Raw genomic sequence first — 144,179 nt, forward strand, 5'->3', positions numbered from 1 at the left:
ATTCCCAGAAATCCTGGCACGGGTTTGGCTTTCCACAGCATGTGGAATGTAGGATTTGAGCCTGGTTCCTCATCAGATTCCTGTCTTACCTTTTGTAGACAACAGAGCCATTCTGGTTTCATAGCTGGGCAGAATGTCCCAGTAAGATGGGCCTGGTTCCAAAGTCCTGGATCTGCCCCAATAGGGGCAGAACTCTGTTTTTGTTCTGGAATCACCAAGAGTCAGGAGAATCACTGGCTTGTAGATCTTCCAGGACTGGAGAGGAGTCCTGCTCTGGCCCTGAGGCCAGAATGAATCAGCCTGACTTTTAGGTATGAAATATCTGACACCTGTAGCACTAGGGCTATAGCTATTAACCAATAGGTTAGCAGTTTGAATCCACCAGCGGCTCCTTGGAAACTCTATGCGGCAGTTCTACTCTGTCCTGTAGGGTCGCTAGGAGTCAGAATCGACTAAATGGCAATGGGTTTGGTTTTGAGAGGACAAGGGGTAGAACTGTCCATAAGGTTGGAAGGACTTAAGTACATATTCATGATGTAACAATCAAGTACCCAGAGGGTGGGGGGGGGGTAACAGTGTTGCTGGGCAACCTGGCTTCATTAACTGGATGACTTTGGTCAAGCAGTTATCCTGTGTGCAAAATTCCCTGAAGTCTTCCATAAACCTACACCCCCTCCCCATTCCCAGGCTCTCCCTTCCTGTACACCAAGTAATCGATAAACCCCATTTCAGCCCTAGCAATCTCAGCGTTATGGTACACAGTAGTAACCAACCGTTTGGGGCTTATTGTTAGACAAGCCAGACTCAGCTGTTTGATTCCAGGCAACTTCCTTAGCCTCTGTGCACTAGTGTTCGCATCTGTAAAATGGGTACAAAAAAAACACCCCAAACCAAACCCCTTGCCATTAGGTTGATTCCGACTCATAACGACCGTATAAGACAGAGTAGAACTGCCCCACAGGGGTTCCAAGGCTGTAATCTTCAAGGGAGCAGGTCGCCAGGTCTTTCAGCCGGGTTGAAACCACTGACGTTTCCGTCAGCAGCCAAGCCCTTAACCACTGTACCACCAGGGCTCCTCCTGTAAAACGGGTAGGGGCTCACAATAACTGCCTCATAGATGGACGAAATATGGTAATACACACAGGGGCTTAACACACTGCTACAGCTTAACAGTGAGCCACTGTTCATCTTCCAATCATCCGGCAGATGGATCTCACTCGTCCTTCCTGATCCCGGCTCTTTTACTTTCTTATTTAAATCTTGAAAATCCACCTAAGTGTTAAACTAAGTCCGCACCGTACGCCTTTTTCTTCCGCCCCTCCTTCTTCCCACTGCCCACCCTCCAGAGCGCAGAGCCTCTGCTGGTCGGATTGATGGTCAGCGACGGCTGTTCCCGAGGCAGTCCTCTCTCGTCCTCCGCTTGGGACGTCTCCAGGTCCTATGCGGCGCTGCCCTGCAGTGAAAGCCGCGCCAGCCCATCTCTCAGGAGCGCGAGGAGCAGAATCACACTGCAGCAGAGGTGGGCCACGGCCAATGAAGCGAGATGGGCATGACCGGGATCAATCACGTCCCAAGCCAGCTGCGCCGGACCTTGTCTTCTAACCGGTGCCCCCAGGTATCCTCCCTGACCCCCATCAAAGCTCTGAAAGTGACAGCCACGTGGATCGCCGCGCGCGCAGCCTGGGAACTGAACGCTGGTGTCGGGGGCGGGGCTGGAAGGGCGCCCGAGAGGCGATGAGGGGCCACGTGCGCGCGCCCGGCCGCCGGCTGCCCGGCGACGCTGCCGGGAGCGAGCCCGCACCTGACGTCACGCGCAGCTTGTCCAATGAGGGGGAGCCGGCGTGAGGGACCGATCCCGCCTCCTCCCGTCCCGGCGGCCGCCGCTGTCACCGCCGCCGGCACCACCGCGCCAGCCGCCGCCGGGAGCGCCAGAGGAGGCGCGGGCCGCCTCAGGCTGAGGCGCCGCGCCGGCCCGAGCAGCCGGCCGAGGCCCAGGGAGCCGCTCTCCCCGACCCCGCCGCCCGATGTCCTCAAGATGGAGGCAGCGGGGGCGGCGGCGTGAAGGCAGCGGCGCTGTGGGCGCGGGCGCGGGCGCGGGGGCCCGGGCGGCCCGGGCGGGGGCGCAGGCGGAGGCGGAGGCGGAGGCGGGATGGGGCTGCTGCTCATGATCCTGGCGTCGGCCGTGCTGGGCTCCTTCCTCACGCTCCTCACCCAGTTCCTGCTGCTTTACCGCAAACACCGCGAGCCGCCGCCGGACGAGGCCGCCCGCGCGGGCGATGGCTTCCGCTACATCAAGCCGGTGCCGGGCCTGCCCCTGAGGGAGTACCTTTATGGCGGCGGCGGCGGCGGGGCTGAGGAGCCCTCCGGCGGGTCCCCCGAGGGCGCCGCGACCCCGGCCCCCGAGACCCCCGCCCCGCCGACGCGGGAGACCTGCTACTTCCTCAACGCCACCATCCTGTTCCTGTTCCGAGAGCTGCGGGACACGGCGCTGGCCCGCCGCTGGGTCACCAGGAAGATCAAGGTGGAGTTCGAGGAGCTGCTGCAGACCAAGACGGCCGGGCGCCTGCTGGAGGGGCTGAGCCTGCGGGACGTGTTCCTGGGCGAGACGGTGCCCTTCATCAAGACCATCCGGCTCCTGCGGCCCGTCGTGCCCGCGGCCACCGGGGAGCCGGACGGCCCCGACGGGGAGGCGCTGCCCGCCGCCTCGCCCGAGGAGCTGGCCTTCGAGGCGGAGGTGGAGTACCACGGGGGCTTCCACCTGGCCATCGATGTGGACCTGGTCTTCGGCAAGTCGGCCTACCTGTTCGTCAAGCTGTCCCGCGTGGTGGGGCGGCTGCGCTTCGTCCTCACTCGCGTGCCCTTCACCCACTGGTTCTTCTCCTTCGTGGAGGACCCCCTGATCGACTTCGAGGTGCGCTCCCAGTTTGAAGGGCGGCCCATGCCCCAGCTCACCTCCATAATCGTTAACCAGCTCAAGAAGATCATTAAGCGCAAGCACACCCTCCCGAGTTATAAGATCAGGTGAGAGGGCGGCCTGGGGAGAAGGTTCTGCCCCGGCGGGGGCCCGGCTGCTGGGAGTCGGGGGCCCGGCTGCTGGGAGTCGGGGGCCCGGCTGCTGGGAGTCGGGGGCCTGGGCGGGATGCTGGGAGTCGGGGGCCCGGGCGGGGTGCTGCTGCTGCTGCTGCTGCTTGCGTCGAGCTGGAAGCGCAGAGGCTTATCCCCAGCCCTTGCTTTTCCAGGATCTTCCCAAATCTGGACAGGACTCTAGACCAAGACAAGTGTTGTTAGTTGCCGTGAGTGGGTTCCGAGTCATGACGACCCCAGGTGTGCAGTGTGCGGAGTAGAACTGCGCTCCATAGGGTTTGCAAGTTTGTGATCTTTCAGAAGCACGTCGCCAGGCCTTACTTCCAAGGCACCTCTGAGTGGGTTTAAACCTCCAACCTTTCGCTAATAGTCGAGCACTTAAAAACAAGTAGCAGGCAAACTATTTACTTATTACAAATGGCATTAATATAAACTAGAGAGCTTTTTGTACGCTCCTGGGCACTCTAGGTGCTGTCAGCATGGGTCGAGTTCAGCTCCTTATCGTACTGAAAATGGAAGGGAAGCCCACCCCAAGCCTCAGGAGTTGGCTCTGGGACTGTTGAAACTTTCTACATGGGCTTGCTGCATTGAGGGCAACCTGTCACTGACTTTGCAGCATCTCCTTGGCCATATTGAGAAATGGTTCCTGGGCACAGTACAAGCATGAAGAGTGCTCAGCGCCCAGGTCTTTTGGATTTTGCAACTGCAAGCCACTGTAGCTTTGCTGCTTGGGCAACTTCCGGGGCAGAAGTAGCAGCTATTGTAAGGGAATTCTCCACAGCAAACTGGAAAAGAAGTTGGAAGCCTATAATACTGTACTGTTCTTCTGTGTACATTTTGTCTTCGTGCCATCTGCCCGTTTAGGATAGGTTCTGTAACACGGACCCAGACTCTCTGTCCCTAAAGTGTTTCTTCTCTGTGGCTGTAAGTTTCTCACTCAGTACCTGCAGTCACCTTGCAGATGTATTTTGAAGATACGTAGTGATTTTAACTTTTTAAAGCACTCTTATATCTGATGGTTTAGTTTCATGTAGTGTTTTGATCATTTTGCGTTTTGATTAGTGTATGGGTTTTTTAATATCATAGAAGTGGAAGGGGAACAGTAGTTCTGTAGGGCTAGAGGCTTCACCCGCTCGGGTCTGGGAAGGTTTGCAGTCTATTGGAGTGAAAGATGATCGTGCGTGGTAGTACAGGGCTGTTTATTCTAAAGCAGCTGGATTTGCACTTTGTGTCCTGTTTTAGTTTTGTATTCATTAAAATGTTTGACCCTTTTGGATTTTGTTTTTTGTTATAAAATTACATCAACTCGGTATTTGCCTTACCTAACTTCCTGGTGGCGCAATGGTTAAGAGCTGTGGCAAGCTATGCTGCTAACCAAGATATCTTCAGTTGGAATCCACCAGTCGCTCCTTAGAAACCCTATGCGGCAGTTCTCCTCTGTCCCATAGGGTTGTTACGAGTCAGAACCAACTCCAGGGCACCTAACAACAACAGTGTCCTTCGATGGAAGTTGCATGTTTCTAGATCCCACATTTTCTACCACAGCCTCAAGCATCAGTGACTCAGATAATCTGGAAATATTTTATGTTTGGTTTTGGAATGGATTATGATTTGTGCGTGTGGCATACTTACCTTACTAATTAGTTTTGCTGAGGCTAATAGCACAAAGTGACAGCTTAAAACTGTTGGATGACGGGAGACATTTACTTTATAATGGAAATATTTTCATGTATTTGCAGAGGTTGGTGAACTGGCTGTTAACTGTGTTTGATTTCCTGTTCTGTGGAGTGGAACATAGTTTATGAAACCTCCTCCGTAAGCTCTAGAATATATGACTAAATTATAAATGAGCTCTAGTGTTTAAGCAGTGAGAGGTTTATTTATAGCAGTATGTTGCTAAGAGAAAAAAGTTGTTACAAATTTTGATATTCTGTCACAACTCTTATTCTGTTGTTTTCTGGGTAGCTTTCAGGTAATAAAATTTGACCACATTATTATTATTATTGGTGTTAATTGCAAAATAGCAAGTGGCAAGAGTGTTGCATACCATTTTTTTCCTAAATTTTATTAATTTTGTTGTTCAGTATATATACAGGGAAATATATACCAATTCAACAGCTTCTACATGTACAATTTACTAACACTGATTACATTCTTCAAGTTGTGCGACAATTCTCACCCTCCTTTTCTGAGTTGTTCCTCCCTCAGTAACATAAACTCTTGGGCCCCTAAGGTTCCTGTCTGTCAAGTTGCAGATGTCACTTTGATCCCACATAGATAGCTCTTAAAAGTGCATGGAAACCCTAGTGGCGAAGTGGTTAAGTGCTACGGCTGCTAACCAAAGGGCCGGCAGTTTGAATCCGCCAGGCGCTCCTTGGAAACTGTGGGGCAGTTCTACTCTGTCCTATAGGGTTGCTATGAGTCGGAATCGACTCGAAGACACTGGGTTTGGTTTTGGTTTTTGGTGAAAGTGCATAAAAGCTCAAAGCAGACCTTTTTTACTTGCTAAACTATTTATTACTCGGTTTTAAGATGACTTAAGGGGATATTTTTGTTTTAAGGTTTAAAGATTATCTCAGGGCAATAGTTTCAGGGGTTTGTCCACCTTCCATAGCTCCAAAAAGTCTAGAGTCCATGAGCATTTGAAATTCTGTTCTGCATTTTCCTGCTTTTGATCAGGGTTCTTTTATGGAATCTTTGATACAGAATGTTCAGTAATGGCAGCTGGGCACCATCCAATTAGAGGCAGTTAGCCACACATTCCATATCCTTCTCCTATTCCTGACTCTCCTTTCTCTGTTGCTTCAGGTGAATATAGAGACCAGTCGTTGTGCCTTGGATGGCTGCTTTTAAGACCTCAGACACTATGCAACGAATTGGGAGGTAGAACAGAAGCACTAAACACATTATTAGACCAATTAAGTGTACTGGCCCCTGAAACCAGGACCCTAAACCTCCAAAACAAGGAACCAGACCCCTTGAGGTGTTTGGTTGTACATATGCAGCCTCAGCAGCTATTCTTTTTTTTTTTTTTTTTGGCGTTGTCGTAAATATCTATTCCACAACTTTTGCCAGTTGAACTTTTTACTGGTGTACAACTTATTGACAGCAATTAACAATAATCGGCTGTGCAACCCTACCCTTAATCAATGCAATTTTTCCATTACCAGTAACCCCCCCCCCTTCCCCTCCATCCCACCCTTGGTAACCACTAGTAAACTTTGGATCTTTTCATGTGTTTGGTAGCCATTTGAATGTTCTTCTTTAGTAAAATATCTATTCAAGTCCTTTGCCTGTATGATGATTGGGTTGTCTTTTTTGTTGCTATTGAAGTTTTATATATATTTTGCTTATTAGATTCTTGCTGGATATTTGGTTTCTGAACATACTCTCCCAGTCGGTAACTTGTCTTTTCACTCTTTTGGTAAAGTCTTTTGAAGAATAAAATTTTTAATTTTTATGAGGTACCATTTATTTATTTTGTCTTTTGCTGTTGGTACTTTTATTATTAATGTTAGATAATCCATTATTGAAAGCTAGGTCTGCTTGTTCTTCTAAGAATTTAGTATGCACGTTTAGGTCCTTAATCTATTTTGAATTTGTTTCTGTGTATGGTGTGAGGCTTGAATCCTGTTTCATTTTTCTGCATGTGGAAATCCAGTTTTCTTAGCACTGTTTATTGAAAAAACTCTTCTTTCCCCCCAAATGGACTTAGCACTCTTGTCAAAAATTAGTTGACCATAGATGCGTGGGTTTATTTCTGGCTTCTCAATTCTCTTCCATTGGCCTATATATCTAGGTTACATATCAGTTTGAGATTTTTTTTTAATAAATTAATTTTAATAGTTAAATCTGAAAGAAACTATGAATAAGAGTTATGGAGCCATAGAGAAGTTTATTTGAAGGAGCTTAATCATCTGTGGAAACCGTGGTGGCGTAATGGTTGAGTGCTACGGCTGCTACCCAAGAGGTCAGCAGTTCAAATCCGCCAGGCGCTCCTTGGAAACTCTATGGGGCAGTTCTACCCTGTCCTGTAGGGTCGCTATGAGTCAGAATCAACTCGACGGCAGTGGGTTTGGTTTTTTTTGGTTTTATCATTGAAGACCGTTGCCATTTAAAGTATAGCAAAATTGCTTTTTGTTTATTGTATCCCAAGAAATTTTAAAAAAGCAAAGCATGGGTTTGGTTATACATCATTTCTAAACCCTAAGCATTAAATGATCACCTCTAGAAGTGTACACATCTATGCTCTTTATATTAGAGAGCATCTCGGTGGTCAGTCAGTAAATACTGCAGAGAACGCGTCACTCAATCTGCTGATGTTTATTGTATGTCTACAGCATGCCTGACATTGTTCTAGATGCTGGGGCTTCAGTGTTGGACAGAATTGACAGCCTCTACCCTGTAGAGTTTCGAGTCTAGTGAGTGAGAATTACTGTGCTTTGTAAGTTAGAGTGTGGCTGATGGGGTTGAAGTCACTAGGAAGCGTTGCCAAAGAAAATAATAGAAGTATTAGGTTGAAAAGGACTGCCTCAGGAGTTGTTAAGCTCTGTTGTCTGCGTACTCTTCTGCCAGAAGCATTTTAAGCTGATGGGGTTGTGGAGCTGATTCGTATTTCAGATAGAAATACGAATTAAACTACAAGTAACATGTATGACAGTCTCATAATGAGAAGTAGCTAGTGTTAATTCTTTTTTATAAATCGGGGACTGGAGCTCAGAGTAGTTAGATAACTTGGTTAAAGTCAGCTACGTGGTGAAACCTAGCTGATAAAGCCAGGTTGCTTTTTTTAAACGATACCATATTGTTTTTTAATGGATTAAAAAAAAAAATAAGGTGTATGTGTAATGTATATGTGGGATATCTTTCCACATAAACCAAGAATTCTGAGAAGGGTATGACTATAAAGCTTATTTTTTTTCTTAAATTGGCAATTTTAAGAGAGATCCCTTTTAAGGTTAAATCATCAGGTTAAATCTTTGAGTGCTGCCCCACATAGCATTTCTTTTTTAACCCAGCAGATTTTGTTCCCAAATAGAAGGTCTTGCTAGTTCATCCTTTTTTAATCTACTTAGTCTGCTTCTGTAAAGGTTTATAGCCTTGGAAGCCCTATGGGGCAGTTCTGCTCTGTCCTCTAGGTTGCTATGAGTCGGAATCAACTCGATGGCGGTGGGCAGGTAAATCTACTGTGTACGGCTAAAGCAACAGAAAAAATTGTATTGAGTCTTAGGATCCTTTGGCACTTTGAGTTATTGCATAACAGAATATTGGCCTATTAGCATTATTGTCATTTCTTTCCTCCATTTACTTTTTCCTTTTTCGTGTTGCTAAAGTGAAGTTGTCTGTCAAGACTGCCAGTTCCTGATAATTCACCTACCTAGTGATGCTAAGGAGCTCAAGTGGTTGCTTTCTAAGGTCTCAGCTGATCGACACTTCATTTTACCCAACTAACACAGTTTGTAAAACATTATAATATTTTGAAAAATTGAATTATAATGTAAAAATTATATATAATTATTATATATCAAATTTTATGTATATTTGAATGTACTGAATGAGTATGGAACATTTAAATAAATATTTGGGGAAACTTCAGTTTTCCAGTCCATGGAAGGTCTGCTGAACTACTTTTGTCATAACCAATTGTTTTGTTCTTTTACTTTTGAAAAACATTATAATATGTATTAGTGGAAACTTTTCAAATATTGCTAGTGACTGGGAAATGAGGGAAACCATTGTCCCCACTAAAGGCAGCGTCGAGGCTATATTTAGTTAGGCAGAGCCTTTTCACGTCTTTATTTTTAGCTATATCTTCTCTAGCTATACCACTAATTTCAGAGAACTAAATTAGAGTTGGACTGCAGAGCCTCATACTTTATAATGTGGTCTGTAAATTGAGTTATTTCTTCCTTGGTCTTCTGAGATGAGGTAGAAAAACATTTATTCTTATTGTTAATTATAGTTTTTTTTCTTACTGATTTTCTGAGGTATAGATGTTCTTGGTAATTCTTGTCTTCTCAAAAACATTCAAAGTATATTCACTGGAAGCTGACAGAACCTTTTGTGAACTTGGGTTTAATGTATTGATTCATTCGCCTGCTCTTGCGTACTTATTTTTCTCTCTGTATATGGACAACTTCTAAAAGGTATCCTTACTTAGGTTGGAAATGCAGCTAACCTCTGATACTTGGGGAGAGCTGAGGCTGTGACGTTAGTGTAACACTCTGGCGGTCCTGGAGTAATGACATAATTTAATGTAGTAGGGTTTTTTGTTGTTTGTTTGTTTTTATCTGTTGTGCTTTTCTTGTACTACTGCTCAGGCGAAGTCTGTTTCTACATCTCTATACAAATGAAATGGCAAGATTCTTAGAGATAAAGGATAATTAAGTCATACTAAAAATAGTTATTTCACAAGTACTTATTGAGGACTAGCGTATCTAGTGTTGGTGGGTATGGTGAAGGTGGTAAAAATGGTTAGAACATAGCTCATGCTTTCACAAAGTTAGTCTTTCTAGAGAAAATAAAGAACAATTAAAGCTCATTCTAATACCATGAATTTGGAAACCCTGGTGGCGTAGTGGTTAAGAGTTACGGCTGCTAACCAAAAGGTCGGCAGTTCACATCCACCAGGTGCTCCTTGGAAACGCTGTGGGACAGTTCTGCTTTGTCTTAGAGGGTCGCTATGAGTTGGAATCAACTCAACAGCAACAGGTTTGGTTTGGGTTTAAATGGCATTTGAATATATTTAAGACCTTCAGTTTTGTGAGAAACAGAAAGAGGAGAGATTAATATCTCTGCAAAGGCAAATAGGTGATTACTGTGGTGTTGTATAATAATATACTGCAATCATAAGTTCCTTAATACACTTGACTAAGTATCCTGCAGTGTAACACTGGTTTTATTTCTTACAAGTTGGATTTTCTTAAGCTGCTTTGAATTGTTTTGATTGAGATACTTAAAACACTTTAGATGGAAAATAATGTATTGGAAAATTAAATCTTCATTCTATAAATTTGACTTACACATTGAGGGGAGAAGATTAATTACGAGGAGGCCTTTAGATCCAAATCAGTAATGTACAGGTATTGGCTATCTTGGAAAGCCTCACTTTGTTCCTGGAAATAGCCAAAACGGATCATAATAAAGTCGATTGTGTTGGAGGAGCATGCCTGATCAAACACTTCATATCGAATTACAAATATTACTAATGATCTATCATATGAGGCAGGGGTGGGGTTGATAAAATAAGTTTGCTTACTCTGTGCCAGGCAGTGGGGCGGGCACTTACATGCACGGCTACCTCGCTTAATAGTTAAAACTACTGTATGGGGGATTTTGGTATCTCATTTTTACAGATGTGGAAAATTGAGATGGGGGGTGGTTATAGGGTCGCTATGAGTCAGAATCAACTCAATGGCAGTGGTGGGTGGGGGTAGTGACTTTCTCAAGGTCATAAAAACAGTCCTGGACTCACAAAGCCCATGCTGTGTTATTTCTACGGAGATAAACCAGCTATTGCTCTAAACCAGAGGTCTGCAGACTACTGGTGTTAGGCCCACAAATTATGAAAGATTTTTTTAATTTTTAAAGAGTTGTTAAAAATTTAAAAAAAGGAATACTCAAAAATCCCAAAATACTTACTATCTGGCTCTTTACAGAAAAAATAAAAGTTTACCAACTCCTGCTGTAGACTTTTTAAGAAAAACCTTAAAAAAATAAAACCATGATTAAATGCCTTTTAACAGGTCATTTGTGCATATACAGGAGCCCTGTTGGCGTGGTGGTTAAGCGCTTGACTGGTAACTGAAAGCTTTGAACCCACCAGCTACTTCTTGAGAAAAAAATGTGGCAGTTAGCTTCCCTAAAGATTAGTCTTGGAAACCCTAATGGTCAGTTCTACTCTGTCCTATAAGGTCGGTATGAGTTGAAATCAACTTGACTGCAATGGTTTTGGGTTTACTATATGCATCTACATTGAAAGATACTTTTAAAGCTTTTGGGGGATCGTATCCTTAAGGAGCCTTGGTAGCGCCATGGTTAAAGCACTCGGCTGCTAACCAAAAGGTCAGCAGTTCGAACCCACCTGCCGCTCTATGAGAGAAAGATAGTTGACTCGACGACAGTGGGTTTCGTTTGATTTATCCTTCTGTTTAGGGTCACTGTGAATTGGAATTGACTTGATGGCCCACAACAACAGCATCTTTTACTAAAGTGGGCCAGATGGTGCAGTGATCAAGCGCTTCATGGGAGAAAGATATAGCAGTCTACTCCGTAAAGATTTACAGCCTTGGAAACCCAATAGTGCAGTTCTGTTCTGTTTTATAGGGTCACTATGTGTCAGAATTGACTTGACGGCAGTCGTGTTGGTTTTTTGGATCCTTTGCTAATGAAAGCTCTGGATACTTTCTGCAGAAAAAAGCATAAACAAATTTTCATTTAATTTCATGAAAGTTATAGTCACCTTGAAGCCTGTGGTGTTGCCCTTGGACTCCAGGTTGAAAAGTAAACAGAGACAAGAAGGATACCAGTTTTTGTCATAAAGATAACTAAAACTAATATGCTAGAATAAATATTAAACATTTCATAATTTTACTTGCCTTCTTAGAATGTATAAGGAATTTGTATGGCACAGGTTTTCTTAAAAAGCTGGGGGAAGGGTAACTTTCTCTCTATCCAAGGAAGTGTAACATGTCTCCTTTTCTTTTGTCTCTTGGTAAGATTTTTTATAGTAGATAGAGGTGTTCTGAATCAATAGTTCAATAAGAAATCTGACATTTCAACTTAAAGTATCTACCATTGAATACCTTGTTTAAAAGTTAAATACCTACCCAACATTTCTTCTATCATGTTCTCCGTTTCCTCCAAACAATATCACCAGGAAATAAGTGCTAATAAAACACTTTGTTCCTTCCTTAAAGTTGTCGGTCTGCTGACATTTTTTTGGCTTGGCATCAGAGCACATCACATTTCATAAGAAAGCCATAAAGCGAACTACCTTGTAATTAGCAGAAGTTTTCCAGAGTAGTTTCAAAATCTTTCTTGCCCAGTTGCTAAGATGGGCATAAAACTGCATACTTACTGTATCTGTAATGAGGTATGAATGTTAACTGTTTACCTTCAGGTGTGTAAAACTGCAGGTAATAAGTAGAGACTGCTTTTTTTCTTTTTCTTTTCCTTGTTGCTATTCAGTCAATTCTGACTCATAGTGATTCTATAGGACAGAGTAGAATCCCTATAGGATTTCCAAAGAGCAGCTGGTGGATTTGAACTGCTGACCTTTTGGTTAGCAGCCATACTCTTAACCACTGCCCCACCAGGGCTCCAGAGACTGCTAGTACTAAGCAATTATTTAATTCCTTTGGTATGAGGCTATAGATAAACACTTGGGTTGTCTATTTCAGTAAATAAAACGTTCAAATAAGGTGGGCCTGACTTTAGGTTATCAGCATTACCACTTAGCAAGGGACCTTGGACAAAGGGCTTACTTCCCTTAGTCTCAGTTTCCATATCTGTACAATGGAAATAGAAATAATACCTATCTGTTTGGAGATAATATCACATATGATAGCTATGGAATAAATGTATCTTCCCTTTAATAGTAACAAAGAACAAATACACACATTTATTGATTATTGTATATATTAGACGTTTTGGTAGAAATATGTCACATTTTATTAGATATATATCAGACATTTCCTAGATGATACATTAATTTTTTTCCCTTCCCATGAGTGATGAACTCTTTGAAAAAATTCAAGCAGTGTGAAATTATGTAACATAAAAAGTGAAAATCTCCTGTAATATCTAATCTTAAGGAAAACTACTGTTAAATTTATGCAATATTCTTTCATTTATTCCCCTAAATGTATTATAATTTTGTTATTAATTTATAATAACAAGATTATACTTCATACTCCACCATTAGCAACTTGCCTTTTTTTGCTTAGCGTATCTTGGGTTTTCTAAATACAGCTTCATTTGTTGAACAGGTGCATAGAATTACATTGTATGAACGTACCATAGGTTAACCAATTTCTTGGTAATGTTTTGTTTTCATTTTCTCACTGTTATAAATAATGGCATAAACATCCTTCTACCTATATCTTTGTATAGATGCTAGAATTTTTCTTTTGTTATTTTTCCTGTGATTTGTTAGGGTTTTTTTTTTGTTTTGGCCGATTTTTGCCAATGTTAAAACAGTATTGAGGAGCATAAGATAAGTAGAGAGAGACAGCTGCCTTCGAGTCAACTTCTACTCAAGGCAATCTTACGTACAACAGAATGAAACATTGCCTGGACCTGCGTCATCTAACAGTCACCAGCATGTTCGAGTCCATTGTTAAAGCTGTTGTGCCAGTCCGTCTCACTGAGAGGCTCCCTCACTGGCCCTGTACTTCACCAAACATGGTATCTTCCTCCAGCAATTGATCTCTCCTGATGACAGATTCAAAGCAAGTGAGTTGGACAGTGTTCTTTTGTGATCCATAAAGTTTTCACGGGCTAATTTTTGGAAGTAGATCACTAGGCCTTTATTCCTAGATTCTTAGTGAGGAAGCTGTGCTGAAACCTATCCACCATGGCGTGACCCTGCTAGTATTTGAAATATTGGTGAAATACACAAGCCACCACAGTACGACAAACATCTACTCTTCTCCTTTTTGGATTTCATCCCCCTGAGGTATTCAGTCATTGAGAACTATGCTGAAACACATATAAAACAAAACAAACCTGTAGCCTTCAAGTGGATTCTGACTCATAGGGACCCTGTAGGCAGAGTAGAACTGCCCCATAGGGTTTCTAAGGCTGTAATCTTTACAGGATCCTTGTTATCCCTTCATCTGGAGTGCTTTTCCCACAGATATCCAGAGAGCTAATTTATCACTTTCTTCAGGTCCCTGCTTAAATGTCTACTTTCGATCATTCTGTATAAAAAAAGAGGTTAGCTCTTTAAATGTTGATTTTTTTTTTTTTTTTTTTTTGAACATATACAAAAAACTGACTAAATCCTGAATGCACAGCTTGATGAACTTTTACGGAGTGAGCTTGGCCTTGTAACTAAAGTGCTGGGATTTTGAAGTGTGTCTGTCTAAAGAATACCTGAAGGTTGTCATAAACCAGTTAGGCTGATGATATATAACCAATACGTTTTGTAAAGTCAGCATCGAAGAGGAACACCTCCTCCCCTGGTACCTATACGCTGGCATACCCTGGTGATCCGTGCCAGCTGAAGTCTCCGTACTTCACCACACTGACTTCACGGTCTGTCCTGGCCCCACACGGCCACTCTCTCCTCATTCCCACATACAACAAAAAATTAAACACAAATGTGTTTGCAGCTTTCCCTGACACTCCTGAAACCTTGTTTTTTAATTTCACATTCTTAGGAAAAGTCAATATTGATGAACTGTAGATTATGCTTTCCTTAGACTGATAGAGAATAACAGACTTGTTTTCCCTGTTCTGGTGCATAATTATCAGTTTTCATTAAATCAGCAGAATGCTTTAGAACATATTTTTCTTCCTTCTCTAATCAGCACTTTGTGTATTTATGCCCCTGATTTCTTCATGTTTTGGAGCTGATGATGTGGTGGGTGGAGTACTGAAATGTCAGGACTTTGTATAACTATAAAAATTTCCCATTCTCTAGCATAATTAGTTCTTGTTGATAAGTACTTTAAAACACTGATCAGCATAGTACAAATGTTTTAGTTGAGTTTATTCTTTTGTATTAAGTACCCTGACGTGTAGTCAAGTAATTGGTAAGGTATGTGTACAGTGGTTAAGTGCTGGGCTGCTAACTGGGAGGTCAGCGGTTCGAACCTACCAGCTGCTGTGCGGAAGAAGGATTGACAGTCTGCTTCTGTAAAGGTTACAGCCGTGGAAACCATATGGGACAGTTCTACTCTGTCCTGTAGGGTCGCTGTGAGTTGGAATTGACTCAGTGGCAATGGGTTTGGTTTTCGGTTTTGGTGCCATTGTAACAGGTACTTGTGACCTAAGTATATTTAGAAATGGTCTTTCTCCTAGGCTCAACTTAGGATCCTACCTGTATAACTACAATTATAAATGACTATTGTTTTTCCCTGTAAAATTTTAAGTAGCAGTAATGTTATTAGCTGCCCTTGAGTCGACCCCCAACCTGGACTTGCTCGCATAGGGTATTCATTGGCTGATTTTCTGAATTGGTCACCAGGCCTTTCTTCCTCGTCCATCTTAGTCAAAGCTCCACTGAAACCTTTTCAGCATCACAGCAACCCGCAGCCTTCCGCTCACAGATGGGTGGTGGCTGTGCTTGAGGTGTCCTGGCTGGGAGTCAAATCCAGGTCTCCTGCATGGAAATGGAGAGTTCTACCACTGAACCACCACTGTCCTCTAAGTAGCAATAAGGCCTGTTGCCCGTTGCTGTCAAGTCGACTCCAACTCACAGTGACCCTATAATAATATAAATACTGTATAAGTAGCAATAATAAAAAAATAATAGGGCGATATTATTTCTGTTTCATAGCTGGCTACAAGAATCTTATTTCGAAAATTGACTTATGTCCTCTTCTTAAATACCAGCATTTCATGCAGACATCACTATCTACAAATAGTGCAGCTGGTGGTGGTGTTGTATGCCGACTTTTTGTCCTTTTCACACGATAGTCTTTCATACATGTTGGATTATACTAACACTCATTACTAAGGGTGATTGTGGTTGCTGACTATGCAGTCTTGCTGCCTTAGTCATTTGGTCAAGCAAGTAAATAATTCAAAGCTTTTAGGTCTGTGAAACTTTCTGTGGCTGGAGTAAGAGCCATTTGATTATAGCTAATTTCATTTGAACAATAATTATTTCTATAATGCATTGAAAATCCTATTTTCTTCTCACAATTATTAAATATAACATTATTTCCTGTAAAATTTGAAACAGGTGATGTCTGGTCTATTTCAATAATTTGAAAGGTTTTAAGTTCTCAGTGGTTAACTGTTTGGATCTCAATCAGGACCAGATTGGCAAACTGTTGACATGGGAAGAATTTAAATTTTTAACTAAATTTAGTCCTTTTATTTACTAATGCTGAAGTGGAAGGTAGTACAGATATTTTGCATTTAATACAGATATTTTGAGATTAAGGAGCCCTGGTGGTACAGTGGTTAAAGCGCTTGGCTGCTAACTAGCATTTTGGACCTACCAGCTGCTCTGCAGCAGAAAGATGTGGCAGTCTGCTGCCGTAAAGATTACAGCCTTGGAAACCCTATGGGGCAGTTCCGCTCTTCCTAGAGGGTTTCTGAGTTAGAATTGACTCGAAGGCAGTGGCTTTTGGTAATTTTGAGATTAGGGAAATGTAAAGAGAAAATTCTTGACCGTCTTAGCCTGAGATAAAGTCCATGGGTTCAGTCTATCTAAATTATAGCCTATTTTTTACTAAATTACTCAAAATATTTGAGTAAGTTGCTTACTAAAAATATTTGAAACTATTATTACAGAGTTAGGATTTTATCTGAAGTCAATAATTCTGAGATGCATGCCAGTCAACAAACGTTTTTTGAACTAAGCTCTATGGTAATAATCATTGGAGCCTTGGGGATACTCTGCTCTGTCAAGCTTTGTCTTAAAAGTAACTCCACCTTGTGCCCTTAAACAGTAGCATTAGAAGATAAGGGATGTCTGTTTCTGGAATTGCTGTTGATTTCTTGATTTAGTATATCCTTGGGCATGTCATGCCGCTTGTTATTTTTGAGACTGAATGAGATAAAAATCTGAAGTTCTTAAAGTTCTCTGAGAAAATAATTATATAAATGTAAAGTAGCATCGCAGGCTGTATCTTATGTGGATGTGGGTGGAAAACATAGGTTTGATATAGGGATTTCTTTCAAATATGCAGGTACAAATTGTTTTAAAAATATTTCCGTGTAATTTTAAGCCCCAACTTTAGATAGGTAATTTATGAACTAAGGAGAAGTAGAAATACAGATATTAAAGTCATTTATATTTGACTTTAGAAGATGTTACTTATATTTGGAGAGAGAAAAACAAGAAAGCTAGACTATTAGAACCTTAAAGTATTTAACAGCTCTCTCCTTGTTGCTTTTGTTCAGATCTTTTGCTGATCCTTATTTCATATTTGGAATAGAGATGTTTTGTCTGTTTGATACATCTGACTGGCTTAAGAAGACCAGTCCTCTGTATTATCTACTTCGTTGTTCAAGTCTATCATAGAAGAAAAGGGAGGTGATAATTTGGCTTTAAGATGTTTTCTATGCTCCTCCCCCCTCCCCTGGTGGCGTAATGGTTAAGAGCCACAGCTGCTAACCAAAAGGTTGGCAGTTTGAATCCACCAGGCACTTCTTGGAAACCCTATGGGGCAGTTCTGCTCTGTCCTGTAGAATGGCTATGAGTCAGAATTGACTTGACAGCAATGGGTTTGGGGTCCCCCCCCCCCCGCCATCTACTAGACTTTAGAAAAGAATCAGTTTATTCAGTAAATGTTTGCCATCTTTGTCCAGGACATACACACTGCAAAGGGAATTCTCATCTAAGAGGGAAATACAAAACAGTCCTTCTTCAGGGTAGTTTTTATTTTAGTTTAGTTTAGTTTTTTAATTTAGTGATGAGAAACATTTAAGGTAATGAGAGTTACAGCTTAGAATTTAAGACAACATGCTATGACTAATAAGTGTTATTGTCTAACTTAATGATTTGGAGACACCTGTGGGCCTCTAAGACCCTGACTGGAGGTCCACCAAGTCAAAACCATGTAACTGTTTTCATAATAATACAAAGGTGTTAGTTGCCTTTTTCGGTCCTATTCTCTCAGAATTGTACAGTGGAGTTTCCCAGAAGCTACAGGACATGCCATCCCTGACGGCTAATGGAGTATGAACTTCTGTATTCTTAGGTTTAAAAATTTTATCATTTTTAGTTTCTAATATAAATATCAATAAGTATAACCCACATAATCAACAGCTATTTGGGGTCCCCAATAATTTTTAAAAGTATGAAGGGGTCCTGAGATCAAAATATTTGAGAAATCACTGGTCTAACATGAATTTTCTTTTTTTACCATATGTAAGGGAATTGCCGTTGCCTCATTTTCTGAGTCAGCCCTAATGAATATTAGATACATGTATTACTTTCAGTTAATATGTAATATTACTTGTACACCTTGGTGTTTTTTTTTTCTAATTTTTATTGTGCTTTAAGTGAAAGTTTACAAATCAAGATAGCCTCTCATACAAAAACTTATATACACCTTGCCATATACTCCTAGTTGCTCTCCCTCTAATGAGACAGCACACTCCTTCCCTCCACTCTCTATTTTCATGTCCATTCGGCCAACTTCTGACTGCCTCTGCCCTCTCATCTCCTCTCCAGACAGGAGCTGCCCACATAGTCTCATGTGTGTCTACTTGATCCAAGAAACTCGCTGTTCACCAGTATCATTTTCTATCCCATAGTCCAGGCCGGTCCCTGTCTGAAGGGCTGGCTTTGGGAATGGTTCCTGTCTTGGGCTAACAGAAGGTCTGGGGACCATGACCTCTGGAGCACTCCTAGCCTCAGTCAGACCGTTAAGTCTGGTCTTTTTATGAGAATTTGAGGCCTGCATCCCACTGCTTTCCTGCACCCAAACCCCCGCCTCTGCAACGCTGGCCTTTGAAGCGTTTAGTTTATTCAGGAAACTTCTTTGTTTTGGTTTAGTCCGTTTGTGCTTACACCTTGGTGTTTTAGGGAGCACAGCGTTGAGTGGCCTGTTGCAGTTTTGGCTACACTCTTACTGTGTGATCACGGCCAAGCTACTGGAGCTTCCTTATCCTTCCTCATATGTAAAATAAAGTCTATAATACCATACATTGTTGTGAATAGTGACAATCAAGAATGTTTATGAAAATTTTGTATAACTGTGTAACTATTTTCATAATAATACAAAGGTGTTAGTTGCCTTTTTCAGTCTTATTCTCTCAAAAGTGTGCACTGGAGTTTTCCAGAAGCGACATGACATGCCATGACTTACAAAAGTGCTAGGAACATATAAAAGTGGTAGATTGGATTAAGTTTTATATTCTCTTATTCAAAGGTGTGTATGGTGGGGAGCTGGTAGAGAGAAATAGGGGTTTGGATCTAAGGCCAGTTCTCATAGTTCTGCCCATTTTTTAGCTTTGTAAGGACTAAGAATTTGGATTTAATTGATCATAGGTGATGGTAAAGGACCCTTACATTGTGGGCTGTGATGAACATAAAAAGATAAGAGATTTACCAGGCATAGTCGAGAGAATTCCTTTGGTTCCCTGAGCAGCTGTCTCATTTGATACCTTATCTCTCACATAAGATACCAGTTAACATTGACTCACCTTTGAGCCACCAGCTGTTTTGAGTTCTATTTTGAGGGACCTACACCCTCTATTATCCCTCTTTTGTTCAGTGTATGTGTAAAACCAATTTGGAAAATCGTGAGGCATTTTAGGTCTTGATTATTCTGCATGTGGCCTATAAGTGCAGAATTAGGAACTTAGATGAAAGTGAGCATTTCATATAAAGTAGGATGAGCAGGGGGAAAGTATTTTTTCTAACAGTATTTGTTATCCTTGTTCGTATTCGTTTTGGAAACGTTTAAGAATTTCTCCTTAGGAGTTGTTGTGAGTTGCCATTGAGTAGGCCCTAGACTCAATGGCAACCCCATGCACAACAGAACAAAACACGTCCTGGTCCTGTGCCATCCCCAAGAAAAGCTGTGGATTGGACAGTTGCGAACCATGGGGTTTTCACTGGTTGATTTTTGGAAGTAGCTCCTCAGACCTTTCTTCCTAGTTGTTGGTATGGAAGGTCTGCTGAAACCGCGTCAGCATCATAGCAGCGTGCAGGCCTCCATTGACAGGCTGCTGGGGGCCGTGCGTGGGGTGCATTAACTGGGACTCAGTCAGTGCGTAAATTAAAATCATTTCCCCAGTGTAGACTTTGTCAGTGCACGCCAGGGAGTTCCATAAATAGGACAGTTTTAAGTGGCTTTTCTTAAGTCAGTTTCTTAATATATTCAGTTTAATACAAGCCTTAGTTATAAAACTTAATGTTGCAGCGGTAGAAAGGTTTGATAACTAAGGCAGGGAGGTATACTGGCTCTTGTTAATATGTTTCCTTGTACTTGCAAGTTGATATCGTCTCAAAGGACACAATTTTTAAAAATGTCAGCTAGTGTAAGGACTAAAAGCATGGCCGTGTGGAATCTGAAGCCAGAGGAAGACAAGCAGCCAAGAGCTTGAACATCATAAATGGTGAATGCTGAGCTCTGGAAGCGGTTCCATGTGGAAGGAAAGGAGCGTGCTATCTGGCTTGTCTGTAGGAAGACTGCCTGAATACAGATAAATCGATAAATAGGAAACATTTCTAGAGCACCTCACGGTGCCACATGCTTTATGTGAAATTTTTCATGTAATCCTTACAATAACCCTATGAGATAAAAAAAAAAAAAATTATTACCTTACTTTTACAGATGAAGAAATGGAGGCTCTCAGAGTTCAAGTAATTTTTGCCCGAGTTCTCAAGCCTGGTTAAGTGTTAGAGCCAAAATTCAAAACCAAGTAGTGACACTGAAGCCTTTGTGTTTAAACACTACTTTATACTATATCATCAAACAAGCTGAGGAGTTGACAGAGAAATAATAGAAAACCTAAGAGAAGAAGAGTAAAGATAAGAATCAGAGATGATGACTATTAAAAATGGGTGGGAGATACATCAGTGGAGATGAACAGTAATTGGTAAAGCCACCACTCATCTGTTATTTGTCATACTGTGGTGGCTTTTATGTTGCTGTGATGCTGAAAGCTATACCACTGGTGTTTTAAATACCAGCAAGGTCACCCATGGTGGACAGGTTTCAGTGAAGATTCCAGTCTAAGACAGACTAGGAAGAAAGGCCTGGCAGTCTACTTAAAAAAGTTAGCCAATGAAAACTGTATGAAGCACACCAGAATATTGCCTGATACGATGCTGAAAGACGAGCCCCTAGGTTGGAAGGCACTCAGAATACATAGTGGCCACAACAATGGACTCGAGCATACCAACGATTGTGAAGGTGGCTCAGGACAGGGCAGTGGCAACTAACAGCAACAACAAACAAAACAAATTTTAACAGTGATTTCTTCATGACGTTAAATATCCACTTAGTGTTTAATTTTTCCTGATTCCGTCAGCTTTATCAAGCATAGACTTTTGGCTTGTCTTGCATAGCGGTGATTTTCCACAGAGGAGCCCTGGTGGTGCGGTGGTTAAGCACTTGACTGCTAACCGAAAGGTCAGCAGTAGGAACTCACCAGCTGCTCCGCGGGAGAAGGATGTGGTAGTCTGTGTCCGTAAAGATCACAGCCTTGGAAACCCAGTGAGGCAGTTCTCCTCTGTCCTATAGGGTCGCTGTGAGTTGAAATTGACTTGATGGCAGCGAGTTTGGTTTTTGGTTTGATATATTTTAAAATACTTTTTAATTTTCTAAATGTTGAAAGTGTACTCCAAAACCTCAAAAGAGGCTGACATGAACTCATATATTTTTCCCGTGAACATTAATCTCGATAATAACTCCTTATGACTTAAAAAGCTATCTGATTTATTTTTTATTTTTCTCCTCTCCTTTTATTCTTTCTTGATTCCCTGCTTTTTTCTTCCCACTTCCTAGTTAGGATAGCTGCTTCTGTGGTAGAGTACATGTTATTTCAGTAAGTTATCACACCAGCATACCTTGTTTTTTTTAAGATGTTCAGACTGAGAACATTACTTTCACCAAAAAATGGATAACATTGTTAAATCGGTACGTTTATAACTTAATTTCTAAAAGAATGCTGGCTTGAATGTCAGTGTACTTGGGTTTTTAGACTCAGATCTGTAGCTAGGTCTCAAGCATATCTCTGATCTCTTTAGTTTCTAGTTTTTTCGTCAATAAAATGAGGGAGTTGATATTATTGGGTGATATGTGTGGAATTCCCTTCTATATTTAACATTTTATGAAATAAATTAGTGTTTGTAAGTGTACTTGTTTTAGCTCTCTAATTTTAGTGATAATTTTCAAATTGAATTGTTCATGGGTTTTTTTTAACTTATTAAATGGCATTAAGGTGGAAAATTATATTAAATATTGGACAATTCCAGATGCAACACAGTTGCCCCTAAAAATATAATCTACAGGAAATTTTTACTAGGGAAGAAAAAAATGAATGAATCAGTGATAGCTTACAAATTAAACTTTGACTAAATTAGGGAAATATATACTACATCCAATGAGAATAAGTTACCCCAAAAGATGTGGATAAAAAATGAAAACTTTTACAGTGAAACCTGTGAGAGCCAGAACTTAATGAGATTGTCTTATTTTTCCAGGTCTCTCAAATTTTCACCTGTTTGACAGAGTGCAGCCTTAGCACTTTTCTGTCGCCATCTATCAGTGGAGAATATTTGAGTTTTCCTTCTCTGACAGATTTCTACCTTACACAGGTTCCAACTTTCACAGATTTTATTGTATTTGTTTTAAAATGAGCAAGGCCCTCTATTGAATAAAGAGGAATGAGACTCAAGTACTATGGTATCTAAGACCTAGACGCCTATGGTCTTGGAAAAGAGAAAAGACGTTCTTATAATTGCTTAAAAAAACATTTGTAATAGAACAGACCAGGATGATATACTGCAAGAGGAGTCAAGGAAATCTCTATGGAATTTATTCTAGAAACTTCTGAAGATTTTCAGAAAAATACAAATATTGTGGTATAGTTAAAGTTATGTCAAGCTGTGTTTCATATCATTAAATAGGTTTTGTATTTCAGTGGTGATACATATATGTGTATGAATATATACATATCTCCATCCATTTATCTATCACCAGTTTATGCGCCAGTTTGTTTAATTCTAGAGATTTAAGCTGAACAATAGCTAATATTTACTGTTCGGGGGCATGGTGCTAAGTACTTCACATTCATGATTTCATGTAATCTTTATAACATCACTGTGAGAAAGGTATAATTATCTCCCTTTTGTAGATAAGGAAACTGAGACTTACAGAGAGTTTGCTCGAGGTCATATTGCTGGGAAGTGGTAGAACAGGATTCCAACCCAAGCTGTCTGAATTCAGAATCTCCTCTTTTAATCACTGTTGTTACTGTTAGGTGCTGTCCAGTGGGTCCCAACCCTTAGCAACCCTAAAGCACTGCCCCGTCCTGCCCCATCCTCACAACCATTGCTATGTTTGAGCCTGTTGTTGCAGCCGCTGTGTCAGTCCATCTCATTGAGGGTCTTCCTCTTTTTTGCTGTCCCTCTACTTTACCAAGCGTAATGTTCTTCTCTAGGAACTGGTCCCTCCTGACAAGATGTCCAAAATATGTGAGATGTGGTCTTGCCATCCTTGGTTCTAAGGAGCATTCTGGCTGTGCTGCTTCGAAGACAGATTTGTTCGTTCTTTTTTGCAGTCCATACAGTATATTCAGTATTCTTCACCGACACCATAATTCAAAGGCAGCAGTTCTTCTTTGACCTTCCTTATTCATTGTCCAGCTTTCACATGCATATGAGGTGATTGAAAACACCGTGGCTTTGGGTCAGGCTCACCTTAGTCTTCAAGGTGACACCTTTGCTTTTCAACACTTTAAAAAGGTCTTTTGCAGCACATTTGCCCAGTGCAGAGTGTCTTTTGATTTCTTGGCTACTGCTTCCGTGGGTGTTGATCGTGGATCCAAGTAAAATGAAAAGATTGACAATATCAATCTTTTCCCCGTTTATCATGATGTTGCTTATTGGTCCAGTTATGAGGATTTTTGTTTCTTTATGTTGAGGTGTAATCCATCCTAAAGGTTGTGTTCTTTGATCTTCATAAGTGCTTCAAGTCCTCTTTACTTTTCAGCAAGCAATGTTGTTACCGCAAATTGCGGATTCAAGCCATCTGCCGCAAGCAAATAGTGAGACAGGAGGAGGTAAGCAGCAAGAGGCTTTATTGAACACCGTGTTCAAGAGACAGAGGGGGCGAAGTTTCCCCCAGATTCTGTCTGCCCCCAGAGGGCTACAAAAGGGTTTTATAGGGAGAGGGTCAGGGTTTAGAAATTCCCAGGAATGTTGATTCTTCTTTGAGGGGGACGTAGTGATGAAGTGACTTATTGTTGACATCTTGCAGGCCTCTTTACGCCATCCTGGTTTCGGTCACTGGATGGGTCTGGGTTTTGCTCAGTTATCTTGGATCCTGATGGTATTGCTTATCGTTTTTGTCACCTTGGAGAGAAACATGGTTTAATCAACAACAAAAATCTTGATTACCTTGTTTTTCTACAACGGAACAATCGCGAGACAGATTCCAGAGCAAATAATCGACATTTTTAAAGACTAAATATTTTAATCACAGCCTATACAGCTTTAGCTAAACTAGAAAATATATTCTCTCTTATTTTAATACTAAAACACTGCAGAAAATGTATTTTCTCTACTTCAATGTTGTTTCATCTGCATAACGCAGGTTGTTAATGAGCCTTACTCCAATCCTGATTCCATGTTCTTCTTCATGTAGTATAGCTTCTCAGATTATTTGCTCAGCATACAGATCACTATCGCTTTTAATCACCTTACTGTACTAATCCCTATACTGTGCTTCTTATAACGTAGGTTTCTTTTCTTCAGATAACTCACAGTTTATTTGGGAGGAGGGGGCTATGTGGGGAGAGCTAGAGAGACAGAGACAGATATGTAAAAGGATGTTTAGTGGTATAATGGAAGTGTATATTAAGTACTTTTAGAACACAGATGAGGAAGCAATTACTAGAGGGTACAGGAGATGGGGAGTTGACTCCACTGGACAGCAACTGGGTTTAATGGGTGTGTATCCATACCTTTTTGATGGGACTCTAAATTGGTCTAACCTTGTTGAAGGATAATTTTAAGTTGTATGTTTTCCTTGAACCAGTAATTTTGCTTCTAAAACTTTTCTGTGGAAATATTCTCACATGCATGTGGTAAAAATTAAATGAGTTAATAGTATGTGTAAAGCTCTTAGAAGAAAGCCTGGCACATAAATACTGGGTAAATGTTAGAATAGGTATGCGTCAATCAAGAAGATGGTGCAGGACTGGGCAACGTTTTATTCTGTCATGCACAAGGTCACCATAAGTCAGAGCTGACTCAATGGCAACTTAACAACAACAATAAAAAAAAACCCGTTGCCATCGAATCCATCCCAACTCATGGCAACACCATGTGTTACAGAATAGAACTGAGCTCCATAAGGTTTTCTTAGGTATAATCTTTATGGAAGCAGATTGCCAGGCCTTTCTTCCATGGTGCTGCAGTGTGGGTTCCAGCTGCCAACCTTTTGGTTAGTAGCTGAGAGCAAACCGTTTGTGCCACCCAGGAACCTTAACAAGAAGAAGAAGAAGTATATAAATGAATAGAGGTCAGGCTATCTTAGTTCCAGTGATAGGTCTGCTAATAATTAGCTGTGTGGGCAAGTCATTTCACTTCTCAGGGCCTTTGTTTCCTTACAGAGAATGAGGAGCTTGATCTGGATAACATCTAAGGTTCCCCTTCCATCTCTCCCATTCAGTGATGAATTGATAAAAATCGCATTATTATGGATTATTATGTTGAATAAAGTTGCAAAGAAAAAGGCAATAATGCTTTTTCGTAAAGCCTACGAGTGCTTCGTACATGCCATAAATGAGGCTTCAATATATGGGTGTGGTGAATAGAACAAGTGGTTCTAAATATGGGACAGAATCTTAGACTAAGCTGGAAGGCACTCCGAAGTGATATAGTTGAATCTTCTTTAGACTTATAGACTTCTGTTTATGTTTAGCAGGTAGCATTTATATGATACTTTACCCTTTCGTAGGTAATTTTTTATTGAACAAAAAATTAAAGCTCAAGGAGATGAAAAATCTTGCAGTTTATGAATGATGAAGTTGGAACTATATATTTGTATAATTCTACATTTTTGTATTCTTTTCACACCTTCCCTCCTTGACAAATCCTCACCCAGCCTTCGCTAGAATATTTCTCCAAGTTGAAGAATTGCTATGCATTGAGGCAGCTTATGTCCTTTTTTGATTTATTCTATTTGTTGGGAATTTTTTCTTTTATTGAACTGAAAGTGTTAGCAGATTTATCACTTGGTCAAAGTCACATAAGCCAATGCTAAAGTCAAGAGTAGATGTAGGCCATAGAATATTTTTATACCAAGTTCATAGTAAACCCTTTTTCTCTGAATATCCGTGGTGTTTGCAAACAGTTTTACTGCTGCCATGTGATGGGAATGTCACCAGCTGGCATTCAGGGTGCATGTGACACAATTGTGAAGAAACATCTTAGTCAGAGCAAAAACATATTTTAGAAGTCATAGAAGATTTTCTCAGATCCGCATATGAGAAAAAAGGCTTGGCTTCTCTCTTAGGTGAGAATTAAAAAAGTTTTTTTTAATCTTTATTAAATTTTATTGAAGTAATAATGCGTTTCTAAAATTTTTTTCTTTTAAACTTTTACTGAAATATAACCCATCACCTGGAAAGTACACTAATTGTAAAAATTTAGCTTAATGGATTTTTTACAAAGTGAACACACCCATGTAACCAGCATTCAGAACAAGCAATAGAGTATTTCCGGCAACCAGAAGCCCCTCCTCTACCACCTTCCAGAGAGCGTTAGTGGTTCAGTGGTACCATCCTCATCGGCCATGCAGGAGACCTGGCGTGGATTCCTGCCCAGTGCGCCACATGCACAGCCACACCTGTCTGTCATCGGAGGCTTGTGTGTTGCTATGGTGCTAAACAGGTTTAAGTGGAGCTTCCGGACTAAGACAGACTATGAAGGAAGGCCTGGGGAGCTACCTGAAAATTAGCCAGTGAAAACTCTTTGGATCACAACAGTTTAATGACGAGGCAACGTTTGGTCCATTGTGCATGGGGTCACCATGAGTCAGGGGCACCTTGATGGCAGCTAACAACATGTCATCTTGCACTCTGCCTTTGAGTAACTACTATTCTGACTTCTAACACCATTGGTTTTTCTTTTGCCTATTTTTGAACTTTATTAAAATTGCGTCATACAGTGTACGCTCAGTTTTTGATCTAGATTCTTTGGCTCAACAATATTCTTGAGAAGATAATCAATATTATTGGTAGTTCGTTATATTTGCTGAGTAGTGTTCCACTGTGTGACTGTACCTCAGTTTATCCATTCTACTGCTGATGGACAGTTGGATAGTGCTGCAGTGAATATCCTTATACGTGTCTTCTATAAGGATTTTTGTACATTTCTATTTGATATATCTAGCAGTAGAATTGCTGGGTCATGGGGTACGCAGCTGTTCAGGTTTAGGAGATATTGCCAAGTAGTTTTCAAAGCAGTCATAATAGTCTACATTAGCAGTTTCACATCCTCTCCAACATTTGGTATTATCTGCCTTTTTACTTTAGTTAATTCACATAATTTAAAAATTAAAAAGAACAGAAGGACTTGTAATGAAAAGCAGACTTTACCTCAACCCTCTAAGTCACACTCTTCAGAACCAACCATTTGGGACTGTTTCTGCTTTTAACAATTTTTAGGAAGCAGTGGTTAAGATCACAGATATATGCTGAGAAAACATACTTTATTATTTCTGTCCTTCTAAATTTATTGAGGTTTGTTTTTGGCCTAAGCACATGGTCTATCTCAAGGAATGTTTCGTGTACACTTGAGAAGAAAGTATATTCTGTTGTTGAGTGTTCTATAGATGTCTTTTAGGTCTAGTTGGTTTTTAGTGTTATTCAAGTCTGTTTCAAAGTTGATCTTCTTCCCAGTTCTATCCATTATTGAAAGTGGGGTATTGAAGTCTCCAACTAGTATTGTTGAATTATCTATTTCTCCCTTTATTTCTGACAGTTTTGCTTCATGTATTATGGTGCTCTGTTACTAGGTACATATATAATTGTTGTATCTTCCTAATGAATTGACCCTTTTATCATTACAATATGTCTTTAGTAACTTTTTTTGTTTGTTTTAAAGCCTGTTTTGTCCGATATTAGTATAGCCGCTCCAGGCTTCTTGTGGTGGCTGTTTGCATGATAATTGTTTACATCCTTTTACTTTCGATCTGTTTGTATCTTTGAATCTAAAGTGTTTTTCTTATATACAGCATATAGTTGAATCTTTTTTTTAATCCAGTCTGATAATCTCTTTTTTTGATTGGATTGTTTAATCCATTTATGTTTAATGTTATTAGATATACATCTGCCATTTTACTTTGTGTTTTCTGTATGTCTCATATCTTTTTTGTTCCTCCGTTCTCCCTTTACTGCTTTCTTTTGCATTAAGTAAATATTTTCTAATTTAGTATTTAAATTTCTGTAATGATTTTTTTTTTTTTTTTTTTTTTTGCGAGTCAAGGTCACATTTTAGTTGAGATTTCAAGGCATAAATACACAGTAATTTAAATGACTGTAGTATATAGAGGAGTGAAACCAGTGTGTGGTCTGGTGCGAGGACCTGGAGCTGAATATGCAAAGTGGCTAGGATTTGGGTAGGCTTTGAAGAGTAGGAAAGAACCTTCAGTTGGTACAAAAGGCCTGAAGGGAGGAATATGTATGGTGTCTTCTGAGTCCAGGAGAAAACTATATTTCCTAGATTGAGAGGTTTATATTAAGGGAAAATACGACCAGAAATATCGGAAAGATTGTGACGGACCTTGAATGTGAAACCAAGAACTTTTTTAAAAATGTTATTTTGTTGTTGTTGATATATATAGCTGAACATAACACCAATTCAACAATTTCAACATGTACAATTCAGTGACATTGATTACATTCTTCAAGTTGTGCAGCTGTTTTCATCCCCTTTTCTGAATTGTTCTTCCACCTTTTAACATAAACTCATTGTCCCCTAAGCTTCCTTTTAGACCTTTTGGAAGCCAAGAACCTTAGACTACCTTTTTTGTGGTCAGTGGGAACCCGTTAAGACTGGAGCAGGCAAATGTCATGAAAATGAGCTTTTAGAGTAACACTCCAGTGGCAGTGTATGAGGTGAATTAGGAGCTGTAGATCCTAAGCCCAGTTTTGTCTTTTACTTTAATAGAGGAATGTGAGTTGTGTTTCAAATTAAAGGCTTTTTTTAAGTGAGTTTATAACTCAGGATAAGTTTGCCCGCAAAAACAATGGTATTAACAATGAGCACATAAATGCCTAAATAATTTGTAGGTATCTGAAGTATGGAGTCCTGGTGGCACACTGGTTAAGAGCCCAGCTGCTAACCAAAAGGTCGGCAGTTGGAATCTACCACCACTCTTTGCAAACCCTATGTGGCAATTCTACTCTGTCCTGTAGGGTCGCTATGAGTCAGAATCAACTCGACGGCAATGAGTTTGGTTTGAAGTGTTAGCTAGTTTGGGCTTTGGTAAAGCCAAATAGACTAGCTTCAGTTCTGGTTTTGCCACTCACTGTGTAAATTTGGACACATTTCTTAACCATTCTAAGCCTCACATTCTTCTCATCTGGAGAGAGTAGCTAATAGTATCACCCTTTCAGAGTTGTGAGCATTAAATAAGACAATGCATGTAAAGCTCTTAGCTCACTGCCTGGTAAATAGTAAAACACCTGATGAATAATTTTGCTGCTGTTAATTGTGGTTGATATTATTATTGTATACTAATCACTATCTATAGTATTGTATTGTTTTTTATGTATTTATGTATATTATTGTATTGTCTTTTTCCCCATCTGCCAGAAAAGAATCTCTCTCCTGGCCCCTCCAGCTTCAGGTCCTTCTGGTTGCCTCGTAATTTTCCTTTCCTTTGTTCTAATGCCCTGCTTTGTCAACTTAAAAACCAAAAACCAAACCTGTTGCCATCAAGTCAATTCTGACTCATAGCGACCTTATAGGACAGAGTAGAACTGCCCCATAGGGTTTCCAAGGAGCAGCTAGTGGATTTGAACTGCCGACTTTTTGGTTAGCAGCTGAGGTCTTAACCGCTGAGCCACCAGGGCAATTAGGGCATGCCAGAAGACCAGGGAAGGCACCATTTGCTGCTTGTTACAGGGGAACATGGTAAGCTTTGTTTTTGTAGGGCACTTGCAGTATTCGGTGTTTGTTTTGTATTGTTTTCCTTATTATGCTTTGAACTGTGGTGTTTGTTATTCAGAAATTTAGACTTATCTTTACTTTTGTCAGGTTTAAGCCGTTTTTTCCATTCCAAACCTTGCAAGGATTCGAAGAAGATGAAGAGGAACATATCCGTGTACAACAATGGGCACTTACGGAAGGCCGCCTGCAGGTTACATTGTTAGAATGTAGCAGGTATGTTCTCTGTTTTGTCGTTATTATTTTATAGGAGAGAAAGTGCAGTGAAAAAATATAGTTAAGCAATATTTGTGTTTATTCCTCTTTTGTGTTAATTTATATTGTATTATCTGTTAATTATGTAATCATAAATTTAGTTTAATAAAAGTAGTTCTTTTTAGTTTGAGAAAAATAAAAGCCATATTTTAGAAAACGTTCTAATGGGGGAGAAAAATAACTTATTCTGCAGCCATTCTCAAACTTTTTAGATGCATGATGCCCTGTTGGCATATTTTTAATTTACTCCCTATTGGAGAGCTGTTCATAGTGTAATAGATTTGAAAATTGCGGTAATTGGAAGTACCCTGGGAAGTCACAAAACCAGAGTTGGAAACCCCTGGGGGTTGTTAACAAATTAGAGCGGAAGGGAACCTTAGAAATAATCTTGCCCAGCCTCCTCCTCTTATTTTGCTAACATCATAGCCCAAGCTATGCTCATCTCTCACTTGAACTACTTACATGACTCTAGCCTACTTATCTCTTAAAACTCTGGTTCCTCCCACTATAAAAGACAAATTATCTTTTCAAAATGTAAATCTAATTGTCACTCCCCTACTTTAAAACCTTAAATGGCTTTCTGGTACTCTTAGATGTAGACTCAGATCCTCACCACAGCTCACAGGACCATATTAAAACCAAGCTGAACCAAACTCGTTGCTGTCAAGTCAGCTCCGCCTCATCGCAGCCCTACAGGACAGAGTAGAACTTTCCACATAGGGTTTCCAAGGAGCAGCTGGTAGATTTGAACTACCGACGTTTTGGTTAGCAGCCAAGCTCTTTACCACTGCGCCACTAGGGCACTTCAGCTGTATTGGTTTTCCCTAGGGAAGGGGGTGGCAAATTTTTTTCTACAGAGCCAGATTTTAAATATTTTAGGCTTTGTGCTTCTGTTCAACTACTCAGCTTTGCTTTGTAGTACAAAGGCAGCCGTATACGATATGTAAACGAATGGGCCCGAGCCTTTGCCATTAAAACTATGTGTGAATTTCATGTATGACCATTCATGTGTCATGAAATATTTTTCTTTTGTGTTTTTTTTTTCCCCCCACCATTTACAAATGTGAAAACCATCGATAGCTCTTAGGCCGTACAAAAACAGGCAGCCCACGGGATTGGGCCAAGGGTTGTAGTTTGCCATTCCCTGCTTTAGATATGTGAAAGAACTAAGCTTGTTGTGTTGCCTTCTCACCATTTTCCAGAATGAAGGCCCTGCCCCATTCCCTGCTGCTTGAAACCACCCTTTCTTGATTTAGCTCAAAATTTTCTTCCTTGAAGTCCCTCCTGATCATTCCAAATGTGTATAGTGCCTTTATGCTCTACTTCTTTAACACCTGTTTTGTACCACTTACTTGGTTCTTACCATCACTTGTCTTTTTATTTATAACCTATAATAAAACAAGTACTTGTATCCTTGCTAATAGGTTGATTTTGAGTATGCTAATAATTTGCTAAATATTTTTTGTTTGTTTAATTCCTGGAGTTCTAAGGATTGTGTACCATGATGTTGGGAAGTTTGGTTGGCAAGGAGTTATTTTATCAAATAAAAACTCAATATGCTGTGTATTTTGTAAAAAGAGACTGCCATGTGTAGTAAAATGATACATACGTTGAAAACTTGGCTCCACACAAGTTTGAATTTGATGTATCTAAAACTAATATGTTACGGTAAACATCAGCATTAAATGTCTGATTATAATTTGACTTGCCAAGTTGACGTTTAGAAGGACTTTTTGGAAGTAGTCTATGTCTAGGAAAGTTTTGAACTGATACTTTGTTTTTCTTTCAGTGAATTTTCTTGTTGATGCACAAACATCAGAATCATACCATTGGATTTCCTTTTTTCTAAAATAATCGTAGCAACGTCTAAATATTTGAAGAGCAGTTTTGGACAAAATTTCTTGAGTGTCCTGTTGATAATTCCTAGCTACGTACTCACCTACCTATCCCCAAACCTGCGAAGATAGCCTTGAAGGATAGTCATTGATTCCTTCATTCAGCAGATATTTATTTAGCACAGTGTATTTTTTTTTTATATGTATATATATATTTTTTTAATATAGTGTGTGCTAGGTACTATACTGAGTATTTTCAAAAACTAGTTTTCTTGAGTTAGTGTTGCTGTCTCTTAGCTTGTAGTTATTTAACAACTCTACCAGCTATTGTGTCACTCTGCTCACCAGTTCCTTGCTTTATCTAAGTTACTACTCACTTAAAGCTTTGCTACAGGAATCAAAGACTTCATAAAGGCATTGAAGACGTGTCGTTATTGTTAGTCGCTGTGAGTCGGCTCTGACTCGTGGTGACCTGATGTATAACAGAAGGGAACATCGCCTGGTGTGAGTCGGCTCTCACTCATGGTGACCTGATGTATAACAGAAGGGAACATCGCCTGGTGTGAGTCGGCTCTGACTCATGGTGACCTGATGTATAACAGAAGGGAACATCGCCTGGTCCTGTGCCATCTTCACGATCGTTCGGGATGTTGGAGTCCGTTGTCGCAGCTGTTGTGTCAGACCCTCGTTGAGGGTTTCCCTCGTTCTTGTTGGCCCTCTACTTCACCAAGAATGCTGTCCTTTTCTAGCAGTTGGTCTTTCCTGATGATGTGTGCAAAGTAAGCAAGTCAAAGTCTCACCATCCTTGCTTCTGAGGAACATTGTGGTTAAATTTCTTCTCAGACTGATCTGTTTATTCTTCTGGCAGTCCATGGTATACTCAGCATGCTTTGCCAACACCACAGTTCGAATACATCAGCTCTTCTTCTGTCTTCCGTTTTCATTATCCAACTTTCATGCATATGAGGTGATTGAAAAGACCGTGGTTTGGGTCAGACACACCTTAGTTATCAAAGTGACATCTTTGCTTTTTAAAACTTTTAAGAGATCTTTGCAGCAGATTTGCCCAGTTCAGTATGTCACTTGATTTCTTGACTGCTGCTTCCATGGACGTTGATTGTCGATGCATGTTCACATTTTCTCCTACTTGAATGAGACCTGTTTAAACATTTCCAAGTTATTATGTCATATAGATCATTTACTTTATTATAGCTTAAGCTTAATATTTCCATAAATGTTTATTTCTGAAACGTTTTAGAAATTGACCATGAATCAGGGCAAAAGAATGTAACTTTGGTAATTTTTCCCCAAATCCATGGAATAGAACTTCGTACTCATTATCCATAGACAACCACGGTTCTGTGTGAGGTACTCGCCTTTTTATTTTTTAAGTGTTCATTTTGAAATAATGGTTCTGTATATGTACTTTTTTCTTTCTAGTTTTTTACTGTTTATTTTGAAGTAATTTCGGACTTACAGAAACGTCTCTTGTGAGGACTTTTATTAAACTTAACTGTTGTAAGGCTTTGAGAGTGATTTTGCCAGTGAGGAAACAAATTAGAAGCATTCATAGAAAACAGACTTTTTGTTGAAAATGTTAGTGTTGTATGGCCAAAAGCTTTATTCTTTGGAAGGCAGCATGAAGTAGATGTAAGATAGGTTTTTGAATTAGAAAGCTCGAAGCACACACCCCACCCCTGTACCCTTACTGTTGTGCGTACTTCGGCAAGTTACACTTTCTGGGAAATGGGACAAAAGTGCCACCTTGCTCATAATTGTGATCAGCAATAGATGAATAAAGCACTGGGCCTACCACATAGTGCCTTCAGTAAATGTAACTTCATTATTATGCTTTAATATAATCATTACAGTATTTAGTAAGAAAAAAAATCTTGATAGAAACTGTGTTCATTTTTGCATATTTGATTGTTATAACTGGAATTTTAATTTTATTGATTTGAAAGATCTCATACTATAAAGGGAAGTTCTTTTCTAATTATCTGAAGTAAGGTTTTTAATCCCCCAAGCAACAGATTGGAGGGGGAGGCAATTTTGTTTGTAAAAATTGGTTCGATCACTTTGCATTTGTCAACGTTACAATAAATGCAGCCATTCTGAACAGTTGCTTGTTTTTTTGAGTTGACTAAAGGTGATTTTTTTAAAACCACAGATAAACTCAATTGTATTTGTAGTACTACTACTAGTAAGCTAAATTATTTTATGTTAGTGTTCTAATCATATTGTTAAAGTTCTTATTTTTTAGCTTATAATTAATAGCCCATCCTTTATCTTAAAAAAAAGAATTTGAGGTATTTTGCAAAGAAGACACATACCCACCTGTAGGTAAATAAAGATAAAATAGATAAAAATCAACTATGTAGGGAAGATACAGTTTCTGGCAGCCAGGGCAGGGAAGGAAACCTGATGGATTACTTAACACTTATTTTCTGATAAACTACGCATGTTTTTCAGGAGAAAAAAATTCTGGCACCAGATTCTAAGATTTGTCACATGGCTCTTCATGTAAAAGACATTAAATGATGTAATTGATCCATTTTCTTTTTTGACTGATTTTATCGATCAGTTACATTTAACAACAAAACTAAGAGCACAGTCCACGAAGGCACGGGTTACAGAGTTTTGTTGTGTGAGTTCTGTATGCCCAAGACAGTATAATTAGGATGATAACCCTGTACTCACTATAAAAAATAGAAGGAAATTCTAATTAAGGTCAGTTAGTCATGAGTCACACTTACACTGTTCTAAAGCTTATGTTTTCTCAGCAGCTTTTAGGGTGTTGTTTTGGTGTGCCAGGTTCCAAAAGTACATCAGTAAAAAAAACTTTTTTTAATGTTAAATGTAACAGAAAACCACATTAAACAGATAGGCAGTTTCATGAATTATTTTACAACAGACACCCTTGTAGCTCCTCCTTGTTTCAGAAAATAAAACCTTGACACCTTCCTCCGCCCACCCCCCCACCCCCACACACCTTCCTGCCCCTGTAACTATTATGCTGGCTTTTTAAGTAAATCACTTTCTTACTTTTATTTATTGTTAATCACCCAAGTGTATATATATCCCTAAATGCTGTGGTATATCTTCTCTTATTTTTTATGTCTTTTAAATGTATTATTTATTTAAAATAAAGAATATTTTCCTTGGAAATAATTTCAAACTTACAGAAAAGTTGCAAAAGTAGAGCAGAGAACACCTGTGTACTCATTACCCAGACTCACCTGTGGGCACTGTTTTATTACCCCTAAATACTTCAGTGTGTATTTCCTAAGAATAAGGATACTCGGTTATATAACCATAGTCAATTATCAACTTCAGGTAATTTAATGTTAAATAACACTTTTACTAAATATACCATCTGTTTTCAATCAAATAATATTGAATTGTGAATTTTGATCACTTGGTCAAAATATTGCCTCATTTTCTCCACTATGTAGTTACTATTTTTTTCCCTTGCATCCAATAACGAATCTGTAATACGAAACAAATACCCTGGTCCTCCACAAAATTCACACCCTTAGATTTGGTATCCATAGATGATTTCTTGCCTGAACTGATCTTTATTATGATAATTACAGAATGGTGATTGTCTGACTCCCCAGCACTTTTTCCAAATTACCAGTCAGCTCTCCCTTATTCCCTCCCCCCCCCCCATTTATCTATTCTGAGCGCGGACTCATGAATTCCTATTTTTTCAATGGTTATAATTTTTTAGGAGCCCACATGGCACAATGTTGAAGTGCTTGGTTGCTAACCGAAAGGTCTGTGGTTGGAACCCACCAACCGCTCCATGGGAGAAGAGACCTGGATATCTGCACTTGTAAAGATTACAGCCTAGGAAACCCTATGGGGCAGTTCTACTCTGTCGTATAAGGTCACTGTGAGTCAGAGTTGACATGATGGGACACAACAAAAACAACATAATTTCTTACCGTCCTTTATTGTTTTGAACCTTAATCGTCCCAGATTTGGCTAGTGGGAATTACTTCAAGCTGGCTCCTGTGTACTCGTGACATGTCCTTTGTATCTCCTGAGTTTTTTGTTTAATGTTGGTAGTTGTTGCCTGACTTGGGAAAGGAATTCATATCATCATTATGAAGTGTGTGTCTAGGTAACCATTATCTGCTTTTTGTCACTGGAGATTATTTTATGATTTCTAGAATTTTATTTAAATGGGATCATACAGTATATATTCTTTTGTGCCTACCTTCCTTCACTCCACATATGATTTTGAAATTCATCCATGTGTTGTGTGAAAAGATTATAGAAATTCCTTTTTTTTTTTGCTGAATAGTATTCAATTGGATAGATACACCACATTTTGATTGTTCATTCATGTCTTGATGATTATTTGGGGTTGTTTCTAGTTTCTGGCTATTGTGAATAAAAGGTATGAATATTTATTTATAAGTCTTCGCATGCATATATATTTATGGACATAGGTTTTCATTTCTCTTCCTTAAATACCCTAAGAGTTGAATGGCCATGTCACATGGAAGGTGTGTGTGTGTTTCACTTTGTAAGAAACTGCTGAACAGTCCTCTTGAAGTGTTTTACTTTCTACCTGGCAGCGTGTGAGAGTTCCAGGTGCTCTACATCCTCCTAACACTTGGTAGTGTCGGGTTTTTTAAGTTTTAGCCTTTGTAATTGATGTGGGGAGGTGTCAAATTGTCGTTGTTTTAAATTGAGGTATGATTTTACATATGACAAAATTCACCATTTTAAAGTCTTCAGTTCATTGGTTGTATATTCACAGATATGGAGCCATTCCCAAAATGTAATTTCAAAACATTTTCATCACCTCAGAAAGAAACTCTGTACCCTTAGCAGTCACTCTCCATTTTCCCCTCCTTACAACCACTAATTTACCTTCTGCCTCTATGGATTTACCTATTCTGGATAATTTCCATAAATGGAATCTTAAAATATGTGGTCTTTTGTGTCTGACTTCTTTGACTTAGCGTAATGCTTTCAGGATTCATCCATGGTGTAGCATGTCTCAGTACTTCATTTCTTTCTAGTCCCAAATAATATTCCATCATGGGGATGTGGCACTTTTTGTTTATCCAGTCGTCAGCTGGTGGACATTTGTGTTGTTTCCACTTTTTGGCTATTATGAATAATGATAATGCTGCTCTGAACATTCATGTAGAAATTTGAATGTATGTTTTCATTTTTCTTGTTTGTATACCTAGGAGTGGAATTGCAGGATCTCCTAGGGTCTCTGTGAGTCAGAATCGACCCATCGGCAACAGGTTTTATGGTACCTCTGTTTAACTTTTTAAGAAACTGCTGAACTGTTTTCCAAAGTGACTGTACCATTTACGTTTCCCACCAACAGTGTGTGAGAATTTCAATCCTGCACAACCATGGCGTTGCTTGTTATTGCTAGTCTCTTTTGTTATAGTCAGTTTAGTGGTCGTGAAGTGTTATCTCATTGTGGTTTGAGTTTCATTTCCCTAATGACTAATGATGTTGAGCATCTTTTTATATGCTTATTGTTTTATTGGCCATTTGTCTATCTTTGGAGAAATTTCTATTCAGATTCTCTGTCCATTTTTTGAGTTATTTGTCTTTTATGACTGAGTTCTAAGAGTTCTTTGTATATTCTGAATACAAGCCCCTAATCAAATATATGATTTGCAAACATTTTCTCCCATTCTGTGGCCTGTCTTTTCATTTTCTTGATGGTATCCTTTGAAGAACAAAAGTTTTTATTTTGATGATGTCTAATTTTTTTTTTCTTTTGATGCTTATGCCTTTGGTTTCATATCTCTTAGCCATTGCCTAATCCAAGGTAGCAGAGATTTACTCCTGTTTTCTTCTAAGAGTTCTGTAGCTTTAGTACTTAAAATTAGGTCTGTGATCCATTTTGAGTTCATTTTTGTAGACGGTTCATTGTTTTTTAAAACTTTAAAAGAAGTTCTGTGAGAAATGTAGAATAACTTATAATTTTAGGGAGGAATTCCCAAGAATTTGGCTTTCTCATTCCCAAATCCCAAAGAGATTAATATTTGTCAGTAGTCTGGACGCACTATCTGGTGTACGGCCTTCTCTGTGTGATAGTAAAGGCCCTAAGGTAGTTCGTACTTTTGAACAGATGGTGGCAGCAGAGGTTTGGTGAATAAAATTTCTCATTTTTCTAAACTTAGTATTTTATAGTTTTGAATCTTCTTAAAGTATTTGGCCTATCTTATTTTTGGTCATAGGACATTAAGCACTAAGTTTAAAGTTTCTTTTAAGAATCTTTGAGAATTATTTAAATTTATTGAGACTTTTCCCCCCATTTGTTTATTCGGGCCTCTTACTTCGTGAGGCCTCTTTGACAGGTATGGACATGATGATTTCCCTGAGGAAATCATCTCCAACCTTAGGGCACAGTTTTCTCTATTTCTGTAATTGCTTTACCCACTTTTCTTTCATTTTCTCACTCTTATTCCATGATCCTCATGTAGAGATAAAGTAATAGAGTAGCAGTCAAAATGCTGATTGCTGTTAAAGCTATGCTCAAGCTTACTCCTGAAACAAATGGGTAAGTTTATTTTCTGATTTTGAAGATAGATAATATAGAAGTTGGCTACATGGTTAACAATAAGTTTTTCTTCAGTAATAGAAACTGCTTTATGTCATCTCAGTACTGGACCTGAGGTTTCCTATTTAGATCTGAAGATTAAAGAGTAAAATAAGGTGATGGCATAGTTCCTTGACAATTGCTTTCAAGATAGTAGAAATAAACTTTTGAGCACTTACTGTTTGCTAAATAAGCATTATGCCAAATATCTTGTATGCATTGTCTTCTTTTACTCTCACAACGGCCCTAAAAGGTAAATACTATTTTTGCCCTGAATTTTCCAGAGAAAGAGGTGGGTTTAGATCACGTTAGTAGGTGGAGAAGTTTGGATCCAAACTCTGGTCCATTTGGCCAGAAGTTGTGTGCTCTTAACTGCAGTGCTGTTCTGCCAATTCTGAATTAATTCCCTTTTACCATAGTGAACATCTTGAGTATGAACTGTTAGGGTCTCTGTGTAAATGATGTGCTGTCACCCAAAAGACCTTCCTAAGGAAGACAAGACTAGACAAGGGGTAATTTTTTTTTTTTTAATTAACCTCTTACCATACACGTGTGTGTGTGTGTGTGTGTGTGTATTCTTAAGGAGATATTTTGTACCGTTTGGTGTGTGTGTCTGTTTAATTTTTACAGAGATGATTCACACCGTGTACATCACTTTGCAGCTTTTAAAAAATTTTAGCATTCTGATTCCAAGATCCATAGTTCTTAGTACTCTGTATAAATACCTGGTGAATTTCTTTACCTCATGAGTAGATGACGTTGTTGTCAGTGGCCATCAAGTCCATTCTAGCTACACTTTCTAATTATCTGACTTAACCACTGAAAAACTAAGCCTGTCCTGGAATCTCACCTAATTTTAGCTTTACTTCGCATTTCCGCTAGAGGGTGTACCAAGAGTTTGATTTATTTATTTTTTTTCCTGTTACCAGAACTGTAATAGTAATGGAGTAACATATTACTTCCCGGTATAGATATTATCTATAGAAACAGAGAGAAACGTTTTAATGCATATGACTGGTATGATAGTCCCTCGACTTTATTTTTATCTTGCAGGTTACTCCTTTTTGGATCCTATGACAGAGAAGCAGATATTCACTGCACACTTGAATTGAGCAGTGGTGTTTGGGAAGAAAAACAAAGGAGTTCTATTAAGACGGTAAAGTGGATTTGCGTAGATTTACATCTCTATAAAGTCATTCTATAAGCATGTTTTTATTAATATTTCTATATTCCTAGTTATTTGTGGTCATGTACAGATAGTTACAGGCAGTTCTTACTTACTTGTCTTGTTACAATACAACATTGGTAATAAAACAACTCACATAAAACTATAGAGTATGCGGATTGCTTGTATAAAAAGCATACCTGCTGTACCTGTACTTGTTGCCTTAGAGTTGATTCTGACTCAGCAACCAAATAGAACAGAGTAGAACTGCCCTATACTGTTTCCAAGGAGTGCCTGGTGGATTTGAACTGCCGATCTTTGGGCTAGCAGCCATAGCTCTTAACCACTATGCCACCAGGGTTTCCATAAAAAAAAAAAAAAAAGTCTCATTAATTTTCCTTCCAGACTGTAAAATTGTTTCATTGTTTATGAAATTAGAAGGGAATAATACTAAACACCTTACAAGGCATATAAATTCAGAACATCATTCAACGGATTTGGTTTTTGTTTGTTTATTTGTTTGTACACTTATTTTGTGCTATTTTAGAAGCTGGAGAAACATTTCAAGAGAAGAAAAGACCCTATTCTTGTAGAGCTAACATGGGGTAGAGGTATGGCATGGGGGTTAAAAGAAGGAGAGATAAACTGCACGTTATAGAGATAGGACATAGAAATAAAGTGAGTAAACCATAGAAGTAAACAAAGTAATTTCCGGAGGTTGATAAGTACTATGAGGAAAATGGAGCCCTGGTGGCACAGTGGTTAAGAGCTCAGCTGCTAATGAAAAGGTCAGCAGTTCAAATCCACCAGGCGTTCCTTGGAAACCTTATGGGGCAGCTCTGCTCTGTCCTGCAGGGTCGCTACGAGTCTGAATCAACAGCAACAGGTTTGTTTGTGTTTGGGGTATGAAGAAAATACAGTGATGAGTTATGACAAAGGAAACTCTCCAGATCTGGTGGTGTATGTGATGTATGTTAGGGGTGACACCAGAGCAAGATTACCGAGGATGGCACTGGATCAGGGTTGCCAGAGAAAATACAGTTAAATGTGAATTTCAGATAAATAATAGTTTTTTGGTAAAGAATATCCTAAATATCACAAAGGGCATACTTACTAAAAAATTACTTATTATTTATCTAAAATTCAAATTTAAGCACATATTCTGTATTTCTGTTTGCTAAATCTGAGAACCCTACACTGGAGATGAAGAGAAGCGGGCCATGTGGAGAGTCGAGGGAATGAGGGAGTGGGAGGCATGTCAGGCAAAGGGAACAGCAGGTGTGTGAAGGCAGATGAGTTGGAGAATGGGTTTGGTGTGTTTGAGAAACAGAAAGAAGGCCAGTGTAGGTAAAAAAAAAAAAAAAAAAAATTTTTTTTTTTTTTTTCAGAGCATGGTAAATGAGGGAAAGGGTCCTGCTTAATCTTGTAGACCATGATAAGGAGTTTGAATTTCATTGTTTGTGATGGGAGAATTTTAAGCTGAGGAGTGACACAATCTTGCGTACATTTTGTAAAGAATTTACTGTATGTAGAGAAAGGATCATAGGAGGAAAAGAGTAAACCTGAAAGAGACATCAAGTGTCGGTCAAGGGAGTTGTTGGTTACTTGAGTTAGGCTGGTAGCCAAGGAAATGGAAAGAAGACAGTTTTGGGATGAACTTGTTGGTGTGTGAAGGAGTGAGGGGTTCTGGTTTCTATTTTGATATCTCTGTCTCTCTCAATGATCTGTTGCCACCTAAATTGTGAGAAAGTAAAATGTAAAGACTTTCCAAATATTTTAAATGCTATAATTAAAAATAAAACAGTACTTTAGCACATTTTAATTGGACTTGTTGGGTTCTATGAATTCTTAAATGAATAAAAATTATCGCTGCTATTAGTGGTTTCCAAAGATAAATTGGTATTTTCTGAATATTCTGCATAACAGTTTTAATAGTAATTATGATATATTTCTTAGAGTTTGCACAAATCTAATTATAGTCTGTTAAAGATTTTATTAGTATCTATCAAAACATTGTCTATATGATTTCTTTACTAAGCTCATGAGGTTTCACAAACGAAATAGAATTCTATAATTTTAGGGCTGAAATAGAAAAAAAAATCTGTGCCCTGAAGAAACCTATGTAGTTGTTTTTTTGTTTTTTAATTCATTTACTAAGCATGTGCTTTGAAGTGTTAGTTTTGTTAGTAATGAAATTCCAAGAGTGCTTCTTGCAAACCCCAAACCTCTCTGCAGTTATATTTAGTCTTTTTGAAGATAAGATCTAGTGATCATGTCAGTGGTTTTTTGCAGGGGTAAATTATAGTTGTATTCTTCAGCAACACCTTAAAACTTTTTAAAGTAATATTTTCTATTTTTTTAGGCATAGTGGTTAAGAGTTCAGCTGCTTACCAAAAGGTTGGCAGTTCAAATCCACCTAGCCGCTCCTAGGAAACCCTGTGGGGCGGTTCTGCTCTGTCCTGTAAGGTTGCTATGAGGCAGAATCAACTTGATGGCAATGGGTAGTTTAAAAATATTAAAAAAGTATTTAGCATCTTAACTGTTTATGTCACATTTAGCGCTTGGTGGCAGTATAGCCAATTCTTTGATTATTATTTGTTGTCAGTATTTGGGAAAACTGTTTCTCTGTTATGTCTTCGTTGTACTGGTGAATAGGTATTTTAGAACTATAACTGATGAATGGTTTTTTAGTAGTAATAATATGATTTTTGATACTTCTATAATTTGTATGTGTGTGTGTATATATATATTTGGTAGCATTTCTTAAAAACTAGACAAAGTTCTCAATTTTTTAAATAGGCCAATGAGCATATCCCTTCAACAGCATGAGTTTTAATAGTTGGGGTATTTCGTGGCTGTTCCTTTGCCATTTAGATTGCTTCTGATTTCTTTGTGTAATAACTGCTGTAAACATCCTTCATAAAGATTGCGATATGAATTTCTTTTGGAATTAATAGAGTAATTTTGATTAGGATTGGGAAGTAGGAAGAAGTAAAGCTGGAAAGGGAATTTAGGCAGACCCAGAGGGTTTCAGTTTTTGAGAGTAGTGGGGAGCTATTGAATTTTGAGCATGGAAATGACCTGGTCAAAATAGTGTTTTTAGAAAGCGCCGAGTGTGTCTGTGCATGTTTTTTTGTTCATGCCCCAACTTTCTTTTCAGTTACATCTCAAGCAGTTTCTCAGAGGAATAAAATAGCAAATTTTAGGATTTGTTCTGAAATACATAAGTATATGAAAAAGCGTTAGTATTTTGTCCAGGTATATGTTTGGCTTTATGTTGAAACGGCTGTAACTTGCCCTTGCTGTTGGCATTTTCAGTTTCCTTTATTACATTTGCAAAGATCTGGGATTAGACAGCTTTAATATTTTCCAGCAAGGGTTGATAAGACTTTAATCTTGAGTCGTTATTTTAGATATTAGCATGTGTCATAGTTTTAAAGAAAGAATTCGAGGTTACCAATTACATCTGGTGCTGAAAATGTCAGCAGCAGTTAGCCTCTCCCAGGATTAAATTACCTATGTCTGAATTTAATCTGGGGACGGGAATTAGATTCTTTTTCAGGACAACATAAAACATTGGAGAATAGGATTGATTGTTTTGGGTATATTACAAATGGGGTAGAAAATAGAGCATCATTAAAAGATAAGTATCCTAAAGTATTTGATAAATTTAGAAGTTGTTATTGTATAAATACAGTCTTTGGGTTCAAATCAGCTTTTTAAATGTTGATATTTGTTCAGTGAAGTTAACTACTAGTTGGAAAGAATATGCATCATGAAAGAAACGTAATTCTTTCCGTATTTTAAATGTGCCTTTGAATTTTAAAACATTTTAATGTACCTTATCATGCTGGTAATAGGAGACAATCAATCATAGAAAGCTCTGGATTTGTAGTACTTGCACAGATGTTAGGGAGGTAGCATGTATTAGTTGTAAGTATTAGCAAAATCCAACTGGTAATGGCTTAAGCAAGCAAGAGATTTGTCTTGTGTGTTAAATCCAGGTTTACAACAGTGGTTCAGCAATACCCAAATAAAGAACCCTGGCTCTTACGAGCTTCCTCCTCCATCATCCTTAGCGTGGGGTTTTTGTCCTCATGGTTACGAGAAGTCTAATGCACCCCTAGGTTCAGCCTATTGAGAAAAAGTGAGAGATCTAAGCCAAGGCCAAAGGCACATGTCAGCCACATTTGCCCTTTTTAAATGTTTTCCTGGAAGCTGCTCCCAGGGGTTTCCCCTTATATCTTAGTGGCCAGAACTGGGTCACATGGCCTCCCCTAACAGCAAGGGAATATGGGAAACCATTTTCATTTTTGGGCCTTCATAGGAGGCAAGGTAAGGGCAGTTTATGAATACCTTTTATGTGGCCAATTCACCAGTCTTGCCCCGAGAAAAAAGGCTTAATTCTATTTCATGACTTTTTAAAAAAAAAAAACTTAAATTAGTTAATAGGGGAAAAATGAAAAAAATAATTTTAACAAATAGCCTGCATAAAGCCTGCTTTAGAAATAAATACCTTGTTAGAAATCAGGGAACATTTGGAATAAAATCTGACGCTCAGATCAGCACCCTGCTTAGCTCATTTGCAAAATGAAAGAGCTCAGAGGATAAGTAAGGGATCTTGTAGTGTTGTCCATTCTTTAAAAAATAAATAAATAAGAAAAGATTCCTCATGAGAATCTCATATGACAGCTGAGGTACAAAAAATTAGACTTTAGGCTTAAACAAAAGTTAGAACATCATTGAAGATATGACAGAGTTAATACCAAAAATATCTTCACAACAGTGCAGTTTATGATTCATTTGAGTCCAATACAGTATTCAAGTTCAGCAGTGATAATTTGTTTTCCTTTCACTATGGAACACATTTAAGGAGTTTTCAGATTTAAGAAGTATTTTAGGCTATGAGGTTTCAGTAGCAAATTATGAACGCAACTGTATATCTATAGAATTTATTGTGCCTGTGCATAAAATTCACAATAAAATTAATCTGATATATAACATGGATAGTCACTACCGTGTGCGTGGTAAGGCACACAGATCACGTAAATGTCACTTAGTCACACGTTGTTTTAAAGAGACAGATCCTGAGTCTTATTTCCCAAAAATTTGAGTTCCCTTGCCATTGAATACCCAGAAAAGAGAAATGTTTAGGTTAAAGAAGCCCACAAAATAAGATTTACTGCTTAATAAGCCTCTGAAATACCTGGTTTTTAGAGGGAGCATTTTAGTTTATAAGTATGATACATAAAGATACAAATGTTTTATTTCTGACATTATTAAAAATAGCAAAAGAACTTCTTACTGTGTATAGTTCATTGTAGCCTAAATATAATTATTATGTATGATCTAAAATTTTACTTGCCTTACTTCCCTTTCAGTTTTGGAGAATTTAAGAAGTCTTGCTGAATAATATTGAATGAACCCCCACTACAGAGCCCAGATCTGTCCACATGTTGTTGCATGACATACAAGGATCTAAAAGAGCTCCCTAAAGAACCCTGATTTCAAGTAAGAGCATCTGAGACAGACCAGTTTATAAGTACGTTAAGCCAGATGCCTTCGAGTTGGCATTTCGGTGTGCTTGCTTAAGTCCAGATGCCCTGCAGGTAGCATCTTGGTGCTCCTGTTTAACCGTTTGCCATTTACAAGTTCAATCTTATAAAAAGGGAGAGAAGGATTAAAGCAAATAAAGCTTTTTTGAAAATGTCAGTTTTTATGAAAACTCTGGTTTGACAATATTTGCGAATACAGTAGGGACTCAGTGAAATTTTAACCATATATAATGTTCTGTAATTTGACTTCTTAAGTAAACTAAGTGACTTTGAGCTTTAGTAGTAAATCCTATGCAGCATTTCCGGTCGTAAAGTCCATCTTGATTAAAAATAAGGGGTACGGTTTTCTGTCTTAGGTTTGTCTCAGGTTTTCTAAGTGTGTTTAGTATGATTGTGAAAGGGCAGGGAAAAGAACAGGAATTTAGTAACTGAAAGATTGGCAGTTCAAACCCATCCAGGGGCACCTTAGAAGAAAGACCTGGTGATCCTCTTAAAAGGTCACAGCCTTGAAAACCCTGTGGAGTTCAGTTCTACTCTGCAACACATAGGGTCACCGTGAAAAAATTTCAACTTTAGGGCAACTGGTTTGGCTTGTTTGTTTTGTTGTTGTTAAGAAGCGACAGTTCATGGTACTAAACTGAGATCTCTAGCACTCACACCATTGTTTAATTTTACTGTAAGTGTGAAGGATATCGTGTTTGGCCCAGTCAAGGAAAACTAAGGAATCTTTCAGTGAGATGGATTGACACAATGGCCAAAACAATGGACTCAGATATACCAACAATCATTAAGGTGGCCCAGGACCAGGCAACCTTTCTGTTCCACATAATGCCACCGTCAGTTGGAGATGACTGGACGACAATTAACAACAATCATTTACTAATTTAAAGTTGTTTAAAATGAATAGGCTAAAAATAAACCTAGGTTGAAATTTTTTATTTTTGTCCTCATTGCCCCTATAGGGCAAATGGAAAGGAATAGCAACAGCAATACTTAACTAATTCATATATGCTATTGTCTCAGTCTTCTTGGTATTTCCATAAGGTGGTATATATTTCTCCATGTAAACACTGAACATGAATAGAGTTTAAAGTGGGTTTGGGGACAGCTGTGTTTCCCATTTCTAAGTATGTTGATTTACACTGATACTGGATCATACTAGACAAATAGATTGCTATATTTGAAAGCTGTTTATATATAAACAGTATGCTCTATCCTGGAAGAGATAAGAATGTTTTATTAATCTCTGTAAATAAGAGGACTTCTGGGTAATTTATTGTATTTCCTTAAAGGTTACCCAGTAATTCTTGGAGTATGAGCAGATGGTTTATTTTCTAAATGAATGATGTGTGAATTATCTTTTGTAAACTGATTAACATACGTTCTTGAAAATGTTGTCAGAAGTCTAAGTAGGGAGCTATGGAATATAAGGAAGTAGGTATCATGAAGCAGATTTTTAATTTTTGTGGTGATACACTCTTTTAAAAGTCAGTTTTTCACCTACCTTTATCCATTTCACCCTGGTCTCCCAGTTCCTAAGCTCATTCCTGGAGGTTTGTTTTGTATCCTTCGAGATACATTTTATGTCTATGCATACCTTTAATTTTCATTTTCTGCATTAATAGGAACATTTATTCTCTATTAAATTTTTATCTTTTAAAAATGATCAGCCTATTACATGATCAGTACACAAACTCAAACACCACTGAAAGGGTTAGAGCAAAATTTCTGATGCAGATGTCATTGCAAATTTTTGCTTTGAGATTCATTTCCCCTCTCCTCCACTTCCTACTTTAAACACATAAAAATGAGAAAAATAAATAGAGAAAAATTAAAAACATGCTCACGGTAGCAACATTATAAATATCTCTATAGATGAGGAACAGAACAGATAGACAAAATGGTCAGCAGAGCTGAAGCTGCTCTGAATCTGGGAACAGGCAGGCTGTAACCGGGAGTTTGGTGCTGTGGAGTAATTACAACTAGGTTTGCCTCCTGCAAATACTGGACTCACTGTGTGAAAGGAGGGAAATAGGACAGGGAGACTGAGCACTTAGGGAGGCAGGAGAAGACACATGACCAGGGCCTGATTTTGGTAACAGGATCTGTGATATCCCCAATATCACCTCAGGACTGGAGCTTTGAGCTATTTATATAAGACTGGGGGAATACTGGAAGCAAAGTGGGGGCAACTGCAAAACCCTGGGTGAGGTGGGTAGCTTTCTACGCAAAAGTCTACAGTCCAAAATACCAAAACGTGTGAAAAACAGCCAACAAAATCTACATTTAGGAGATGAATTCACTCCAGATAAACAAACTGAAAGTAGTATAACAATTTAGAAAAACCCAACCAAACCAAACCCGTTGCCATCAAGTCAATTCCAACTCAGAGCAACCCTATGGGATGGAGTACAACTGCCCCATGGTTTCTCCAAGGAGCGCCTGGTGGATCTGAACTGCAGACCTCTTGGTTAGCAGCCGTAACACTTAACCACTACGCCACCACTGTTTCCAACAATTTAGAAGTGACTTTAAAATGATTATATTTAGAATCACCTGAAGTAGATGAATGGATATTGGGGAGGAGGTAGGGGGAACGAGGGACCTTTGGTTAAATACCTTAGATTGAACACTCAGGTTTAGCTTTAATGCCTTTCCAAAAAGCTACTGTTTAAAGGAATAAAGAAATATATATATATATAAAAGGAAGTCGTAGTTCGTGGTACTAAACTGAGATCCCTAGCACTCATACCATATATATAGAATATATTACACATACACATGCATATTCTTATTTACTCTTCTCTGGAGAACCTTGACTGCTACAACCATTCTCAAAATAACTGGCTTATATTCTTCAGAAATACCACGGTTGTGATGAAAGGTAAAGACTGAGAAACTATTCTAGATTAAATGAAACTCAAGAGACGTGATAACTAACTGTAACCTGTAGTCCTGAATTGGATCTTGGTATAGGAGGAAAAAAAAATTTTTTTTTTCCTATAAAGCACAGACATTGCTGAGACAGTTGACAAAATTGGAATATGTTCTGTAGATTAGATAATATAGTATTGTATCCATGATAATTTTCTGACATTGATAATTGTGCTTTGGCTGTGTAAAAGGGTATCCTTGTTAGGAAATAAACACTTTAGCATTTAGGGGTAAAGAGGGATCACGTCTGTGGTGTATTTTCAAGTGGATGAGAAAAAGCCTGCAGAGTGGCAGACAGACAAATGTGGCAAAACGTTAGTAATTGGTAATTCTGGGTGCAAGATACCTGGAAATTCTGGTTACCAGTCTTACAACTTTTCTGTAAGTTTGAAATTATTTAAAAAGTTACTTAAAAAGTATTTGTCTCTGAGGCTCTGACACTTCCTTTAGTAAGATGTAATTCACCCTGCAGAAGTATAATGATGTTTGTTACATGAAGCTGGAGTTGGCTTGGTGCTTCAGAACCAGAGCTGTTTCTGTTTGACAAAGGAATTTACATGGGCAAGAGTGTCCCACTCTGTTTCCATAATAACCTTTGCATACTTTTCAGATCTTTTTATTTCACTGGAATGGTTTATAAAATTTAAATTAGTTTAAAATCAAAACATTAGTGGAGACTTCAGTAAGCTTAAGAGAGGGGAAGAGAGAAGAAACCTCGATGTTTTACAGGGTGATCATTCAAGTGGAATTATTTTCCTAACAGCCTTTTGAACCTGGGCAGATCATCATTTTTATTCCTTAGGTCTCTTAGGTCAATTTTATTTGTGTAATGGAGTTTACTTCTTCAGCATATTTCTAGATCTTTGTTGTCTCTTAGATGAGGCGACCAAAGGATGGAATTCTAATTTACCTTCCAGTTGCTTTAAAGAGCAACGTCTCAGATGGCCAGCCTGGTGTTCTGTTCTGAAGGTTGAGGAGCCTCAATTGTATTTTCACCCAGAAAGAAGTCTTCCTAATCCACCTGAGGATAATGAAAGCACCTAGATTGTGCTGGACATTTATGCCCATAGCCTTGTTTAATCTTGACAACAACCTAGTGTGGTAGATACTGTTTTCCCGTTTTTACAGATGAGACTCACAGACGTTAAATCACTTACCTAAGGCTACAAAACCGGTGAGTGAGCATTAGAGCCAGAATTCAAACACAACTCCAAGTACAAAGCCACCCCGGGCCACACTGCAATTTTTCTTCAAAAAGAGAATTTTGAATCTGCCATGGTACTTAGGAGACTGATTTCAGTGGTTTTTCAGCTATTCATTATGAGTTGGTTACTGAAAATTTAGGTATGATATTGAAAAGGAAAATGTTTACATATAGAATGTTATCTAAAATAGTTTTTAGCCATATAATTTAGGACTTACTGCATTACTGTTCCAGCTTGCCCCCTTAAGAGCCCTCCCCCTATTTTTTTTAGTGATTTTCGTCATCATTTGGGATGAGGCGTGAAAATTTACGCTTGCAGTAGAATTTCTCCTTAGCTGACAGGTTGTTTCTCATTGTTCTGACTTATGAGTGTAAGATAAGAACTATTTTGATTTATACCTTTTTGAATTGCTCAAACTGTAATGACAGGTCTTTGCAAAGTTCTGCAGGAGTTTATAGTAATTTTTATGCCAAGAGATAAAAGTAAGACATTTGTCCTGTGTCTGTTTCAAAGAGTTACACTTCCTGTGAAAGGATAGTACAGTCGTGTATATGCAAACTGTGAATCCTCTTTGCTGATAAGACACAGTTTTAAAGAGTACAGCTAATAAATATAATATCCTTTTTTTTCTGTTAGAGTAATGAAACTGAATGGAAGATGAGAGAGAGTTTAGTTGGGTCTTTGGTACATGGCTGGAAGGTAAATAAAACCTCACTAAAAGCAATGTATGTTGTTACCAAGTAGTTGAGGTTCCCATGAAACATTTGGGCTTTGATCTTGGGTTCTGTTAAAGCTGTCAATGCTTAGGAATAGATTGAAACCGTAATGTGACCTTTCAGAAATTTGGTATTTTATCTCGTTACGTGAGTGTTTCCTTTTTTATTCTAGAACTTAGAAATTGCTTTATTAACTTCTCAAAATGATAATTTCTTGAAGTATGTTTTATAAACAGAAACTGAGCAATAGTACTCTAGTTCTAACTAAATCACTTTCCTTCAAAATTGAGTCAGATGTCGCTTGTTTTACATTAGACAGAATGGCCACACCAGTGGCCTCAAACATACTATCGTGAAGACGGCTCAGGACCAGGCAGTGTCTTCTTCTGTTCACTTAAGGCCTCCATGGCTCAACGGCAACTAACAACAACACATCAACTTTCCAATCACCTTGTAGCATTAATTAGCATATTTATATTCTCTTACACTGCTGTTGCCGTTTATTAACTCTATCTTGGGCATGAAGTTGGTGGTAGAATTGATATTATGCTTCTTTCTTTTGAAAAGTCTTTTAGCCAAAAGATCCAAGATTCCCTCCCTCCTCACATAGACTGAACTTGCCCAAGGGTTGTAATAATGAACTTTTTTGAATTCTTTGGGTATATCATTAGCTCTCATCTTCTGCCTTCACGTCTGCCGCTCTCTTTGTTAGATATTGTGCCTCCACTCCTGACCTGGCCTGGTGCTCCTACTCATCCTTCAAGTGTCAAAATAAATTAATTTTTTTAGGGATGCCTTCCTTGCTCTTTAACTATTAGTTAAATGACTCCCATTAAATCACCAAATGAAAACAAACTCATTGCTGTCGAGTTGATTCCAACTCATAGCGACCCTGCAGGACAGAGTAGAACTGTTCCATAGGTTTCCAAGGCTGAAACCTTTATGGAAGCAGCCTGCCACATCTTTTCCCATGGAGCGACTCGTGGGTTCAAACCGCCGACCTTCCAGTTAGCAGCCGAGCTCTTTAACCACCAAGCCACCAGGGCTCCTCTGTTAAATCCTACATTAATGTAATTTCTTGTTTGTGCCTACCTTTCCTGTTTCCATGAGGCCAGGGAAGCTGCTCAGTGGTGTTCGGGCTGTACCTCCTAGACCCAGCACACAGTGCCTAAGCGTTAGAGTGAGTAAGTGAATCAGTGCATTTGTTTCACTTTTCATCTTTAGACAGTATCTTCACTATATGTTAATGTGTGCCTCTTAGGTCACCATTAATGATTTTCCTGAAAATGTTGCCACTGTTTCATTTGGGGGGGGGAGCAGAGTTATAGAGTACCCCCATTTTTGGACACTATCGTGGACATCTTTTTTTATTGTGTTAGTAATCAGAATTCTGGTCGAATAGGTATTGGTTTCCGTCATGAGCCAGAAGGGCTGGGAAATGCTACTGTGAAGAGTTCGGCTTCAGACTGGCCTGGTGTGCATACGTGTACTGATTGTTGGGTCTGAGGTCCTTTTTACTTGTCTCCCTTCCCTGCCCTACTACTTACTCTACAAAGAAAGCTGGGAAATAGTCTTCACGATGTCTTTTTCAGAAACTTATTTGATGAAAGGATGCTCAAAAGTCATACTCACAGCCAATTTGGGGTCTTTGATTTAATGATCCCTTTACTCTTTTCTTGTGTTTTTGTTTTCCACTCAATGTCACAAGCTCGTGTACAAGAGAACACTTTGTAAAATAAAAGAGCTATATCGGTGTGTTATTAAAATACATCCTCTTCCTATCTGTCGTAGAAAATTGTGTCTGTTCGGAAGGGATTAAAAAATCAATATGTTGTTTCCCCCCCCGAGGTGAAAATAAGGCAGCCCAGCTGAGTCTAGGAAAGGCTGAAAGGCTGTCAGGGTGTGAGAGCTCTTAAAGGCTAGCTTGGTGTTTTTACTAAATTGCTTCCCACAAGAGTGATGCACATACAGCTGGAATTTTTTAACCTGTGTTTGACATGATTGGTGAAGTTCAATGCAGGCTATCTACAGTCGTTATGTATTGAACCCTGTGATTCCCTCATATAATTGCTTAGTTAGCGTGTGTCAGAAATGCTTGACAATTGATACGCTTTTTTTAATGTCATAGAAACCGTGTGTCGATTCCAGTAGAAATGTACTTTTTGGTTTCAACAAAATTCAGGCCAGTTGATACAGGCTTAAGCCACAGAGAAAGCACTTTACATCCTACCTTTATAATTTATTTGTAGCTTTCCAGTTTAGAAAGTATAGCACTTCAAGTTTAAATAAGATATTGTATAGGACTGTCACTATGTCTGGTCAGCTAGAAACTGAGAGAAACAGGTTAAAAAGCAAAAAAAGGGATACTTGTTTTGTAGGGCCACTATGATTCAGAATTGACTCAACAGCAGTGGGTTTGGTTTTTTGGTTTTATTCTGAGGGTGTCAGGGTGTATCCCAAGAGCAGGTGTCAGGGTCACTGTGAATGGTTGTGTGGGTTAGGCACTACATCACTTTAGGCAGGAGTGCAGCCAGCCTTAGAAACAAACTAGAACCACACTAAACCACTGCCAGGTCTGTCCTCTGCCCTGACTGTTTGTGTGCTTCATTCTTTACTCTGCAGACTGGTTTTCTCTGTTCCCAGTCCATAAGAAAATATGCAGGTGCTCACAGCTACAGTATGTTTATTCCATTCAGGGGCTCTCTGAGTCTGAATTCCAAACGTCCAGGAAAGCACTCTGATTGACCCAGCTTGGTCAAATACATGCCCCTGGGCCATGTAATGAGGCAGAGCAGTAATCATTTATATCTTCCCACCATATAGGGGACTAGAGAGTTCAGAGATAGTCCCAAAGAACTGTGAGAGGGCTTGGTAGACATTAGTGTCTACTAAGCATAGAAACCAAACTAAACCTGTTGCTGTGAAGTCAGTTCCAACTCATAGCAACTGCCTTACAGGGCTTCCAAGGCTGTGATCTTTATGGAAGCAGCCTGCCACATCTTTCTCTTGTGGAGCAGCTGGTGGGTTTGAACTGCCGACCTTTCGGTTGGCAGTAATAAGTATTACTAGTTTTATTCCTTCTTTCTATTATACAGTATCAGTCATGCCACAAAGTACAGGTTTAAGGAGCATGTTTATAGCAAATAGGTATTAATAAGTGTAAACTCCATATACATTTATTACAATATAATATACTGTAGGATCTTTTATTTGTTAAATAATCAGAATAAATAGGATTCTATGATGTGTTCTATCAAAAGCTGCTTCCTTTTCCTAATAAAATGTGTCCCGTTATGATGGAGTAGGAGTTTTCTCTCATTAAATCTCAACTGATACCATAATGGTTTTAATTTCCTTTTACGCCCTGCAGTCTTGACTCCGTCTCTTTGCAGTAATGTATGTCTTTATGGTTTGGCAAGGCCTGGAATGATAGCCTCTCCTACCCTACCCATCCTGCTGCCCCAACTCCAAGACTGTCTCTTCAAATTCTTCTTGTGCTTCAGGATGTAACCTAAATGTCATCCTCTTACACGAAGTTTTTCCCAGGCCACCCACCTGGAGGCGGTGTTGACCTCTCCTGAATTCCCATCACAAACATTATCCATATGTGTCTGGTTGCACATTGTGCTGCAGTCTTGAAGTATAGTTAGATACTCTCTTAAAAAAAAATGCTGACCAGTATGTAGATAATGGCCACAGTGCTTCTAGGGTCCTTGTTGGTCTGAGCAGTCTCAGGACCTTGGGGCTTATATAGTTTATATTACAGATTTGGCGTTGGAGGGTTCGGCCTAATAGTCCCAAACAAATTTCATGAATGTAAGCAGATGACTGCTTCAGAAGAGAGAGGGCCTTTGACCACATTTAGTATTTTTTTTTTCCCCCCTTGGGGGCAGAAGTCTTGATCCTCACTTGGGACACTGAGGGACCAGGTTGTCTTGTTCTCTAACAGAAACAGAAAGCAAAATTTCAGTCTCCAAAGATTGAGTGAGAAGTTCTATAGGTGTTGACTTTTATGTCATTGTAGCTTATCTGTTGGGATAGAGGAGAGCCCAGGTTTGGGTAGGACTTTAAAAACAAGCAGTTGACTTCCTATGAAAAAGGAAAAATGATTACATGATGATTGTTAAAAATGGGACTGAGGGCCTCCTGTCCATAATCTATATTTGTATTCATTAATACAGATTAATACAAATTCATTAATACAAATAATAAATTAAAAATCATATATTTTTTATTTATTCATTATCACAGACATTTTGCGTCTACTTTTACCCCCTTTTCTCCTTTTTAATAAAGATTTCATGATCATCAGTCTGGAGGACAATATAATATTGATCCATGTTCATTTTTTCTTCACTCTGCCCTTATTTGGCTGTAAGAAATGTAACTTTACTCTCCCTGCTGTCCCTTTTTCTTTCACTTATACTTAAATATGATGTGTGTCTTTAGTCTCCTGCATAGAAGAAACCTTCTAACGTGAAAAAAAAAAAAACAGAAACGTGCAACTGTGGAAAAGCAGGCCTTCACTGTCCTCAGTGTAATTTCTACTCCTCGGAAGTGCAGTTCATGATTGAACCCATTACTTCTAGTGGGTTTGAACACTGGTTGTTATTCCCTTACTAAATGTTGACATTTCAATCACCATCTTTGTCTTTTTTTATTAAGACAGTTTTTTAAAATCACATAATTATAAAATTACTTCAGTTTCCCAGTCTTGATCCTATAAAATACATTAACATTTGATGATATAATAATTAAAAGAAGCAAGAATAAACAGTGTCTGAAAACACACACACATGAAAATGTATCCCAAGTTTTTATTTTATTTACTGTTAAACTAAAAAATAATTAGGATAAATCTTTACATTTTTATCACTTGCACGTGGTTAAAAAAAAAAAGTATACAAAAGAACTTCTAATAGTGAGCCGCAGTACTCTTATCTCCCCAAGCTCCCCGCCTTCACACCGTAACAACCACTTTTCAACTCTTTTAAGGTGTTTCTGTTTTTCATTCACCTAGGGGTTACCTTTTCTTTTCTAGATAATATACGTATATCATCATTTCTCAATGTATCACATTTTAGACAACCTGCTGACTTTCCACTTTCACAGATGTCCCATATTACAGTAGAGCTACATCACAATTTATAGCGATTTCTAAACTTTCCCCTTCCCATCTTTATACCTTCCTTTTTTAAAAAAAATCGTATTACACCAACTATACCCTCCAAGTACAATGTTGAATTGAAGTGGTAAGAGCGGACATCCTTGCTTTATTCCTGATCTTAGGTAGAAAACATTGAATCTTCCGTCTTTGAGTATTATAGTCAATCTAGATTTTTGTCAGTGGCCTGTAACTGGGTTTGGGGCGTCCCCGTGTAGGCCCGGCCTGTAACTGAGGTTGGGGAGTCCCCGTGTAGGCCCGGCGTGTAACCGGGGTTGGGGCGTCCCCGTGTAGGCCCGGCCTGTAACCGGGGTTGGGGCGTCCCCGTGTAGGCCCGGCCTGTAACCGGGGTTGGGGCGTCCCCGTGTAGGCCCGGCCTGTAACCGGGGTTGGGGCGTCCCCGTGTAGGCCCGGCCTGTAACCGGTTTTGGGCGTCCCCGTGTAGGCCCGGCTTGCCACGGGTAGTTTCTAATCATGAATGGACATTGGATTTTGTTAAATGCTGTTTTTGAATTGTTAAAATTTTTATATGGTTTTTCTCCTTTGTTTTGATAATACGGTGAATTACTTTGACTGGTTCCTGGCTGTTAAGCCAACTCCACTTGGTTATGATGTATTATTTGTTTCATGTACTATTGAATTGAATTTTCTAAAAATTTGTTAAGAAATTTTGCATCCATGTTCATTAGAGATAGTAGCCTGTAGTTCTTTTTTATGTTTGTCTAGTATTTGGAATTAGTTAACGTGGGCCTTAACATATCATTGGAAACCCTGGTGGTGTAGTACTTAAGTGCTACAGCTGCTAACCAAGAGCTCGGCAGTTCGAATCCGCCAGGCGCTCTTTGGAAACTATGGGGCAGTTCTCTGTCCTATAAGGTCGCTATGAGTCTGTATCGACTCGACGGCAATGGGTTTGGTTTTTTGGCTTAAGGTATAATTTGGGAAGTGCTCTCTATTTTCTGAAAGATTCTGGATAAGATTGTTGTTATTCCTTACATAAGAATTCAGCCACAAAGTTATGAATTTGATGTACTTAATTGACATAGAAATTCAAAATTTATGTTTCTTTTTGAGTTAGTTTTATCATGTATATCTTTTAAGGGAATTTTTCCAGGTTGTCTACATTGTCAAATTTATTGTCCTGTGCTTTTAAAGTCTATAGGATCTGTAGTGATAGTCCCCTCTTTTATTCATGATACTGGTAGTAGGTATTTGGGGGGGGGGGGGCTGTTTTAATTCACAGGTGATTTAAATCTGGGATACATATTCCTGATAAATTGGATGACACATGGTTTAAAAAACAAAATGATCTTGAGTTAGTACAGAGGATCACATTAACAAGGTAACTCTTAATAAAACATAAATGTAAATTCTTTTGTACTTGCTAGAAATGAAAATTAACAGTACACTATTAAAAATATAGATGCATAAATGGGGGTGTTACCACAAATCACGGATTCGAGTGTCCTGCTGCAAAGCCAATACTGAGACAGGAGGGGGGTAAACAGCAAGAGGGCTTTACTGAATACTGGTATCCAAGGGACAGCGGGGATAGGTTCCTCCCAAATCCTGTCTGCCCCAAAAAGGCCAGCTGGAGGGTTTTACAGGGAAAGAAAACTCCGAGGAATCTGGAGAATTTTTAGTTCCCCTTTGAGGTGGTCTTGCAAACCGCCTGCCAGAGGTGATGATCTTTTCAGGATATTCTTAGGGTCCCTTCTGGTGTCATTAAAGTTTGGTCTTCTGATAGCACCATCTCCTGACTCCTCAGTTCCCAGATCCTATCACTTGTTTTTCATCTTTAGAGAGAAAACATAGGTTAATCTTAAACGTTTACAACATTAAGAGAGAAGAATCACAAGGCATGCTGTAGCTCACAGGGGTTTCATCAGTTCCCATGAACATTAACTATTCCACCATCTGAATGTTCAAGCAGTATTTTCCCATTCCAGAGGGAAATATATAATGCAATGTATTTTGTGGCTGTTCTTGTTTTAAAATAGTTTTACCCCAATAGTAATGTCAGTTTGGTTCCAAAAGTCAGGTATCATTTGATGGTCTTGTGAACATTACCTTCCACTAAAATAACAATTTTTATATGCTAATTATTTTAAATGCTTTGTTTTGTCAGGTTTTTTATTAAGATATTTTTATACTCTGAAACTCTTTATTCACTTTTAGAACTTAATTAAGATGGTTAAAGTTTCAGTTCAGGAGAGGCTAAAACTAATTCCAGAGCTAGGTATCATGTTTTTACTCAAATGACCTGAGCCTTCTGCATTTGTTTGCCAGCCGCGCCCACCCCCCATAAGGCACCGTCACAGGTGCCGCTGTGCCAGTCCTCTTCCACATGTTGCAGTAAAAAAAAAAAAAAGCATAGCACACTTACAAAAATAACTTGTGATGTCAGGGCACGGCCGACAAACAAATGCAGAAGGTGCACATTATTTGCGTAAAACATGGCTAAGTCAGCAGTGTGACCTGAAAAAGAAACAAAACCTTTTAACAAGAAAATAGAAGAATGAAATAGTGTCTTAAGTTCTATATAAGTATGAAGTTAGAGCATTTACTAATAATCAGTAGTAAAAGTAGGGGTGAAGGAGAGGTAATTTAGTATTTGGCTTTATTAATTATTCCCACTGGAAACCATCTTTTTCCATTTGGAATATGAACTTCAAGGATCATTTGAAATAAGAAAAGCAAAGGATAAAAATATGATTTACAGGCAGGAAAATAATTAAGAAAGTGAACTACATTAAAACCTGTACTAGCCTCAGCTCACTTCTCAACTCCATTGCCCCAACACCCACTCCATTTTTAAGAGCAAAGAGTAAATCACAGGAAAACACAGTCACGTCCAGGTGTTAATTTTGTTAATTTACAGTACTCAGACTCATACAGATTATTTATATACCCATTTGCTACCCATAGTTTTCAGTAATTGGAAAAATTTACATTCTGAATTTTAGCTTTTGCACTTTATATATTAAAAGTGTGCGCATATTCATGAATTTTTTATGTATTTCCAAGGGCTTTGTTAACTGAAAAGCACCTTAACATTATAAGGTGATTATTTACTCTTATCTATTTTTTTATTATAAGGCAGGATTAGGACAAATGTTTTTGGAAGTTTAAAAGCAAAATAGGGAGTTCCTAGGCGGCGCAAGCGGTTAAGCAGCTCACTACTAGCCAAAAGTTAGGGGGTTCGAACCCAGAGGTGCCTCAGAAGACAGGCCTGGTAATCTGTTCCTGAAATGTCACAGCCTTGAAAACCCTATGGAGCAGTGAGGTCACCATGAGCCTAAATTGGCTTGACGACAACAAACACAAATGTTTTTTGGAGGGGTTGTTTTTGTTTTTATTTTTGTGAACTTATAAGTAATCAAAAGCTTGATCACATTTCCAATTTCCTGAGCATACTGTGATTAAGGTTTTTCTAATTTAAAAGCAATTTTGCAAAACCTATTATTAACATTCAAATTAAAGAACAACTTTCCAGTGAGGACTCTTTTACTAGCCACCATCATTAGGTAGGAAAATGGAAATTCTAAATTTTAAGTGTGATTTGTATGTGAAAGCAATACTGACAGTGGCGTATTTCGACGTTAACAAGGTATTTGGCAAAGTCCTTCATGAGATTTCCTTGAGGAACAGGACTAAAATGTGAGCTGGATGATAATACAGTAAGACTGGTTTGTAATTGAACTCAAACACTGATTGAATTCTTGTCACCTGAAGGGATGTGGCATTCTAGCCTGGTCCACAGTTTTATCAGTGATATGAATGAATGGGGACAAGTAGCAGTTTCTTTTTTTTTTTAATTTACAGATGACGTAAATCTGGGACACATATTCCTGATAAATTGGATGAGAAATTAGTTTAGAAAACAAAGTGGTCTTGATGAGTTAGTACAGATGATCTCATTAACAAGATTACTCTTAATAAAACATAAATGTAAACACTTGTCCCTGCCAAACATGAAAATTTAATAATACACCATTAAAAATGTGAGATGTGAGTTTCCAAAGCAGATCTGATGACATAGACAGTTATTTCCATTATATTTGAAAAATATGCAAGGTTTAGAATTACATTCACAATGGGATCTCAATTTTGTGTTACAATGTGTTTAAAAATACAAAGTATTAGTGGTAGTACTAGATAGTATGATCGGGATGGTTTTCTTTTCTATTTCCAGATTTTCTCCACTGAGCATGGACCTTTAGAAAAGCACGCTGATGATGATAAGGTGTTTAAGTTTTTTTTTTATGGCTGCCTGTGCAATCTAAGAATATGCTTAAAGATATCCTCCCTCCTTCGTTGTCTGTAGTAATAGTCATAATGATGCCAAAGTCAGCATCAGCTGTGGTGCTCTGCTTTTGCTGTCTTGGTCCACTGCTGTCAATCCACTGAATCTGTTTTGTTTTTTCCTATCACAGGTTGAATTAGTAAAGGGGAATTTACAAAGTGTCGGACTTACACTTCGTCTCGTCCAATCCTCTGATGGGTATGCTGGGCACGTCCTAATTGAAACCGTGGCCCCAAACTCACCTGCCGCAATTGCGGAGCTTCAGCGGGGAGATAGACTTATTGCCATTGGAGGTAATGATGCTAATGTGCCGTATACTTCAGATTCGTGGGAAACTAGAACGTAGATGGGGGGTTTTCCTTCTCTTCTCCCTGCTTATTTCTATAATAAGCATATATTACTTTTATATTGGAAAGAAATTTTATTATAAATTGAAATCTGAAGGAGGCCTTAAAAATATACTTAAAACACATGTGTCGTTTTAGTCCCAGTAGATAAACCTTGGGGCCTTGGTGGTACAGTGGTTAAGAGCTCAGCTGCTAGCCATAAGGTTGGCAGTTCAAATCTACCAGCTGCTCCTTGGAAACCCTGTGGGGCAGTTCTTACTCTGTACTGTAAGGTTGCTGTGAATTGAAATCGATTTGATGGCAATGGGTTTTTGGTATATAAATCTTTAGACTACTGCTATATAACCTCCCTGATTTTCCTTCCTTTCCCACATTCTTCTACTCTATTTTCTTATTGAATGTGAAAGGGCGGCTCAGCAGTCAGCTTCCTGTACAACCACCACCATTTCTACTCTGAACCTAAAATTGGTAGTATTAGCATTACTACCCCCATCACTTAGGACTTGATAACAAACAAGAAAACTATATTCCTTGTCCCGAAGAGCACCTTGAACTATCCTATGGCCCCGTACTGTCCCTGAATGGCCTAGCCATTTGTTAGTATGCTGTCATTCAGCGTTCAGCCCAGATCACTGTTACTAGTGAAAAGATGTATCCCCTGCATGCCTTCCTGACAGTAGAATTGTTATCAAGGACAACAAAAATGCTTTGTTGATGGGCAGATTATTTCCTTGGATGTTTATGAATAAGGAGTAGGACGCACTGTGCACCCCAATGGGGAAAAAGTCCAAGCCCACCCCTACTAAACATATCAAAAGATTTCTTGAACATGTGGTTGCCGTTTAAGGACATTGGTGTGTTCTCTCTGCTAAGACAACAATGTATATAACAAAGTAGATCAGTTCCCAAAACAAGAAGCAGTTATCCTGTTACATGTCAAACAACCTCTGCCTTTAATTAAAATCCATAGTTACCATAAAATAATGAAAATGATTCAGTTGCAAACCTGTGAACCCAACAAAGTCAGTATTTTCCGTAGAAGTTCCACTGATCATGGCATAAGCAGCACTTCTTGAATTACACGTGTATTCCAGTCACCTGGACGTGGTGTTGAAGTGCAGCTTGTGATTTGGTGGACCTGGGGTGGGGCCCAAGATTTTGCATTTCCAACAATATGCTGCTGGGCCACAGGCACTTGGGAGAGCAAGGGCATAAAATAGACCTCATCCATTACGTAGTTGTTTAACGTAAATATGGGCTGTCGTCCCTCAATTAAAAACACAATTCAGTATAAAATTTTTATGTCCACAAGTACCTTGTTTTGGTTTTAACCACAAGATAAAATTCAGTTTTTTCTTTTTTATGTCCTTTTTTGGGCTTTTGTTTTAAACGACACAGATAGTAATACCAGACAGACAGACAGACCAGTCGATCCAAGAAATATAAATATTTGCAGAGCAAAAAAGCAAGTCTTGCCTTCATATCTCACGTTTTTAAAAAATAATATTTATTGGGCTGAGGGATAGGCTGCGTTTGATTGCAAATATAACGTACATTCATTGTAGACAAATCGGAACAGAACAGAACAAGCTTTTGTGTCTCTTTCTTGCCTTTTTTCCTATACATCCCCTGCCCCAACTCCAGGAGACAAGATTGAAAGCCTCCTGTGTTTTGTGTAATTGGCTTTCTTTTAATTTGTCAAACTTTTCCCCACGTCAGCAAGTATTTTAAAAAATGTTAATAGCTGCAAGTGGTTTATTTATATGGATATACAGTGATTTTGACAGGGAAATAACGTCATTTAACAGAAGAAAGAATGGGAAGCAATTATTTAGCATCTTGGCAGCCTTCTGGGGTTTTCATGTCATCATTTGGTTTGAGAGTAAAACATTTGCAGGATATTAGCACATTCAGGGTTTGAGAATCCATACGCTGATGTATCCTGAAGCCAAGTAAAATAGTTTTAAGGTTTTCCTGTTACCTTTTCATTAGTTAGATAATAATGAGGTAATGGCAATTGTATTTAACAAATCTCTAATATTTTTATTGTGGCAATTTACATGTTTTCCCTTTAAAAATCTGAATACAGGTGTGAAGATCACATCTACACTCCAGGTGCTGAAGCTTATCAAGCAGGCTGGTGACCGCGTCCTGGTCTACTATGAAAGGCCTGTTGGCCAGAGTAATCAAGGTGCAGTGCTTCAAGAGAACTTTGGACAATTGGAGGAGAACTTTCTGTCAGGTTCATGCCAACCAAATTATGAAGAGGAAGCAGCTGGGTTGGCAGTGGATGCTGAAAATAGAGACCTAGATTCCGAATTTGAAGACTTGGCAAGTGATGTCAGAGCACAAAATGAGTTCAAAGATGAGGCACAATCACTGAGTCACAGTCCCAAACGTACGCCAACAACACTTTCTATTAAACCCCTGGGAACTATATCACCAGTTTTAAACCGTAAATTAGTTGTAGGAAGTAACCCACCACTACCAAAACTTCCATCCAAAGAAGGAAGTAAACCCTTACCCCTAAAAACTTCTGAGACAACAGACCCAGCACAAGTGTCAAAACCCATCCAAGGATCTACTTTCAAACCCCCTGTGCCACCACGACCACAAATGAAAGTTCCTTTGCCTTCTGTTGATGCCCCAAATCAGGTAGAACCAGATGCTCTCGCTGAAAAGCCAGAGAAGGTACTGCCTCCTCCTCCTGCAGATAAAGCTGCTGACAAACAAGCAAAAAATGTGGATCACATAGAGGACGCAAGTGCATCTAAGCAGGTTCTAGTAAAGCAAGAAGTGGCTAAAGATTTTACTTCAGAAAGTCCCTGCCCTACTAAGGACAATTCAGATGACCCTCAAACATGGGAATCATCAGAAATTCCCTATCGTAATAAGCTAGGAAAATGGACAAGAGCAACCTGTTTCTTTGACATAGAAGCCTGCCACAGGTACTTAAACATTGCACTGTGGTGCAGGGATCCTTTCAAGCTGGGAGGCCTCATCTGTTTGGGGCATGCTAGTTTAAAACTAGAAGAGGTGGCTTTAGGATGCTTAGCTACATCAAACATGGAATACCTTTCAAAATTCAGATTGGAAGCCCCGTCACCTAAGGCAATGGTCACTAGAACCGCCCTACGCAATCTGAGTATGCAAAAGGGATTCAATGACAAATTTTGCTTTGGTGATATTACTATTCACTTCAAATATTTAAAAGAAGGAGAAGCAGACCACCATACAGTTACTAACTTAGAGAAGGAAAAAGAACTTCATTTGGTGGAGGAGGTTTCTGCCCTACCTAAAGAGGAGCATTTTGTCGGACAGATGGGTTTAACAGAAAATAAACATAGTTTCCAGGATACTCAGTTCCAGAACCCAACTTGGTGTGATTACTGTAAGAAAAAAGTTTGGACTAAAGCTGCTTCCCAGTGTATGTTTTGTGCTTATGTCTGCCATAAAAAATGTCAAGAAAAGTGTCTAACCGAGACTCCTCTTTGTGGAGCGACTGATAGGCGAATGGACCGGACCCTGAAAAACCTCCGGTTGGAAGGACAAGAAACCCTCTTAGGGTTGCCTCCTCGAGTCGATGCCGATGCTAGCAAGACAGTCAATAAAACAACAGGTTTGACAAGGCACATTATCAACACTAGCTCTCGTTTGTTAAATTTACGTCAGGTTTCTAAAACTCGCCTTGCTGAACCAGGAACTGACCTGGTAGAACCTTCACCAAAACACACACCCAACACATCAGACAATGAAGGCAGTGACACAGAGGTATGTGGTCCAAACAGTCCTTCTAAACGGGGAAACAACACAGGAACAAAGTTAGTTAGGAAGGAGGGTGGTCTGGATGACAGTGTCTTCATTGCAGTTAAGGAAATTGGTCGTGATCTGTACAGGGGCTTGCCTACAGAGGAAAGGATCCAGAAATTAGAGTTCATGTTGGATAAACTGCAAAATGAAATCGATCAGGAGTTGGAACATAATAATTCCCTTGTTAGAGAAGAAAAAGAGACAACTGATACAAGGAAAAAATCACTTCTTTCTGCTGCTTTGGCCAAATCAGGTGAAAGACTGCAAGCTCTAACACTTCTTATGATCCACTACAGAGCAGGCATTGAAGATATCGAATCTCTAGAAAGCCTGTCATTAGACCAGCACTCCAAAAAAATAGTCAAGTACACAGATGATACAGAAGAAGACCTTGACAATGAGATAACCCAACTAATAGACTCTCAGCCATTCAGCAGCATGTCAGATGACTTGTTTGGCCCATCTGAATCCGTGTAATAGGCTGTTTGTTTAAGCTTCAAAGTGATTGGGGAAAAGTCGCGTCAAAAATACCACAGATATGACCACATTTAAACTCTTATGATGTACTTTGATCTGCTTTTCCAGTTATTTGCTTATGTAAGAACAAGAATGAAAGAGGTTTTCCAGCAAAAACATGACTGGCTCACTAAATTGATTGTTTCAGAGTACATTTATAGCTATGCTTTTTGGGTTTATACTGGGAATTTATTTTTACTAATTTATTTTTAACTTTTTCTAATTATGTAAGCTAATTTTTCATGTTTATGGAGGTGTGGATGTCTCACTGTGTTATTTTCCTTCCTCTTAGTTTTCGAATTAGTGTTAAATAAGATACAGTCAGGCCCCAGGTTATGAACATCTGGTGTACGTACAACCTATAGTTATGAACCAACCCCCATAAAACCTAATATATAAAAAATATGAGGTACATTCAATGCTCCTTTGCGTAGCGCATCAAAACATTATTACTGTGTTATTGTGTTAAAGATGTTTTAGTGTATCCAGAAGTGTTTCTTTAATGTTTTTATGCATAGAAAGGTACACTATATACTATATACTAAGACAAACATTTGACTAACTGACGTTAGATACGAAGCATACCTAACCGTTCCAACTTACATACAAATTCCACTTAGAGACAGACTTAGGAACGGAATCCATTCGTGATCTGGGGGCTGCCTGTACTGTCCAGATTCTTGAAATGTTTTCACTTCCATCACAGCTCTGACAACAGATTTGCTGCCCAAATTCGCAACAGCAATCACTGAGGGAACAGATTTTGAATTTTTCTTTTACATTGTTACAAAGTTTGTCATCTGTACTTGCTTGGAATTTTTGTTATTTTGGGTTTTTTGGGTGCTTTTTGTTTTGTTTTTGCCAAATGTAATATGAAAGCAGATATTGCAGCTTTAGTCCGTTATGCTGATTTAGTAAAAAAAAAAAAAAAATTACATATGTTGCTTGCTTTCTATGCTTCTGTGAAATTTTTTTCCTAAAGCTTCTGTGCAATTGAAGTATAGTGAGAATATAGTGATTTATTTGAAGAGCTTGCATTGAAAAACAAAATGTAATGGGTAATAAATATAGAATGCACTTGGTCAAGAATTTTCTGGAGAGGATACCAAGAGTTAATTACTGAAAAACAGTAACCAGTAGGATTTTGAGATAAAATCTTTCCAAATGTTGATGCTTTCCTTTCAGATGGAAGTTCTAAACATTTTTGATTATTTTCCATCTTCAGTTCTTCCATAGGAAATAAAGCATGTACAAGGATGCTTAAAGCTTCAGAGGACTGTTCTTAAAATGGCTATTTTGATAACTGGTTTTGTTTTAGATACATTTTCATATAGGAATATCGTGAAGGAGCAGGATCATGCAAAATGTGTTTATTGCTTCCTGATGTCTTACATTCGGGCTTAAAGGAATGAGAATCACCCTGGATACTTCTGTAGTTCAGACTATGTTCATCTGTTAACAAATACGAGAAATAAATAAAAGTAGGCAGTATAGATACATAAGAATTGGGGCCAGTTCTCTGAAAATGAAGATCTGCTATGATACTAAATCTATCTTGTGGATCCCAGTATCACATGACCTATGGGAAACGTGTTAGTGCGACCTCTGTTGGTATACAGTAAAAGCTTTCTCCTTTTATATACCTATAATATATACGTATGCATATATGTTTCCCTTTTGTAGGTAATTACTATGATAATTAATACATAGTGAATCTGACGTGGATTTAAAACTAGATGGAATAGGTTTTATTGCTGGCAAGAAAAGGCATAGTCTAATATTAAAAGATTCTGGCCCGGGTCTGCAGCCCAGGACACCGTACAAGGGTTTAAGTTCAACCTCTTCCATTAGTGAACTATGTAACCATAGGCAAATCAGAAAGGGGCTTCTTGCTGCAGTTTCCCCATCTCTAAAATGGGAATAATAATACTTACCTCACTAACTCACAGGATCATTGTGAGGAAAACGACAGCATATAATGGCAGAAGTGCTTGAAAAGTAAAAAGCTATACAAATAAAAAGTATTATATATATGGGTCACAAAAATTTTTTGAGGGTAGAAAGTTTATTTCACTTTTAAAATCAATAGCCAACTCTCGTTCCTGTTGTTAATTTTATTATTAAGTGAAATATAAGACCACTGCCTTTCTTGGCCAGGTTTATAGCAAAAAAATATGTATGTACGCCCTTTTTTAATTTAAGCGTGCTCTGCAGTTTTTAAGAACACTGCTGTAGAAGACTTTACACCAAGTTCTCTGAAAGCTGAAATATCATTGTTCCATAATTTTTGCTTGAAAGAGTCTACCCAATGCAATAACCAAGTTTCACGTTATCATGAAAAATAACTTTACCATTACACCTGGAAGGTGAAGTGTCTTTGAGTGGCTGGTGTTCACGGATTACACAGTGGAAGTTTTAGTGACATCCAAGAATAGTGCTGAAACTGATACATTTGAAAGAGCTATAGAAATAATGCAAATCATTGGTTTCGTAAGAATCTCTTCATGTTTTAAAAGTATTTAACTCTGTAGAACCACAATTATGGAAAGCTCAGTAATGCTGCTAATGATATTTGTAAAATACACATTTAATGTAGTGCACTATTTTTATATATACTGGAGAGAGGTGATTAGAGGCGTCACAGTTGTACTCAGTGCCAGGGGAGACCACTCAAATAGCCTAAGGTATAGTAAGATACAAGGTTTCAATGAAAAAATTGTAATATATTACACTCCTGATGTAATCCTGCTGCCATGCTATGTTATCAATAGCTTTAAAAAAAATAATAAAGACTACCACAGAAAACAAGAATATCTTCATTTTGCTGACATCTAGAAAAAGGCAATGGTTGCTGCATACCTATGGAAATAAATTTGCTCATGCAAATAAGCTGAACAGTATACTTTGGCTAAACAAAATTGCTGTTTTGCAAACTGCCTAAAAGCAGTAAATTTTTTTCACTGTTAAACTTCCTTAACTGTGAAATAATTGGATTTATGAATTTGCCTCTGTTATATATAGTCTCATAGCGACCCTCTAGGTCGCTATGAGACTATATATAACAGATCGCTATGAGTCAGAATGGACTCGACGGCCCTGGGTATGTATAGAGATCGTTGTTAGGTGCTGTCAAGTCACTTCTGACTCACAGTGACCTTATATAAGACAGAACAAAACACTGCCCCATCCTGTGCCATCCTCACAATCATTGTTACGTTTGTGCCCATTGTTTCAGCCACTTGTGTCAATTCATCTCATTGTGGGTCTTCCTCTTTTCTGCTGACCCTCTACCAAGCGTGATGTCCTTCTCCAGGGACTGGTCCCTCCTGATAACATGTCCAAAGTACGTAAGACGGAGTCTCACCGTCCTCACATCTAAGGAGCATTCTGGCTGTACTTCTTCCAAGAGAGATTTGTTCATTTTTCTGGCAGTCCATGGTATATTCAATATTCTTTGCTGACACCATAATTAAAAGGGGTCAATTCTTCAGTCTTCCTTATTCATTATCCAGCTTTCACATGAATATAAGACAACTGAAGATGACTTCGGTCAGGTACACCTTAGTCCTTTGCTTTTTAACACTTTAAAGAGGTCTTTTGCAGCAGATTTGCCCAGTACAATGCATCATTTGATTTCTTGACTGCTGCTTCCATGGTCGTTCATTGTGGATTCAAGTAAAATGAAATCCTTGACAGCTTCAACGTTTTCTACATTTATCATGATACTGCTTATTGGTTTAGTTGTGAGGACTTTTGTTTTCTTTATGTTGAGGTATTGTTATCCATACTGAAAGCTGTAGTCTTTAATCTTCATCAGTAAATGCTTCAAATCCTCTTTATTTTCAGCAAGAAAGGTCGTGACATCTGCTGTATCACAGGTTGTTAATGCATCTTCCTCCAATCCTGATACCGCATTCTTCTCCATATAGTCAGCTTCTCAGAGAATTTGCTCGGCGTAACAAACAGATTGAATAAATACGTTGAAAGGATACAACCCTGAGGCACGCCTTTCCGATTTCAAACCATGCAGTATCCCCTTGGATAGTTGAACAACTACCTCTTGGTCTGTGTAAAAGTTCCATATGAGCACATTTAGGTGTCCTAGAATCCCCACTCTTTGCAATGTTACCCATAATTTGTTATGATCCACACAGTCCAATGCCTTACACAGGTAAACATCTTTCTGGTATTCTCAGCTTTCAGCCAAGGTCCGTCTGACATCAGCAATGATATCCCTCGTTCCACGTCCTCTTTTGAATCCAGCTTGAATCTCTCTGCCAGTTCTCTATTGATGTACTGCTGCAGCCATTTTGAATTATCTTCAGCAAAATTTTACTTGTGTGTGATACTAATGATACCGTTTGATAATTTCCACATTCTGTTGGATCACCTTTCTTTGAAATGGGCACAAATAACAGGTCTCTTCCAGTTGGTTGGTCAGACAGCTGTCTTCCAAATTTCTTGGTATAGACAAGTGCGTGCTTCCAGGACTGCATCCGTTTGTTGAAACATCTCAGTTGGTAAACCATCAATTCCTGGAGCCTTATTTTTTGCCAGTGCCTTCAGTGGAGCTTGGACTTCTTCCTTCAGTACTGTCGGTTCTTGATCATATGCTGCCTTCTGAAATGGATTAATGCCAACCAGTTCTTCTTGGTACAGTGACTCTGTATTCTCACCATCTTCTTTTGATGCTTCCTTTGTCGTTCAATATCTTGCCCTTAGAATCCTTCAATATTGCAACTTGAGGCTTGAATTTTTTCTTCTTTCGAAAGAACTAAAATGCCGAGCACGTTCTTTTGGTTTTCTAACTCCAGGTCTTTGCACGTTTCATTTTAATACTTCACTTTGTCTTCTCAGGCCACCCTTTGAAATCTTCTGTTCAGCTCTTTTGCTTAATCATTTCTTCCTTTCATTTCAGCTATTCCAAGTTCAAAAAAAGCAAGTTTCAGAGTCTTTGACATCCATTTTGGTCTTTTTTTTTTTTTTTTTTTATCTATTTAATCTTTTGCTTTATAGTGATTAACTATTTAAAATGCAGTTTCTACATTGGTATTTAGATGAATGGGTTAGACAGTCACACTGAACAACACAGCATAGTTTTGCAATCAATTAACATGCTACATTTCTTAATATCACACTTTATATTCTTAAATATCAGAAGTTGCTGATATTTTGTGATTCTGAGAGGAGAAACCACAAGTTAAAATTTTTGGAGGTGCTGTCAATTTCCAAATTTAAGAGTGTATCTGAATTTTTTAAAGGGCAATTTCAAAATGCTGTAAAATCTGTGAATGCTAGAACCTGTGTAAGGTGGAAAACTGTCAGAGAAGGAAAACGCAAATATTTTCCACTAGTACAGAGCAGTGGAAAAGTGATAAGGCTGCACCCTGTCATAGGCAGAAAACTTGTGAGACCTGGAAAAACAAAGCAGTCCTGTCGAGTTCCAGCTTTTACAGGTTTCGCTGTATTTGCCTCTTGGATGGCACAATAGTGAAGAGCTTGGCTGCTAACCAAAAGCTCAGCAGTTCGAATCCACCAGCCGCTCCTTGAAAACCCAATGGGGCAGTTCTACTCTGTCCTACAGGGTCACTATGAGTTGGAATCAATCCAATGGCAACGGGTTTGGTTTTTTTTAATAGTAAAATGGAGCCCTGGTGGCACAGTGGTTAAGAGCGTGGCTGCTAACCAAAAGGTTGGCAGTTTGAATCCACTAACCCCTCCTTGGAAACCCTATGAGGCAGTCTGCTCTGTCTTACAGGGTCACTATGAGTCAGAATCAACTTGACAGCAATAGGTTTGGTTTAGGAATTGGTTTTTAATAGTAAAAAAGACCATAAATCCCCTAAAATTGATAAATTTAAAATCATCTTAATTTTAAAATGTATTCTTTATTTCTAAATTGACACCAGTTTTGTCTTTAAAAAAGGGAGGGGGCTCCTCTAATCCCTTACTGAGTCAGTCTCCTTTGAGATCTGATTAAAGGTGGGGACTCACCCCTGTAAGATATACATGTGCACGCCATTCCAAATGTCCTCAATTTCAAGGTTCTGGAAACTCCACAGGCCCCAGGTTAAGGAGCCCTGTGTCAAATGGCAAGATATTGTAGTTATTTTCATCAGATACAGTTAGTTATTCACAGAAATTAGGACAACAGTATTGCAACTTCAGAGTTACAGGGATAAACCTACTGGGTTTTTCTACATTGATACAATATGGTTAGTTACATATTTTAGTTTAAAATAAACTGTGCCCAAAACTATGGTTCAAACTAACCTGGAGTAGATTTTACCTGATGCCTGTAAGCAGGGCAGAATAATTTTTATGTAAATATCCACAGTCATAATGATAACCTTGTTATGTATTTTATTATAACAATGTCTAGTTCATAAAGAAATACAAACAGGCACAGTACAATGTTCAGAATATTTATTAAGTAAACTAGCTAAAACATGACTTGGACAGACAGACTTAGCAGTCAAAAGAAAGAATTGATTATTCATGTACCTCATTAGGGTTTTTGTTACAGGCAGTCCCTGACTTATGACATATTCAAGTTACAAAGAACCACACTTAGAACCAGCTCTTTTTTTTTTCCTTTGGAGGGGAGGGAAGGGGTTGTACATCTTCTGTTAGTAATATGTCCTACATACAGCGTTGCAGCATGTAATTTGCTGATGTTATCATTCTCAGAGGTTCACTCACAGATGTTCAAAGATCAGATTTATAAAGATACAATGAAAGGCAATAATGATGAAAACAACAACAAAAAAAAGATACTCGACTTACGTCAGAACCAACTTATGACGGAGTCGTCAGGATGGAACGCATTGTATTACCAGGTAGAAACAGAAACCACCTCTGTTCAAAAACAAATGTCCAGAGAACTACACATTCTTTGTTGTGATACATAAATAATAATAACAAACACTTTCACAGTCTTGCTAACCGAAAATATTAGTCACAAAGACCTTGCCATTTCGTTTTTTTAACCCCCTCAGATATTACTGATCTCTTTGCTCCCAAAACAGCCCTGGAAAACACATTATCTTTTATGTTATCCCTGGGGATGAACAGCGATCCTGCCTTTGTGAGTCATTCTTGAAGAAACCAAAGCCTTAAAGGCAAAAATTAAATAGCAATAAATTGTATTCTTGGGGGTGGCAGGGGAACCAAACATGCTCTAAAAGGATGGATTTATAAGATGTTCTTTTGTTAATCTCTCTTCCTATTGAAGCAGAGGATAATCCTGCCTTTTTATTTTAGCCATGTAAGAGTGCCTCCAGAGCCACCTTCCAGAACAGCAGACTTGATGAAGTTGCCCAATGCAAATAATTAAATAGGAATCCTGCTTGCTTTAAACACACTGCACTTGAAAACCAGACTCTAAATCATCATGAGAGCTTCATAAAGCAAATAGAAATGAAGTATTAGCTGCTTTCCTAGAGAATAAGAAATAGTCATAAGATTGAAGTCTTTGTTCTAAAGCATTTTCACCTCGATGTCCAAGTAAACAGTAACACAATTTTAACTTAATGAAGAACTGGCATTAGGTAAGTTTTGTTTATGATTACAGAAATGCAGAATTAACAAGTATTATTTTGACATTTCACACTTTCTTCACACTCCAAACATGCCTCATACAAAACTTGATGTAAACTGACATTTTCACTAACACGGTATTTGCTGTTAGGTTGAAAAGACGCATCAATATTGTCATGCTTAGAAAAACTACATACACAGCACAAGATGGTATGTTAAAACATAAGACATTTTTAGATGTTTGGTTTTCCTTTTCTGCCTGTGAAAGGGGGTATGTCCTAACCACCCTATCACTTTGACCTGTTTTCATAAAATGCAATTCAACAATTCCATTCCTTCATTTAAAGTTTGTTTTCACATTGATGTGAACAACTTTCAGAAGTCTAGAAAACAATAGAGTTTCAGACAACGCAAAATTAATAGATCTCTAGAAAACACTTAACCAAAGAGGTCAACTATAGTCTGATTTTTCATGTCATAGCAGCTATTACCTTTTTAGATTTCTAAAACTTGAACAAGATGTTGATTTATCTTACCTCAACAGTGTAAAACCGTACCCTCAATTTTCTTTCATCCAACAAAACAATCCAGCATACATCTTAAAGGAAAAGCTTCTAGTTGTTCATAACTATATGTTTGGGTGCTTTTCTCTGTTTTCCCAGCATTTACTATTTTCCCCTTATTAGCATTAATGTTCACTGCAAACCACAGGACATGTAAACATAATTTATAACCACCTGTTTACAGACTGGTGATTACACAGAAAACTAATGCCAGCTAAGATTTACGGGTAAGTCCAAAAGATGACTGACTCAAGTTCCTGTCCTGTGCACTTGCGATAGCTAGCTTTTAACTCGTAAACATATTGATAATAATTACAAGTTAACGCAGTACTCGTTCCGAGTCACTATATAGCATGCTGTCTTACTTGATTCTGTTTTTCAGACTTCCTCCTAGCTTCTCATTGTTGGAAGAGTCTCAGAGATAATGTGTGCTTTAGTTGTAAACACTCATTACCAATATTCAGAAAAAATAGAGGATTTTTTTTTTTGCCAAGTGTTCATGAATGTAAGTTAAAAAATTATATTTGATTTGAATTCAAATATTTATAGATTTACACTATACCTATTTCACCAAAATATACTGTGTAATATTTAATAAAACCAAATACATAAAATAAAGTTTTCAACACTGTTTATACAAACCCCTAGAAAAGCTTCTGTTTCTTTATAAGGCTGTTGGCAAGCGATCATAACCATGGAAAAGAAATAATAACCTTTGGTTGCTTTACTCTTTCACAAGGGACAGATGGTATGACTAAGACAGGCTGGATTTCACTGGCAACACTGTTTTATACAATTAAATACTTTGATGACTTTGGAGGCTCTCAGTCACTTTCAGATTCTTCATCGTCACCTATTGGATATGACTGGATGTTATTCTGAGTGTACATTTTTGTTTTAATGGGGCAGTTGTGATCCATGAGAATAGCCTAAAAGAGAGCAAATGAGAGGTATATTAACTTCTTGTTTCATGAAGATAAGATGATTTTAGCCTACTCGTCAGCTGCCAACCCAAGTCATCAGCTGCAAACTCAATTCTGTTTTTTAGTATGCTTTTTGCCAGGTGGGTTGATACTTGTATTTAATAAACAGTCCAGTTTCTACAAATAACTGGAGCAAAAGACATTGTACACCATGAACAATTTCCCTGTGTGGCTGTGTTTAATTCTGCATTCCCACCCCCCCATAGCCAAATGCCCCATTTCCTTGGATTAGTGATTCTCAAAGAAATGTGCCACAAATCACTGTGAGGGGGTGGAAGGGCAGGGCAGGTGAATAGGAAATTCCAGTCCCTACTTGACCCTTGGAGCCCTGGTGATGCGGTGGTTAAGAGCTCAGGCTGCTGGCCAAAAGGTTGGCAGTTCAAATCCACCAGGCACTCCTTGGGAACCCTATGGGGCAGTTCTGCTCTGTCCTATAGGGTCTCTGTGAGACAGAATTGACTCCACGGCAAGGGGTTTTGGGTTTTACTCTACCCTCAGAGCCCTGGCGGTACAGTGGTTAAGAGCTCAGGCTGCTAAACAAAAGGGCAGCAGTTCAAATCCACCAGCCACTCTTTTGGAAACGCTCTTTGAGGCAGTTCTGCTCTGTCCTATAGGGTCGCCATGAGTCTGGGTCAGCTCAGCGGCAATGGGTTTGGCTTGGTTTTTTGTTCTCTACCCTTGCATGACAGTGGTGTCAACAGGCTACATGTCATTATCTAGGAGTACAGCACAGTTAAACAGCTGCCCAGTTTATTGGGCACCTCCTACATTTTGCACATCAGTGCCCTGAAAGAACATCCTAGTTAGTTAAGATTCTAAACCAGCAACCTACCTTTTAGCATAGATATCACATGAGTCAATGAGGTAGTCTAGGGTTCACAGGTGCAATGCTCACTGTGGGTTAGTGCTTGGGGAAAGCTATACGCAATAGGTGGGAGTTGAGCTGGGCCTTGAAAGATGGAAAGGATTTGGACAGCATGAGAGGTGGGAATGAACAGTGCATGAATTATTTACCAAAGGGAACGTTAAGTATAACCAGCCACGGGGTAAGCCAGCCTCACCACGACAGAGACCTGATGATGAGGTACAGTGAGATAGTAGTTGAAAATCTCAGTCACAGACAGCCTGCAGGGCCTTGAATGCCAGGCAAGGGGGTGTGACCCTCAGTTGGCCCACAGGCAGCAAAGTAGCCTTGTAAAGGAGGGCTGTCACACCACTTATACATAACGGCTTTCTGTCTCTTGGTTCATCCACACTAGCCCTGACTGAGTGTGTGTTATGTACTGGGCACATAATACAGACTCAATACAAAACTGCTGTAAGGGAAGACAGTCAGGCCAGTTAGCTGACATCATACAGACGTAATGATCAGAATTTCTCAGTTCAGCCAAACACTATTTGTCAACACAGCCTATTTATTTTTCGTAAAGAAGTTTTCTTCCTTGAAATATTGTTTTCTATCCTTGAATCTCATGAGGTGAGTAGTCAGGATTGTATCTTTTAACCTAGCTTGTTGGCTTCTGAACCTGTTTTGAAAGATTTATTGTGCAATAATATATGCTTAAAGTTATACGTGATTAAATAAGCCAAAAGGCATGAAATGTTTCCAGGTGCCATGGAAAGACAGACATGAACAGCATGAACTGGTGAGTGACAGGTATAAGGAGTGGCCACAAAGCAGCCAGTTTATCTAGACCAGCACTCTGTGTGTGCATTGCTGTGGAGAGAAAGATGTACTTAGCTCTCAGGTAAGAGAAGAAATGGGGAGAGGCTAGAGTTTGAATTCAGAGCAAACCCAATTACTCATAGCTGAGCCCTATTGCTGTTGCTGTTAGGTGCTGTCGAGTTGATTTTCAACTCATAGTGATCCTAGAAATGCCCCATAGGATTTTCTAGGCTGTCATCTTTACAGGAGCAGATCACCAGGTCTTTCCGTCACAAAGCCACTGGTGGGTTCAAAACTCCAACCTTTTGGTTAGCAGCCCAGCCTCTGCCAAATGCCTAGTTTCATGTCAGTTACAGAGCAAAGTTAGGATAGACAAAGTCATCAAAACGTGTGGGCCAAATGAAGTATGAAAGTAATGCAAGGATTAAGCTGGGATAACTGGAAAAGTAAAAGCATTAAAAGGTAAGAGCTTCAGGCTTTGAGACTTTGAAAGGTATCAGATGGTAGAAAAGTTTTATTCTCTCTGAAAACCAAACCCGCTGCCGTCGAGTCGAGTCCGACTCACAGTGACCCTATAGGACAGAGTAGAACTGCCCAATAGTTTCCAAGGAGCGCCTGGCAGATTCGAACTGCCGACCTCTTGGTTAGCAGCCGTAGCACTTAACCACTACACCACCAGGGTTTCCTTATTCTCTCTAGCATAATGAAAAAACGACGATGGTTTTGCATCCACTCTGTAAATACCCTGCAAAGGGGCAAATCTCTCTCTGTCAGTTATAATATGCAGAGCATACTCAGTCTCCCTCCTGCTGGGTGGTGGGTTGCACGGCAGGTCAGCCCCTGGTTACCTGATCTGGCCTGACTCACAGCCTCTAGAAGGCAGGGGAGCCCCCCAGGAAAAGAAAGCTGCAGTCCTTAAACCAACTACTTTTCTGGGTGGGCAACAATTAGAAACTTCAAGAGTAAGATCTAAGAAACATACTTTATCTCTAAAAGTAATCCTTCAACCTGAAAAAAAAAGTCCATCTCAGAGTGCAGCTGCTCCCAGCTGAGTATGCTAAGCACTAAGGGCCGCCATACGTAATTGTCTTATAACTACAACCCAGTTTTTCCTCAAATGGCAGTGTTGATATTTCTTATACTTGCATAGGGACTTGGGTAACAGCAGATGCCCCCCACCCCCCAGCCTGTACTGATAAGGCTGATGATAAAAAAAAAAAAAGAAATTCATAAAACCAAATGGAAGACAAACTCCAGTGCTCACATGCTAGTTCATAGTTCTATGGCTTGTAATACATAAAAAGAGCATTAGATCTTTCAGTATAAAATCGCCTAAGTCCAACACCTCATTATAAGAAGGCTACCTAATGAAAGAATTGTTTGCTCAGGGCTGTCTGCCTTATTCCGGCTCTCTCCTTCCCTGCGTTTAGTAACGGCTTAATCCTGCACACCAGTGCCCGCCCGTATCAGATTTTCTCAAGTGCACAGTAATCAATTCCTTCTCCTCCATGGCGCTGCTGTCCTGCCCTCACTCCCCCTTATCATTAGGGGCCATCAACCTCCACCCCGGTTCTTCCTGCTCTGCTTGCACACTGAGTAGGCAGCAGCTGCGGGCCTGCTACACTCACATGTTACTATTACGCCAGTCAAATGGCATCTGACTTGATGCCTTCAATTATGGGCATCAATTATGGGCAGCGAGATGTACACGTTCTCAGGTTTTTAATGATTCATCTTGCTAAGCGCTCGTTAAGGATTTTGACATTTTGCAGTGAAAGCGGCTTTCTGGAAACCTGCAATTCTTATTGCTTTGCCTTTCAGTAGTGTCTCCACCACTTCCGTCAGCATTCTTTTTTTTTTTTTAATGAACTAAGGCATTGGTTTAAATGTGGGAAGAGAAGGGGCACTGAAGCTGCCTTCTGACAGTCGTTTTGTGGAACACAGAGCGGCAGCTGGCTGGGCAAGTAAACCCCCTGCTCGTGCTCTGACCTCACTCATTTCCTCTGAAACCTCAGATAAGACTTCATGCTGCTGCTGACAAATGAACAACATGGTGGCCACTGAAGTCTGCACCCTGGCTGGGGCACCCTCTCAGCAGTTCTGGGGCCTGTATGGCAACAGGAAGCTCTCACCTCACAGAGGGAAGAAAGGGAGGAAACTGGTACCACCAGGGTGACAGGGTAAGTCAGTGTCAGAAGAGGACAAGGAGACAAAGTGAGCGATAGTGGAAATAGTAACACTTGAACATTTACCGTGTGCCAGGCTGGGGTAAGCACTCTACTGGGATTCTTTCATTTAATCCTCACTGCAATACTACAAGGCAGATGCTGTCATTTCCCCCAGGGGACAGAGGAGGAGGAACTGAGAATCATACAGCCCCTAAGTGCTGGGGTCAGTAAAGTGGTTAGCCCAAAGCCCATGCCAACCCCTCACTGTCTACAAGAATCTTCCATTGTCACCTGAGTGCTGGAAGCATTTGCAGGTAATTATCTTTCAGTCAAAAACGGTTTAGAGTAACCTTCATTCAGCCACAATCAAACTGATACAGTGGCAACAGAAATGACAGTTTTTCAGTTGTTGCACTGAGAACTGCTTGACCCCTATTTGGGCAAGATACTGTTCTGAAGTCAGCTGAACAAAGATGGATAAGGAACTTATACAACCCTAGCAGAGGCTGGAAAACAAGAAAGTCCCCTCAGAAATCTATAATAAAGCACTATGGTTGTTCCAAACTGGTATGCAGCTACACAAGACTGTAAACGATGAGGGTGGTCTGAATGTGAGGAGGTGAAGAGCAGGAAAATGAAAGAGGAAAGAAGAGAGGGATGGCTTCCATCATCAGATTTTTTCCACTCCTTTGAGTCAAATGGGTCACGACTACTACAAAGTTATCTAGTTAAATTCTACATCTTCAAGAGCACGAGGACGGTGACCAGTGCTGGATGTATTTTTAAAACACGTTGAATGAATTAATGAATGCAAAAAATGCCCAAGACAAATATAGGCTGCACATACCCTAACTTTAGGGTCTCCATCTTTAAAACCACAAACTCATCAGCGAAAATCATAAAAGAACAGTTCAGGAGATGCCAAAGCATTAAGATTCACTCAGTTCAACCATCAGAAAGAACTTCTCAAGAGAACACCACAAATGAACTTTGCATCCATTCATAAACACAAAAACACCATCTCCTCTTGCCTGGTTCATCTCTCTTATTCATTCTCAATCCAAGGCACTCTTCTTTCAGCTCCCCGAATGTCTATCACCAACTGATGTTTCAAAGATAAGTAGTCCCACCCCAAGTATGGATTGTTATCAGAAACACTGAGCTTCTCTTGCTGGGTAAGTTAAATATCTTAGAAAGGTTAAAATGAATGCTGCGTTTCAAAATTCAAATTTAGAATCAATAAATGTGAATTTGTTCAAAAGCGGGAAGTTTTATACCCTACACTATATCTTGCCTATCAATATTATTCTGGCCACAAAGTGATGAATTAAAAGGTTCTACATGCTCACATACGTATCCAAAGATGCATAAACTTTCCTCAAGGGAATATTACCTACACTAAAACCATCTCCAGAATCTTACAAATACAGGAAGGACAAAGACACCGACTACTAATGCTGTAAGTGTTGAGAGGAAAGCAAACAGTACCACAAATGGCTAACCCTGAGAGTGAGAGCAAGAGGCAGAAAAATGACGTCCAAGATTTTCAGGAACTTAGAACACTGAATTAAACCATTCCATGTTTTTATTTTGTTGACCAAAAGATATAAAAAAAAAAAAATTAATACTGACTACTAATTAAGTACAAAAATAACTTCATTCTTCAAAGTTGTAAATATAACGTCTGATATAAGAAAAGAAGTAACTGCCCATGTGGTACAAACTAAAAAGGAACTCTTACCATTTATGTTTGGAACATATTTTAGAATTAAACCACAAGGAGGGTATCCAGAAGACCATGCTAAAATGATCAAGAAGAAATGTTTTGGGAGACCTCATACCACCAAGAAAGAAGCACCAGGACCAGACAGCATCCTTTGGACCCGGGGTTCCTACACAGAGAAGCTCCTAGTCCAGGGAAGATTGATGAGAAGGACCTTCCTCCAGAGACGACAGAGAGAGAAAGCCTTCCCCTGGGCTTCTGTGAGGAAATAAATTTCGCTTTGTTAAAGCCATCCACTTGTGGTATTTCTGTTAGAGCAGCACTAGATGACTAGGACAGAATTTGGTACCAAGAGAGTGGGGTGCTCCTCTAACAGATACCTAAAATGCAGCAGAGGACCAGCAGCAATAGAGAACCTGCAGTGGTGAGAAGCGGCAGCAGCAGAGCACCAGCAGCAGCAAAACCAGGAGACCAGCATGAGACGGCCCCAGAGCTGACCCATGGATGGAGAGAGCTGAGTGCCTGTAAGCAGGAGGCTTCCTGGTGGACTGGAGTGCCTCCAGGCACTTATCAGTGGAGCTATAGAGCTTTGCACACTTGCCCCAATAGGTCAGATGCCGGCCTGAGGCCCAAGGAGCCAAGAGGCCAAGAAACCAGGAAACAGAAGCTGAAGAGACAAGGAACACAAGAAGCTGAGCTGCCTCAGTCTTAAAAGGTACGGCCTTGGCCTCAGTGGTATCAAAGGGTGGAGCCATGGCCTCTGGTGTTTCTAAGGGTGGAGTCACCACTCATATGGACTAGGAGAATGGTGCATCGAAAGCCAAAGGAGCAGAGTTGCTGTCCCAGTGGTCCTGGAAGGTGGAGCTAAAGCCCAGGGCCAAGGAACCTACACTCAGAATCCAAAGAGTGTAGCCAATACCTAGAATCTGGAGGGCAGGGCCATTGTGTAAATTGTGTCAGAGAAGAAAGAATTATTTTCAAAGCCTTGAGGGCTAATGTAATATGTTCTGCTGACCTGCTTGGTGCCTGTTATCACTTCTTTTCCTCCACTTTCTCCCATTTGCAATGGAAGTGTCTAGCTTGTGCCTGTTCTGCTATTGTACCCTTGAAAGCAGATAACTTGAATTCCAGATTTCACAGATAAAGAGGAATTTTTGGATTTTGAAAAAAGAAAAAGAAATGCTTCATTGTATCCTAAATTTTTCTTACCATTTTTTCTTCCTTGGCAGGTGGGCTTCGAAGAAAAAAGCAGAGAGGAGCAAAAAGAATGTCAATTATTCCAATAATTGTCATGAGCCATGGAAATCCAATTGCCTTGGCAATAGCCCCACCAGCAGAAGGACCTTGGTGGAAGCAGAGAATTAGATAAAGCTCTCTCCAAATGACTCATAGACAGAAAGATGCAAATAATTTTTAACCGGCATTGGCTGTCAAGCACTGAGATAAAAGTTCCTTTTGAAAAGCCCATGTCCTTACCTACGGCATATCCCATACAAAATGCAACATCTGCAATGGCATACACACTTCCATAGACAGACACGTGCCGCAGGTCTACGAGGTAGCCCATGATGGGCATCATTGACGAGTCCACCATTCCTGTAGGTAGTCAGGAAACAGTCTATAGAAAACTGATGTGAACCACACACAGGCTGAATGGCACGGCACTGTGTCGCGAACTCACTATCCTGGCAGCCCCTCCCCTTTTGTCATCGACACCCGTTAAGTCTTGAGGCCAGAACGTCTACAGCCTTTGGCTGGGACTGGAACCCTGTACTGCATGCAGCCTGAATTCCTGTTAGTCCAGCCTTTGCCTGGTTTCTGCCTTGCCTCACTGGTCCTCCAATGTCCAAGTGGCCCATCCTCTGGTTGAGGGCACCCAGTCCTCTGGTGACTCACCTGGCCATTCTTCAGATCCAGGGGAGTTGCTGGTTCCTGGCTGTGTGGAACTCGAGCCTGCTTCCTCTTTGCGCTTTCCTGACTCCTGACTGTCCAGCTACTCTCTGACCCACTGGCCCCTTGCTCTCCAAGAGCCGGCACACCCACGCTTCTCACTCAGTTCCCTCCCTATCCCCACCTTAAACTCACACTTAGGAGATTTACCAAGTTGGAAAATATTAGATAGGATCAGCGGCTATCAACTTTGAGGGACCCGAGAGATCATCTGGCCCTACTCAGGGTATGAAGACCAAGAGAAGCTTGCTTATTTCATTGGTTTAAAAAAAAAACAAACAAACCAGGACTAGAATCTCTGGTCTCTTGAATAGTCAGGACAGGTAGCCTAAAGAAAGAGCACATGTTTTAGAGTTCTGGGTTCAAACCCTGGCTAAATGACCATGATCATGCTTAACCTCTCCAAAATGCAGTTTCATCATCTATGAAATGGGGATGATAATGATTGCCTAAAATGAGACAATGTCTGTGGACACACTCGTGGAGTACGTTAAGTTTGTTCCCTCAGCCCCACATGTATCAGAAGCAGGCAGACGTGAAATGTCTTTCATTCAACTAGTATTTGCTAATCACCTAATATGTGCTAGGTGCTGTGGGCACAGGTGGACAAAACTGACATGAGAGCTAGACATTAAGCAGAAAGTTTAAAAATAAATTACCATTGTAATTGGTACATATATACATATATAAAATGCATGTGTATTACATACATGTATATACTTATATTTACACACACACATATATAATATATATACCTACACATATATGTGTGTACACACACACACTAGAGGACCTATCCTGGTGTTGGGGGTCTGAAAATGTTCTGTTCCTTCCTTCTACTGTGCCACTCAAAGGTTAAATTCTCACCCCTATCCTGTGATAGGTGTAAGGGCTACTTTTATCATGATCAATCCGTATATTGTAAATGACAGAGGCATACTATTAATCCAAAATATTAACAAGATTTTCCCTAATATATTGGTTATTGTTCCTCACATTTCAAAGACTTCTCCTTTGCTTGTGAAAATTTCTGCAGCACAGGCAGGCAGACCTCAATACATCAGTCTGCATTTTGTTCCAAACCCTATAAAAAATATACGTGAAGTCTGTGTTCCTCAGCTTCATGTGGGAAAGTATGCAGCAGAGATGGGCATAAACAAATGGACTCTGAGTAAGGGACTCTCTTGTTTGCCCAAGCTCAGCATGGAGTATCAGTTTGCTTCAGTACACATCGGGCTTTGAGAAAGCTGGTTTTCAGGGGGGATATGTCCTCCTACATGGAAGCAGGTATCCTCACATGGCCCATCTATAGCGGGTACTTGAGCTAAGCTGCCCACAGCCTCCTCTCAAGCTTCTAGAAAGTCTAGGTTGAGTAACTACAGTCTGCCAGAGTAAGAGGAAATCTTTGCTAGTAATGGGGAAAACAGAGTTTTAAATTTAGGCACAACACTTGTGTGACTTACCAATTGCAAAACCAACTCCAAAGTTGGGAGCTATGAGTCCATAAATGTTTTTTGCAAAAGGAATCTGTAAGAGGAAATAAACATTATGCTAAAATAAGTTTCTGATATTCAACTTGTAATCATCTTGGAGATTCTTAAAAATATGTCTTCGCTGGGCTTGGAATGTCTCTTCCCTTCTAAAGGAAACAGGAGGAGGAAGGAGATGGATGGACTTGGGGAGAACTGGACCCTCCAAATCTTTAGGAACAAAAGTTGAAAGGGGTCTTGTAACCACCACAAAAAACAAGTCTACCCCATATGTCAGAGATCAGTCTAGTCTACACCCAATTTCTGACAAGGTCAAGAACACCTCATTTGGAGTAGACATTGGCCATTGCTTTATTCTACAAAAACATCTTGCTATTGTTACAGGCTAGTGGTCCTAAAGTGTTTAGGGGATTAGAATGTTTAAGACGATTTTTTTAAAAAAAGAAATTAAAAGTGAAATATGTAATAAAACATTCTAAATAACTTCTAACTGACATACAATGAAAATATACTCCTTGGGGAGGGGCGGGGGGAGGGTTGCCCAAAATGTAAGATAGAATAAAACTAAATAGTGACAAATTTCTAAGTGCTGCAAAATGTTGCTTGGTGACACTTGTCCAAGGTAAATGTTTTATTCATGGATTGTTGCCGCTTTTCAATTGCCATCTTTTACTCACACATAAAATGCTGATTCCAACGATTAGCATTCCCAGAAGAGCACAAAGCCACCTATCAAAAGAAAAATGCCATCAATAAGTAATTGTTCGATTTTTTTCCCAGTCCAAACTTTCAATGGAAACCAAAGCAATTACTTGTAACAGCTAAGGTTGAAACATTTAGAATTTTTTTACAGTAACTACATTATTAGGATCCCTGGTGGCACAGTGGTTAAGCGCTCGGCTGCTAACCTAAGAAGGATGGCGGTTCAAACCCACCCAGCAGCTCCACGGGAGAAAGAACTAGTGGTCTGCTTCCATAAAGATTACAGCCTAGAAAGCTCCATGGGGCAGTTCTACTCTGTCACATAGGGCCACTATGACTCAGAATCGACTCAACGGCACCTAGTAACAACAACTACGTTATTATAACAGAGTGGGCGGTTTTCATTTAATCTTACCTCCCCATTTTGTGTGCGAGTATCCCAAAAATATTGGTTCCAATGAGATAAGAGATACTAGCTGGCAAGAAAGCAACGCCTGTAAATTTATGAAAAGGACACCTTATCAGTATGGTATCATTCAAACGTTAGAAAAACTAATAATTGTAGACACCGCAATGTTGATTAGAGCAGACGAAACGAAGCCCGGGAACCTGCACCCGAGCAGCTAATATCCGGCGCCTGGCGGGCAGAGCAGTCTGGACCCTGTTCAGCTTATGCATCTGCACAAAGCTGCCGAGACACTCCAGAAATGAAAACCATTTCTCTATCAACTTCTCCATCTCGCCTCCACCTCTGTCTGGTTGCAGGCTGTACAAACGGACCCAAATAGACAGCTGCTGAGGGGCTGAGCTTGGCCATGGAGGCCTCATGTGTGTGGTGACAATGCTGGCATCTGTGCAGGGACCACTTTTCCTTTTATCACGGGGGGTTACAGAAGTAATACACAGTCATTGAAGAAAATCAGAAAACATTAAGCAAAAAGTGATCTCAACTCCCATCACTCTCATTTCCCCTGTAAGTCTGTACGCATACATGTGAGCACACAGAGATCCTTGTTTCTCCGAAACATGGGATTACGTGACACCTACTGTTCTACATCCTGCCTTTTTCAATGAGCTTTATGAACATCTTTCCATGTTTAAAAATAATAAATGTCTATGTGGTCTTTCTTGGGGTCAAGTCATATTTGGCTGGCATCTTCCTGTCGGAGGTTTCACGAACTCCCAGGAGAGGAAGGAAGCTTGCATCTCTCCACAGGTTCTGAGGAGCCCGAGCTGATTTCCTGCTCATGCAAGCAGCAGCTGCCTTGAAAGTGGTTTTTTGTCATATAGAAAGGCCTACTTGAGTCCAGCCAGGTTTAGCTGCAAGTGGATTTGCCCACGTCAGCACTAACTTGTCCTCATCATCACCCATCACCAGGACAATAGGACGATCACTTTACAAAAGACTGCTTTTCAAACTCTTAATACTTTTAGCATTGTTTCTTGAAATCAGATATACCAGATTTGATTCTGCATTTTGCCTATGAATGGTAAAATTTGCTTTGTTGTCAGTCCTATGATTGTATATAAATGAGATAAACGATGTCCTTCAATTTAAAAAACAGCAATGGATAAACAAAGAATTACCATATGATCCAGCAATTCCACTCCTTGCAAATCCAAAAGACCTGAAAGCAAGGACTCAAAGAGTTACCTGTACACCAATGCCCACTGCAGCATTACTACAAGAGCCAAAAGGTGGAAACAACCCAAGTGTCTTTCAGCAGATGAATGGATAAACAAAACGTGGTATATGAATACAATGGAATATTACTCAAACATAAAGAGAAATGAAGCCCTGACACATCCTACAACACGGATGAACACTGAAAATACGCTGAGTGAAATAAGCCAGACACAAAAGGGCAAATATTTTATGATCCCGCTTATATAAAATATCTAGAATATGCAAAAGCATAGAGACCAAAGTTTATTCGCGGTTACCAGAGGCTGTGGGGAAGGGGAGAATGGGGAGCTATTGCTTAAGGAGTACTGCATTTCTGTTTGGGGTGACATAAAATTTTTCGCAATGAATACTGGTAATGGTTGCATAACACGGTGAATATAACTAATGTCATTGAGCTGTACACTAAAAATGGTTAAAATGGCAACTTTTTTGCTATATATATTTTGCCACAATTTTTTTTTAACCCAGCAAATGGTCAGCGAGTGCTCACGGCACACCAAATGCACACGCACAGGGCCTTTCCTGTTCAGGCAGCCTCCCAGCACATCAACGAACCAGTGCTGCTGTCTCTTGCAGGAAGTACAACCTTTTTACCAAGCCTCGGCCATCGTTAATGTCAGCCATCCAGCCCTGAGAAAGGCCGAGAATTTCCACACAGTAGGGATGACAAAATGATTGGTTCCCTAAGCCAAATCCCAAACCAGATCACTCCAGATTTGGTAATTCTGGGAAATAATGATAAAGAGCAAGCTAATCTCATGTTCCAGGAAACCACCACCATCAGGTTTAGCAAGATGCGGCAGCCAAATTATTATTTGGTGTAATCTGACTGAACAAACATTTACTCAGTAGCCATGTGCCCAGTGGAGTGCTGGAGCCACAGTGGAGGCAATGACCACATGTGGCTCTTGTCACGACAGGAGCATCTTCAAAGGACAGAATCAGATGATGTGTTAACTGTAGCATGGCCAGCATTAGGGACATAGCAAAGGTACACACTCAGTGCTCTGGGAACCCACAGTCTGCAGCTGGCAAAGCTCCCCAAAGCAGAGGGTGTTTAAACCCAGCCTGAAAGGTGTGAGGAGCCCCTGTGGCACAGTGGCTAAGAGCTCGGCTGCTAACTAAAAGGTCGGCAGTTGGAATCCACCAGCCGCTTCTTGGGCCTATGAGGCAGTTCTACGCTGTCCTATAGGGTTGCTATGAGTTGGAATCAACTCAATGGCAATGAGTTTGGGTTTTTTGGAAGGTATGGGGCAGGATTTCCCACAGCTCTAAAGAGCTGTGTTAACCCAGATACATAACAAATCAAGATGACCTTTGTCACAGGATGAGTGTCTAAACCAAGCACTGTCAACAGGGCCAGGCAGGTATATAAATGAATGAAAGCAATCAAAGTATAAGAACACATAACAATGCAAGTACCACGATAAAGAGCTATTGACATGGCACGCAGGCCAGGGAGACCAAAGGAAAATGGAGCAGGAAACCCAAAAGTCCAGGCCCCATCTAAGAAGTCAGCTGCCATTCTCTCCTGCCAATTACTGGCCTGAGGGACTATGGTCCCAGGACTGGAAGATCTGATTTTCCAGAAAGGCTGGAACTCTGGATTCTTGTGTCAACTCTCCTGATTGTTGTATGCTGGCATTTGACTTTGTAAGAATGTAACCCCATGCAGGCCAACACTCACCAGCTTAGCCAACGCCTGCTCGTGGGCTGCCAGAAGCTCAGGTCTGAGAGAAGGGCTCACAGAACCCGACCAAACGCCATGCTTGCTGCTAGATCCTGACTCCAGGAGCAAAGCACCGATGGGTCTCTGAAGCCAATGCTTCAAAGCCAGGAGGCAGACAAGTTCCAGAGGAAGATACAGACTCCCGCAGACTAGTGACAGCTTTCTGACTGGCGTGGGTGCCCAGCGTGCATGTAGGACCCGGGAGCAGGGTGCTCCTTACTTTCCATGGCTAGTAAATACTCGCAGGTAGTAAAACCAATCTCACAAGTCTCCGCAGAAAGCACGGGACCAAGAGGCATGAAATAAGGAACTGGTTTCGGCTTGAGACCGATTAGCTGTGTGGCCCTGAGTGGGTCACTTTAACCTCTTAGAGCCCAAGAAACAGCAATCACTTCCAGCACACAAAGCTCACAGGGTGGTTTTGAAGATCAAGTGGAAATTATACAGTAAGACCTTTGGCAAACAGCCCTCCTAGTCTGATCTCTATGCGCTGTCACTCCATGTAAACCCCTACTGTAACCGAACGAGGGTTCTTGTCCTGTCCTAATCAGTCGATCGAAAGAAGATGGACGCCACACCACCAGCTCCAAGGGAAACCCAGAAAGTGGAAATTTCTTGTTTGCGCAGACAAGGAGCAACGTGGGCCTAGCAGCTGAAAGACCACGTGCTCCCTGTCTCAGAGAGTTAGGGAGCTTTTTATCTCCAATGGTGTCTGGGTTTGGTGCCCGGAACTCTCTGCCCTTAGCCCTACCATGTCCACATTTGGAGGTCCAGATGTTGAATCATGTCAGTAATGTTCAGGTCCAAGGACAGACTGCGGACACAGCTCTTAGGTCCTGCTCATGTGCCAAAATTCTGGTTTGCACATGCGCGGGATTCTGGTACCAAATTCAAAATGTGGTTAGGGCCACAGAGTGGTCAGGCCAATCCGCACTTAGAAGTCGTGGATTGGAGGGCTGTGAGGGATGGGGGTGGGGGGGGCACCATATCAGAGCAGAGGGAAGTCTCAGCAGAGGCTTCACTACCTAACCTGCTTATCACCCTGGCCTGCTGGCCTTCTCCAAATCGCAGAAGGCTCCTGTGGACAGGGACCATAGAATCTGTTTCTCTCCCCAAAGCCTCACTTGGTGGCCAGCACACAGGAGGGGCCTTGTGCGCATCTGACTGTTAACTGGATGGGACCGCTGTCCTTGTCCATCAAGAAGAAGGATCCTGTTTGAGGACCTTCGCTTAACAGAACTGTGTCAAGGAGGTCCCTGTTCTGTGAAGGCAGGCCCCACTATCATCAGCACCCTGCCGCAGGGGTAATAAGCCACAGTGCAGCCCAGATCTCGAAGTCCTCCTTCTTGTAGCTCTCATCACTTGGCTGATGTCCAAGCTGGGGACAGGGCCACATGCTCTTTGGACCTCAGGCTCCAGACGGTGGCTCTGAGCTCCTGATATCTGTGGTGACATTGTTTCAGCATACTCAGTCTTGCCAGGGCCTCCAATGCATCACATAACCTACAGCCTCTTGGAACTCAAAAGAAATCTTAGAGATGTCTCATGCAGCAACCCAGCTGGTACAGAAGCTCCTCACCCCACAGTCCTTGGAGTGGCCATTAAGACATGGGGCTGGGAACCCACCACTCTTCCAGACAGCCCTTTCGCAGACAACTCCAATGACAGAGCGGGCGTTCTAACAGCAAACCTTCTCCTGTCACTTACGCCCATTGGCCCTGGTTTGCATTCTGGAGCCTGAAATCACGATGTTATAAAGAGGAAGATTGCTAAATGGGACTATTGGCATTTTAAATGTTCTGAATGACAAAAAATACCATCAATAAAGCCAAAAGACATACGACAAAGTGGGGGAAACAGTTGCAAAACATTTGGTAAAGAAGTAATATCTTAATATGCAAAGAACACAAAATCATTAATCAAAGAAGGAACAACTCCATAGAAAAAAAGGGCAAAGAATATTCATAATAAAATCACAGTAAAAGAAATACATATGGCTAACAGACATATGAAAAGATGGGATTTTCCAAGTAAAAAGGCCAAGGAACCTCCTCCTTTGCCCGCCATCATAATGAGAAAAGCAAGGCCCACCCACTGGCAGCTTTGCTTGCCAGGGGAAACACTGCCAGAGCTTTTGGGGTTGTGAGGCTTCACCCTCTACTTTGAGTCCGTAAGACTCCAGTTGTCACGGATAGCTCACATGACCCAGGACTCAAACCAAGAGAGAGTGCCATGAAATGATTCTCTCCCACCAAATGAAAGAGGCCTCCCTACAAGTGGCAGCTTGAGGAGTTTGGGAGCCAGCTCGCAAGAGGTACTCTGGAATACAGATGGGCTGCTGTCTTCACCTCCCCTAAAAATTATCACCAAAAGCACAGTGTTCTAGTAAAACTATCCCTATTCATAGACGATATGATCCTATACATAGAGAACCCCAAAGACATCACAGGAAAATTACTGGAACTAATGCAAGGATTTAGCACTATAGCAGGATACGAGACCAACACACAAAAATCATTTGGATTTCCATACACCAACAAAAAGAACTTCGAAAAAGAAATTAGGAAAACAATACCATTTATAATAGCCTCTAAAAAGATAAAATACTTATGAATAAATTTAACCAGGGACGTAAAAGACCTATACAAAGAAAACTACAAAACACTACTGCAAGAAACCAAAAGAGACCTACATATACGGAAAAAGTTACCATCTCATGGAGTAGAAGACTCGCCATTGTGAAAATGTCAATTCTACCCAAAGCCAACTACATATATAATGCAATCCAAATCTAAACACTAATGGCGTTCTTTAATGAGATGGAAAAACTAACCACCAACTTTATATGGAAAGGAAAGAGGCCCCAGATAAGAAAAACATTATTGAAGAAAAGGAACAATGAAGGAGGCCTCATATCACATGGATCTCAGAACCTGCTATACAGCAACATAGTCAAAATAGCATGGTACTCTTACAATGACAGACACATAGCCCAATGGAACAGAATCGAGACCCCAGCCGTAAATCCATCCACCTATGGTCAGTTGATGTTTCACAAAGGACCAAAGTCCATTAAATGGAGAAAAGACAATCTTTTAAACAAATGGTGTTGGCAAAGCTGAATGTCCATCTGTAAAAAAAATGAAACAGGGCCCATACTTCACACCATACACAAAAACTAACTCAAAATGAATCAAAGCTCTAGATATAAAACCTAAAATGATAAAGATCATAGGAGAAAAACTAAGGACAATGCAAGGGACCCTAATACATGGCATAAATATGAACCATTACTACCAATGTACAACCACCAGAAGATAAACCAGATAACTGGAGCTCCTAAAAATTAAACACTTATGCTCATCAAACGACTTCACCAAAAAAGTAAAAAGAGAACCTACAGGAAAAAATATTCACAAGGGTCTAATCTTTAAAATCTATAGAATACTTCAATACCTCAACAACAAAAATACAAACAATACAATTAAAAAATGGGCAAAGGATATGAACAGACACTTCACCAAAGACATTCATGAGGAAATGCTCGCGATCATTAGCCATTAGAGAACTCCAAATCAAAACTACAATGAGATACCATCTCACCCCAACATCACTGACACGAATCAAAAAAACAGAAAATAACAAATGTTGGAGAGCTTGCAGGAAGACTGGAACTCTTACACACTGCTGGTGGGAATGCAAAATGGTACAGCCACTTGGAAAACAATATGGTGCCACCTCCTTAAAAAGCTAAACATAGAAATACCAGATAATCCTACGATCCCACTCCTAGGAATATATCTTAGAGAAATAAAAGCCAACACACGAATAGACATATATGCATGCCCATTTCCACTGCAGCATCATTCACAATAGCAAAGAGATGGAAACAACCTAAGTGCCCATCAACAGATGAATGTATAAACAAATGATGGTACAGACACACAGTGGAACACTATGCAACGACAACAATGATGAATCCATAGAACATCTTACAACATGGATGAATCTGGAGGGCATTACGCTGAGTAAAATAAGTCAATCACAAAAGGACAGATATTGCATGAGACCACTATTATAAAAACTCAAGAAAAAGTTTACACCCGGAAAAAAAATTTTTTTTGATGGTTACGAGGGAGGAGAGGGGTGGAGACGAGGTATCGCTAACTAGATAGTAAACAAGTGTTAACTTTGGTGAAGGGAAAACAACATATAATACAGAGGAAATCACACAACTTGATCAAGGCAAAGTCATAGAAGTTTCCTAGATACATCCAAACACCTTGAGGGACCGAGTTACTGGGGCTCAGCCCCGGGGACCATAGTATGGGGGGATATCTAAGTGAATTGGCATAACGCAGTTCACAAAGAAAATGTTCTACGTCCTACTTTGGTGAGTTGCGTCTGGGGTGTTAAACGCTTGTGAGTGGCCATCTAAAATACATCTGTTGGTCCCATCCCATCTGGAGCAAAGGAGAATGAAGAAAACCAAAGACGCAAGGAAAATATTAGTCCCAAGGTTTAATGAACCACAGCCTCCACCAGCCTGAGCCCAGAAGAACAAGATAGTGCCTGGCTACCGCCACCGACTGCTCTGATAGGGATCACAATAGAGGGTCCCAGACAGAGTGGGAGGAAAATGTAGAACAAAATTCAAATTCACAAAAGAAGACCAGACTTACTGGTCTGACAGAGACTGGAGGAACCCTCGAGACTATGGCCCCCAGACACCCTGCTAACTCAGAACTGAAGCCACTTCCAAAGTCCACCTTTAGCCAAAGATTAGACAGGCCTATAAAACAAACAATAACACATGTGAGGAACATGCCTCTTAGTTCAAACAAGTATATGAGACCAAATGGGCAGCTCCTGCCCAAAGCCAAAGACGAGAAGGCAAGAAGGGACAGGAAAACTGGACAAATGGACATGGGGAACCTGGGTGTAAAGGGAAAGGGGGAGAGTGCTGACACATTGCGGGGACTGCAACCAATGACATAAAACAATTTGTGTACAGATTTTTGAATGAGAAACTAATTTGTGCTGTAAACTTTCACCTACAGCACAATAAAATAAAGACAAAAAACACACAATGTTCAACAAGAACAGTCACGTGTCCTCTGTGCTGTAATAACACTGTTTCGCTTTGACTTCAAATATTGTGATCTTTCTTCAGAAGTGACTGGGGAGGTATAAAGGCAGGATGGCTTCCCTTTCCACACTGGCCTGGAGAGAGGTCACACAAGACTCCTGGACAGGGAGAGGCTGAACTGAAAGGGCAGGAGGCCCTGGGAGAAGGGCTGGGCCTGCCTCTTGGGTGTCGAGTCCTCCAGACTGTGTCACCTATGAGCCCCTTCTCACCAATGCCACAGCAGCCTGTGGGCTCCAGGAGCATGGGCCACAGGCTGCAGAGGCCCACGCAAGGTGAGGTGTTTCCCTCACACTGTAACTGACACTGGAAACAGGTACAGAAATGTGATTCTCTTGATAAAGAAAAGCCCATCTCTGAGGCAGGCGGAAGGAAACCCCTCTGGTGGAAGTGGGCAGTGAGCTGTCCCCAGCAGGAGAGCATCTGGCCCGGACGATAAGCCCCAGCAGATCATCTCCTGATGGAATCTAGGCAGCCAGCGGTCTGCTATCTAGCCCGGGTGACCCAGGGCTTTCTGACTGGCTCGAAAGACTCTATAAAGAAAGCCCCCAGGCTCTGTCTGGAAGACAGCAAACCAGCTCAAGTGCCTTGCAGAGGCCAGAACACATCCAATTAGGACCGTAAGTCATTTAAGTGCAGACGTCAGAAACATCGAAAAAGCGTCTCGGCCCAAGAGCACATTCAAACAAAAGCACCAAGCTCGACTCTGCAGCATGTGACCCATCTGGACCCAGCTCACCTCCTGAACACCTGGAGACCCCAGGGTCAGACACACCACAAGGGTCAGAGTGAACGAAAACCTGGAAGAACGGCTTCCATAAATGTCGACAGTGGGTATTAGCAACAACACATAAAGACTGTTTGTCTTTTGCAAAACAGCTATTCACTGATTCAATTTTAGAAAAGAGTCCATCACTCCTGCTTGGTGGTATTTTTTTTTTTTTTTTTGAGAGCTTTGAAAATCACTGGGCTTCCTCTTTTGTCTTGTCTGCCAGGATGGTCAGAGCTCAATTTTCTGCCTAAGAAACTACGCTTCCTGAGTTGAACTCCAAGAATCCTCCATCTCCACTTAACGACTCTTGTTGTTTGGAGCTTGTTTTTGTTTTGTGCTATAATTCACATACCGTACAATTCACCCTTTTCAAGAGTATGGCTGTGGTTTTCAATATACTCACAATGTTGTGCAAACATCACCACTAATTCCAGGACATTTGCATCACCCCCGAAAAGAAGCCTCCTTAGTGCTTACTCCCCATACCACCCCCAGCTGTTTGGGGCTTGTTTTGAGGAAGGATAGCTTGATTAGCAAACACAGCAGCTCACTGTAAAGCCCAAAGGGAGTGGTACTCAAGCCAGGCCAACTGCAATCAGGCAGGAAGCCCAGGGAAGAGCCTAAACCAGGAGGGAGGCAGCGTCTGACAGACACCGCAGCAGAGGCTGGAGGTGTCTGAGGCACGGCAGAGGCAATGAGGTTGACTGAGGGAAGGCTGGGCACACTGAAAATGATGGCTGTTACGAATTGAACTGGGTTCCCCAAAAATGTGTGTAAACTTGGCTAGGCCATGGTTCCCAGTATTGTGTGGCTATCCACCATTCTGTGATCTGATGTGATTATCCTATGTGTTGTAAATCTTAACCTCTGTGATGTTAATGAGGCAGGACACAATCTAAAGGATTAGATATTTTGAGTCAATCTCTTTTGGATATAAAAGAGAGAATCGAGCAGAGCAAAGGGGCCTCATGCCACCAAGAAAGAAGCACCGGGAGCAGGGCACATCCTTTGGACCTGGGGATCCCGTGCCGAGAAGCTCCTAGACGAGGGGAAGATTGATAACAAAGACTTTCCCCCAAAGCTGACAGAGAGAGAAAGCTTTCCTTGGGAGCTGGCACCCTAAATTCAGCTTCCTAGCCTCCTAGACTGTGAGGGAATAAATTTACTTGTTAAAACCGTTCACTTGTGGTATTTCTGTTACAGCAGCACTAGATAACTAAGACAATGGCTGAATTCTGAACGGAGAGTCTCAATCTGAAGATATTAGTACATAAATTGAAAGAATTTCTAAAAGAAAATCTTTAGGAAGGATAATAAACATGTTTGCGGGGGACTAGTCCTTCCAGATACTAAACAATATTCTAAATTTATACTACTTAAGCAGGAGGGTGCTGACACAGGAATGACAAGCAGGTCAAGAAACATAAGAGAAAATCCAGAAACAGGCCCAAGAACATATGGTAATTTAGTACATGATGGAGGTAGCATTTCAAGTCAGTGAGAAAAAAAGATGGTCTAGTTGAAAAATGGTCTTAGAACAATTGGCTAGCCATAGAGAAAAAAATAACACTAAATTCCATTCGGAATTTAGAAGAAAACATGGATGATTTTTAAAAAAATAATCTCGGCATGGGAAAGGCCTTTCTGGGTTTGACTTGAAATCACAACATCATAAAGAAAAAGACTGCTAAATCGGACTACTGGCATTTTAAATGTTCTGAGTGGCAAACGATATCATCAATAAAGTCAAAAGGCATACAACAAAGTGGGGAAAATATCTGCAAAACGTTTGGTATAGGAGTAATCAATATGCAAAGAGTACAAAATAAGCAAAGGACAAACAACTCCATAGGAAAAAAAGGACATTTGTAATAAATTCACAGTAAAGGAAATTCATATGGCTAATAAACATAAAAAGAAGTGGTTTCCCAAATGAAAAAACCGACCAAGCAAGTGCTCAGCACGGTGGAGGAAAACAGATCCAGTGCGAATCACCATTGTGAACGCTCATCAACTAGAGAGGAAGAGGAGTGCTCTGAGCTCCAGAAAGAATGAGGAGTGAGAGCAACATTGGCCTCTTTAGCAGCAACCTCGGATGCTAGAAGACAGTAGAGCAGTGGCCTCAAACTTCTAAAGGAAAATGACTTCCAACCAAGGATTACATGCCCAAATTGATTAAGTCAGTCAAGTGCAAGGTGAGGATGAAGACCTGATCTGCCACAAGCCTCTTTGAGGAAGCTGTTGGAGGATATGCTCCATCATAGTGACAGAGTAAACAAAGAAAGAGGAATACAGGAGAGAAGGATACAGGGAACAGAAGGGAGGCAGAGAAGATGCCAAGATGGTAAGGAGAACACTCCCAGGATGGCGTGCAGAACGACAAGTCTAGACTGAAGCAGGATGACAGAGTGATCTAGGACAGATGTGCATAAACAAGCAAAGAGAAAGGTTCGGTTTTCTGATGTGCTTGACCAAATTTAGAGGACCTTTCATCTCTGCCACAGAGTTTATATATTCATAAAAACTACAAAGAAAACTAGGAAAATGAAAAGGTGAGGCAATGACTAACTCCAGGAAAAACAAAAATCCATTAAAAAAAGAGGAAATTAATCACAGTGCCCTACATAACTCAGTGTTGAATGATATTTACATAGTCGTAATAAGTCAGTACTGAATTCCCATCTAACCAAAAACTCTAATACAATTATGTCAGGGGGACAGAAGGTGAGAAAATGTGTGGATTGGTGGGCTGATTGATTTTTTTCAGATGGAGCAATAACAGTATTAAATTTTCATCTACTTTATTAGGTCACTAGTGGACAATGTCAGAAACGAAAATCAAAAAATAAGAGTGTACACATAATATTTAGAGACAGAGAGGAAAATAGCAGAAGAAACATCTAAAAGAGTTGAAGGTGGCCAAACTGAGGAGGGAGTTTGGGACAGAGGGAGGCATGGGGCAGAGATTGTTGTTTTTTCATTACTTTTGAAATTATATACATTTGTAACTCTGGTAAAATTTAAAACTTAAGTAATTTTGATGTGAAAACATGACCACAATATTTCATGAAGGAAAAACAAGAAGTCACACAGTAATGTAAATGACTAGATTCAATTTGGGTTGGGTTTTTAAGCATTTCATACCTATGGTGGTAAATGCAGAACCATCTGGAAAAAGATACACAGGACTGTTAACGGTGGATATCACAGAGAGTGGGCTGGGGAGGCAGGGAAAGAGGGATGGACATGGCAGCTATAGATTTTTACTTCCTCAATTTGCATACTTTAATTTTCTTATAATAAACATGTATTCCTTTTCTCACTTAAAAATTGTTTTAAAAATTCATGCTCTTAAAAGCTAAATTTGTTGTTAGCCTCTCTCACATAAGTTATATTGCTGTCCAAGTATATTTGGTAGAACTACTCTAGGTCAGGAATGTGGGGAGATGCTGAATGTATTTGTCCTCTCTCATGTCTGCCCAGGTCTGATGCTCTATACTCATTCTGCATCCGCCAGGGATGATACAAAAACTGGAGCCAAAACAGACCCCAAAGCTCACTGCCACCCTAAGCACTGTCCCCATCAGGTGTCAAACAGAAGCAATCACTTTATCATCCTGGTACCACCGCTACACTGACGGGACCCTCCCTGAGGGCAAAAGTTCCAGAATCAGAAAAGCCTGCCCCAGTCCTTACCCAGCTGCCACTTGCGGGAACACATAGTCTCCATCATCCAGATGGGTAGGGCTGGCTCCAGCATGGCGATCCCCATGTTTGCAAAGCAGATGGACCCTTGAAGGAAGTAAGAAGGTGAGTGCACTTCCCCTTGGGTCTAGAACGTTCCCTATGGTTTCCAAACACAGTTCAACCCCATGTGCCCACAGCCAGAACAGTCAGCTCAGATACCCAGAGCTTCTTTTCCCGCTTTTTTAAGAAAAAGATATGAATAACAAGCCGAGGGGATAGTCAAGGAGGGTCGTTGATGGTGGTTTTAAACAACAGGAATCCTAGAGTCATAAAGTTTGAAACTGGAGGGAGGCTTACAGATCATTTCATTTAACATTCCCAATTTGTTAATGAAGAAAACCTAAAAACCCAAACCTATTGTCATAGAGTCAATTCCAACTCATAGCGACCCTATAGGACAGAGTAGAACTGCCTCATAGGGTTTCTAAGGAGTAGCTAGTGGATTCCGACTGCCAGCCTTTTGGTTAGCAGCCGATCTCTTAACCACTGCCCCACCAGAGCTCCAATGAAGAAAGGGGCTTCTAATTTATTAATGAAGTAACTTGTTTGAGGCCACCCAGTGGCCCAGGCAACACTCAGACCACATACAGACTCAGGCAACCTGAGGCTCTTGCATCTATCTCTGAATGTACAATGAACATGGATGTTGTAATGAAGCTGTGGATGCCCAAGAATCCAAGAAGGAGCCAGTGCATTCTGTACAGTTGTGGTGTTGAGGGATTTTTTTTTTCCCCCAAAATCAACTATATATATATATATATAGGGCATTTGTGTTAATATTCATTATCACTCTGTGAATCAGAACCCTTTGTAAATGTGGAACCTTCTGGAAAAAGACACATAGAACTGCCCCTCATCGTTTTGGGAGCGACCTCTTGTGCTGCACCCCTTGGAACCTCTAATTTGCTAGAATCCCTGTTCAGAGAATGTTGTGCCATCATGACTAAGGTGCTCACATAACGGAGGAAGACTTCTTCATTCTTTGTGACATTTAAAGGTGGAACACAGAAATGATGCTGAAATGACTGGACTCCTCCCACCCACCTTGCCTTCAACTCCCTCCCCCAGTCAGAGCCAGACATTTAGTGCCGGGTAGATTTTTCTATTTTTTTGCATGAGCAGGGGCTAGTCTTTCTTCTAGGGTGCCTCTGTGTGGACTAGAACCTCTAACCTTTTGGCTAGCAGCTAATCTCGTTAACTGCTTTTACCACCCAGGGACTCCTGGGGGGCTAGACAGTGAGGTTCCAAGAAAGCCAGAAGGTGAGGGACCGAGGCTACGTAGACCTGCCCACATGTCTGCCCCAAGGACCGGCAATCACATCTTGGAGCCCTACTTGTCACCCCACCCTCCTCATCCCCACCCAGACACCCAGTCCTTAGGGCCCCAGAGCTATCTGGGCTCTGGAATTCTCGCTGCTTCTTGATGGGGGCACAGACAGAATTCCCACTGTATGAAGAGGTCAGCACCCCAGGTTTACAAGCCTTTGGCCAGTGGCAAGAGGAACAGGGACTAACCATGAGTTCTGTACATGCTATTCTGCTTGGCTAGTAACCATAAAGGTCAGCAGTTCGAATCCACCAGCTGTTCCTTGGAAACCCTATGAGGCAGTTCTACTCTGTCCTATAGGGTCGCTGTGAGTCAGAACTGACTTAATGGCAACGGGCTTGGTTTTGTTTGGCTCTGACCAAATACGACAGAAGAAGGGTGAAACAAAACCAGTCTGGGGGTTTGAAAAGGACTGAATTTGAATGCCCTGAGGGGGGACACGAGCCCAGTTCACCTGGACCCCATCAGCCTGCCCAATGTCTGTGAACCTGCTTAGATAAATCTAACCCTCACCGGGAAGAAAGAGGGCAGGTCTGATGCCACACTCAGGGCTGCCTTCTCCTGGTCTGATCCCAAGGGCCACTCCTGACGGCAGTACCCAGGTCCAGGCAGCACAAGGCAACCTCAAGCCTGGTACAGGATGTGGGGAGGGGGGTGGCCGCTCCCACTGGGATGGTCTTGGGGAGATAGCCCCTTGGATGAATGTAGCCCTTTTTCCTTCCTAAGAGTCACAGAACCTCAGGGCTTCTTTTTACCCCATCTAGGCCAAGAACCCAAAGGCATGGCCTTCTTTAGCAAAGAGCTTTTCTTGGCAGGTCTCTCTGCTGTTCTGCAGGAACCTGCTCTCCCCACAGGAAGAGAGGGGCCCTCTTGGCTCTCTAGGACTCTGCTCTGTTTGTCTCTATGTCTACATGTCAAGGTAAATTAGACTGCCCACCTAAGATGCCTGCAGGGAGACCACGGCTCCTTCCGGAGATTCAAGGCCAAACAAGGTTGGCCTTTGACAAACACAGCGAAGACGACTTGGCCAAAAACAAACTTCTGTGGCAGGGCATGCCCATGACCCCAAATGTCACCCCAGGTTGAGTGTCAGAAATTAATGAAGGAAGGCCATTGCTTGTGACTTGTAATCTCTCTGCCTTTTATGTGTGACTACAGCCCAACATTTTCAGCAGCAAAATGAAGGCTGGTCCCTCCCCCCCAGCATGTGGCCTGCCACACTGTGTCCGTGACTGAGAAGAGGACTCGGGCCCACCTGCGGCGATGAGGATGTATGGGTCCCTCAGCAGGGTGGTTATCGGAGTCCCCTTCTGACTCTGTCAAGCAGAAAACAGGGTTAACGGAGTATAGTGGTCACCGCAGGGCATCATACCCCAGCTGCTTACCTCTGGCTGCACCCGGGACGGCTGGAGCACAAAGATCTGAATAGCTACAAGTAAAAAGACAATCCCCTTCTCAGAAAGCAGTCGTGGCTTGAGCACACCCATCACATATGCCACAGCCACGGCCAAGGTGCCTTGTGGACTCACTCACCTCCGTCCAAGAGCACCAAGGTGGCTAGCACCAGGAATGGCGCTGTCTTCCCCACAAACTCATAGAGCACACTCCCAAAGGTGGGGCCCACTGCAAGGAAGAAAAAGGGGGTTCAGTGCCAGCCTCCAGAATTGACCTCCCCCCATCAGTACTAGAACCATCCATTTGCTTCTTCCGTTTCTACCCCAACATTGTTCCAAAGGCAATTTGGGGCAGTTCCCTTCCATCCCATTTAGGTTGTGTTCAGTTGCCCTGGAAACTTCCTCCAAGTGGCTTTTACATCTGAGAAATGGGCAAGAGTCTATAAGGGTCACCCCGAAAGTTAAGGTCAGAGAGAAACAATATCTGGGGTGCAGTACTGCCTGATCCATATGGGGAAATGAGAACATCACTTCTTATATTGTTGTTGTGAGCTGTCGAGCCAATGGTGACTATAACACCCTCATGTGGCAGAGTTTCCTAGGCTGAAATCTCTACGAGAGCAAATCGCCAGGTCTTTCTTCCTGTGGAGTGGGCGCTGGGTTCTAACTGCCAACCTTTTGAATAGCAGCAGAATGCTTAACTATTGCACCACCCATTAAAAATCCATTGTCATCAAGTCAATACTGACTCATAACGACCCTGTAGGACAGAGTAGAAGTGCCCCATAGGGTTTCCAAGGCTGTAATCTTTAAAGAAGCAGGCTGTCTCATCTTTCTCCCTCGAAGTGTCTGGTGGGTTTGAACTGCCAGCCTTTCGGTTAGCAGCTGAGTGCTTAACTACTGCCCCACGAGGGCTTCTGTTGTGCCACCAGGACTCCTTATACACCAGAACAGGTAGGAATTGCAGGCTCCACAACAAAGGCCGGAAATGTAAAAGACAAAGGGAAAGGATCAGAATCTCCTCGCAGGGAAGATACCTGTCTCCTCCCTAGTCTGGGACATCCATGGGGGAGTGGGGGCAGGCAGGCAGACACTGATGGTCAGAAGGTCCTCTCTGATCAGAACTCACAGAATGTTAGAGATGAAATGGCCTCCGCAGCCCGGGCCCAGGCTGGTCTGGGGTTTGCTGGAGGTCACCCAGCCCAGGTTCTCCCAGTTCAGGAAGCTTTTCACCCCTTCTCAGAGCCTCCAGGAAAGTAGGAAATAAGGAAGGAGGGAGCTGGGACATCTGTAGTGTGAGTGTGGACTCAGCCTCACTGTGCCAGGGTCGCTGGGACCAAAGCAGACAGGCACCTCCCCCAGCTGCCCTGCATGCTGATCTTACCCACCTAAGACCCCCATGGCCAGGCCTCCCAGGGCAATCCCCATGGCGTTGCCTCTCTCCTGGTCATCAGTGTACACGCTGGCAAGCATGCCCATCCCTAAACAGGAAAAGAAACTGTCAGACCAACTCCATGGACACCAAAGAATAATCCGAGACTCCTCCCCGAATCTGTCAAATTGACTAAAATGTAAGACCCAGCAGATTCCAAGAGGACTGTGAGTACCTTCTCCCGCAGCGACCCCACCACCTGCAATACCTTGATTCCTGAATTATTCCAGCTAATTTTGTAAGGGATCAGCCAACCAGAACAATGGTGGTGGTCCCCTCCAGCAGAGAGAAGCCCCCTGGATCACTGACTTACTCAGGGATCTCCATACCTACCAGCCACGGAGGAGCAGGAAGACCCAATGCCTTGCAGGGACCTGGCAATCAGCAGTAGTGCGTAGCTGCCAGAAAAGGCAAACACTGCAGAAGAACAGAGCACAGAGTCAGGGCCATCCCAGGATTCTGTGAGCAAAGCACTTCCAACAGGGCAATTTCTGGAGCCCTCCCGAAACCGACCCTGTTGTTTCAATCTTAACCACATCGTGCTTTCTCTCTGCAAAGACCTCTCTCAGTTGACTCCTTTCTGCAGTTTTTACCAATACGAAAACACCCCAGGTTGTCTTCTTGATTCCCGGCTCCTGGTTGTCAGAGCCCATATGGACCCACAACCAGAAGGCAAACATCAGACACTTACTAATTGTTGAAACAAACATGATGCAGAATCCAGCAAACATTGGAATTGGGTAGCCAATTCTGCAAAACAGAACCACAAGGAAAGTCTGGTCACTGCTGGGTATTTTTTTAGGTCTGATATTGATTCTCGCCTGCTTACCCTTTGGGATTAGGCGGGTAAGTGTTTGGTCAACTTTTCTAAAAATTCATATACTTGGTGCTTCCTGTGTGACCTTTTTTTGTTTGACTGTCTTAGAATATAAATACGTTTATGGATTGCCATTTGGAACAGAAGTTTCTCTAGAATAAATGTTAGCACAATATTGGCAAGTAACCCAGAACACATCCAAAATACATGGTCCCTATTGCAGCCACTTTTTAAAACATTATTACAATCTTTGCTAGAGCTTCCCCAAAGGGACTAATGCAATCAAAGGATTTTGGTAAAAAGGCATCAAGTGTTTCCACTTGCAGCAGAGATGGTTGCCCAACATCTAAGAGGCAATAAGAAGCAAGAACATTTTAAAATCTGCCTTCATGTTGATCCCAACCAGGCCAGCTTAGAAAGAGAAGCCTCGTTTTCTGTGCAAAAATGCAAACCCCTAATTGCTCCATTTGACCACTGTCCCTGCAGGGTTCTACCGCCAGGCCTGAGAGGCGTGGTGAGAAGACATGGCCTTCTGCACCACATGTCTGGCTGGAAATCTGGCCCACCACTTCATAGGTCAAGTCTCCTCTGAGCCCCAGAGAGACCACCACCCCCCTCCCAGGACTGAAATGAGTATAAATTAAGATATGGATCTGGAACTCTCTACCGTGGTGCCTGGAACATAGTACAAGATCAGCTGCCATCAAGTCAATTCCAACTCATGGTGACACTATGGTGTCAACAGGTGACTTTTCAGAAGTAGCTCGCCAGGACTTTCCTCCGAGGTGCCTCCAGTGGACTTGAATCTTCAGCCTTTCAGTTAGCAGCTAAAGACCTTAACCATCTGCACCACCCAGGGACTCCAGAACGTAGGAGATGCTTCAGAAATGTTGTCTTCTCTCTTGTTCTCTCCCTTCATTCCTATCTGATTCTGCTGGTTTAAGTGGATGACTTCGTTCCTGCTGTACAGGTGAACATGAGGGTACAGCTGCCTGGCCCCCGCCCTGAGAAGCCAATACTGGCTGAGCACTTGGCTTATAATAGGCTTGCTCCAACCCTGAACTGCCCTGAGCATTTCCAGACCTCTTCTACGGCTGCTAACCAAGAGGTTAGCAGTTCGAATCTGCCAAGCTCTCCTTGGAAACTCTACGAGGCAGTTCTACTCTGTCCTATAGGGTCACTATGAGTTGGAATCGACTCGATGGCAGCAGGTTTGGTTTTTTGGAGTTCTCCCTAAAGCCCTAGACCCTCAAGAACCTGGAGAGGAACCAAATAAGCTGAGACAGCACAAAGGCTGTCTCGGGTCCCTGTCACTCAGCCTGGAAAGCCAGGCTCTAGTTAAAAGTCATACTAACAGCACCTTCATGTAAAGGTCACACTCAATTCTCCAACCATGACACCCCCCAGCTCAATGATTTGGTAAGGGCAGACAATCACCTCCCATTTTACAGGTAAGGAAACTGAAGTACTCTTCAAACATCAGTCAGCTAACTTCACAGGGCCCATTCCCTCCAGTCCAGGTCTTTTCCTTGCATACTGTACCACCTCCCCAGGCAGCCAAAGGGCACACGGCCATACATGGCTTCAAATAGAACCTTTTCAAAAGTTATCCTCATCATACTCCTATTTTTTTTTAATCATTCCATGAGCATCCAGAAACCAAATACCAAAATATACAAATAGCATCTGGAAACTACGGCAGATGGCCAAGTAGCCCCTCTCCCACAAGTCCATGCAGATTCCTTGCTGTGGGCTGAGATGAGCTGTAGTTCACAAAGGTGGACTCAAAGCGAGTCAGGTAAACTAAGAAAGACATCCGGTTCTGAACTGCAATTTTCAAGTGGCAGCTTCTCAGTCTCAACCAGCCCCAAGCTGACTGATCTGTGCTCTTTATTCATGTGGGCAAAAGGACAGAATCAAAGCCCTGTGGTTTCACGCAGCACTACTGGAAACTTCCAGGAGATTCAGCGATGAGAACCTTCAGGCGCTTTATTTTTCTGAGCTACTCTGACACATCTGGAGCCCCAGTGGCACAGTGGTTAAGAGTTCCAGCTGCTAACCAAAAGGTCAGAGGTTTGAATCCACCAGTCACTCCTTGGAAACTCTATGGGGCAGCTCTGCTCTGTCCTATAGAGTTGCTCTGAGTCGGAATCAACTTGATGGCAGCGGGTTTAGTTTTTTTGTTTTGATGGCACGTAAAAGAGCAGGCATATTACGTCCCGCTTCCCTGGAAAAAACATAAGCCTCTCAGGTCTTTCAACATCATACTTGGAAAACGTAGTAGTTGAAATGCTAACATGTGTCAAAGTTGTTGGAATTAAAGGCTTGCCTCTTCTGTCACTAATTCCTCACTTTGGTCATTTATTAAGGATCTAACATGAGCCCTTCTGGCTCCAAGGGCATCCCTGGATTCTGTAGCAAATAAAACATCCATGGACCCTCGCAGACTGCAGGCAGAAGCCCTGGGTAGTTTCAGGACAAAACTCACTGAACTATGACAGTCCCTGTCTGTGGTCCTCAAGCTGCCAGCAACGCTACACCCAGTCTGCACCCTGGCTACTGGTTGGGAATTCGGCTGAGCACAGTACAAGTGGGCCGGAAGCCACTGAGACCCCTTCTTACCAGGAGACTCCAGAATTCTCCTTGGCCGTATAAGTAGGGAACTGGTGTTCATGGTTACGTATGATTCTTACAATTTCATGAAGTAACTGGTCTTATTCTTATTTTTCAGATGGTGAGATGATGACACTCAGGCTCAGGGAAGTTAAGTAACTTGCCCAAAATTCAGGGCCATGGGCACATCTTGTTTGTCTGAGGTCTGAGGTCCTGCTGGGGTACACTCTGGTGCGGAAGCCAATCACAGATGCAGACTTTCCCGGTGGGTGAATGAAATGGAAGATTCAGTTACGTTTAATACCAGATGGTTCCATGTCCACATGGCTGTGTGGTTAAAGGGTTGCCATTTCCCAAGGCAAGGGGCTATGTTTTATTTGGAAGTACTGCAGCTACTGTTTCTTAATTCCTTTGGGATTTTACAAAGCATGTATGGAATAACCAAATGGCAAAGCCAGAAGGAAACTCAAAGACGGGCCAGCCCAACCCCTCACTTAGATGAGAAGATGAGGGTCAGAGATGGCGTGGTTCACCCAATGTTACAGAGAAGACCACCGATGTGGAGACCACTGGGCTCACACTGCTTCCTCCTCGCTACCAGAACACACATGTGCCCTGAATTCTCAACACCAGCCAAGCTGCCGAGCCCACAGAGCTCAGCCCCAAGGCAAAGAGCATGCGGAAGCTCCTGGGTCTCCACCATTAAACTCTCTTGACCCCTCATCCACCCACCTTACGCAGGCTGTCCAATGCCTCAGGGTCAGTGAGTGATGGGCAGAATGCCAAGCCCTTTCTCCTTCCCTGTGACATTTCCTAAATGGACAGAAACTCAAACGATATTAGTCATAAACGTCTGAGTAGGCCCTCTTGTCTCAAATTCAATGCCATCTCAATTAAAGTCCTATTGCTAATCAGAACTAGATCTCATGAGGCAAACCTGTAACCAAATGTCCCGTTATCACCACCTCATGAGTCATCCTGGCCCACAGCCATCCTCTATAGATCACCAGGGACCCGTTAAATCAATTTCAATAAGACTAGAAACGATACATTGAATCCCTAACAAAATGTGTAAAACAATAAAAGGTAGGTCAATTATACAGTGAAACCTGTGAGAGCCAGAACTGGATGGGACTGCCTTGATTTTCCAGGTCTTGAAAGGTTTCCACCTTTGGGAGCAGTCTTACCACTTTTCAATCTCTATTAGTGGAAAATATTTCCTTCTCTAACAGGTTCCCACCTTACACAGGTTCCAGCTTTCACGGATTTTACTGTATACACTCAGTAGTCAGTGGCGACAGACACCCCACGCATCCTTAGATTGTCACTGGCAATCACTGCTTTTTCTCTAATCCAATAACTAGTTTCTCTTTGCCACAGAGACTAATACAAGCTCCTTCTCAGGCCTGCTAAGGCCACAGTTCCGTCTCCCGTAGTAAAAGATAAAAGCAAGGATGAAGAGTAAGGAGTGGCACGACGGTTAAGCGCTAGGCTGCTAACCAAAAGCTCCGCTGGAGAAAGACCTGGCAATCGGCTCCCGTAAAGATTACAGCCTAAAAAAACCCTATGGGGCAGTTCTACTCTGTCATCTAGGGTCGATATGAGTCGGAATCGACTGGACAGCACAAAACAACAACAGAAAACCAACTATTGCCAGACAAGAGATGACGTTTGCCATTTCAACCTTCCCGACACCATTAAAGGTGGTATGGCAACTGAATACCAGTAAATGGAGTGGTATTTTAAATTTGCTAGGACACAATAGGAATTTTATTGTCAATTGTTTAGTAAATAAAACACAATCCATGGGTCTGTCTTGTCTTTATCAGGTATTAGAAGTGTGCAGGGCCGTGGAGTTCTCACAGCGCTGGGAGTAACCCCTGCTCCATGACACACAGCTCAAGGGGAAACTTCGCTCCCCTAGGAAATGCCCTAATTTCACTGCCAGCGTCTTCTGATTTCAAACACGAAGGCTCCTGCCCTGCCTGCCATCCGAACGACGCCTGGGAAGGGCCACCCCTTCCCAGTACAGCTGGTTTCCCTGTCCACGGAGGAACGGAAAAGGTCACTGCTTATTTCTACAGAGCCCACTGCAGAGTAAACCTGGCTAACGCTAGAGAAAAAATAACGACAGTAGATTCGTAGTGCCTTCGTGCCCTGTGGCTTCCTCCTTGTCGTTCAGATGTTAGCTAAGATTTGTGGGGAAAAATAACCAGCTTTCAAATATACTAGGTAACTATGGAAATAAATTAAGCCACAGATGCTGGCTTGACAAAAAGCAGACCATTGAGACAATGACAAACTCAAGAGGAAGCCGAGGGAGCTGGCCCCAGCGCGGGGAGTTAACTCTTTCCCAAGCCAGCTGATTTGTGGAGTATCTTTTGACTCTAAAGATGCAACTATTATTTCAACCTTAGGCTAAGCAAGTGAAGAACACGATGACGCATTCTTAACCAGACTCATGGAAGAGAAAAAAGAAATTTAAAGGTGTTTTCACACTGTTTGTCTGCTTAAAACATTCCTTTTATGTACATATATATAAAATTCACACTGACACAACAGCCATTCACACAGCAGCACCATGACAGGGATTATAGGGGTCCAAGTTGGATATGGGGTGTCTCATTGCAGAGTTTGGTTCATTAAAGGCTAGAGGTTTTAGGTCAGCATGGCTCCAATCAGCCCGGCACTAGGCGGACAGCCACCCCAGGTGTCTTTGCGGGTACCAGGCATCTAGCAAGCCTTCCTTCCTGGCACTGCCCGAAGCACCGTGAGATGTCAGGAAGCTGGACCAGGTAGAAAAAGGTACTATTTTTCTAGAGGGGTAGAGGGGAGGATCCATGTCCAAAGTGCAGGCTGATTTTTTTCTCACTCCTGCCCACTGATTAAAAAGTGCAATCAATACTCACTGCTTGGGCTTTTAACTAGTTCAGCTGGGTACAAGCAAGGAGAGTCCAGGCAGATGCAGGAAAGACAGATTTGACCTGGATTATTTACTTGTAGTAGCTAAGAGTATAAGCTATATAACAGAAAGCAGGCAGAAAGAATAGGAAGGCAGGAAGGATGGAGTTGGAAACCCGGCAGGAGAGTCTGGACATCTGACTAGCCCAGTCACTGCCAGGGCAAAGGCTTCTTCTTCCCTCAGCTGCAAACTCCTTTGCCTCTAAGATACTGGCCCAAAAGCCTTTGTTAAAGTCTCTTCCAGCTCTAAGGCTCCCGTTTAATCCACAGCAGATATTAAATTAACCAACTTCAAAATGCCATTTTAACACACTTGTTTACAACACTGAAAACGTGAGTCGTACATGATGACGTTCCTCAGTTTATCTCGTTGGTAACTGAAGACGTGATTGGCACAAATTACATCAAAAGGCTGTTTGCAATGGCTCGCGGGGAAGATTCTGGAAAGGCAAGTGGGATGTGTTTGTCCCTTCTCTGCTACCGTTTCCCCCATCTGAACTGTGGAGGGAAGCAGAGCCCCAGAGGCACCCAGAAAAACTGAAAATCCCCAAATTCATTTCTACCCGGCTTCGAAAATCTTAGAAAAATTGCAAATCATGGTAATGTTGTAGGGAAACAGAGCTCACTCAATTTTCCTACCTAAACCGCCATTAAAACCTCTTTGCATTTCCATATTACAAAGCAGCATTAGAAGATGAAAGTCATTTTGAAATTTGCAGGGGTGGGGGGACCAGGTGGGAATTAAATTTTTGCTCTAGGTAATTTTCAAAGCGGATTACTCACCATAAGGATAGACTAAATTTCACAGGTCAGAAAGCAAAATTAGATTTCTCCTAGCACACAATTTTTTGGAGCCCCAAACATGAGCCTTGGGCGGCTGCCCTGTCCAAACATTCGGGGTATTCAACAGGAGAAAGGTCTCACCGGTTTTAAACAAGCTGCTTCCCTGTGGCATAAGCAAAGGATTAAAAACAAGAAGGAGTTTTTTGTTTTTTTTTTTAAAAGCTTTTCATTTTCCATTTGCATTTGCAATTTGGAAGACTGGAATACTCCCATCATTTCAGCCAAGTTTCTAAGTCACTGTACAGCTAGCAACATTCAGGCCCAAGCCAGTGGCAAGGCCTTATTATGATAATGTCCTTAATTTGCGAAAGTACTATTTGAGCTGTTTGCTTTCTCAGAATACAAAACCCTGAGCCGTTTTCTGTAATTATAACAGACGCACTTTAAGGCATCTCCATCTTGAAAAAGAAAACCCTGCAACTACTGAGGTCTGTTTGGTTTTCCACCTGGAGAATGGGAGAGCTGCCCAATGTCTGTCGAGGTGATAATGTTGCTTCTTGGTGGGCTCACAGCAGCCTCTCTGGGCTAATTCGCTTAGCATATTTTATGCTGCAGCCTCATGATCCTGCTCCACACTGAGAGGAGGGCCGGGCATGGCCTGGGGTTGTCAACACGGTTTCAATGGCACTAGTCAGTTCAGAAAACCAAACTTCAGAAGTTTTAAATGTGCTCCTATCCAACTGACCATGGATGGGCCAGCAGCGACCTCCATGTGTCTAAGGACAAATCATGAACTGGGCCTCTCTGAGCCCTGCCACCGCCCCAGACCCCAAGGCCCAGCTTCATCGGCATGCAACCACACTCACAGGGGCCTCAGACTTGGTTTAATGCTCTGCTGTCGCCATCTTGAAATTTTTAATAATACTTGAACAAGGGGCTCCACTTCTCATTTTGCACTGGGCCTCGCAAATTATGTAGCTAGTTATTGCTACTTAAGCCATGTCAAAGCCTGGGTTAATGTAAAGACCCCCCCCTGCTCCGAGTCTGCCCGGGATGCTGGGCTGACCCACTCAAAATCGTACGTGGCTCACCTGGTTCTTCAACTTGGCTTTGCAACCTCTTGTGGTGCCCAACTGCCCCCATAACAGAATCCCACCCTTCTCTCTATCTGACTTGGGGCCTCCTATAGTCTATTCCAGCCCCAGTCTCCCAGTTCATCCCCTCTCCCCTCCTCCCTCCCATGTTCTCTTTTCTGTCCCTCATCTTCGTCTTTGTTCATGTTTCTGGACCCAGTTCACAGGTAGGACTCTCGCACTTCCTTCTCTACTGTTTTTATATTTCTACATCTGGGGCTGCACTGTTTACACAGCAGTCTGCCACCACCCACTCCACCCCCTCACAGACACCAGCTTCCTCTCCTTAATCTGACATTTTCGGGGACTACCTCCTTCCCTCAACTGCAAGCCCCTCGGAACAAAATCTTCCATTCTGTCCTGTGCTTTGAACCCCATATGCCAGGCCATCTCAGCTGCAGAAGGACAAATATGGCTGGATGGTCATCAACATCAGGAAAGTGAATCATTATATTTAAAAATCCAGAATATACAGATTAATATAAAGCTGGTTTGGGCAGTATGAATGGTGCAGACAATGGCCTCAGTTCCCCTGTCCTTCGTGCAGCAGACACAGTTAAGTGACTGGCAAAAGGGGAAGAACCATGACCCTGCACATGACCTCAGCATCTGGTAAGAGGTTCATCTCTGCACCAATATTATCCATCTTTTCCAGCGTTCCCCAGCTGGCCATCTAATGGAGACTTTACCATGCCAGCTCTACAGGAAACCACCTGGCTTTCTATAACGACACAACCAGAAGGGGAAGAGAAGGCCACATGGCACATAAAAGCCAATGACAGCCATGGTGTCTGGAGAGTTCTTGCTGCCCATGGGTTATTTTGACAAAGTACTTATGAAAGTAGTCATTTAGACAAAACCAAGTTCTCCACTTGAAGAGGCCTTCTTTATTCATTTTCTCTAATATTTTCTCACTTTCCCAGGAACAGAGGGAGGAATGAAAGGTGCAATAAACTAGGAAATCATGATCAACGAAGAACAGAGACACCAGGGGAAAGAGGCTGGTTTTCCCCAGCTCACCCACCACTGAGTCTCCAGATTCTGATAAATCAATAAGAAACAGAATCCCAGGGGGCAATGAGCTTAGAATGATATAAATATCAAACTCCTGGACTACAAATAATAACCTACCTATTGGTCAGCAGTCCTACAAAAGGGTTGGTGAGGAGCTGGACCGTGGCTTTAGAGGCAAACAGCAGGCCGACCTGCACGTTTTCATTCAGGAGATCTTTGTCTTCCCTGGGGCAGTCAGAAGGGGTGGTGGATGTGTTGGTTACCACCATGTGCTGAGTGGTGGTCTTATGGAGCTGCCCCAGTTGAGGGTCTCCGGTGGCGTTCCCGGTGACCATGGTGGAGTTGTCATAATAGGAGAAGATGTTCTGGAAGCTCCCCATGGTAGAGGCCGTGAACCCTGGCTTGGCTGTCTGGATTTCTGTAGCATTTTTCTCATGCTCAAGGCTGTACAAGTAACTGGGGATGATGGGTACTAGGGACAAGAGCAGAACAGGAAGTGGTGATCACCCCGAAAGCCTCCCCAGGACCAAAGCCAGTAAAGTATTTGCCAAACAAGGCTCGCAAAGGAGGCAGGGGTACCCCAGAAATGGGCCCCTGGGCCTGCTGCTGGCACCGACACAGGAACTACTTCACACGGCTTAGCCCACCAGACAGAACAAAAGCCCCAGGATGCTGAGAGTTCAGTCTACTCTCAGGGGCAGCACTTTGCCAACTTCCCCGGCCCCAGAGATTTTTTTTTTTTTTTTTTTTCATTTGTGGGGTTTCTCATTACAGGTTTCTTCAACAGGAATATTCTAGAAAGGCAAAGTGTGGTCTCAGGCCAGGTTGGTTCTGACCTGAGGTCAACCTGCACTTCTTAAATGGATGAATCAAGGAAACAGAAACTGAAATTGCATTACGTGCCTTAGAGAAATAATAATCTGCAGGAAGTAATAATTTAGAAATCCTACCACAGGCCCCTTCATCTTTCTATTTCATGAGTGGGAATCTGCATTTTTCATACAACCTGGAAGATTTAAGAATTCCTAAGACTTTCAAAAAGGAACAGTAAAATTTGTTTCAGTAACAGACGATCTGTGACAACAGAACGTTCAGGACAAAGGAGAGGTGAGGCCACTGTCACCGAGCGGGATGAGCCACACAGCTCTGGACACGCCTTTCAGGGAAAATCTCTTTGCTGTTCTGAAAACCTGTCCTAAGCAGCCCTGCAAATGGATAGAATGGGTAAAATTCTTAAGAGTATAAACCCATGTAGAGTCCAAATGAGAAACGATTTTCTTATTCACTGAAAATTAGGATATTTTTAAGGAAAAGAATATCAAACGCATATTTTTCTATTAGTTGAGCTCATTAAGACCTGCATTGCAATTATTTAGTTTTTTCAAAAATCCATTATATGAAAAAGGTTGAAACCAGCATTGTTCAAATTACTCTTGAAATAGGTCCTAAAATGTTTCCATCTGAAGTCATTCACCAATACAAAATATTTAAATGTCGCTTACTTGTTTGGAGGGAGGGATGCTGATTTGTCCCTTTGTTACATTAAATTAACCCACCTTTTTTGGGGGGGGGTAGCATGGAAACCCTGGTGGCGTAGTTGTTAAGTGCTACTACGGCTGCTAACCAAAGTGTTGGCAGTTCAAATCCACCAGGCGCTCCTTGGAAACTCTATGGGGCAGTTCTACTCCATCCTATAGGGTCGCTATGAGTCGGAATCGACGCGACGGCACTGGGTTTGGCTTGGCTTTGGTTTTGGGATAGCATAATAACCTGTGTAACATTATTTTGAACTCTGGGAATTCCTCCTCCTTAACAGAAATCTTTTTCATAATGGTGAAGCGGGCAAGGGGAAGCCGGGAATTATCAAGAGGAAACATACATTCTGGGTCTTATCGGATGTCACATTTTGACCTGACCACCAGGAAACGAAGCCACAAAAGCAGCTCCTACAAGCCCAGCGCGGCAGCCTTCGGGGATGCATTTTTGCAGCTCGTGTTCAAGTTTTATAAGCCGGCGCGGAGCTCCCGGAGCGCGCTTGGGAAAGGCGAGCGCCCGGGGAAGGATGCCGCGGGACGGGGGCGGCCGGGCGGTACGTACCCACCACGGTGAGCAGCATGTTGTCCAGCAGCAGCGCGATGTATACGATGAATAGGATGAGCTTCCGCGAGTGACGGCTCTCCTGCAGCCAGCGGAGCAGCGCCAGCTCGCTCAGGGCCATGGCTCCGGGACTGGCTACAGGCGCGGCACGCGGTGAGGGGCCGCGGCGGGCCTGGGGACACCCTTCCACGCGACCCCCAATACCCAGCCTTCGCCAGCTGCGGAAGGGACGGTCAGAGAGCTCGCGCACAGGCTCCCGGGACGGCCCCGACGCCCCACCCTCGGCTCACCTGTCCCGCTCGCGTCCCCACGAGCGCCGTCGGGGACCGAACCTGAGGCCCACTAGGCGCTGCCCGGCTCTCGCCACCACCACCACCCCCCCCCCGCCCCCCGCCAGGGTTCCGCTTCTCCGCCTGATTCTTCAGCGCTCTCGAAAGTGCTGCGGGACCCAGCAGACTGCGCGCCCTGCGCCCGGCTTTTTGGAGCCACCCGGGAGCCCTGCGCGCGGAGCTTTGGGGACCCTCCTGCCCAACCCCGGCCCCGCTCAGCCCCAAGCCCCCCGGCGGCGCTCTTCCTCCAGCGTTATGCCGGGCCGGCAGGAAGCGGGGTTGGTGTTACCTGGGGTCGCCTTCTGCCGCGGCTGCTGGAGTCCTCGACACCCGCACCACCGCCCGTCCGGGTGGCTCCTCAGTCTCCGCCCCGACCGCCCAGCCGCTGCCGCTCTGTTTATGGGGTCCAGCCCTGACGTCACGGCCGGCGCGGAGAGGGGCGGGGGGCTGGGGCGCCCCGGCCTCCGCCCGCCCCCTGCAGTCGCTGCGCTGAGGGGCCGCCGCCTCCTGTCCCCGCCCGCGCCCTGCCGTGCCTCTGCCCCCGCCCAGATCCAGAGCCGTCCTGCCCGCTGTGCGCCTGGGTCCCCGAGGCTGCTCCGTCCCGCGCCGCCTGGACTGCAGACCCTCTCCAGTTCCTGCGCGTGGCTGCGCACCGTGGAAACCTGCGCCTGGGGTTGTTAGGAGGCAGGGATGCAGAGGGAAGGGTCAGGGAGCCCAGGACGAGGAGTCAGGGGTTCCGGGTGAAGGGTTCAGCGGCCAAGGTGAGAAGTCAGGGACCTGCATGCTCTTCTGGCCCCAAATCCCAGCTGGAGCAGCTTTGGACCAGTCTTGTGGCGGTAAGTACGTGAAGGTCGGGGGGCGGCGGGGGTGAGCCCCTGCAAGGGGAGAGGATGTTGAGAGCTAAAGACGAGTATCTCTTTCCTGGAGAGGCGGACCTTCACACCCCAGCCCCTCTCCCCTGTAGGCCTCTCCCACCTCTGGGGTCTGATGCAAGATGCTACTCCATGATTTTGGGCCTAGGGGCCTCAGACACCCTCAAGCTGGTGATGTGGCAACAAAAGGAAAGGGAAAACCTGTCAGCATCACCCCACAGTGGGAGTGGGGGCAGGTGAGGGCCCCCAGCCCTTGAATCTAGGTCTCAGAAAGTGGAAGCAGTGGGCCCGGGGCTCTAGGGTCACCAGGAACACCTTGCTCCAGGATGGGGACACTGGAGGCTAAGTGAGTGCCTTGCACCTTAGGGACAGGGCTCAGGAGACAGTTGCCCCAGGCCCCGTTTGCTGCACACCCTCCCTCCCCCAGCCATGCTAGACCTGGTGCTGGGAGGGCAGTCTGGTTTAAGAGGTGTGGCAGTAAACCATCTGTTTGTGGCTGATCCAGAGCTCTTTTCCTTGGAAGAAAGGCCTGGTGATCTACTTCTGAAAAATCAGCCACTGAAAACCTAATGGAGCACAGTTGTTCTCTGATGCACACGGGGTTGCCATGAATGGAAATGTACTCCTCCGAAACTGTTTGTTTTCAGTTTATAAACAGGAGACACAAATAGATGTCCCATGACGCAGATGGAGCTTTGGGGGCCCTTCTAGGGGGCCCAAGGAATAGGAGCTGTTTTCTTAGAAAGCTGCTTAGAATAAATGCTATCCTGTTGCAGCCCCTCGGCAAAGCAGAGTCCAATCTTTTATTAATGTTGGCTTGCTTTCAGCTGGAGACTGACTGCCCAGAGCAGCGGCGTGATGTGTCATGGCCCCCACTCTCCCACCTTCTCACTTCCTCCAGTGGCACCTCATGCTTACCATTGCTGCCCCTCATGTGTGAGAAAGATGGTTGGGTAGGTAAGTAGGTCAGTAATCCAGGGACTCCGGGATGTCCCAGAATGTGCACAGCTTAAATATTAAACAAGGAGGAGAGAAGGAAAGCCACTTAAGAGAAAGCAGATGGCAGAGGGCTGTTGAAGCTGACTGTGAGGGGTTTCACATTTGTGAAGTGGCTCCTCAGAACCCAGAGACACAGGGCCTCCTGCTGGAGTCTCAGAAGCCAGAGACACAAGCCCTGCCCCAGAGAGGCATAATGATGAAGGGCTTGTGTCAGGATGCTGCCACCGCCTTGCTCAGTGACCTTGCGCAGGTTGCTTATTCTTTCTGTGCCTTAGTTTACCCACCTCTGAAATGGGGATACAAATTGAACCAACTACAGGATTGTTGTGACGATGAAACAGAAGTGCACAGGCACTGCTTAGCACAATGCCCAGCACAGAGGGGGAACTCAAGAAGTGTTGGTCATTCATTCTTCAAGGAATATTTGTGGAGAGCCTGCCATGTGCCAGGCTCTGTGTTAGATATTGGGGAGACAGTAATGACCCACACAGATGAAATTCCTGCCCTCAGGGTGCTTATGTTCTGGTAGCAGCATCAAAACAGTGACACAGGAAGTCACACCAGAGCCCAGCCCAGCCAGCTGGAGGAAGATGGCGCCAGGGAAAATCCCACCTCCCCACCTCTGCCACCACCCCTGGAGCACCAGGGCCTACAATAGGGCCTTCCAGCTTTTTTTCACACACACCCTAATGGAATTTTTGAAAAGTATGTATGTACTCCTCACATATTTTTAAGTTGGCATTTAAAATAGTTTTTTTAACCATAAATTTAAATAGTTTGAGGGTATATTGTATATATTGACCTTTAAATATTAAATTATTACATTTAATATTATTATATTGCTCTTTTAAGCAATATAGTATAATGTGATAACATATAAATGTGATGAAAATGCAACACCATCATATTTAAAAATATGAACAAGTTATTGTTTTTAACAATCAAAAATTTTGTATTGTTTCTTTTGTGCCTTCAAACTATATTTTCATCCTACTTCCAACAGAAATTTTATCATACTCCAATATGCTTTTGGAGCCCTGGTGGCACAGTGGTTAAGAGTTCAGCTGCTAATCAAAAGGTCGGCAGTTCAAATGTACCAGCTGCTCCTTGGAAACCCTATGGGGTAGTTCTACTCTGCCCTCTGAGTCAGAATCAACTTGACAGCCACAACAGCCAACGACGCAACACAATATGCTTTTGATCATTTCAATTTTTTATTCATTACCTTATCTATTAAAGGAACTGCAGCAAATATCTGAATATGCTCAAACCAAAAAATCAAACTCACTGCCATCGAGTCCATCCCAACTCACAGCGACCCTATAGGACAGAGTAGAACTGTCCCATAGGGTTTTGAAGGTTGTAAATCTTTCAGAAAGCAGACTGCCACATCTTTCTCCCACGGAACCACTGGTGGTTTCAAACTGCCAATCTCTAGGTTAGCAGCCAAGCACTTCAACTGCTACACCACCAGGGCTCCCTCTGAATACAGTAAAAACAAACAAAAATAGTAGGAATTAAACTTTAAAGATTTCTTCTCACCATAAGGCTCTAAGTTTAAAATTTTTCTTTAGGATTGTGTTATCATAACAATTCTCAATGATACACAAAGGCTCAAGCACCATACATATAATAGGAATTTTGATAAATAATTTTTAGACGTGAAAAAGAAAATCGTATTGGAAACACATTGCTTAAGGAGATGGATGGGAAGATTTCGGAGCCTTGATTAAAGATCTTGATTTCTCAGACGGAAATATTGTCCCTTTGTTTCGCATTCTGGCTGTTTTTACACCTAGGACAATGTAACTCAGCAACGTAATCCTTGTATAGTGTCTACCACACAGTAGGTGCTCGCCCTCATTAAAGCTCTTTGTTGTTGGAAAATTGAAAGCACTGAAGCATGGAAGGCGTGGGTGGAAAAATCATCTGGTGTTTCCTTCCCTGCCCTCTCAAGAGCTTGGAGCAAACTTACCCCCTGGGTGTTAACTGTGAAGTACAAATACGGACTGAAAGCAGAGATGAACAAAGTGACCCTGAAGTGACACAATGGCACCTAGGTGTAAAAACGTGTGGAGGCGGAATCTGACCTCCTCTAACTTCACAACGGGAAAGGAGACGCAAGATCAACAGCCCAAGGCTGATTCCTGTGAGATGGAGGTCAGATATGCCTCCTCTCTCCGCCATCTTTACCAAATCTGACACCAGCCGTCCCTTCCACTGCACTCTCTACTTCTCTGCTGGCTTTGATACTTCATTGCAATGGCCGCACAGAACCCACAGGCCATACTCATGATTATGGGGTTTATTAGGGAAGTAACGGATTACAATGCAGGTTCAGGAACACTCACGATACAGCTCTTCCATCAGGACAGCCTCTTTTCAGCTGTGCTCACAGGCACCTCTCTCTCTCTCTGGCCCTAGACCTCTGCCCTGCTCAGGCAAGCGTTACAGAGATCTTTCAGCCCCTCCCAATAAGTCCCCAGCGTCACCCCAGGCACTCAGCTTTCTCCATCCATGGGTGAGGAAGCTCACTGCTTGGTCTCCTGCCAGTTTCTCCTGCCACTGCTTCTTCTCAGGGTTACAGCTCACTCTCTTTCTTGGTATCCTGGTTCCAGGAGCTTCTCAGTGCAGAGATCCCAGGTCCAAATGACACGCTGGCTCCTGGCTTCTCTTCCTTGGTGGTGGTGGGATCCTCTCTTACCCGCCTCTGGAATGGGTCATCTCAAGCGCAGCAAGACGGCAAAACTGACCAATGCCTTTTGTGGGCCACAACTACCGTATCTGCACAGTCCGGCTCAATTACTTCAGTGGGAGTCACAAGACCATGGCTAGAAAGGCCACACAAAAGTGATCCATCACACGGCATTAGGCTAGCAAAACCCGCTCTACTAGTTAAACCATGTATAGAGAAGGAAGGTGAAGTACCCAATAGAAAGCCAGGTACAGGAGACACAGGCTGTTCACCGAAGGGAAAGCCCAAATGCCTACTAAGCTCTTGAAGAGGCACTCAACTCACTAGTCATCAGATAAATGCCAATACAAATGACATGACATACAGCTCTATTCCCAACAGACTAGCAAAAATTAGGAAGTAGGGTAATGACATTTTGGGGGGAAGACTCAAGGAAATGAGGACTCTTTCCTCTGGGGTGGAGTGGGGACTGGTGTAGGCTTTCTGGAGAGCAATCAGGAAGTATTTGGTGAGATTAAGCCCACACCCTCTGAGTCTAGCAAACTCTACTCATCTGTGTCTCAGGAAATCCCTGCTTAGGTCCTAAGGGGACATGGACAGGGATAGTCACTGCAGCGTTGTCCATTGCAGTGGGAGGGTGGTGGCAACCCAGATTTCCATCACGAGGAAATAAATAGGTAAAACATACGAGATGCCCTCTGGGGAATACCACGCAGCCCTTAGAAGGAACACACTGGGTTACACACATGTCTGTGGGCAAATTTTACAGTCTTGAGAAGAGGAGAAGAGTAAGTTCTATAGCACTAACAAATATTTGCGCATAAAAGCACACAGATCTCCACTACATGTCATGAAGGCTTCATTCTTATTCAAAGGTATGTATCAAGTACATGGGAGTGGATACCTTCATGGGAGGGGCTCAGAGTGGGGGTCTGGGTGAGGCAGGAAGTCAACATAAACCAGGAGAGGGGTTTTTCAAGGACCGATAACTATGGTATGTTCAGAACCAAGGCAGGCGATTAACTCAAGTGTCTGTCCACAGATCACCAAAAAAGGGCGTGTCCATTGAAGGGGGCTGTGGGCATGGATGCCCAGGAAATGGAAAGGCTTTCAGTACAAAGTTGACTGTATTGGCCCACAGCTCATCTGTGGAACTATCTCCACGGGGTGCTGTCTCTGTCTGAAGGTCGAGTTGGTTCCAACTCATGGCGACTCTGTGTACAACGGAATGAAACACTGCCTGGTCCTGCACCATCCTCACAATCATTGCTATGTTTGAGCCCATTGTTGAAGCCTCTGCGTCAATTCATCTCATTGACGGTCTTCTTCTTTTTCACTGACCCCCCCTACTTTACCAGGCATGTTGTTCTCCAGGGACTGGTCCCTCCTGATAACATGTCGAAAGTAAGTGAGAAAAAGTCTCGCCATCCTCCCTTCTAAGGAACATATCAGCTATACTTCTTCCAACACAGATTTGTTCGTTCTTTGCCCACACCGTAATTCAAAGGCATCAATTCTTCTTTGGTCTTCCTTATTCATTGTCCAGTTTTCGAAGCATATGAGGGCATTGAAAAATACCATTCGTTGGGTAAGGTGTACCTTAGTCCTCAACGTAACATCTTTGCTTTTTAATACTTTCAAGAGTTCTTTCGCAGCAGATTTGCCCAATTCATCATTTGATTTCCTGACTCTTACTTCCGTGGGCGTTCATTGTGGATCCAAGTAAAACAAAATCCTTGACAACTTCAATGTTTTCTCCTTTAATCATGATGTTGCATATTGGTTCATTTGTGAAGATTTTTGTTTTCTTTATGTTGCGGTGTAATCCATACTGAAGGCTGTAGTATGATCTTCATCAGTAAGTGCTTCAAGTTCTCTTCACTTTCAGCAAGCAAGGTTGTGTCATCTGCACGTCACAGGTGTTAGTCTTCCCAATCCTTTTGCTGCGTTCTTCTTCATATAGTCCAGCTTCTCAGATTATTTGCTCAGCATATGGGTTGAATACATATGGTGAAAGGACACAACTCTGATGCACAACTTTCCCAACATTAAATGCAGTATCCCCTCGTACTGTTTGAATGACTGCCTCTTGGTCTAGGTACAGGTTCTGCATGAGCAGAATTAAGTGTCCTAGAATTTCCATTCTTCGCTATGTTATCTATAATTTGTTATGATTCACACAGTCAATTACCTTTGCATAGTCAATAATACACAGGTAAATATCTTTCTGGTATTCCCTACTTTCAGCCAAGATCCATCTGACATCAGCAATAATATCCCTCCTTCCAGGTCCTCTTCTGAATCTGGCTTGAATTTCTGGCAGTTCCCTGTCCATGTACTGCTACAACCACTTTTGAATGACCTTCAGCAAAATTTTACTTGCCTATGACATTAATAATATTATTCGATAATTTCCACATTCTGTTGGATCATCTTCTTTGGAATGGGCACAAATACGGATCTCTTCCAGTCATTTAGCCTGGTAGCGGTCTTCCAAATTTCTTCCAGTTTCATAGATGAGTGAGCACCGCCAGCTCTGCATCAGTTTGTTGAAACATCTCGATTGGTATTCCGTCAATTCCTGGAGCCTTGTTTTTCGCCAACGCCTACAGTGCAGCTTGGACCCCTTCCTTCAATACCATCAGTTCCTAATCATGTGCTACCTCCTGAAATGATTGAACATCAACCAGTTCTTTTTGGTACAGTGCTTCTCTGTGTTCCTTCCATCTTCCTTTGATGCTTCCTGTGTCATCGAATATTTTGCCCATAGAGTCATTCAGTATTGCAACTCGAGGCTTGAATCTTTTTTTTCAGTTCTTTCAGCTTGAGAAATGCTGAGTGTGTTCTTGACATTTTGGTTTTCTAACTTCAGGTCTGGGCACATTTCATCATAATACTTTATTTTGTCTTCTCAAGCCACCCTTTGCAATCTTCTGTTCAGTTCTTTTGGAAACACTGGTGGCATAGTGGTTAAGTGCTACTGCTGCTAACCAAAGGGTCGGCAGTTCGAATCTGCCAGGCGCTCCTTGGAAAATCTATGGGGACAGTTCTACTCTATCCTATAGGGTCATTATGAGTCGGAATCAACTAGATGGCACTGGGTTTTTTTGGTTCAGTTCTTTTACTTCATCATTTCTTCCTTTTGCTTTAGCTACTCCACACTCAAAAGCAAGTTTCAGAATCTCTTCTGACATCGATTTTGGTCTTTTCTTTCTTTCCTGTCTTTTTAGTGACCTTGCTTTCATCATGTATGATGTCCTTCATGTCATCCCACAACTCACCTGATCTTCGGTCATTAATGTTCAACGTGTCACATCTATTCTTGACATGGTCTCTAAATTCAGGTGGGATATACTCAGGGTCATAGTTTTGCTCCCATGGACTTGTTTTAAATTTCTTCAACTTCAACTTGAACTTGCGTATGAGCAATTGATGATCTGTTCCACAGTTGGTCCCTGGCCTTGTTCTGACTGATGATACTGAGCTTCTCCATCATCTCTTTCCACAGATGTAGTCAATTTGATTCCTGTGTATTCCATCTGGTGAGGTCCACGTATATATAGTTGCCTTTTATATTGTTGAAAAAAGGTATTTACAATGAATAAGTCACTGGTCTTCCAAAATTCTATATCATTCAATCTCCAACATCATTTCTATTACCAAGGCCATATTTTCCAACTACTGATCATTCTTCTTTGTGTCCAACTTTCAAATTCCAATCACTGGTAATTATCAATGCATCTTGATTGCATGTTTTGTCAATTTTAGACTGCAGAAGTTGGTAAAAATCTTTCATTTCTTCATCTTTGGCATTAGTGGTCGGTGTGTAAATTTGGATTAACTGGTCTGCCTTGTGGGCATATGGATATTATCTCGTATGGATATTATTTCACTGACAGTGTTGTATTTCAGGATAGATCTTGAAATGTTCTTTTTGGCAATGAATGTGACACAACTTCTCTTTGGTTTGTCATTCCTGGCATAGGAGGCCATATAATTGTCTGATTCCAAATGGCCAGTACCAGTCCATTTCAGCTCACTAATGCCTAGGATATTGATCTCTACATGTTCCATTTCATTTTTTAGGACTTCCAATTTTCCTACATTTTATACTTCATACATTCCATGTTCTGTTTGTTAATGGATGTTTGCAGCTGCTGCTTCTCTCATTTTGAGTCATGCCGCATTATCAAATGAAGGTCCCAAAAGCTTGACTCCATCCCCGTCATTAAGGTTGACTATACTTTGAGGAGGCAGCTCTTCCCCAGTCATATTTTGAGTGCCTTCCAACCTGAGGGGCTCATCTTCCAGCAATATATCAGACAATATTCCACTGCTTTTTTTATTTATAAGGTTTTCACTGTCCAATCTCTTTTGGAAGTAGACCATCATGTCCTTCTTCCTGGTCTATTTTGTCTGGAAGCTCCACTGAAACCTGTCCTCCATGAGTGACCCTGCTGGTATTTGAAATACCCGTGGCAAAGCTTTCAGCATCACAGCAACACACAAGCCACCACAGCACGACAAACTGACAGATGAGTGGTGGTGGAAAATGGTACCAGATGAAAACTGAGATCTTCAGAAAAGAATGAAGAGTATCGAAAAAGGTAAGTAGCCAGCTAAGTGCAAAAGACTTTTATTTTTTTTTAACTTTTCCCTCTTAATTTCTTTAGAAATATTTATTTAAAATTAAAATTATAACCTTGTTTTAAGAAGTTTATGACATGTAGCTTATTACTTATGACAACTGTAACTTAGAGGATGGGGAGAATATGCACTTATATATATAGTGGCCAGATTTCTATATTTTACCTGAAGTAGTATACTATTAACTGCAAGTGAACTGTGGAAAATTAAGATGTATATTGTAATCCCTACAGCAACCATTGTAAGAATAATGCAAAAAAGAGCAGCTAAACAGCTAAAATTAAATGGAATTTTAAAAAATGCTTAAATAATTAAAAAAAGGAGAAACAGATTAATAAAAAACAGAGGAGACAAGTAGCTCAGTGACTCGGTGGTTAAGAGCTCGGCTGCTAACCAAAAGGTCAGCAGTTCGAATCCACCAGCTGCTCCTTGGAAGCCCTTTGGGGCAGTTCTACTCTGTCCTATAGGGTTTCTATGAGTTGGAATCAACTCCTCGGCCACGAGTTTGGTTTTTGGTTTTAGATATATGAATAAGTACATTAAATGTTAACGGACACTTTAATTAAAAGACAAAAATTGTTAGAATGGCTAAAAAAATACAATTCCCAACTCTATGTCATCCATAAGAGACACCCTTTAAATATGACGATACAGATATGCTGGAAGTAAACGGATGGAAAAGATATCATTTAAAGTGTCAGCATAAGAAAGCGGAAGTGACTGTACTGATACAGATAAAATAGATTTCAAATCAAAATTTTAAACAGAGGTAAAGAAGGAAATTTCACAGTGATAAAAGGGGTCGATTCAACAGGAAGACATAACAATCACAGTGTGTATGCACCCGACGATACCAACCAAAAAACCAAACCAGTTGCCATGAGTTGATTCCCACTCATGGCGCCCCCGTATGTTTCAGAGTAGAACTTCGCGTAGGGTTTTCAGTGGCTGTGACCATTGTAGAAGTAGATCACCCGGCCTTTCTTTTAAGGCATCTCTGGGTGGATTTGAATTGCCAACCTTTCAATTTAGGAGCCGAGTGCTTAAGCATTTGTGCCACTCAGAGACTCCACTCAATAACAGAGCTTCAAAATTTATGAAACAAAAGCAGACAGAATTAAAAGAAGTAGACAATTCTACAACCATAGCTGGAGAATTGAGCGCCCTTTCTCAACAATTGATAGGCTATCTAGACCAAAAAAAAAAAAAAAAATCGCCTGACGTAGAAGATCAGAACAGTACTATTACCATAAATTGATCTTTATGGAACACTCCACTGAACAAAAGCAGACCTCAACGTTCTTTTCACGTCCTCACGGAAAGTCTTAGCCAGGTCTGCTTCACTCAACCAGAGGGCTTTTTTCTATGCACTTCTTTCTTCCGGTTGTTTAACAAACATATAATGAAACAACAATTAAAAAACAAATTCCATTCTCATGCTTTTCTGAGTTCTTCTGCCTCTGCACTGCGGAAGGGTCTTTTGTCTGTAAAATTTAACCAAATAGACTGTTCCGGTTTTAAGAGGTAACGGCAAAGCCAACGTCAATTTACTTGAAGGATGCCTTGCTGACTGCCAATGAAATTAAGATATAGATGCTCTAACTGAATAATTCAATCATTAGATTAACTGGCCTCATACCATTATCTGAACCATGTGGGTCTCCAGGTTTGGCCGCTTTAATAGAATCACTACCCTTTCTGAGGATATTTGCTGTAATTGGAGGCTGCAGAGGAGCCGGCCAGCTATGATTAGCTTTATGTGGCCTTGATCCTCCTGTCTCACCTGGACTACACAATCGCCCCCAATGGCCTCCCCGATGTCCACCAGCCTCCCACAGTCCACCCTCCTCACCAGCCAAAGAGAGCCCCAAAACACTGACGTGGTCAAACCACTCCCTCCCTAAAAACCTTCAGTGGCCCTGCTCTTGGATAATGTCCAATGTCTTCCACATGGCCCAGCCACTCTCTCCAGCTCCATGGGCCACACTCCCCCTTCCCCTCTGATCTAAAATCAGATTCCATTGTAATTATCTGGGCTGTTGCATGGTTCAGATGTCATCTGTACCCCCTGGGCTAGCATTCTACCCTGAGGAGCCCTGGCCTGGGTAGCCCTGTCTGAGTTGGGCCCTGCAGCCTCCACCCCTCCTCTCACACCACTCGCCCCTGCCTCCCCCTTCCGGCCACACTTCCGGCCACAATGGGCTCCTTACTGTAAGGGTTATTTGCTCCACTGCTTTGCACACTCTGTTCCTTCTGCCTCAGAAGCTCTTCCTCTCACTCTTTGTCTGGTTATCTCTTTCTCATTCCTAGTCTTCCACCTGTTCTCCCTACATACTCTTCTCCTTCCAGCTGTTCTCCTTCCTACCCAGGGCCTTTGCTTGGCAGGACTTTCTGCCTAGAGTGCCCTTCCCCCTTTTATCTAGTTAATTTCCCCTTAGCCTTTATATATTAGGTCAGATTTTCTTCTCAGGGAGGTCTTCCCTGGGCCCTATGCACTTGTCCTTAAGCTGCTCATTCCTGGCACTTCTCCTTACAATCACATTGTACTAATGTGACTGTGATTCACGTCTGGCTTCTCCATTCCTCCCCCCTGTAAGCTCAGGGCAGGCAAGGGCCTTCGGGGCTTTGCTCACCCCTGCATCTTCAGAGCTCCACACTGTGCTGGCACAGAGTAATAAGAAAGAAAAAAAAAAAAAACCTCGTTGCCAGTCAAGTCAATTCCGACTCGTAGCAACCCTACAAGACAGAGTAGAACTGTCCCGTAGAGTTTCCAAGGAGCGTCTGGTGGATTTGAACTGCTGACTTTTCTGATTAGCAGCCTGTGGCTCTTAACCACTGCACCACCCAGGCTCCCAAAACCCATTGCCTTCGAGTCAGTTCTGACTCATAGCGACCCTAGAAGACAGAGTAGAACTGTCCCATAGAGTTTCCAAGGAATGGCTGGTAGATTCGAACTGCTGACCTTTTGGTTAGCAGCCTGAGCTCTTAAGTGTGCAATAAATGCTTGTAGTTTATGCAAGTTCCCTGTTCACTTCAGCAGTGAGGTCATCAGAAGGCCTCATCAATTGTCAGTTCCCCCCATGGAACCTCATCCTAACTGCCTGTCTCCTCGAGGACTCAGGGGCACTCTGCCTAGTCCGGCCTCCACACCTTTTCATAAGTGATTTCATCTGCCTGGAGCGCCCACCCCCTTCCTCTACAAATCCAAGCCCTTGTCTCCTCCAACCTGGTTTGGCTTGGAAAACCTCTTTCCCATCATCCCACCAACTGGCCAGTTTATGATGCAACAAGAGATTGCTGTGTGTGCCCCAATTAATTGGATCTTTTATGCCCCCCTCCTTTCCAATAGAAGTTACCTGCAGCAACATGCCCCCCATCTGTGTTCCTATGTTCCTTCCTGACTCGAGTCTTTGCTTAAGTAGTTCTCCCACCTCAGATGTCCTTCCTGCCCTTGGCCAGAGGAGTCTAGCCAGAGCAAAATGTCCAGATGTCATCACATAGACACCTCTACACCATCAAAGCTGGAGACCCACAGCCACAGCATTGGCTTCCTCCAACTCTCTGTCAAATGGCTCATCTTCTTTCTTCAACCCCTCATCCTCCTCCCCTCTCCCTCCAGGCCCTGTCACCATCTCCTGCTGCTCCAGCAGCCACCTAGCTGGTCTCTCTGGGACCAAGTGCCACCTTTCACCCAACAATGACTCAGGGGTCCCTCCCCAGCTCAAAAGCCTAAGGTGGCTCCTTAATACCTCATGTCTGAACCCTTCTGCCTGGCCCTCAAGGTTGTCTGTAATTCTCCCCCAAATCCCACCCTCTGCTCTGGTCTGACTGATCCCTTCTTGCCCCAGAAACAGTCACCATTCTTGTTGTTTTCCTCATCCTTCTTCTGGCCCCAGAGCCCAACTCAAAATCTTTCTCTGCTGGGGAACTCAAGCCTTAGATGACTACGGCAGCCTTCCTTGGGGTTCTACCTCTCAGAACACATCACAGCCTCATAGGCTGTTCCCTCATAAAGCATTTGCCAGCTTGCATTGTTCCCTGATCAGCTCACCTGGGCCCATTCTTCTCCCTTCCCACCATCACCACACCCAACTTGACTGTTGGCTTCCTGAAATCAAATGGGGATGTTTCCTTCTTCTGTCCCCCAAAGGCAGCTTGCACAGTGCCACTCTCAGAGTAAGTCCACAGACCTAGCATCAGATGGGAGTTAAGAGCCCTGGGGTCAGAGCTAACTCTGCCCCAGCCAGCTGGGCCTCTGTTTCCTCATGTGTGCAGACAGTGGATGGACCGTGTAGACACGTACTATCCAATATGGTAGCCATTCGCCCCATGTGGCCATGGAGCGCTTGCAATGTGGCTAAGCCAAATCAAGTTGTGCTGGAAGTGCAAAATACACACTGAATTTCAAAGACTTAGTATGAGAAAAATGTAAAATATTTCATTAGTAATTTTATATTGTTTGCATGTTGAAATGATAATATTTTAGATAAATTGGGTTAAAAAGAATATAATCCATTGCTGTCACTTCTGACTCATAGCAGCCCTACAGGACAAAGTAGAACTGCCCTATAAGGTTTCCAAGGCTGTAAACTTTACAGAAGCAGACTGCCACATCTTTCTCCCAAGGAACCACTGGTAAGTCCAAGTCACTGACCTTTTGATTAGTTTAACCACTGCACCACCACAGCTCCTTAAATATAGTATTAAAAATAATTTCATCTGTGTCTTTTTACTTTTTTAGCGTGGCTGTTAGAAAGTGTTAAAGTACCTACGTGGCTCACATTTGTGGTTTGCATTATATTTCTGTTGGATGGCACTAGGATAAAACGTCAGTGCTGGAAGGGCCTTCAGGTCTGCCTTTTACACACAAGAAACCAGGCCTAGAGAGGGACGGTGCCTTGCTCCAGGCCACACATGTGTGAGAACACAGCAGTGAGTATTAGACCTCTGCCTTCTAGACCTTAGCGGTTCAAGGGCAGATGATGCCCAGCGCTGCAGGTGCCAACAGGTGGTCCTCAGCAGCACAGGACTCTGGGAGGGGCCGTCAACTTAGGATGCAGCTCCTGCCCAGAGTTGTCTTCACCCACTTGCTATGCCGACTGCACACCCAGATGTCCGCAGGGCAGACCCTTCAGTGCATAATCAATAGCCCAATAGGGCAGGCTGCAAAGATCCAAACCTAATTATTTTGTTCAGAAACTTGTCTGTAACTAAAAGACATCTGAGAAATCACTGCCACCATCTGGGAGGGGGGAGAGAAATCCCGTCATTATGTTCGGATTGGATTTATATTGACTGTTGTCTTATTGTAGAAGATCTTGTCTCCCTGTGAAACCATTGTTTGGACGCCACAGGAAAAGAGCAAACACACAGAGCGGAGAGCTTTCCCTTGTCTAGGAGTCTTTTTGGAACGTTCTGGCCCACCCTTTTTGCACAGGTGGCCCAAGGTGCTATTGACAGGGTGACTGCCTGGGCCTCATTTGTCAAATTCCAGATTTTGCCACCTTAATTCCTCTGAGGAGAGTGGAAGATGAATTCCTTCAAGATGGCAGCATGGAGGGACCCAGCGCCTGCCACAACCCTAGACATTTCCCAAACCTCCCACGTGGGGGAAAATACTTAAGGGCGAGAAATCCTCTGAAAATTAGTTAAGAAGTTTGTCAAGTTATTTGTATGACTGCAGTATTGCAGTAGGAAAAACCTGGAAACTTCTGGAATGTCTGTACAAAGGGGCCTCCGAAAGTAAGTGATGGTCCCCCTTACACTGGAATACCAAGCAGCCATTTAAGATGGCTCGGTGTCTACCATGGAGAAATCTTCAAGACATTATTCTTTAGTGAAACCAAAACCCACAGGATAGTATGTCTGGTATGACCCAATATATTCAAATAAACACATTCATTTAAAAGGCTATACCTACACCTGCTACTGGGAAATGCATCTCTTCTGGGTGGGTCCCCCACCAAGGTGTTGACAGGAGCGAAAGTAGAGGTGCTAGGGGTAGGCCAGGGTGAAGACTGGTACTTTCCACTTAGAATTTTATGCCTTTCCATCATATGTTGTGAAGTTTTATACACCCCAAAGTGCTAATGCTTTTTTTCTTACATTTTTATCATGAGATATGTATTCAGGAGGGCACAAAACTTATATATGTAGTGTAAAGAATAATTGCCCATAAAATGGTGCAGTCACTGTGGAGAACATTTTGGTGGTTCCTCAAAAAGTTAAAACATAGAGTTACCATAGGACCCAGCAATTCTACTCCTAGGTATATGCCCAAAAGACTTGGAACCAGGGACTCAAACAGATACTTGCTACAGTGAACAACCCTTATGACCACACCTTTTCATGCTTATCAAATATCACCTTCAGGGAAGTCCCTAGGATTGATGTGGCTGGGTCAAAAACTGGGGAATTTTTCATTTTGTGTAGAGTCCATTTCAAAAACCCATTCCCCCGAATTCTTCTGGCAGGGGTGGGTAGTTGGGAGCTAAGGAGCGACAAACAGGGCTCAACCCAAAGTTGAGGCTGCAAGAGGGCTGGGGTGGGCTCAGCAGAGGCATGGAAAGGGGGACTATTGGACCTCAGGGTCTGAGTGAAATGGGGTTGCCACCTTAGGTGGAGGCCACCCTGAAGGCCAGGGGCATCAATACCTACCCACCCTAGAAGGGCAGGAGCCCTCTGATTTGCAAAGAGCCCAAATGGGGTGTCCAGCCTCTCAGAAGCCAATCTGTGTGTAGCCATCACAGGCTTCCTCAGAGTAACTATTCTGAGAGTGTTGACCATCTACCTCTTAAATTGGGAGTTACAGAATCCCTAAAGATGATATCTGAAAAGGCCTTGGGGGTGTGTCACCCTCAAAAACGAAGTTCTCTCTTGCTGTTTGAGGGTTTCCCCTTTGTTGTCAGAGTCACAGAACACTTGATCCAGGATGGCACTGGATGAGAACCACTGATGTGGAGATCTACTAGAAAAGATGCCATTTCACCCAAACTTGTCTCAGCAGCTTCCACGTCGGGGCCTGTCCTTGGGCTGCGATGGCCGGGTTAGAAGGTGAAGTGGGCTGTAAAGTGTGTGCCCACCAACCAGCCCTTTCCCTCCGTCCCTCCCTCCCCAGAGGACAAGGGAGACACTGGTGGCTCTAAACTCCATAAATCTCCCAAGTCTGAGAAGCTGAGAGGCCGCCAGTCCTGTGTCACCCATCTTCACTGCAGGCTTCCAGGGTGCCCAGGACATGCGGAGCAAATCTAACATGACCTCTAATCTCCTCATGGACCCGGTGATGGTGACCCAAGAGAGCAAAGTTTCAACAGCCCTGGGCACATGGTGAGGCAACTTGCCCAAGTTCAGGGTGTTTTGGCATAAGCCAGGGCTTTGAACTGGTTCATTTGCTTTTTCCACTCCAGATATACTGAGTCAGAATCTACATTTTCTAAAAAGAAAATTCCACATTCTAAAACATAGATTCAGTGTATCTGAGGCAGAAAATCCAATTCTCAGCAGGGGGTCGAACCTGGAAAAAAAAATCAGTTTGAAGCCCTAATATAAGCTGCTTTCCAATCCAGAATCCCGCTCTGCATTCGTTTGGCCTTCAGGGAGACGGGGAATGTGCATCCTAAAGAAATAGCTATAAGAAGATGTGGCCTGAGGGTAAAAACAACGGACTTGAACCTGGAGGGGACCCAGCCATCGAGATTTGGCCCTGAACGAAATTGTCTGGATTTGTTGTGTTACTAAGGCTTTCCTGCAGCTCCTCAAGACGAGGGAAAGTCAATAAAACGCCCTGTCCTGACCTGATTCCTGTTTCTCTGCCCAGACAATAGAAATGGCTTTTGGGGAAGACTAAATTCATCTTCGTAACTGGGGCCTGATATCCACAGTCAGCTGCTGAGAAGGAAGGAGAGAAAGGGTGTAGCTGATGGGCCACTTTGTGCACTGTCCACTAGGCTCTCTTGCCTGCATTTCAAGGAAAGACTCAGAATGAGTAGCACCAAGAGGGCCCCAGCACCTCATCCAATAACATTCCCTCAGCAGACATCTGTGCTCTGAAAACACGCAGTGCAGCTGGGGAGAGGACAGACCCCAAGTCATCACTGAGCAGTTTGGGGACAGGTCAGCGGGGGGTGATGTGAGTGAGCTCAGAGGAGGGGGCCTCCTGAAGGAAGGGGCCAGGAGCGGGGCCTTAAGTCCAGGTGGGATTGCAGAGGCTGAGATGGGCAGATGCTAGGAGTGAAGCCATCGGTCTGTTGGTGTTAGCTGCACTGAATCAGCCCCAGATTCGTGGTGGCCCCATGCACAGTGGAACAAAGCACTGCCTGGCTCTGTGCCGTCCCCATGATGGGTTGTAGACTGGACCACGTGGGGTTGCCATGAGTCCAAATCGACTAATTTATGGGGGCAGTGGTGGTTCACTGGTAGAAGAATTCCCACCTTCTGTGTGGGAGACCCGGGTTCAATTCCTGGCCAAAGCACCTGAGGCACAGCCACCCCAGTCTGTCAGTGGAGGCTTGGGTGTTGTTACGACGTTGAACAGATTTCAGCAAAGCTTCCAGCCTAAGATGGACTAAGAAGAAAGGCCTGGCAATCCACTTATGCAAATCAGCCCATGAAAACTGTATGGATCACAATGGTCCAATCTGCCCTTGGTCTACCTGATGAGAAAGATACCTGGCAGACCCGCTCTCTTCTCAGCACTATCGGAGGCCCTGACTTCGTTTAAAGTGAAGGCGGGATGTCAGGCTTCAGTCCCAGGCTTCAGACTTCCATCCTAAATGTTCCCTGTATCATGTTCCCTATATCGGCCCCTACACGGCCTAACAGCCAGGAGAGCCTGCAGGCCCCTTAGCTGTCAACATCACAGAACATTCCATCTGGACAAAGCCTTAGTGAACCCTTGGCCAATGGTTTCACCCCCCTCCCCCTTCTTTTTTTGTTTTAACTTCTGGGCTTCTTTCATCAAACAATGTGTTGAAGGGAAGTGGAAAATATAAAGCAGAGAAAAGCAAAGCTGCTCAGGCCAAAACAGGGGTGGGAGACACAGAACTTCACCTGGATTTCAGAAAACACTGAAAAAAAACCCTGATACCACAATAACCCACTGCCATGGAGTCGATTCCAACTCATATCGACCCTGTAGGATGGAGTAGAACTGCCCCATAGGGTTTCCAAGGCTGTAATTTTTACAGAAGCAGACTGCCACATCTTTCTCCCGTGGATCCACTGGTGAGTCTGAACCAGTCACCTTTCAGTTAGCAGCCAAGCACTTAACCACTGTGCCACAAGAGCTCCTGTTACAACTGTATATACACCTATATATATACACGTATATATGCAAAAAAGTGAATCTAGACCAAGACCTTACACCTCTTTCACCAAAGAAAGAAAGAGGAGAAGGAGAGAAGGAAGGAAGGGAGGAAGAGAAAGAAAGAAAACCCCTGGGCTACTGCAACCCTCTTGTTGTACACTGGGGAAACTGAGGCAGTGGTCTAGAGAGAGCAGAGACCTCATCGGTCTTGTACCACACTGAATCCCCAGTGCCTACCTCAGAGCTCAATCAATATGTGCTGGGTAAGTGGCATACAGGGGGTTGCCAACCAAGATGCTGCCAGCCTTTCCATGGCCATCTCTGTCTTACTACAAATGCAATTGCCTTTTGAAGAGACTAATGAGGGGTTTGAACCTCGAAGAGCATCCCTTAATTGCCTATGTTTTGAATCTATAGCATTTAAAAGGGTTTTCTTCTCTGATCTAAATGGCAAGAACAAAAGCAGAGCACTAAAGGGCCCAGAAAGATTAAAAGGAGCCACAATTTGCATCCAAGGCTGAGGCGTCCTTTGTTGTCCTGTATCTAAGTCAACTTCAAAGTTCATTGCAGAACAGAGAGGCACATTGGTTCCCAATCCCCATGGCAACAGCCTAGCTGCCAGGCTGCTCCCACCCTGGACAGCCTGCTGCCAGCTGTGTGAGCCTCCTGGGGAGCTGGGTGGGGTGGAGGGCATGGGGGCCACAGAGGGTGGAGAGTTTAAGAACCTAGCTCAGCCTGAGCACCTGTCATCCATGGGGTGGGGGTTGAGGGGGTCTGGGTCACCGCCTTGATCAGATGTATCTTCACCCAGCAAACATACACGAATACCCACTACGTGCCTTGCATCACAGGGCAGCCCTTCAGGGTTATCCCTCTAGTGCCTGGCACACAGTTGTCATTCCACAAAGGCTGTGAATGAGTAAATGAATGAACCAGTAACCAGAGTCACCCAGGAGCTTCTAAAATATACAAGTGCTGGCACCCATCAGAATCTCTGGGAGGATTACTCAAGACTGAGGTTTCTTAAACACAGCCCACACACCTCTCAAGTATGAGTGGGAGGGAGAAAAGGAATCACTTGGCCTGAATCACAGGAAGGCTGGAGCCACCACCACTGAGATGGGGAGGACAAAGCACACAGCAGAACCCACATGCCACCTTCAGCATCCTGGGGACCAGATCACCCGCCACCTCCCACCCATCAAAGCACCCCCAAACCATGAGGGTCAGCAGGACAACATGCTAACCCCATCCTCTCTGGACAGAGACCCAGAAGCAGGATTCCATCGGTCTAAGGTCATGTGGCAGGGCACCAGGTCCCCTCTGTCCCCAACAATCCCCAAGGAAGCATAAGTCCTTTTTCACCCCCTTCCTGTCAAGCTTGCCTGTCCTCAGACCTCTCCCTAAAGCAGAGGTTCTCAACCCACCTTGGGGAGAATGATCCAGCAGCTTGAGAAACAAAAAGCAGACCCACGGCACCCACAGCCCAGAGGTTCTTGGGCATCACTCCAAGAGCTTTGATGCGGCAGCTTCAGACGGGCTGGGCATCTGTCCATCCTAGAAGCTCCCAGCCAAGCTTCAGATCATCTGCCCAAGGCCCTGCTCTCCGCAGGGAGGCTGGTGGGCCAGTGTGAAGGGAGCTTACTGCCGGGATACCACCTGTCAAGTGGCAGTAACACGAGTGATGAAATTTCAGGCACCGATATGAGCTAAGCAGGACTTGTGACTTGAGGGGCCTACTCCTCTCTGGGGTCACTGGGGCCTCCAAGCAGCACCACTGGAACACCTAGCACAGGGCAGGATATTGAGAACCGGGTCTTTGGGTGCCTGTTCCTTCATTCATTCCTTCATTCATTCACTCACTCTGTGTTAGGCCCTGGAGGTAGGGGGACGACAAACATGCTGTAGCCCCCACTGCCCTTCTCTATACGCCCCTGTGTACAGGCCCAGCCTATGGAGCAGCCCAGGGGAGCCAGTCCGGTGTCCTGGGAGGTGAGGGCTGTGTCTCAGCTTTGCCCCACCCACTGGCCCTGAGATAGGGTTGGCCCAGTGTTGATTCAGGCTTTGGCTTGTTTGCAGGCCCCCCAGCAGCTGGTCGGAGAGCAGGTGGGCCTCAATTCACTCCTTGAGACTGGAGTTTGTGACAGCTCTGCTGGTTACAGCCTGAGGCTCAGAGAGGTTAAGGAAATTGCCCAAGGCCACAGCTGGTAAATAAATGCCAGCACTCTGGCACCTGGGCTCTCCCCTGCCCCCAGGGGTGCTGCAGACCCTCAGGGCACACCGGCTAAGCTTTGGGCTAGGGGCCCTTGGGGGGGTGTGCTGTGGGCAGATTCCAGAGCAAGTGTGTCCCCCTTCCCAGGGGCCCCACCCCCTTCTCCCCCACAGAAGTGCCCCTGCCCCAGTCTGGGATCTCTTCCCTTTCTTGCCCCCTCACATCTTCCAAGCCCAACCCCAGAGCCCAAGGGGTAGAGATGGACACTGGTAAATGTCACCTGCCCCTGGGGTGGGGGTGGAGGGGCCATAGGGAACCCTAGAGATGACTTAGCACATCTCCCATCTACTGAAGAGCTCAGAGGTGTCTAGCCACTTGTCCAGAGTCACACAGCAAAGCCAGGTCTCAGGCTCACTTTCTCTGGCTCCACACACCTCTCTACCCTTTGGGGTCTCTATGGTCAGTAAATCTGGTGGGCATCTATTGGCCTGACTCCTTTACCAAACCCCGGCTTCCTTCCCTCCTGACTGGGTGTCTGCGTGCTTGCTCCAGCAGCCTGAGCGCCACAGGCAGCGGAACGCGGGGTGGGAGTGAGAATTGGCGGGGTGAGGGGCGCGGTACGGACAAAGGACAACTATCTGTGGCGCTCCCCGATCCAGGGGCCGCAGCAGGGTCAGGAGTCAGAGGCGTCCCTTCCTCCGCGGCGGAACCGCCAGGCCGGGAGATGCCATCTCGCCACCAGTAGATGCCGGAGTGCAGGGTCGCGTGGTCTGGCGGCGCCACCTAGTGGCCACGCGGGGAAGCGCAGTCGGGCGGGCCGGTGGTGTCACCGCCCCACTCAGTGCGCTCGTCCCGGCCGGGCCAGAGGCTGGGGCCGCGCACGTTGGTGCTCCTCACTCGGGCCCAACCGCCACCCTGCAGCTCCCTGCCAGCCGCTCGCTCCTGCAGCCCCCAGAACCCGGGGACTGGACTTCCGGGAGCGGCCCGCCTTCATCTTCGCCTTCCCTCTAGCTCTTCAGCTGTGTCCTTGGACTAATTGCTTTACGTCTCTGAACCTCAGTTTCTTTTTCTGGGAAAAAAGGGGCGGGGAGGTGCTGACAATGCTATGCGTCTGGCTGGTGGTAAGTGCACCGAACATTGCCCAGAGCCGCTGGGTCAGCGCGTCCCACAAAGGCTTTGGTCCAGGTACAACGGGGAGGTGGGAGATGAGCTGTGCGCGGGGGCCAGGACAGGCGACCACCAAAATATGCCTTTGCCTCCAGAGCCCAGGAGCTTCTGGGGCAACTATCAGGTTCCCTAACCCCCCAGGCCGACATGACCCAAGCCAGACCCCTTCTCAGGCTCTACCACGCCGTCCCTCCCGGTCCTGCTGGAGGGCTTGAGAATGAGCCCCCATGTGCCTGGGGAAGACAGGCATACAGCTGCCTCTGATCACCAAGCGAACCCCTGAGTTCCAAGAAAACCCAGTCTTAGCTTTTATTGGGACAGGGTCAGTTGAAGTCTGCAGGCGGCCTCTCTGGCCTCAGTCCCCCTTCCCCAGTCCCGGAGGCCAACTGCGTGCCTTCACGGAGGCTGCCCTCCCCGGTGGCTGCCTCCACAGGTGGCTAGCAGGAAGGCGGTAAGAGTCATTCTGATTCAAACATCAGAATCATCTGCAGGGCCTGTTAAAACAGATTGCTGGGTCCAGTCTCCGCAGTTCTGATTCAGCAGACCTGGGGAGGGGAGGGACTTGAACCAGCTCCCAGGGAATACCCACCCTTCTGGCCCATCCACTAAGAACCACTGAGGTCGTGTCAGACTAGACCTGGGTGTGAACCCTGGCTCCATCATTTACTGGCAGGGAAACCATGAGCTAGTCCCTTAGGGTTTGCTCTGCCCTGGATGCTGCATTCAGCTTGTCATCTGAACTCCGTTCTTGGGACTTGAGACAGCAGCCTGCCGTCTGACTTGTCATCTGAACTCCGTTCTTGGGCCTTGAGACAGCAGCCTGCCGTCTGACTTGTCATCTGAACTCTGTTCTTGGGCCTTGAGACAGCAGCCTGCCGTCTGACTTGTCATCTGAACTCCGTTCTTGGGCCTTGAGACAGCAGCCTGCCGTCTGACTTGTCATCTGAACTCTGTTCTTGGGACTTGAGACAGCAGCCTGCTGTCTGACCTGCCAATCTTGCATTCGTCAGTTCCTATAGCTACATGAGCCAGGAGAAGCCCCCAGCCTGATGCCTGACCCATGGACTTTCCAGCCTCTCCAACCTCGTGAGCCATTTCCTTGACATAAATCTCTCTCTCTCTCTATCCATATATATATGGCTAAGACATTTGGCTCATCTGTAAAACAGACCCAACTGGCCCTCTCAGCGCTGCCATGAGCATTAGATGAGAGGGTGCACGTGAAGGGTCCAGCTCTGGGGCTGGCACACAGGTGCACAGTAAGTGCTGGCTGCTCTCCTTGGCATCTTTGTGCACCTGAGTTCTGCCCAGGGTCCTCCCAGACGTGGCAGACGCTGTGAGGTGGGGCTGAGGGATGAAGGGGAGAAAGCACGGTGATGATGAGGGAAAAAAAAAAAAAAAAAAACCATTGTTGTCGAGTCGATTCCGACTCATTACGACCCTAAAGGACAAAGTAGAACTGTCTAATAGGGTTTCCAAGGAGCATCTGGTGGATTTGAATGGCCAGCCTTTTGGTTAGCAGCTGTAGCTCTTAGCCACTACACCACAGGGCTTCCAGTGATGAGAAAGTCACACCCTTTATTCGGGCAGCTCAGAGCCTGGGAGAGGAAATGAAAGGTGAGCACCCAGTTACAATCCTTTGTCAAAGGGAGGGGTACAGAGTTAGTGTGGTAGGGCATGGGGGAGGCAAGGGAACTACTTCCAAGGGTCAGCAGATGCTATCTAAAGGAGGTGACAGCTGGGCTGAGCCTCGAAGGTAAGTCTTCATCTGTCTTAGAAGGCAGGAGGGAATTTCAGGCCTGGAGAGCAGCTAGTACTATGGTTCTCAACTCTGGCAGTATGGTGGAATCACCCAGAACCTTTGAAAAACCCTAGTGGCTCAGGTGGCACCCCAGACCAACTGCATCCAAATCTTGGGCGGGGGGGGCATACGAAATCTTTGACGCTCCCAAGGTGTCAGTGTAAAGCGGAGGTTGAGAAGCAAAGCCGTGGAGGCATGAATGCCCGGTCCTGCAGAGGGATGAGGGAGTGAGGAACCTGAGGTGGCTGGAATTGGCAAGAAATGAGGCAGAAGGCCGGCTGGGCCATTTCCTCAGAACCGTGGAAGAAAGCTGACTAGCAAATGATCATGACCTTTAATTTGCATAATGTGTTGTTAGTTGCTGTCAAGTCAGTTCAGACTTATGGTGACCCCATGTGTCTCCCTGACAATCTCCATATTTGCATTTGAATAGGACTCAGTTGCCTCAAGAAAAGGCCGGGCTGAGTTCAAGACCGCCTGTAATTAAATTACCTGTATATTCTTGATTCATCTTCGGACACCCTGCACCTGTCATATCAAACACCAAACACAACCCGCTGCCATCAAGTCACAGCAGCCCCATGTGCTACAGGGTGGAACTGCCCCATAGGGCTTTCTTGGCTGTAGTCTTTTTGGAAGCAGATCGTCAGGTCTTTCTTCTGTGGTGCTGCTGGATGTGTTCGAACCTCCAACTTTGAGGTCAGGAGCTGAGAGCAGGCTGTTTGCACCACCCAGGGAGCTCGGCATCTGTCGCAGAGCCTGGCAAACAGCAAGCACTCAATGAATGTTTGTCGAATTGCACTTTGAATACCCCGTCAATCCCATCATGTGCTCTCACTTAGGCAGCCCACCTTGACTGCATTTGGGTTCCAGGGGCTTCACTGCACCTAAGCTGGGCTACTGTGGCTTCACGGATGCCAGGAAACTCCTGAAGAACCCTAGTCCCCGTGGCTGCTTCATGTCTTGCATTGGTTCTTGCACATACCTTGCCAAGCAATTGTTTCCTGAGGTAAGTTTGAAGGGCTGAAGGGGCAGAAAGCCTATTGGTGAAGAGGGGGAAACATCCAGAAAGGGCGCTCTGCAACTCTGCTGAAAAAGAAAGGTGGCCCTTCACACTTACCAGAATTTAAGGTGGAACAGAGAAGCCTCAAAAGATAGAGGCTTCATTTCTTTTCAAACTGGAACTCCCAGCATTTTTTCTTGGTTTTTGCAGTTTTCGAGAGCACAGTTTGCCATTTACTTGGGACTGACTAATTTTCTTAACCACAAGACACAGGTTAATTTTTGCCAGACTCTCTCACAGAAGATCTAGTCGTAAGACATTTCCAATAACCGACAAGGGAAATAGTAAGAGACTCCTGTGGTACCCACGCCCCTGCCAACTAGTTCATATACCAACTTACTCGCATCCTTTCCCAGGCTGGGGTCCTCAGGAGGACCCTGAGTCAAGGATGTGAGTGCAGGTGGGTTATCTGGGGATTGACCTCAAAAAGTCCCGAAAGAGGAGTAGAGAAGTGAGACAGGGAGAGGAAGGAAGCTATACAGGGTATGCTAATGGGCAACCGAGGCTCAATTCCACTGGGGAACTCAGAGAGACAGTGTTGAACATGCCCCTAGAGTAATCCCATGGGTGGGGCAAGGAACGTGGGGCAGTTAGTCACCAACTCCCATCTATCACTGGATGGGGGCTGCTCCCATGGGTGTTAACTCCGTGTCATGGCTAGCCTGCCCTGCACATGCGCACATTCTAGTGGCCAGAGAAGGTTCTCCAGTAAAGGGAGCTAGAGTGTCAGGGGACATGGGTGGTGTACCTACAGCATCTGCGACATGGCCAGCCCATGCTCATGCCAACTCGTTCATGAACAGCTCAGTACTGTGTCCACCCAGTGAGCGCCAACCCTTCCGTGTACAAATCCATTCGGTTTGGGGTCAATACTTCCATGTGCCAACTCATTCAGGGGTGCCAGTTGTCTTGGTTATCTAGTGCTGCTATAACAGATACACCAGTGGATGGCTTTAATAAAGAGAAGTTTATTCTCTCACAGTCCAGCAGGCTAGAAGTCTGAATTCAGGGTGCTGACTCCAGGGGAGGGCTTTCTGTCTCTGTCAGCTCTGCAGGAAGGTCCTTGGGATGCATCAGTCTTCTCTTGGTCTGGGAGCATCTCAGCGCAGGAACCTCAGGTCCAGAGGATGTGCTCTGCTCCCAGAACTGCTTTCTTGGTGCCATGAGGTCCCTCTGTCTCTCTGCTCACTTTTCTCTTTTAAATCTCAAAAGATTGGCTTAAGACACTATCTAATCTTGTAGATCTCATCAATATAACTACTGCAATCCATCTCATTAGTGATAGGATTTACAACACATACGGAAATCACATCAGATGACAAAATGGTAGACAATCATTCAATAGTGGGAATCATGCATGATTTAGCCAAGTTGACAGATATTTTGGAGGCACACAATTCAATCCATGACACCAATCATACGCCAAGTAGTGAGAAACATGGCCTACACAGAATCTGGCAATCAGGAGAGACCGCAGGCCCCTGTGAGCCCAGATGACAACTCCAATCAGTAGCATCGGTGTAGTGTGGGGCCTGGGATGGGTCTGATTCTGCATGCATTCGTGCAGGTCACTCAAGGGGAGAGGAAGCCCTCAGGCCGGCTCTTTGGTCCCCTGCCAAGGACATTGTGGATCAAGGGTCTGGAAACAGTTACCCATTATTCCAAAGCAAAGCAGTGCTTCGCCCCACCCCCATTTCTGAGCATCTGCATGAGGACAGGCTGGGTCACCTGAAAGGACAAGATGGACACAGGTGAGAAGGTAATGATGGCAGTGTCACGGTCATACCTGCAGCCCTGCTCAGCCTCCACAGAAGGTACCGGCTTTTAAGACGCCACCTTTGGCCTCTCTGGGATCTTTGGGCCTCTTGGTTCATCTGTTTCTATATAGTAAGCATTCAGTTATGTGCCAATGGTGTGCACACAGGGTTTCATCAAGGGTCAACAGAGAGCAGTTTAGGAAGAGTTTAATTCAGCCAGAAGTACAAATTCCAAGAACAAGTGTAATTTTTTCTGGCATCACAGGAAAATCAGTGACACCCATAAGGTTTCGCCTAGATAAGGTGGTGCTTTCTTAAAATGAAAACAGGGAAATTAATTGGACTTTGGGGGATGGTGATAGTTTTCTTTCTTTCAGCTTCCTGACATCCTGATAGGAAGGGGGTTGGCCAGATGTCTGCAGGGCTTCACAGCTGAAATATTTGTATAATGTGTTGTTGTTTGCTGCTGTCAAGTGATTCAGATTTATGGTGACCCCATGAGTCCTCATCAGGCTTTGTCTCTGAGCCCCAAGGTATGACAGGCCACAGTGCCACCAGTTCTACCAATGCTGTCCCAAAAGACATGCCAAGGAAACCCACTTGGCCAGTGTCCGTCCCATGAGAGACAGCAGCCCTTCACTTTTTAACGGGGTGGTAGAACTTTCCCCCTGCAAAGAACAGCGTGATCTTTTTGTAGACGTGAACCAACCTTCATAGGCAGGTAGTGTTATCACCACTGACAGACGGGGAAACAGACTCAGAAGAATGAAGTGACTTGGCCACAAATGTACATTTGATCAGCAGCTGAGTTGGGATGCAAACCCACAGGGCTGTCCCAAACCAACACTCTCAGTCCTCCTCCCCACCCCATCAGGATTGTCCCTCAGGGCAGAACCCTTTCACTGGGGAGAACCAGTCAGTCAAGCAAAGGGAGGAGTGGGCTGAGGGGCCTCCATGCTCTTCAGGAGCCTCGCTCTCCCCGCCCCCCATCTACACAGGGCGAGGCGGACAGAAAGCCAAAAGAAGATGGTTGCATCTTCTGGGGTGAGCAAGCTCTGATGACTTCAGCAAGAAGAGATAAAGCTTTTGTATTTAATGCCTGTGTTTAATTTTTGATGTCATAAAGGATGATTAATTCAGAGAGAGGAAAAAAAAAAACAGCCTGATTAGGTAAATTAACTACCCCTAGGATGGCTAAACAACCTCTTCAGGGTTGCAGCTCCCTGTGGCAAACTCTAGCCTCAGGCTCCACCATCCAGGAACAGCCAGGTGCCCAGGTTGCCCACCTTCACCAGGGTCCTGGTGCGGAGGGGCTGTGGCCCTCGAAGGGCCTCATCTGTTTGCTCTATCTAGAATATTCTTGCTCCAGATATTCATACGGTGTACTCCCTCACTTCCTTCAGCTCTCTGTTCAAAGGTAGCCTTCTCGGGGATCTTCCCTGACCACCCCATTTCAAACTGTAGCTCCACCCTTCCCACTCCCTTTTCCTTCTTTATTCTCCATAACACTTACGCATTTCTTCCTTGTCAGTCTCTCTGAACATAAACTCCATCCGGACAGCGGTTTTGTCTGTTTCATTTATCGCTGGAACCCCAGTACCTAAAACAGTGCCTGGCACATCAATAAATATGTGTTGAATGAATCAATACATTCATCTCACATTTATCGAACAACTGCTTTATGCCGTACACTTGTGGGCAAGGTCAGGGGATACAAGGAGGAACAAGCAGAGGCCTTGCCTTGTAGAAGCTCCTAGTCCAGAGGGAAGCAAAGCCTTGAGCCTGGCTGTCCACCGTCCCGCAGAATGCGGTAAAGTCCCAGCAGATGCAGGCACCAGGGCTCAGAAGCAGGGACACCGTAGTGGTTAAATTTCCCACCTGAAACCCAGCTTTGTCCTGTGGGGCAGGATGACTTGCCAAGAGAGTGGGTTTCGAATGCCTGTGTTTCTCCTTCCCTATTCCCTGAAGGGCCCTAGCCATCTCGTGTGCCCTCGCCTCAGGGAGCAGGGTTTACAGAAGGGGACAGCCTCTCTCCCAGGCTTCGGCAAAAGCCCAGAACCCTGGAGGAGATTGTGGGGGAGCCTAAGGGAGGAGGAAGGGGGAAGGAGACAGAGGTGGGCCTAGGTCAGGATGACCAATAGGCTGGGATTGCCCAGGACTGAGGGGTTTCCTAGGACGTGGGACTTCCAGCACTTAAACCAGGGCTGTCCTGGGTAAACAGGGACAGTTGGTGACTTAGCCATGGAGGAGGGAGAGGAGAGGTTCTCCGAAGCTGGGAAGAAGAGGGAGAAGGGCGCTGGGAGCCTGTCGTGGAGGGGCAGGGCCTCAGTGAGGTTGAGACAGGCAGCCTCAGAGCCCAGCCCTTCTGAGAGACATCTGCTCTTGCTTACCCTCCTGCATGGAGTAGAATAAGCTGCACTTTCTTTTGAAATTGTCCTTGACAAGATAACCACAGAACGGGCCATAGATGGCCTCAACCCACCTCTGGGTGGAGACTTAACATCCTAATGAAAGAAAATCCGCCCCTTCCTCCATCCTGGGGGATCAAACCCTTGTTTAAAGAAAATGTCTAGTCATCCCCAAGCTCTGAGCGCCTGCATGAAGGTCAATCCTGGATATTTGTGATGAATTTAAATTTCCTCGTCTGCTCTCTGTAAAATCCCACCTCCCCAGGCTCCCTGCGAGCAGTCTTAGAGGCAGCAGCCCCGATTGCTTCTTTCCTTGTACAACAAAATAAAGGCGTCTTTCTGATCTCCTACCTTGACCTCTTGTTCATTGGCTGTAACAAGTCATGCCAGGCAAAACCTGGGGTTTTCACCCGGCAACAAAGTTGGAGAAGCCGAGGCCCTGGGTTCCAGCAAACACTCCTGTGCCCAAGCTTGGCATGCACTCCCCCCGCCCGCCCAGAGCCATGAGGGCCCACAGACAAGGTGCTGACCACTTTCCAGAGAGTACGTAAGTCCTCCAGTTCCCAAGCAAGTGAGGAGAGGCTCCCAGTAGTAAGGCCCCAGCCTCTAGGATAGGCGCCCTGAGTCAGATTTTTTTTTATTTTAAAGGAAAGAATGACCCAAGGTAAAGGAAATTTCCCTGGGGTGTGGTCTGCACCACCTTTTCTCTCTCAAAAGATAAAAAGGAAAGGTAAGCAAGCAGAGAGTTGGGGACCTCATACCACCAAGAAAGCAGCACCAGGAGCAGAGCGCCTTCTTTGGACCTGGGGTCCCTGTGCCTGAGAAACTCCTCGACCACAGGAAGATTGAGGACAAGGACTTTCTTCTAGATCCAACAGAGAGAGAAAGGCTTCCCCTGGAGCTGACACCTTGAATTCGGACTTGTAACCTACTAGACCACAAGAGAATAAACTTCTCTTTGTTAAAGCCATCCACTTGTATTTCTGCTACGGCACCACTAGATGACTAAGACATACGGTCAGTAGTAAATACTAGGAAGTGCTTAGTCATGCAGCTATTGTTCTTATTTTTTCTGCCCATGACATGTTCCTGCCATAAGCCAATGAGACCAGTTCTGAAAGAAACCTGGTGGGGGTGGTAAGAACTTTCTTGGAGCTCTGGGTCCATTTATAAAGCAAGTTGCAGCAGACATGGTGGTTGTTCACCCAGCAGCCGTTCTCCTGCCCCTTCCTTCCCTGGAGCACCCTGATTTTGTTTAGACTACCTTGGCTCTACCCAACTTCGATGTAGAACCCAATTGCTGTGGTCACTCATGGTAATTCAATCCCCTTGCCAGGGACTGGCTTGGGGTGGGTAGGAGACCATGGTGACTTCTGGGAAGAAGAGTTTCCCTGCTAATTATGACACCCCTGGGAAGAGCTGGCCAGCCCCTTCTCTTTCTGGTAGGTGTGGTTGTGTGTAGCTCAGTATGTGGGCCGTGGTGGTCATTTAGTGACTCTGAACCTGAACCTCAATGCCACAGCTGAGTTGTACACTGATCAGCCCTCGAGCTGCCCTCCCACTGGGCTTGTTACTTGTGAGGTGACACATTTTCTTGCATTATAAGCCAATTGGGTTGTGTTTTCTGTTAGTTCAGCTGAAGGCATCTGGCTGCCACTTAATTGATGGTCCTTAGCTGACCCGGAGAGGCAGACCTGGGAGGGGTTATGGACCAGGAACAAGGCTCAGAGGGGCTATGTTTCTACCTGGAGGTAGTGGGCCTGCAGGGTCCCCAGCCGGCCACTGGGCTCCACCACTGCTCCAAGTACAAGGAGACGGGTGAGTCCTGAGAGTTGGTACCTTCTTTCCTGAATGAAGAGGTAGCCCAGTCATTTTCACTGCCCAAGAGGGAAGGCACTGAGTGATGGGCCCCAGCCTGGTGAGGGCACCAACCCAAGGGTTCCTGTGCTGTGTTTGATGGTTTCCCTGCTGCCATCTTACCCTCTCTGGTCCATCCCCCATGCTGCAGCTAGAGTGATCTTTCGAGGATGCTGAGCTACAATGTCCCCCCCTTGCTTTAAACCCTTTGGACACTTCCCACTGTTCTCAGGATAAACCCAACGCTTTAGGCCAGCTTGCAGGTCTCTCTACCTCTCTCTTCACCTCCAGCTCAACCTGCGTACAATGCCTGGCATTTGTTTCGCTATGGCCCTTTGTTGATGCTGTCCTTGTGGCCTGGAGTGCCCTCTTCCCACTCCACCTTCCCCCACCCTGCTAACTCCTGCTCATAAGACTCAGCATGGCTGTCAGCCCCTCCAGGGAGCCTTTAAAATGTTCTCACAGCTGCCCCTACTCTCTGCTCCCAGAATACCCTGAGCACATCACTGTCATGCACTGCTGACCATGTTGTGGTTGCCTCTGATGGCTTCTGTCTTGCCCAGGGGCACCATGAAGGCAGGGCCATGTCTGCTCTGTTCACTACCAGGTAGCCATGTCAGCCCGCCTAGCTACAGGGCAAGAAAAGGCTAGGATCTAGTCCATGCCTTGCTCACTGGGACCTATGCTCAGGCATGGGGCTGCACCCACCTGGAAGAAGGGCACCCTTTTCTAATTCACACAAAGGTGTCCTGTGGCCGGTGGCAACCCTGTTCACTGCTGCATCTGATGTGCTGGGACAGTGCCTGCCCATGCACGGTAGGCCTGGCAGAGTAGGTACTCCACAACTGTTTCTTGCACTAAATGAATGAACATTCCAGCATCCCTACCAAGGAGTCCCCAGACTCCTGCTTCCCACTGGTTTCTGTCTCAGGCAACCGTGCTTTGGTGGGAGGAGGCCACACGGCAGGCTTGCCCTTGCTCTTACCCATGGTGGTGAACACTGTGCAGCAGAAAAAGAGCGAGCTCAGGAAGGACCAGTCTGAGAACCTGGGGAGCCACTGGGGCTTCACCTTGTGCAGCAGACTCCAGAGACTCTGCTTCCTGCTTCCCT

The 144,179-nt window shown here is 42.9% G+C and overlaps 2 protein-coding genes and 1 long non-coding RNA gene across 9 annotated transcripts; 2 read left to right on the top strand and 1 right to left on the bottom strand.

Moving 5' to 3' along the window:
• Positions 1 to 2,125: 2,125 nt before the first annotated feature.
• PDZD8 (PDZ domain containing 8) lies at positions 2,126 to 65,456 on the top strand. Of its 6 annotated transcripts, none has more exons than XR_010318054.1 (6): positions 2,126 to 3,021; positions 30,215 to 30,340; positions 39,857 to 39,959; positions 45,350 to 45,479; positions 59,738 to 59,788; positions 59,979 to 60,034. XR_010318054.1 is itself a non-coding variant. In XM_064269262.1 (6 exons), the coding sequence occupies exons 1-6, from the start codon at positions 2,150 to 2,152 to the stop codon at positions 64,480 to 64,482; spliced, it is 3,513 nt and encodes a 1,170-aa protein (XP_064125332.1). In that variant the 5' UTR covers positions 2,126 to 2,149; the 3' UTR covers positions 64,483 to 65,456. The 6 variants fall into 6 exon arrangements, 4 of the variants coding, with proteins under 4 accessions (XP_064125332.1, XP_003409154.2, XP_064125333.1 ...); XM_064269262.1 differs by lacking the exon at positions 45,350 to 45,479 and adding an exon at positions 62,285 to 65,456 and having other exon boundaries at positions 59,979 to 60,141; XR_010318053.1 differs by lacking the exon at positions 59,738 to 59,788 and having other exon boundaries at positions 59,979 to 60,092.
• A 5,414-nt stretch (positions 65,457 to 70,870) lies between these two features.
• On the bottom strand, positions 70,871 to 112,641 carry SLC18A2 (solute carrier family 18 member A2). 2 transcript variants are annotated; one of them, XM_003409107.4, is made up of 16 exons: positions 112,576 to 112,641; positions 111,958 to 112,175; positions 109,978 to 110,332; positions 101,231 to 101,289; positions 100,873 to 100,956; positions 100,496 to 100,588; positions 99,247 to 99,336; positions 99,099 to 99,142; positions 98,969 to 99,029; positions 96,336 to 96,431; positions 83,721 to 83,799; positions 83,281 to 83,332; positions 82,577 to 82,640; positions 80,640 to 80,759; positions 80,373 to 80,506; positions 70,874 to 73,552 (listed from the first exon to the last, which is right to left on the bottom strand). In XM_003409107.4, exons 2-16 carry the CDS (start codon positions 112,076 to 112,078, stop codon positions 73,448 to 73,450), a joined length of 1,557 nt encoding a protein of 518 aa, XP_003409155.1. In that variant the 5' UTR covers positions 112,079 to 112,175; positions 112,576 to 112,641; the 3' UTR covers positions 70,874 to 73,447. The 2 variants fall into 2 exon arrangements, with proteins under 2 accessions (XP_064125335.1, XP_003409155.1); XM_064269265.1 differs by lacking the exons at positions 80,373 to 80,506; positions 80,640 to 80,759 and having other exon boundaries at positions 70,871 to 73,552.
• A 5,625-nt stretch (positions 112,642 to 118,266) lies between these two features.
• On the top strand, positions 118,267 to 126,452 carry LOC135227894 (uncharacterized). The gene is made up of 3 exons (XR_010318055.1): positions 118,267 to 121,459; positions 126,038 to 126,134; positions 126,241 to 126,452. It is a non-coding gene; the product is annotated as an uncharacterized LOC135227894 (long non-coding RNA).
• The last annotated feature ends 17,727 nt before the right edge of the window (positions 126,453 to 144,179 follow it).

This window comes from Loxodonta africana, chromosome 16, assembly GCF_030014295.1.
Source record: "Loxodonta africana isolate mLoxAfr1 chromosome 16, mLoxAfr1.hap2, whole genome shotgun sequence".
NCBI classification, from domain to species: Eukaryota; Metazoa; Chordata; class Mammalia; order Proboscidea; family Elephantidae; genus Loxodonta; species Loxodonta africana.

What these genes read in the sequence shown, in the direction of transcription:
- PDZD8 (XM_064269262.1), top strand. Translation starts at nt 2,150, where the DNA reads ATGGGGCTGCTGCTCATGATCCTGGCGTCGGCCGTGCTGGGCTCCTTC. An exon ending in ACATTGTTAGAATGTAGCAG is followed by an intron (nt 30,341 to 39,856) that starts GTATGTTCTCTG and finishes TTTATCTTGCAG; the next exon opens with GTTACTCCTTTTTGGATCCT. An exon ending in AGCACGCTGATGATGATAAG is followed by an intron (nt 59,789 to 59,978) that starts GTGTTTAAGTTT and finishes TTCCTATCACAG; the next exon opens with GTTGAATTAGTAAAGGGGAA.
- SLC18A2 (XM_003409107.4), bottom strand. Translation starts at nt 112,078, where the DNA reads ATGGCCCTGAGCGAGCTGGCGCTGCTCCGCTGGCTGCAGGAGAGCCGT. An exon ending in CATGTTTGTTTCAACAATTA is followed by an intron (nt 100,957 to 101,230) that starts GTAAGTGTCTGA and finishes GTTCTTCTGCAG; the next exon opens with TGTTTGCCTTTTCTGGCAGC. An exon ending in TTCCCGCAAGTGGCAGCTGG is followed by an intron (nt 83,800 to 96,335) that starts GTAAGGACTGGG and finishes ATAAATTTACAG; the next exon opens with GCGTTGCTTTCTTGCCAGCT.